Here is a 144,179-nt window from a genome sequence, read left to right as displayed (position 1 = left end):
TGAAAATACAAAAATTGAAACTTAGCAACCAAAGTACAAAAATCGTAATGTAATTCAGATAAACATTAAGTTTGAAAATCATCAAAAGAAATTCAAAATTGTCAAAGCTTCTTGTTTTACAAATAATATTCATCAATTTCACGCAAGAGTTCAAATTTATCTTCACAAAGAAGCACATTAAAGCAATTTTTATCTCCCCAGAAAATCCAATTTCAGCAGTTCCCATGAATACCAAAAAAAAAAACAAAATTGCCAATTTCATCAATTCGAAATAAATTGAGTGCGAGAGTAAATCTAACTAGATTTAGATCCGATAAAGATATGTCCTATGTGTTTAGCAAACAAAGCACAAAAGATAATAGAGCCGAATGCAAAAATCCACAAAAACATTTCACGTACTTTCAATTTTATCTAAATTGCATCTCCGAAAAAAAAGGAACTGAGTTAAGTTGAGAGAGACTATAGATAAGAGATCTTTGAGTAGGTAGTTAGTCAAAGTAACCGCCCCAATTAGTTAATCGTCCTCATTACGTACGCAACATTGATCGTCATTGACATGACTTAATTTCATTTTACTTCCCTCATTTTCAATTCCATGTAGCATTTAGCAATCAAAATCTCTCTAATTCCGAACATGAAGGCATAAAAATTATTCAATTTTAACTGAAACGGAAAGAAAGTTCATTCTCATCGTCATTATTTAATGATTTCTTCTTTACTTCTTTTGTTCATGCTATATACACCAACTAATGTGGACTGCGGACACGAAAAAAAAGAAGTGAAAATATTGAATCAATTTTTTTATTATTTTCTTTTCTTTTATTTGTAAGCGATCATATAAGTGGAGGTTGAGCGTATGCACAGAAGTCCGGAAATGGTATATTGACTGACGTAACGATATATAGCATGATTCTCCATCGAAAGTGGCCACTTCAAAATGCTCATCATTGCATTTTTACCTCCTTATTTCGTAGAAGTAGTTTGACAGCCTTGAAATTTTTGTATTTTGGAAAGGTTGATTATGTTTCCAGTTATATAGACTCATTGAATGAGCATAAAGTACCCTTATATAGCGCGTATGGGGGATTTTTTTTGTTCTGACAATTACAGAGAATGAAATAATATTATTTCAATCAATTCTGAGCGAGTGAGAGAGATGGAGAATACCAAAATAATAAAGGAACAGAAATAATGATTGCTGACTGGTAGCAAAGCAATCGAGAAAAACCCTCAACCCAGCAACATATATAGAATAAATACTTTTAGGGTTAGTTTTTTTTTTTTGTTTCTTCTTCTTTTTTCCTGTTTTCTATTCCAAAATCATCATCATCATCATCATTAACGTCATGGAAATGGGTGGGATTTCCTTCTTTCAATGTATTTAAGCATGAAGCTATAGAATCATTAACATTCGAATGTTTTTATTTGCCAAGTGAAAGTAAAATAGGAGAAAAAAAAAGTTCTTTACTTCTTATTTCTTTAATTTATCGATTTTTTTCATCTCTCTACTTCTCATTTCCCCAGTCGTTGAATTATATTTGCAGTTCTACGATAATATTTGCACAATTTAATTAACGAACTTTAAGAAAAAAAGTTTTTCTTTTCTGCGAATTATTTTTCATTTTTTACTGCGTGGATTTTATTGCGACGAAAAGTTTTCTGGAACTTTTTTGTATAGAATTTAAGGTTATTCAGGTTAAAAATTATGATATTTGCGTGGTAGTTAATTAGTAGGAAAGCTAAATGTTAATTGGGGATAATGAAATGAAATATTTTTAAACAAATTAACTGTTTGGTAGGAATTTCAACTTGATCCGATTATTTTAAAATAATTTTCATGGAACTATGACGCAAAATAAATAGATTATATTGGTAACATGGTAGTATGTGTCTTAATTTAGCAGTTGATGTAGGTTGAGTTGTTATGGAAGCTTTAAATTGCAATTTAAGAGAAATTTATGGAATTTAAAGTTTTTAAAACTTAAAAATTCAAAACTTTGCAGTTTGAGTTCAATATTTTGCAGTTTTACACCGTTTAAGTTCAAAATTTTTTAATTTAAAACTCTTTGGTTCAATAATTTGTAGTTTAATATCCTTTGAGTTCAATATTTTGTAGTTTTAGACCCTTTTAAGTTCAATAATTTGTAGTTTTAGCCCTTTTAAATTCAAAATTTCGTAGTTTTAGACCCCTTCAATACAAAATATTGATTCAATTTACAATCAATTTTAAAAATTGTGCATTAATATAACTTTAAAACGACATTTTTTGATAACAAATCATTGACGCCCATATTGCACAATATTTGTTGTACTTCAATTAACTCTAAACCAAATTCTCTAGTTAAATAATGACTAGATCTCTAAGGTTTGTATATTATTCACCCATATTTAAATTCAAAAAAATACTCGACAAAGCTCAAGACTCTCTCGGTCAATTGTTCGAAGAAATTTGATCAGATGGTCGCTATTTTTACTTCATTTAATACTGTAACATCAGCTCAAGTGTCGTTTTTTTTTCTGTGTTGTTATTATTATTTTTATTGTGTTTACAACGATGTGGAAATCAACCCTATTCACACTCATCAGTTTCTTTTCCTATTCGTCACACGCCCTCGAGCACACAAGAGTAGCTGAATAGATAGATAGATGTATATCATCTAAAAAACAACAATCAACTTATATTTTTGCGCTCAATTAAAGCTAGATAATGAGAGGGAGCTATTGTTGTGGGAGATAAAAAATTTCGATGACAAACTACCCGAAAAATAGCTTTTCATCACCATTCGTCATTCACAATTTCCATCAACATTATTATAATGTGTGCTCATGAGGGGGGATTATGGAAAAATTTTAATTTACAATGGGACAATAGATTTAAAATTATTTTCACTTCAACAAAATTGAGGTTTTAAAATTTTTGCGTGAAGTTTTTCCATTCATACGACACATTAAAATTAATAATTTTATATTATGACACGAGAACATAACTGTAATCTGGTGCTTTCATCACCATACATTTAAGCTCATTTCAAAGATAAATCATTCAATTATGCTCGTGCATTATTATTATTATTATGAATATTATTATTATTGTATTGATTCTCAATTCTGAAAATTATGATGGCAATAATTGGATGTATTTTGGAGATGGTTAACACCTTCACACCACTTGATCACCATTCATATACAAAAGAATTAAATAAATCATTACTTATGCCCCACACATGAGAGTTATCGGGTTTATTTGAAAGAATAAGGCTTGAAAGTCTTGCATTTTGGGTAATTTTGAACTTTTACTTAATTAATCTGGATTAAGATGGGATTTGGAGTATTTTCAGCAGTTTTCTATTTGGGTATTTCACTAAATCAGCTATTTTAAAATCAATTTAGCATAATTAACTCAATTTAGCCGTGTTTTGAATGTTTGATTCAGCGCTTAGCTCAAAAGAGTAAAATTCAGCTATTTCCGCTTGTATTCAGCTTATATTAACTCATACTCAGCACATTTTTACTCATATTCAGCACAATTTGACGAATCATTACAGAATTCAGCACTTTTTTGTTTATGTCCGACTAAAATTCAGCGCTTCTAAGCTCAATTTATTAGAATTTGGCTGAATTCAGCTTTGATAAGCTCAATTTATTAAGCTAAGTCAGCTCTTAGGAGCTCAAATTTGAAAATTCGCAATATTTATTGTAATTTCTGGCTATTCAAATTGTATTTGGATGCACTAATTTCTTCCGAAATGCGTCATCATCTCGAAATACCCAAAACAATCAAATTACTCCTGCTCAAAAATAGATTTACAAATTAAAGCCAATGAAATTTGATATTTTCACCAACTAATGTGTGTTTTTGACTTCTTTACATCTTTATTTGAACATCCAGTGCGTATGAATATTGACACAACAAATTCCATCTTTAGTTTGTTTAAACTTTATTTTTTTTCTTTATTCATCTCTTCTTCCTTTTCTTTTTCATTTCACTCTTAGTGTTACGTGCAACTATTCCTTTATATAGGAATAAATCAGATCATATTACATTGAATGTATCAGCAATCAAGTGCCAATTCAAACAAATGTGCTAAAAGTCCACAACAAAATGATTTTTGATATCAAATTTCAAACTATTTTTATTGTTGTCAATCCAGCCTAGATTCTTGAAGAATTTTGTCTGGTCGATGTTGGAATGCACGTCATTTATTTACACTTTACATAGGTTTTTTGGGTAGGTATCAGTAGCATAGAAAGCACTTGAAATTGTGAAATGTAAATTCTTCAGACACCAAGTTTATTCTGTCCTAGCACTATTAAGTGCACTAAATATTTTCGGATCTACATGCCATGCCATGTGATGTTGAAGACTTTATTCAATAAAAATCTCATTAAAAATTATTATTTTTTACTCCAAATGGAATTATGCACTTCAATAACTTTTATTTTACAGTATATTATGGGATGTATATATAAAATATAAAAACGATGATAAATGACAATTGTATGGAATCATAGAGCATAGAACAAGAAAGAGAAATAAAATGAAAAAAAATTGTATACAGCATACATCCGTTAAGGGTGGATTTATTAACAAAAGAGTATAAAAAACAGAGATAGGAAAGATATTTCTGTGATTTTTAACCCGAATTGCAAAGAGCAAATGAAATATGTTGAAAAAAAGCATAAAAAAACCACCCACTTGAGAATTCACTAAACCGCAAATCGTTATATTTCAATGCAGCATTGGATAGTAGCAGCTTTTCATTTACTGAATGGAACACACGTATAGAGCAGAGATCGGTGCTAACTGTACTGAAAAAAATGGATATCTCCTGCTCTCTGTTCATAAATTATTACTATTATTTAGTTATTGCATTCAAAATGAAAAATTTTTCATCATCATTCAAAAGAGCATAAAATGAAAAAAACTATGAAAGGAATTACAGCATGCATGCTTGCGCTTTATTTCAATTTTATGTTACTTTTTTTAAGAGAGATTTATGAAGTGCTAATTATGAATCATATGCTGATAAAGCTTTAGATGTACTTTAGTTGTTTATAAAGGATTTGAATAAGATTAGTCATTTTTAACGGTAATTTTGAATTCAAATTTTGTAATCGCGCACTTTTTTCCTGAATTTGCTTTGAAAGCACATTTTACTGTTTACTTTAAGTCGAATAATTTAGTTTTAATAAAATAAAGCTCAAAAATAGGAATATTATCATTAAACAGAGCAAATTACTGCAAAAATAACCATTAAACATCATTACGGTAACTATAAGCATCAAGAATTGCTTTTCTCGCAAATAAATCTCATAAAAATTTATTTCAGAACATTTTCAAGAAAATAAATCAAACTTTAACTCAAATAGTAAACATTGAAAGCACTTTTCATCCCAGTCAAATACAATGTATAGCTGCAGAATGGAAGATTCACGATGAAAAGTCAAAATGGAGAGCAGAGTAAAAAAAATATATTGCGATTAAATTTCAGCATTTATTTTTTTCATTCTATTTAAAGGATATGCTTTATACTTCTCATGTATTGGGGAGAGCACATAAAAAAAGATGAAAACAATATAAAAAATCCTCGCTAAGTAAACAAAAATGAATTAGAGAAAATCCGGAAAAATATTTGCAGTTCGCTTTCAATAAAATTTACATTTCCATTAATGCCGAATTTGCGATAAATTTTGTGTATTCAAACAAGAGAATAAAAAAACAAGCAGGAGGTACAAATATCAACAGTCAGTCGATATCGTTGTCGTTCAATCATTTATGATGAAAATGCAAATAAAATTGAGGAAAAAATCAAAGATTAAATAGGAAATTTTTATCACCAATGCCATATATTGATTTTTTTCTCTCATTTTCCTCCATTTCCACAACTTCAAAACATTTTTTCTTTCTTTCTGCCTCACTCTTTACATTCAATCAATTGCATTTGCAGCATTGCAACACAAGAGAGCCTTCACCTTTTGAGATTCTTTTGAATTTAAATTCTATAAAATAAAAAATTACATTCGAGAGCTTTGGCGCTTTTAAAGTACACAATTTTCAATTGCAATTCATGCAGAAATTGGAAAAAAGGAAAAGTTTGTTCTAGTTAAGGTAAAATGCAGTAAGGAATGAGTTTTTGGGCTTTAATTTGTGAAAAAAACTTTTCATTGAAATCTGGTGTTAAATTTTGAGGTTAGACTTGCAATACAATAGCTTTTGTAATTCTGCAAGCCACTGCAATATTGCTAGTCATAGCCAAATTCTGAATTTTCACCACAACACTTCCAATATTCAGCATAACAATCAAAAACTTTGTCTATACTAAAATTCGACCATTTCCCCAATGCCATTGAAGCATCGAAAACTATACAAAATTCAAATAAATATCAATACTCACTGGCAAATCGTGGATCATTGGCTGTTGAACCATACCAACTTGCTGAATTTCTCATATCTGTGTAATGTCCAGCAAGTGATAAGTTATCAGTTGGCGTGCAATAGCTTTGAACACCGGGACTGTGATAAAGTGGCCCCATTGCGTACGGATTAGCCATATTATTTGTATTACCACTAATTCCTAATGCACTTGGCGAATTTACACTAGATCCGCTTGAATTTGATCTGTAAGAAATTTGTTCAGTTTCATCAATTTTTGATAAAAATTTTAAACTTTAATTTTTTTTAACTTATTTTTTTGAAAATAAAATAAAAAAATTGTTTAAATTCTAATTAAATTTTTGGATAATGCGCACCTTACAGATTGACAATCAGCGTACCTGTAAGGCGATGGCGGATTTAATTCCAGTTTGCGATATTCTTCAATTGGACTCAATATATCAGTAACCGAAAACGGTGTTGAATGATTTATATTATGTAATGAATTTTGTTGAAGTGTCTGTAAGTGTTGTAAATGTTGATTAGTTTTTGGCGATAGGCTCATAACCAGATCAACGCCATTTAAGTCAGGTAATAGACCTTGCTCTGTATCGGGATCGTCTGGAAAGTTTCCAGCGTTTGTTGTCAGTGTGGCTGACATGAACAGTTGATGAGACGATTTTAATTCAATATTTTGTCGATTTTTTTGCGACTTTATTTTAAATTTAATTAACTTGTACGAAAATTAACTGATCATAAATCTTTTAAAGTTATGTTTTGTCACTGAATATATAATATTATTTAATTAACACTCTTATTTCATAATATTATCCTTAATTGGCATTAGATTCATTAGTTTCTATTTATTAACTACTATTTTTAAATTTTTTTTTAATTATTTTCACTTTTTCAATTTTACACAAAAATAAAAAATTCCAAGTACAAACTTATATCACATCCTCATCATCATGTGGATTACTATATCAAGTTTCATGTTTCTAATTTTTTTAATTGTCAAGATTCATTATCACCACAAAAACATTCTTGAACTAATTCTCACTATATCATCATAGAATTGATCGCGGATTGATAAAAAAAAGTTTGTTCCTTAAACACTTTTTTTCTTGAGACTTAAAAAAGCATTTAACGAGCCGCGCGCGGATTTTGTATATTATGAAAAATAATAATAAAAAACTATATATTGCGAGAGAGAAAGAAAAATAACCACTCGACACGAATTTCAAAAGTGAAATAAGAGGTATTCTCATCAAGCAATAAGTGCCCAGGCTGGCTTGTGATTTTTTTTTTTTTATTCTCCTTTATTATTTTACTTCCCTCAAACACGTATACACGAGAATGAGATGTGAATGATGTGTGTAGTACAGGCATGAGAAAAATCTACACACAATCGTTTTAACACGGAACTGTACGATATGAAAAGACATAACGGGGTGTAAAGTATGTGTGAGTGTGTGGCATTTTTATCCAATAGACGAGAGCTCTTGCATGTTTTATTTTACGTTGCTTCGCATGATTTATGATATTTTATGTCTGACGGTTGTACAAGCTCCACCTACTTTTTCATCCAATCGCTGTGATGTTGATGATGATTGCTGATTATTTTTTCAATGATTTCTGCCATCATTTTCATCTGTTGTAGAATATACTTTTTTTTTTCAAACAGTCGATGCTCACAGCAGTTGTGATGAAAATAGCATATTATTCTAGAGACGCAGGATATTTTTTAAAACTGCACATCGTCGTCATCTGCTCACCTTTTTTTTATTATATTGTGAAAAAAATAGAATTTAACGAACATTTTTGCCATCATCAATGTCATCGTCATTAGTCATTTTTTTTTCATACTTTCCCTTACTACTTTATCCACTGTTACTGACGGCTGTTTTTATAATTGTGACAGTGAACCGAAAAATTGCACACCAATTCTTATCACAATCATCATCTTCATGCCTTCAATAGTGTTTATTATTTGAGAATGGAATTATGTGTATGTATATAAAAAATGAGAGTCTACAAGGTGATTTCGAGGAGGATAATAAAACATCTCAAAATGATACTTGAAAATCTTTTATGATGATGCTTGCTTGGCTTCATCTCATCTCTCCCTTTTTTTTCACCAACAATTTCCAATTGAATGTTGGGAAAAAAGGAAGATAAAAAAATGTAAAAGAGAGAGAAAAAGTGTTGAAGTTTTTAGCGAGTATTTTATAGTCGGATTGTAAGTGGCCTCGCATTTTGACTTTCCGCAATGGATTTCTGGCCTTGTTTATTGACTTTACTTAGTCGTGTCGTGGAATTTTAGTTATTATTAGGAAGTCAACATCTGAAATTTTTGATAAATTAATTGAAATCTTATTTTTAGTTTGAATATGTTGATTTTTAAATTGTTCTTTATACTTACCAGGTTGTTTAGGTTGTATTTATGCTGTTGATGGATGTTGCTTCCAGAAAAATCACAGAATTACTGAGAATTAATGAAAATTTTACAATTTTTAATTTGTTTTGCAAATTGTTATGCTGAATTCGCTGAAGTTTGCTGAATTGCACAATTTTTAAATGTATAAAAGCCGTTAAATTTTCAAACTCAAATTTTCTGTTTATTTTGACACAAAAAATCAACTTCAAAGCTTACTGCGCTGTATCAATCCCTCAACAACTCACCAATGCTACCCAAACTTTTCTCTATTAACTTTATAAGAATCATCATTACATTTTCATCTTGGATACAAGAAATAAGATGATGATCATTATGATGGTGTGAAGAATTGCACCATGTTGAATTGAACAAGATGTTTGACTTGACCAATTGAAGATACTTTAGGCAGTATGCCGATTAATTAGCCGTGAAATTTTAATTAACTAGAATATCTTGTGATTCCTCAAGGAGGATTCATTGCAATTTCTTGATATTCAAGCTTACCTGAACCGGAATTTTTTGAGTGAATGGCACCTAATTGCAATTATTTTGAAGATATCACACAGAAAGTAAACAAGTAAATGGCTAATATTCATCTATAGCACATAAAAACACGAATGTAAAGACATTCGTCAAACAGATTTTAAAGTATCGCATAAAAGGATCGTTGGAAGTGCTCTTAACAGGCACAACTGAAATAAATAATAAAGAAAAGGAATAGGTATCATAAATGAGAATGAAGAGCTTTTCAAGTAAAGTAAAATGAATCGAATGAAAGAACTAGTTTTTTTTTATTATTTTTCTATCCATACGTCACACATTGGGTAAATAAACCTTATTACAGTCTGAAAGGAACTGCAATATGAGATGCATTAGTGTACTTGTTCCATTACCCACCCACTTTAGTTTTCTCTTGCATGTTCATCAAAAGAAAATTAGCTAATGACTTGTGATGCATGTTTATAGACATTGCCTGTACTTACAATTAGTCTTTTATCAGTATGCAATATATTTGTGTAGATTGCAGCACGTGAAATGAATAGAACTGTGAAATAAATAAAAAACTTTTCAATGGGCTTGAGCTTTTCACATTTTTTTTTTTTCATTCCTCTCCTCCTGCCTGCCTTCTTTCGCTTTTTTTGAAGTGCGCTAAAGAATTTTCCTTTTGTAACACTCGAAAAGCCACAAGCTTTTTTTATTGCATTGGAGAAAAAAAAAATTATTGAGCAAAAGGCAGAGCATGAAAAAAATACCATAGAAAAGCACTTACAGTCAATTGTATTTCGTTCTGAAAGCAATTAAAAAATTATTTAATTAAAAACAATACTAGAATTGAGGTGTTTTTCTCGAGTGTAGTTTTGTTTGAAACTTTCTCCATCGGCAATTGTTGTTTTCCTTCTGCGGTTGGTCGATGCCAATGGGATTTATATGTTTCCAATGTGCTATTATTAAATAGTTGTTGAAATGGAGTTGCGGAAATTTTCTTAGAATTTTCAAATTTAACGTTAAGTTTGGATTTGAATTTGTCTTCAATTTGCCTCAAGATTTGAATTTGATTTGGCCGTTAGGTATGAGAACTTAATTGAATATTTACTTTTAACGGTAATTTCAAATTTGAACTTGAATTTAATTTGCCTAGGATTTTGAATTTTATTTGACCGTTAGAATATTTTAATTTGAATTTGTCTTCATTTTGCATCAAGATTCAAATTTAAATTGACCGTTAGAGAGCGAAATGCAGTGAATTTTCATTTTTAAATGCCAATTCAGATTTAAGTTTGAATTTGTCTTCAATTTGCCACATTTTTCGTTTGATTTTAAATTTGCCTTCAATTTGCCTTGAACTTTGAATTAGATTTGATCGTTAAACATTTAAATCTTTTAAAATACAATAAAATTCAGCATCTGAATGCAAATTAAAATGTCTCGACTAATTCAACTATCCATAAATTAGTTCCAGTCTGAGATAATTAGTTGAAAATATTTTTAAAAATAATATTTTATATTTTCCTTCCTTCACAATTGTCCGTATAATGAAGTGCCTTGCGTAATCAAAACTTAAGCAATGAGAAGCATTTTCTTGTTATTTGCATTAATCTTCAACACCTAATGATGAATTTTTTTATTTTTTGCGAATGATTTTTGTACTTCTGTTTACTTAGCTTTTAACGTCACTCACTCTTTGTCTATTAACGATTCGCGTATTGAAGAAATAACAAAAAAATAAGTCTTTTTTTTTACATTCCGTTCTTCATCTGTCATTTTGTATTCTGAATGATTATTTTATTCCTTGGATTTTTCAAAATAAAATAATACACAAAAATCCATTGTCTTTTTTTGAAGCTAGCGAAAGTGATTTAATTTGAGCGAAGCAGCATCAGAAGGAAAAGAATCTAATAAAAATACGGAATGAAAATGACGACGAGTGTTGAATAAACAATAAATTAGACAGTATAGAAATAAAAATAAGAGATGAAATAATTTAGATCCCGAGAAAAACGGTACAATGCAATTCACAGAAAACTCTCTTTACGTTCCATTCCATTCCATTTAGACCAGGTAGGTAGAGATTTTTAGATAGCTCATATTAAAAATAAATTTCTCAATTGTACATGAACCTATAATTTCATCCACTTCAGATTCTCTATTTGCTTCTTTCTACTCTCTGTTTTTACATAAATTCTTTGGTATCTGGTTTTTTTGGGGGATGTTTGTGGGATGTTTTGACATTTTGTCTTCTTTGGAATTGATTGTATGAGATGTAGGAGTCAATTTTTGTTGTATTTTGTGAAATTTGATAACTTAACTTGCACAGTATCCTTTTAACGGTCATCATAAATTTAAATTGAAACAAAAAGGTGTTTTGAGTTTGTTCAACAATTCAGTTTCATTTCAATCCAGTTCAAAATATAATTTGAATTCCAAAAACCCGTTTAGAATGATTTTTGAATTTTCACTTCAGTTTATTCAGTAATCTACTTTCATTTCAGTTCAATTAAAAACTTTGAATTCCAAAAAATGATTTTTTGTTGAAAATGAATTTGAACTTTCTAGCAACAAACTGTCAAAAATTCAATATTTTGGCATTAAGTTTGTTCAGTTCTACTTCATTTCAGTTCAGTTCAAAAATTTTTTTAGTTTAAAAGTAAAATTTGATGGGAATATGAAAGCCGAAAATGGATTTTGAACATTAAGTTCAATTTGTTCAGTAATTCAATTTCATTTCAGTTCAGTTCAAAAATTTGAATTTCAAAAAACCGTCAATTTTCCTTCCAATTCTTAAGCAAATAAATTCTTGAAAATTCAGCACATCATGTCCCATTAGATCTGTTATCCTTAAAAAATGCGCCATAATTAACAAATCCCCAATGCAATCTTCAACTTTTTGTTAAAAAAAAGTAAACAGTAAACATAAAAAGCAGTTAACATCAAAATCAGAAGTTCAAGAAGCATAAACATATTTAATTCAAATCCAATAATGTTGCCATGATGACATGATGATGATTGTATGAAATCTGTACACAACATACTATTATGAATATATATATATATATTTTTGTTTGTTGCTACTGATTGATATCGTACTGAGATAAGTGGTCTTTAAAATCTACACATAAATAATAATACACACATTCAGATTATTCATTATCCTTTTTGCTTGTAAAGAATGATTAAGTACTTATTTATACATTAATTTATCAAGTGAGAGGAGATCCTTTTCTAAAAATGTCATTTATATGAGAACGCCCACGACCATTGTTGTCGACTGTCCTGAAACATGCTTTTCAAAATTGAATTTATGTGTTTTGACAGGAATCAAGGCTCAATTTTAGTTTTGCATAAAATTATTTATTCTTTTTTTTTTCATCATAATTGTAAATTATAAAGTATTGCAAAATATGGCATAGTATAATTAATACGAATGTATGACACATTTGATCGAGATACAATAATATTGATGCAACGTATAGCAATGAGACATATTCTTTTTTTTCTGAATTTAATTAATTACCAGAACAATAATTGCGATTTTAATAATAATAAAAAATTGTAAACCATACAATTCCTATGATTTCGGGATTTATACTGTTTCAAAACATTCATATGGTTTTGAAGAAATATTTAGAATTTGTAAGGTTTTTGAATGAAATTTATGACTATTATTGGATTTAAGGAATTTGGAAGAATGTGAATTTGTAAGGTTTTTGAGAACATTATATTTTGTTGGGTTTTAGAAATAAAAATAGAATTTGGAAGGTTTTAATGGAAATTAATATTTTTGCGAGTTTTTGGAAATTTGGGGATTTATAGGGTTCAGAAACATTGACATTTGTAAAGTTCAGAAATATCGAATTTGTAAGGTTTACAATAATTCCGATTTTATGTTAATTTTTCCAGGATATTGAAGAATTTTCCATTTTAGAATTCAAGCAAGTCTGTCACAATTTTCTATGTCAAATTAATAATAATTTATACGGTTCCAAAGCACAAATCAAACAATTTTTCAGCTATTGCAGTATTTATTCAAATAAAATAACAAAAATTAATAGCCTCTTATTATGAAACGCATTGGCAACAGCTTTAATGTGCTGAAATGGAATGTATTTTTTGTTATAAAAATAATAATAATAATCTCATGGTTACAAATATATTGAATTATAGGAGATCCGTAAATTTAAATAGATATAATTTCAGTTCTGTTTAAGAAATATGAATATCCTTCAAATAAAGCAAATAAGCCAGAGTTGTAAAACATACATTTGACAGGCAAAAACCGTACAAATTCTTGATATTGGTATGGATTTGTAAGTAAAACCATACAAATTATCAAAAATTTGTACGGTTTTTGCCTGTCACAGTTGCCTGTATTGCAACTATGAAATAAGCAAAATATAATTAAATTAAAAACTTTCATTTTTTTTCTACTCACACACACAACACATTTTACGTTACGTTAGAATCACATTTTTTTTGCTAGTTAAATAGTTAGACAACAGTAGTAATTTATGTATAATTAATAATTTAAACATTTTTCTTCAAATAATGATGATTGTTCATTGTATAACGATTATAATGACGATGATATGATTGAAATTGTATAGTGGGGGGAGATTATTTAAGATTTATCAAGTTCTGCTGAGCGATTTAGGGGGGTAAATAGTATTTATTTTTATTTTTCCATATTTTTCCTGCGCAAAATACTTTTTCCTTCATTTTTTTTTGTGTGTGTTCAGGTAACGGTAAGTTCTATTATTTTTTTAAATCTGGATTACGAGGATACCACTGACATTCGGATGATAGCGATGATGATTAAACATGAATATGCACGATCACATTTTCTTGTTAAATTCAAGTTTTTTAACTCTGACATGAAATGGGCAATGATGAGATCAAGATTATCAACTTTTTTTTTTTCGATGTTTTTGTTTCCAAAAAAATGACGTTTTTGGAGTGGATTTTATGATTGATTCAAATTGTTTAGTGGCTACTGTGATGAGTTAATTGGAAATTTAGTTTTGACCGTTAATTTTTGAATTTTATGTTATTTTTTCATGAGTTCAAGCTTGAAAATTTGAAAACAGTTGTTTTAAAATTCAAAATCTTTTCAAAGTTTTTAATTTTGAAGTTCAAAAATTCTTCAAGCTTTTGAATTTTTGAAAACCGTTAAAATTCAAATTTTTGAAAACAGTTAAACGTGAAGTTCAAAAATTTTCCACATTTTTGAATTTTTGAAACCCGTTAAATTTTGGATTTAAAAATATAAATCTGTTAAACTTCAAATTTTTGAAAACCGTTAAATTATAAATTTTTGAAAATCAGTCAATTTTGAATTTTTGAAATCCGTTGAATTTCAAATATTAAGAAGCCGTTAAAATCCACAAATTATTTTAAGATCCACTCCAATTCCTCTTTAAAAATTTTCAATTATAATCCTTTCGGCTATATAAATTTATCTCAAAATCTGTGCTAAATACTTTTTTTTTCTTCATTTTTTTAAATTTGCTTCTACTTAAAAATATGTGCCCGTAATTTTACTATTTAATAATGCTTTAAATTTCATGACTATCAATATTGTCTACGATTTCATTAAAATAATCAATAGGATTCATTTTTTTTTCATTTGCTTTTCATATACATATTCACACATTGTGAGATATATGGAATGATAATGTTTTTAATAATATAGATCACAATTAGGGAAATACAAATGCTTTGAGGAAGCGTTAAAAATTAGATATAATTAATACAGATTAAATCAATCAATACACGTACGTACATAGTATTCAAAAAACATTTAATCTATAATAGTTTCTATGAGTTTGACGCAGAATGACCAGAAACTGACGACGAATGGCGAGCATTAAATGTTAAAACTTTATCTGGAATTGAATTACGTTCTAATGGAACTAGAGTATACAATTCCTCTAAACTCGGTACATAAACCAATTTACGCCAAAATTTTGCACTAATAAACGGTCGTGTCATCCAAATTAATGACTTTAACCAAAATGTTGGATGAACAATGTAACAACTTTTTAACGACTTCCTTAGGCGACGATCAAGCAACTGATAACATTTCTTGAGCCATGGAAATGGTGGTGAATTTTTGCGATTTGAGGCACCGTGTAGATAAACTAATACATAATCATCCGTTACGAGTTGCTCTAATGTTTTTATAACATAATAAAACAGATTATTCATCACATAGTTGTAATCCTTTCGTGAACGATCTGGAAGATGGCATGCACTAAAGACTACTATTGCGTTGTGTCCGCCAGCTTTCAAGTATCCTCCATGCGACAGGATTCTCTTGTAAGGTTCAATTACCTGGATGGAATGAAATAATAGTTAAATCTAAGATTAATCCTGGGATTTAATTAAGTCTGAAAATTAATCCTAGGATTAAAAATATTGAGCATCAATCTGAGGATACAAACGACATAAATGAACAAAAGTGACAATATAGTGACCATACCTTCATATCAATCTCTCGAGACTTTCCATCAGGCAGCGTAATACATTGAAAATTCCTTACATTTCTACTCTCCTCAACAGCTGAATATTCCGGTATGCGTGCATTATTATCAGAATTTAAATATGGTTTGCAAAAATTTTTCACCACATCAAGTAAATTACCGTTCGTTTGAGATTTATAATCAGTTGAATTCATATGCAGTGCATCGTCATCAAAATCATCAAAAAAGTCATCATTCCGATAACTTGATTCTTCTGGCGATGAGTCATCAGCTTGATCAACTTTTAGACTATCCGATAATGGAACTCTTCTCTTGCTATTACTCTCAATGTCCAGATGAAGAAATTTTGGTGATGATGATGATTGTTGGAGACGAATTAATGATGGTGATTGCTGTTGTCCTGAATTTGTGTTTACTAATGTTACTTTATTGAATGATGGACATACTTCTGCTTGATATTGAGAAACATCTGGCTCGGAATCACTCTTGAAGTCGTAAATATCCTACATAGAAATAAGATCAAAATTAATAAATTTTTAACGGTTTTTAAAAATTCAAAAATTTGACATTCAGACAAATTGAAGCAAAACTCCGTCAATTTTAAAATCATGCTAATTATTTTATTTAGGTATTTAGTTAATTTATGTAGGTAGTACGAATTAATTGTGAAAGATTCTAGTTAAAATTAATGTCTTTTTATCCATTCGATATTGCACAGAATTCAATTCCATTATTTTCTCCATTAGCTGCTACCGAATTCATCCATCCATTTCTCATATCGCTGCAAATCTTGCTTGCTGACACTTTTGTTACATTTTCCAATCGCATCCATAAAATCAACAAGAGTTACTGGCAAGTCAACTTCATCTTTTGCTAATTGCTTAATTTGTTCTGGCTTTAATCCAATGATTTTCTTACGAAGTGACATCATAGCTGCATCGCGGCAAACATTTGTAATATCTGCTCCTGAATATCCTTTTAATCTGTTTGCAATCTTTTCCAAATCGACTGTATCGTCAATCTTTACTTCTCTTAAATTGATCTTCAGTAAAGCAACTCGACCTAGAATAACGATTAAATAATATTTGAAAAATAACGGCCAAAAAGAATTTGAAAATAAAGAGGTTCAAAAAAATTCAAAATTTGAAAATACGTTACCTTCATTATTAGGCAACGGGATGTAAATTCTCTTTTCTAAACGTCTTCGTAAGGCTTCATCGATTTCCCATGGAAAATTAGTAGCTGCAAGAACCATAACAACTTTTTCTTCTGTATTAACGCCATCCATTTGAACAAGCAATTCAGATTTGACTCTTCTTGATGCTTCATGCTCTGTGGCGCCTCCTCTACTCGAACAAAGTGAGTCAATTTCGTCAATAAAAATTGTGGACGGTGCATAAAATCGTGCCATTTCAAAAAGTAATCGAACGAGCTTTTCTGATTCTCCTCGATATTTGCTTGTTAATGTGCTGGATGATACATTGAAGAATGTTGTGCCGCATTCTGTGGCTACTGCTTTTGCCAGCATTGTTTTTCCTGTTCCAGGCTGAAATTTATGAATTAAAAATAAATATTTTGGACATGAAATTCAAAAACTAAATGACTTACAGGTCCAACCATCAAAACACCTTTCCATGGTCTTCGAATACCTTTAAAATAATCAGGCATCCACATAGGCAAGACTACAGCTTCCTCTAAAAGTCGTTTAGCTTCATGCAAGTCAGCAATATCATCCCAATGAATATTTGGATTCTTTTGTAAAATGTCTCTTTCGAGCATGTCAACTAAATCAACGTCAGCATGTGATGAAGGTTCAAATTTCTTCTCTGGTTCCTCTTGAGGCTGATCATCTTCTTGCTCATCATCCTTTTTGTCATTTTTATCACCGTCTTTTGCTGCTGCTGAGTTAATTGTCCTTCGTCCTGTAGCTTTTGCATTACCGACTTTTCCCTTTACTTCTGGAGGCATTTGACGACCTTTACTACTTGTTGGCTTGCTTCCTCCTTTCTTGTTGACTTCTGCCTTCTTTGCGGTTTTACTGTATTTGCTAAAATATTAATTATGGTTAATAAATTTAAGTGATTAAGAAAGAAAGTCATTTACCTTGGTGCTGGAGGTGGAGACCATCGATCAGGATCGTGATATTGTCTCTGTTCAGCGACTTTCTGTGTACCAAACCAGAATGAGTCTTTAGTTGGTGAATCTGTATTCATATATTGATTTGAGGCAGGTGGTGGATGATAAATAGCTGATGATTTTTGAACTGGCATATTCTGAATGTCCATTGTTATGCCAGCCAATGTCTTTTGAAGTTCCTTGAGTTTTGTGGATTCTTTGATTAGTTGTTGCTGTATTAATGTGTATTTTCCTCGTTTTGTCGTGTCCATACATCCAATTATCAACTTCTGTATCATTTCCAAGACTGTCTCATAATAAATGCCAGATGAATCATAATTTCCACTTATTGCCATGTCCCTGGCAAGTTTAACATTCGAAGATAGCTCGGTTAATGACATCCTTTGTTATGATTCTTAATTTTTTTCAACCAGATTGATTTTTAAATCAATTTTTTAACACAAATACGCGAGAAATCTTATTTATTTTTATGGTAAAACGATTTAAGAGCACTTAAATTGTCATTTAGATGATGACTTTATTAAGGAACACTTTTAAAACTACTTAAATTTAATGTTTTTTAATTTATTTTCACTCACACACAATAAAAATATGATCGAAATTAATTTCGAAAATTCGAAAATCGAAGGTAGCAAAAATTGCTGCTGGATCTAACATCCAGAAATCAATGAAACTAATTTTTTATACAATGACTGATTGTGTAATATTCAATAATACTTACCGGACTCGGTTCACGATACTTGATTCGTTGACATCTTTCGTCATTATTATTTACACAATTAACTAAATCATTGCTCATTGATGATGTTTTGGTCGTCTTTGTATGACTTGTTGTCGTTAGATGATGCGATGACGGCTGATTATTACTATTATGTGTCATTAGTACAACATCCGGAAAATTTCTATTATTTGAATTGCTAAAGCTAGAGGAATCTTCAGAATCATTATCATCAAAAAATTCGAGCGGATGATGTCGAACTGGTGTTAATTTCATTTGTTGATCATTACTGGAACTGCTGAGACTCAGTGTATTTCTATTCTCATTATCGTCCTGTTTTTTGGACATTGTAACATTCAAATTTAAGGAATTAAAACTCGATGAAATTTTTTCTACATTATTTTCACTACTTTTCACTATATTAAGTTCATTATCTGTCTGATTTGTTGGTGATATGGACGATGTGTCTGTTGTACAATTCTCTGATACATCCATTTGTTGATAATCTGGAGAATTCGCTTGATTATCCATTTATTAAATTATTACTTAAATTAAATTTCTTTTTGTGTACGAAAAAAAATATCTAATCCTGAATCAGTGATTGTAAGGACACTGCTTTTCTATTATTTTTCTTTTTCGAAAGGAAAATTCTTTCGTCTGTTGATATCTGTTTCTGCTAGTTGGCACTAGATGGCATTGCATGGTTTGTTATGATATTTTTTCAGTTTAGAACAAACTAACGGTTATTTTATATTTGAATTATTATTTGAAGCGAATTTATAAAGTTTTTTCCCGGTTTGAGGCAAATTCGTAGTTTTGTGCCCTTTAGTAAATAAAAGCCGGTAAATATTTCATAAAATTGTTCAATTTCATGTTAAATACAGTTAAATATAGGCACAAAATCGACTGCATATTTATTAAGAACAGGAATTATCTAGTTGCAATTTTAATTTTGTGTTGAACATAAAAAAATTAAGCTAACTAGATCAAAAAATTTAATTCCCGCGAAAATATTCATTCAAAACATTAAAAGCGCTTCCAAACAACACGTCTACAAGTGCAGCATATACATCGCCAATTCTAGTTCTATCATTCATCGCCAGAGCTCGCAAAGTAGAATAACAAAAGATGAACGGTGGAAAATTGTTAATTTTGTTTTTATATTTTATAAGTTCCAATGCAAATTCAATACATAGACGATTCGAGTATAAATACTCATTTAAGCCACCATATTTAGCACAAAAGGATTCAACAGTACCGTTTTTTGAAGTCGGAGGAAGTAAGTATAGAAAAAAAATTGCAAAATCTCTTGCCAAATTTTGTTATTTATAACTCATTTCTGATGATGTAATTTAATCAAATACGATAAGGACACAGCAGTTAATCATGCCTTATCAGATTTCATCAAATTCAATCCCGGTTTCATTGAAAATTCACCAGTTTTCCAAAGTTTCATCGACGACTTTTAAAACATTCCACGTCATGAATTTTTTTCTTCTCTCAGTTCCATAATATGTCAAGACATTGATTTCTCACAAAAATCTCTTTTAGTGTCTTTCGTGTTATTTCTTATCATGTTATGTCAAAAACGTGTTACTAGCTACGACTACACATTATTCTCTAAACTTTAATGCTCTACATTAACTAAATTACTTTTAATCTATACCAATACATGATACTTATGCTTACATTTTAGATGCAATTGCCTCATCGGAGAGTATTCGTGTTGCTCCATCATTGAGATCACAGAAAGGTGCTGTATGGACAAAAGCAAAGACAAACTTCGATTGGTGGGAAGTTGATATTGCATTTAGAATATCCGGTCGTGGACGTATTGGTGCCGATGGTTTAGCTTTTTGGTATACAACTGAAAAAGGCGATTATAATGGAGAGGTCTTTGGATCATCTGATAGATGGAATGGTCTTGGTTTATTCTTTGATTCATTTGATAATGACAATAAGCACAACAATCCATACATTATGGCTGTAATTAATGACGGCAATAGAAAGTTTGATCATCAAAATGATGGAATTAATCAAGCACTTGCTGGATGTTTAAGAGATTTCCGTAACAAGCCTTTCCCAACTCGTGCAAAGATTGAATATTACAATAATGTTCTTACTGTCTTGTTCCATAGTGGAATGACAAATAATGAACAAGATTATGAAATGTGCTTAAGAGCTGAAAATGTTGTACTTCCCAAGTTCGGTCACTTTGGTCTTTCAGCTGCAACAGGTGGATTAGCTGATGATCATGATGTTTTCCATCTTCTTACAACATCATTATGGGCACCAGGAACACTCGATGCTATTGGACAAGTTCCACAACAAGATAATGATAAGATCTCACAAGAGTATCAAGAATATCAACAGAAATTGGATAAGCAAAAGGAAGAATACAAGAAGGAACATCCAGAAGAACAAAAAGACGACATGGAAGATTGGTTCGAATCCGATAATCAACGTGAATTAAGACAAATTTGGCAAGCACAGACACAAACTGCTGAGATTCTTAGAGAATTATCAAGAAAATTAGATGAAGTACTTGGACGTCAAGAAAGAACTTTGAGCTTAATTTCAGTGTCAGGCAATCAAATCCAAACTGGCGGTGCACAACAGCCACAAGGAGGTCAACAGCCTCCAGTATATACAGGCAGTACAGGCGATTCAATCAGACGACAGGAGGTTGATAATATAATTAATACACAAAATATCTTAGTCCAATCAATGCGCGATTTAAAAACACAAGCAAATGACTTGAATCAACGAGTTGAGATGTTGATAACTAATCAGAAGCAAGGAGGCTCACAAGGCGGTGGATATGACATTCAAGGACTAATTACTGAAATGCGTGATGGATTGAATCAAGTCAAATTATCAGTGCATGGTGTTCAAACAAAAATCAATCAACCACAACAGCTGACATCATGTCCAGATGCAAAATGCTTAGGCATGACACCATTCTTGATTGCCATCGTAGTTCACTTACTCATTCTTTTAGGATACAATATGTATAAAGATGCAAAAGGCAATCAATCAAAGAAATTCTACTAAAATTAATTGCTAAACATTCCATCATTATCGTCGATATCGACAGGAGGGGTTAATTCATTAATGACGTCCAACATTCTTGGGGGTCAATAATTTAATTAATATTTTTCTTTTGAAAATTGAAATTTTTGTTGAAATTCAGGTCTAGAAAATTAAATTTTTGATTGACGTCATTTATGGATGAACCCCAATAAGACAGACTTTTGTGTATTGTGCAAAAAAAAAAGAAGAATCAACCTCCACCTTCATTTAATTGAAATATGAACGCAACAAATTTTTTTGATCAATTTCTTTAAATAATTATTAAAAAAAAAGTCACACAAAGAACAAAATACCTACCTACTTTAATTAAAAAAATGTTTTTAGAATGAATTACTATCGTAATAGGAACAAATGAATAAGTTTCTACAATGTTAATTGAGCAATTTTTTTTTGTTTAATTAATTTTTTTTTATATATTTTTTTTATTTCGTTGTGTATATAAACAAAAAGTAATACATGGAAGTAATATTTTGTCTCGATTTCTCGAACCTATGTACGTTACTTAAAATTTGTCAAGAAATTGAGGTTTTTTTTTTCTTCTAGATAAGACAATTTTTGAGTTGTGATTTTAAGGCTCCTAACATACTTTTATGGATATTTTCTTTCTATAATGAAATTGTTTTTTAAAAATTGAAATGTAATAGAACAAGACTTTTTGTTTTAGTAAAATTAAACATTGACATGAAAGAATTAAAATTGTGTTTTAATTTATAACACATTGCTTGAATTTGAATTTTTAACGTATTTTTAAAATTTAAAAATTATTTTGAACCTATTTTCAAAATTTGAATTTTTGACGTTTTTTAACAGTTTGAAATTTGTAACGTATTTTTGAAATTTGAATTTTTTTGAACTTCAGACTTTTTTGAACTTTTTTGTGGTTTTTACAGGAAAAACTCTAGATTCATCAGATTTGAAGACGTTTTCTACAACTTAATCACTATGGAACAGGCTATGGAAGCAAGTGCGGCCTACCATAAGAGCTGACAAGAAGATTCGAAGCAATTAAATCAGGATTTTAGGTTTTCATACAAACATCATTGACCAAGTATCAGAAAATTCAAATTTTGCAGTTAAAATTCATTTAAATTTCAAAAAGCCAGTAAACTCATCTTTTCATATCATACAGCCGAGAAAATCTCACTACCAAAGTCTGTCAAATCTTCAAAAAACTCATCGAATCCATTCCATTAAAATCAATTGTGTAATAAAAAGACACATTCAAGTTTATAAATTGCGATAACTTTTATACATCATATCTAATCGAGATTCCAGTCTCCACATTGTCTGCCCATGAAATTGACTGAAAAACATTTGAAAATCTGGTATGCGCGTTGAGTTGGCTTCTGTGAGCATGATTCTTGTGTTACATAATGCTATGTTGCTCTCGTTATCAGTCGTCAACTAAAATCCACAATTTTGAATAGAATTTTTTTCTCCCATCACTGTGCTGCTCATCTCAATTAAAAACAATTTTTTTTTGCATGAAGCTAAAATTAAATTGTCGCTAAGAATAGCATGAATATACGCTTGCATTACTTGGAAAATTGTCAACATGAGAAATATTTAAGGAAGATAAGAAAAACAAAATAGTAAATTGAGCAGTGAATTGATTTTGGACGTTCGAACAAGTGGACTTTCCATGGAAGATGCTCTCAAATCATCTCGTTCTATTCGTGCTCCTTGTGTGCTCGTTGAAACCTGTTGGTAAGTGATCCTTTAACATGCCAAAAATACAATTTGTTTATAAAATTATTTTTGGCACTTCCAGTCACACTTGAGGAAGATTGTGTTGATTATTTTGGAAATACTGGTGAGCATTAATGTCTGGTTTAGTGATGGGCAATCTGTGTGCTATTCTACAGCCAAAAATGTTTTGAAATGCCATGAGGCGTACGCTGTACGGTTTCATTCTGAGCTAAACATCAAGGTGTGCCGTGAATAATAACAGGTTGCCCAGCACTAGACTCTAGTTTGACAAGCTGCAACAATTATGTTTAACCCATTTTCAAGTGTCACACGGCAACCTTTACATCCCCGGACCCAGTCTCTGTTCGTCATGCGTCTGTTATCATTCAAAGTCACTTTGGTGTCGCAGTATCTTTTGCGAACCTCCTTATGTGAGTGTGTCAATTGATTGACTTTTATTGGATGTGATCATTTACGATTAATTTATTTTAGTACTGCAAAAAATTCCGAATTGGAGAGAGATGTTGCGAATATGAATGTCTTGATTCTAAAGAAGAAATAGCTGCTGAAAAAGTAAGTGAAATATTGACTGTCAAAGATTTGTTCTCTTAATATTGCCGTTGGGAAAAATGACCTACTGAGTTTGCTATGCAACAAATATTATGGAAAATTGTTGAAAAATCAATGAAATAAATTTGATATTCAAGAATTCAAGAATGATTGCTTTCCGAATTTACATAAGAAAAATAATGTGGTAGGTCTAAAGCTGTCTGAAGTTTGATGAATATCAATCATGAGGTCACTTTTGGCGCCAAAAGTCATTGCTTTGAATAGTTGCAGAAAATGTTTCTTTAACTATTTGATGTCGTCACTAATCATTCAGCGATGATTTTGCAGAAGTCAAAACTTAATTACTTCTTATCTAATTTTGGAAAATATGTTCTTACTATGTATGTTGTTTGAGTTAAGGACTATGTTTGATTTTCCTTGTCAAACTCTTGAAATGCTTAATTTTATCAGAAAATTCAAAATTCTTCTAAATTTGCTCAAAGTTCAGAAACTCATCTGTCAATGAAATCTTTAGATGGCTGTTTGAGCATTGTTCGATCGCAGTAACAATGCTGCAGTTTACTTAGAACCAAGTTGTCACCTATCGATTTGCTATAAAAGGCAAAAATCATCAAAAAATTCTATCTTATAAAACAAATTTGCCTACAAGTTACAGAAACTCATCTGTCTATGAAATCTTCAGATGGATGTTTGAGCATTGTTCGATCGCAGTATACGATGGCATGCCTGTTTACAAACCTAGCGTAGATTTAGGTAGGTGCCTAGAACCAAGGCGAAAACAACCAAATTTGGCTAATTGACTGCATTATTGTTCTAAGTATTTTGACGCTTCGTTGCAGTGGTGGAAACATTTTTATACGTGCGCAATACAATAAATTTCTATTCAAAATTATAAATCTCTATTTTCTTCTAGCCAAACCACACATGCCAAATCAGCATTTTTGTTCATTATACTAGTCAAATTATTTTAAATCTTAAAATTTAAACCTAATTTAGAAATTTTAGAACTTAAAATACTTTTGCATGAAGAATACCTTTTAGGTTCATATTTTTGACATAATAAGTTTATGATTTAGTAAATTTTACAAAATTCAAATGCAATTTAAATATGTAATACAGACTCAAAAATTATTGAATACTATGAAAATCATTTAAAGTTGTTTATGGTTTATAAATTTCAGACTAAATGTCGTAGTTTACTTGGATTTTGTATTGAAAAGTCAAATTCAGTCAACTTGACTTCATACAAAACTCAAGTCGATTTCAAGAACTGCTTCAGACTAAACTTGTATTTTGCAGTTCCATCCTAGTAATAAATTAGATTTTAATCCTTAAATAACAATAAATTTCTATTCAAAATGATAAATCTTTAATTTTCTTCTAGGAAAGACTTAGAAAACGCCGAAGATTTCTTGGAATCTACTTCGAGGCTAGTGATGATGCTGCAATAGCCAAACCACACATAACACATCTCTTAGTTAGCATAGCAATCGTATTAAAAGCAATTTAAAATGAAACTTTATTAGCAATTATTTATGTTGTGTTATAAAAGAATTCTACATATTTTATGGATGTATGGAATAAAGCAATGTTAAAAGAATTTATTTTGAAATTAAATAAAAGTTTATGAAATTTCATAACTGAAAGTAAGTTGCCGCCATTTTACAGAAGCATTTCCTTCACAAAAAGTATGTTTGATTATGCGCGGTAGCATGTACGCGATATTTTACAACTGTTTCAGTATTTTTATTATGTTGAGAGGGTTGTAACAAATAGAAAGCAGTTTCCCCAACTTTTAGCAGTCAGAAACCAGTAGGAGGTTGACTGTATCATTTTACCCATTTTCCCAGGCATCGAATACAATAAAAAGTCAATTTTTACAGCTTCCATTCCACTCACACATGAAAAGATTCTTATTTTTCGCAAACATCCCGTTTTTTGAGGGGAAATTGCTAGACATAAGAAATAAGAATACTCATCATGATGGCGCCAATATCCAACAAAAGCTTCTTCATTGCTCGCGATAAAAATAAAACTACAAGGCAAATAATAAATTGTTCTGGGCAAAAAGGCACTTTCGTGTGGCAGCATTAAAATCAGCTACGAGATATCACAAGATAGAAAAAATGCTGAGTAAAGTTTCGCGACTATGTGGCGCCGATGAAGATATATGCTTGGGGAAAAAACAATGACACAAGAATGAAATCCTTGCCAAAGAGTTGTAAGCGAGGCTGAATTTTCCCAGATGAAATTGAAATTTCCATATATGGAGCTAATGATGAATTTATGGCTCCTCTCAATTTAGCCACAATATGACTTGCTTCAAATAGTTTTCATGATATTGATCAATGACCTTTTGTGGTTGGAAGGATATTTGTGCTTTTGGCATTGCTGCATGTTTTTCTATCTGGGTAAAAATGAAATTTACTTTATGGAGCTGGCAATAAATTTACTTGGACAACAATGAAGGCCGGATGTTGTTACGTAAGCTAGAATAATTTTTTGGTATTTTTGCTGAAAAAGCTCCGCATTCAATTATTTTGCTTCCTAAAATAGGACGATGCCTGGGACGATGAATAAATTTGATTTTACGGATTTTAAGCAAATTGTTTTGTGCTTGGTAACAATTCTTAATAATGTTAATGCTTAGCTTATGATCGTTGCTGGGCATTTTATTAAATTAAGAGTTTGTTCCATTTGAGGATTTAAATGTTGTGAATTTAATGTTTGGGGAATTTCATTTTAAATCTACAATATTCAATGAATTAGAATATTTATCCCTTTATGTAATTGGCATTTCCGTTTAAAATAGACAGTATTTACCATTGCCAAAAAAGTTGGAAATCTACATATTTGATTTTTGGCACTGAATTTCATTATTACATTTATGAATTTATTGAAGCTGAATTTACTTTTGACTGGATTATTTTGAGTTAAGATTTGATTGCAAATATGTTATGAAATGATATTTTGAAGCTTAACTTGAGCTTTATTTACTGAATACGTGCAAAAATAAAATACGATACTTTACGTATACATTAGAGCTCGACGCAAACTCGAGTTTAATATACAGTCGAGTCGACTTTTCTAAACAAAATCCAAATCGAGATTGAGCTCTGGTAATCATAATCCTTTTTGTAAAATTTTGAAATACTATTTTTGAGCATATGTAAAGGATTAATTTGATTTCAAATTATACATTCATGTATATACAATTAGTTGCCATTTATGGCTGTTAGTCCATTCAATAAAACTGCTTAGTTTGTTTAAGATTTTGATTCCATCTGTGTCCAATTATCAACTATCGGTAAGGACATTCAAGTTCCTACTTTTACAAGTTACAGAATGAATTTCACCAATTTTACTAAATTTTTAAACCAAAGACTTGCAGTAAAAGATTAATAAAATGTTAAAACTGGTTAAAACATTTGTCTTTACTTCGCTGGCCGTACAGATCAACTGTGATCCACGTCATCCCTTAGTTGACGTCTAAAGTTGACTCTATTACAGGCTGTCCTTTCCCAATTTGCAGCACCAAATGCTTCTTATGTTAATTTAGTAATTCTCTAGCTGTAGTCTTTCTTAAAAGATGTCACCTTATTTTTCAGATATTTTCCTTAACAGCAAAAAGCATGATTTCTCTGAACAGAAAGACAGTACCTAATAGCGGTCTCTTTGTCTGCTAGGGCTTAATTATTGAATACTATTTCTTGCTAAATAATCAAAATCAGAAGTTTTTCTAACAATTTATTCTAAAAATTTTCTGAATTCAACATAAAACTACAATTCCTCTTCTGCAACTCCATGTTCTTTCTGAATCAAGAATTAATGAGTTCCACATCCATCCCGTTCTTGATATCATCATCAAATTAATAACAGCACAACGAGTTTTAACAATTTCATCCTAATAAAATTTATTTCTATCCATAATAACATCAAACATTATAATCGCAGTCGAGGGACAAATTTCCATAAAGATCATAAAAAACAAAGACGAAGAGATAAAAAAAACTTGTTCGAATGAGCAAGTTATGCCTAAATTTCGAGGGATGAAAATGACATAACTTTTTTTATGAGTCCTTATTTAAATGAATTGAAATTAATAAACCACAAAATAATTATTATTCATTTCGCTGCGTGATGTGGAAAATGTAATTGTCGGTTGGAGTTTGTTTTTTTGTTTGTAGGGCTTGTAATGAATGCGATTGTTATCATCTTGATGCTGTGTTAATTATGAATTGTCAAATTATCAAATTATTCTTTGGAATTGCAAATTTTTCATTGTTTACTTGATATAATCTGGATTATTCTTTGGTTTTTGAGGATGGAAACTGCTCAGATGTAATTTATCATCAAAATATGACTTTGGGATTTAGGAATCATCATCGATTGTTGTCATTAAGCTATTGCAGATTTTCATTATTAGATCATATATCTGAATCATTAGCAAAAAAGGCAAAAACTGATTCTTCCAGAATTTTAATGCCATTTCATTGTACAAATAGCTTGCTTTCCTGTTTTAAGCACGTCAATTACTCAGCATTTCTATTTCTTTATGCAGATTCCATAGAAATTGATTCTTGCTCTTTTGTTATTTATTGAAAAAAAATCTTTCCGGAAGTGAATAAAAGTTTGTCTTCTTTTGTACATCAACTTCCTTGATACACAGCAATCAATCTTAGCGATTGCTGGCTGAATAAAAGAGGAGGAAAAACATGAAAATTTGTCTTAGGGTTGTAAAGAAATTGATGAATGATCTGATTATTTACATTTATGTTAACTACACACACGTCCTTAACATTATGAATATAAAATAGTCTTTTTTGGAACTAAAGAGAAATAAATTAAGAGAGATAAATCTATGAGACAGAAAAGAATTGCCCATTGAAAATTACTACTGCACAATTGTTTGTTTTATTGCTTCAGTTTATCATTAAATTGCATCTCTTAACTGCTCAGTCTTTTCCTTACTATAAAACAATTGTCAGTTTGAGTCAAAATAGGAGTTGATGATACAGAACACACAAAAAAAAATAACATCATTTGATGACTTTTAGGAAAATATCATAATAAGATTTTGTTGTGTACAGCAAGTCAAGTGGAAACTTAGTGAGCAGTAGAAAATGACAAAGGAAATTTATTCCTTGTTGTTTTTATTTTCTTCATGAATAATTTCCATTGCTTCTTCAAATTGCCCGTCATGATTTATGATCAGCGGATCTTAATTCATTTGTTAAGTGAAATGAAGAATTTTCCCGGACTGGAAGTTACTAAAAGTTTTAATTATAAAAAATCACTATTTTGCATTTGCAGTAAGTGCCTGTAATTTACGAAAAGAATCGCAAAAAAAAGCCACAATCGTCTCATGGGATGAGTTAAAGTGCTGTCAACAGCGATTTCTCTTGCAACGAGCCCTTTTTTCCATTTGACTGCAATAACATGAAAAGAAAAATGATTTTGTAAATGTTTTGTCATGTCTCAACACGCCACCCTCCTCTATCTACATCTCTTGCATAAATTCACTTCACTTTAGTTAAGCGCAATGGATGGAAAAAACACAAGGGTTGCACAATGTAATCGTTTTGAGCGACATTTAAGTTGATTGCTGATAATCATCACATCAATATATTTATGTACAGTATAAACGGAAGAGTGTTGACTTAATTTGTTGGATCAATTTTGAATATTGTTCCATCTTAATCCTGAATGATGCTTTCCAGAACGTGAAAATTGCTTGGTTTTTGTTAATCTCCTTCCGCAATAATATTTGCAAAAATCTCGTCTTCTTGCTGCTTTGCTCATATTTTTTTTTGTTGATCTTGAATAATTTCATAAATTCATAAAGTGGAATGAATAGTTATAGAATAATATAAAAGATGAACAAGGGAGATGAAAAATAATTCCATTAATGTAGCGATGAGGAAGAACTGTGTTTGGTAACAAAACTATTTGGTGATTGAATAACGCTGTGCGCATTTTGTTGCTATGATTGGGCATTATTAATGCTAATTGCTAATAATTAAATTAAGGTATCTGTTTGTAGCTATTGCTAATTGAACTCTTAAGTGTTGATATGGAGTCGAGTCGACTCATTGATATTAATTCCAAACCGACTTCGATCTCTGTTAAAAACCTTTCTTAAGTCTCTAACAGATCTAGACGTCGACTTTTCCATATTATATGGAGTCAGGTCGACTTGAGTCTAGTTTTCCATACAATACCCGAGTCGATCTCTAAAAATCCTAATTTTCCAACTTATTTACGTTACAAACTGAATGATCAATGCCTAAAACACCCAAGAACTATGCTACGCAAAGTCATGGAAGAACCCCAAAAAAAGAAATCTAGCAAAAAAGTCAAAGAAGAAAAAAAATGAATTTATGAGAAATGTTTGTCGATTTTCCATAAAACAATTTTCATATTTGTCATTTCTCTCCCTTTTTATTCCCAATTTTTTTTTAAGAGTTCCATCGTAGCGATTTTTATCGCTTGTGTATATTATAATGTTCATATCGCATGAGATCTAATGTGAGCATCATAAATTTTATCCTTTGAATTATTCACAGTTTGACATCATCAACGAACAAGAAACGCGCTGTATAATGTTCATTCATGCGTTAATGCATAGTGCAATGAAATTTTATTTCTTTCCTTACAATTTATTTAATATTGATAAATAATGTTAAAGCAGTGATTTTGCAAAAAAATCTAGTCGTTCGCATCTTCATTTGGATTGCTTTCATTCTTATAAAGATTTTACTGATAACACAACAATTTCGGAATTAATTTGCAACATATTCATTAGATGTTATTTAAAAAGATGAGAATGTAATCTCTTTTGTATACATCTAGTGAGAGCAATCGATTAGTTCTAATGAACCTCAACATTGTGCTTACCCCTCGTACAGCACTCAATGACTTATCGGCAAACAAAATAGATAAAATAAATCAAATGCTGCTTTTGGTTATGTTTGTATCAACCCTCTATTGACAATATCTCTCTTTCCACAAACCCCATATCAAATCAATTCACTGTCTTTTAGTCAATTGCAAAAATGTTGTGATTTCATTTCATTTAATTTTTCTTTTTTGCACATACCAAATGAATTGATAGTTGGTGATATTGTAGTCAATTTGTCTGGGAATTGAGTTTTCTTCACTGCTTTGAACTATGCTTGATTTCTTCTTGAAGAGATTTAGATTTAAATTTGAAGAAATTGAATTTTGTCTTCTGTTTCTCGATGAATTGATCAAGAATTGGATTCAATTTAGCACAAATAACAAGCAATTGCGTGAATCTACTGCTTAAAACTTATTTAAATGGCTATAATGTGATTTTAAAGATAATTTCAATGTTTACTTTGTTTGAAATTCAATTAAACTAATTCGTTCAGTAAAAGAGTTTCAATTCATTCTGGTTCAATATTTTCAAATTTCAAAAGTTCGTTAAATTCTTCAACTTACAATTTGCTGCAAATTCCTGAAAATAAGTACTGTTAAGCTGTGTTAAACACAGAAATGCGTTACAAATCCACATAAAACCATTAAAACTTTTCTGCAAACAGTTTTCGCAATATTAATAGCTAGTGTATGTGCAGTAAATGAATCAAATGAGCTATCTCAATAGAGCACTTACTCAGCACCCTCCATTTATTGCAATAGAGAGAAGAAAAAAAAATTAAATGAAAACTTTCAATTGATATTTATAGCGATTCTTCCAATGATAAATTATCATAAAAGTGCATTAATTTTGTTATTCTTTTCCTATTGTGAGCGATAGAAATTACTTTTTTTTATTACTGCATATTTCTCAATCCTCAAAATTGCTATATGGATTGTATATCCAATCATATTGAATATGTGTATATTGAAAATATTATCTTTAAGGATTTTTATTCCATAAGTAAAACTGTACACATCAACTATTTGCCATGCTGCTATCTCAGACAGAAAAAAAAGAAATATTATTTTATATGAACAGAAATAAAAGAGAATGAAGCAATTTGAGATAGTTCCTAATGATAAGTAAAAGAAAAATTTTCTTTTGTGCAATAAAAATCTCTGCATAAATGGACAGAAAACGCCATGTGTCCTGATATCTTTTACTGAGTTAATTAACTTAATTGATTGTTTGATTGCATGACTTTCATGTTAATGGGAGAATTTATTCAGGCTGATATACGAGATTTTTGTTTTTTGGGACATCTGAGTATGTTAATCGATGCTGGTTTATGTATGAAGCTATTTTACTATTCTGGTAGTTAACTTAGTATTAAAATAAGATTATAGAATTAGTATGACGCAAGATTGGTTTGTTTTTGGATGATTTGAATGCAAATGAAGAAGAATTTGATCAATTTTTGGGAAATTGTCAGCTTTTCTTGCAAAATATTAGGATTAATAGACAAAATCATATTGACGTCAATACCAAAGATACTGTTCAGAGTAGAAGTATTGTTTTAGTTGGCATACTATCAAGTTTTTAGCAGTTTAGTGATGAGTATGCAGCTAGAAAACATAACAAGTTTCTAGATTTGAATCTCACACAAATTAAGTTGTTGGAAAAGTTACTTTTCTGCTGAATATTCAAATTAAAATTGATTAAATGTAGAAATTGGCAGTATTGCTCATGCAAGTATAAGATAGAGCCAGTATCAGACGCCATTTGAAGGAGGTCAGAGATTACAATTAATCAGAATTAAGCACCAAAATTTAATGCGGAAATGTCAATTAGATGTCAAAACAGAGAATTTGTACAAGCTTTGTGATGTGGCCAACAATAGAGTCAGATGGAAGGCCGTTTGTAATAGCTCCAAGTCGGAGCATGGTTCCAGTAAGGAATTAAGTAAGCATCAAAATTGGTAAACAGAAGAACGAATTTCAATCGACATTTTTAGAATGTCGGATCAATCTTGATGTTCACTGCAGGCGAAGTAAATAAGTAAGTATCATAATCCAGTGATAATACATCCAATTTGGACAATGTTGTTTAGATTTCCAAGATCTTCATCCCTTTAAAATAGCCAACTCTAGAGAATGAAGACCAAGCAAAAAAGTATCAAATTCAATTGCGATTCTTCAAGTAATTTCAACACATTCTCCCCTAATCTACAAGATTTTAAGATTTATGTCTTTTCCTTCTACATGCTTCAACTTTAAAAATTTTACATTTCATTAGAGGCACTCAATTTAAATTCATATGTCATTTAATTTTCATCATTTTTCGATAACGATCCATAAATTTCATGAAACCCTTTTCATAAAAATGAAAAAAATGTGCACATATACGTATAGCATGACTGCATGAAACGACTTGTTAGGAAAAATGACAATGCAGTAACTAATAAATTTTATTGTCGAAATTCCTTTTCGCTTTTCCACTTCAAATGAACATTAAGCTATAAAATAAAAAAATTTCGACATTTTTTTTTGTGAACAAAAGTCTGGAAGTTGCTTTAATGTGTTTTTTTTCCTCTGTCTATTAAGTTTTCATCCCTCATACAGAATAAGCAAGTAGAATTTTTATTACCGAATTATGCAGCTTCATGTAAAATGAGATGTTTCATCACAATTTACGAATGTTCAATTTATACATGAACGAATGATATCATATCTTAATTAAATTTCATAGTAAGGACATAACTCCTCAGTTCTGTTTATTACTCAAATCAAATTGGTCCACGATGCGATGCTTATGCCTGGAGAGTAATTTTAAAATCACCAGACCCAAATGTTCATTTAATTTTAAGTGAAACATAATTCCCAAATGAAGAATTATTGTGGTCATTAAAGTCATCCACTTTGTTATTCGTTGTGTTCGAGTACTTGTCGACTGACTTTCATCACGTCTCCCTTCATATAAATCGTTTACTTATCCCTCATGTTATACGCTTATCTGGGTAGATATATGTTATGAGTAAACAAGTTTGGGAAAAACGATTCATCATGTTGTAATATTTCATAAATCTATGGCATATATTAAGAATTTTGGTTTGGCTGATTGTCAATGGACTAGTGCTAAATGTTGACTAGAATTTTATATGAAAATTTTGACCCAATATAAAATTCGAATCAACTTTGAGCTCTTTAATAGACTAATAATTAAAAAATTCATAATTTTTCAAATTTCAAACCTTAATTTCTGAATCTTTTGAAGCAAAACTTTAGACTGTTTGTTAAGATTTTGCTTCACTTGAAAATATTTGTTTTAAAATTATAATTTTTGCATCTTTTGAAGCAAATTATCAGCATCCTTTTAAATTTATCAATCCAGAGTTTTGCATCTTTTTGAATTCAAATTGTCTGCATCTTTTTGAATCCGAATTGTCTGCATCTTTTTTAATTCAAATTATCTGCATCTTTTTGAATTTGAATTGTCTGCATCTTTTTTTGAATAGGCGATTCTGCATCTTCTCAGATGCAAAACATCTTGTTCTTTTCAGATGCAAACCATCTGCATCTTTTTAGATAAAAATTTTGCATAATTTTAAGTTGAATTTTGCATGAATTCAAAGTTTTACATATTTTTAAGTCAAATCTCTTCCAAAGTAAAACTCATAGTTTGAAGTCGACTTGGATTTTGTATGGAAAATTCGATTCGATTCTATACAAAATTTGAGTCAACTCTGAGCTCTGGGAAATCCGAAAAATAGTATCCCAAGTCGAAATGACTCAAACTTGAAGTCGAATTCAGTAAACACTGGCTTCATGCTAGAGTCAAACTAGCCTGAGGAAACTATTTTTCGACTCTTTCACTCTATATGATTAGAACTTAATGTATCCCCTTCTGGTTCTGGAACATTAATTTCTATTCTCAATGACCAAAATGCGCTCAAAACACATATTCCAAAAACAATTCTCAAACAACAGATTCATTACTGGATACTGAGATTTTTCTCTCTCGTTGATCATTTAGTTAACTAGTTTTTATCATGATTCTAGATATTAATGAATTGTAAGAAATGAAATCCAATTAAACAAAAATATTCATGCAATTATTAATATTAAAATAAAAGAAGTAAAAAGAAGAAAAAAGCACGCCTTGAAATTTTTATGCTTCACGAAATTTATCTTCTTCATATGTCGGGTAGTTATCATGTTGGGATCACGTGGAAGAAATAAAGAAAAAAGAACAAAAAAAAATTCTGCGCTTGTGTCAACATCCAAAATGGAAATAAAGGGAAGAAATGGGAGTTCACAAACAAAAGAACTGAAAGAAAAAGAAGAAAATAAAAAGTTTTTTTGTGGAGATGAGGAAAAAAATGGCGACGCCACAAAGACGCTTTGTGATGGTGAAATAACATCATGGAAATGGAAAGAGATTTACTATTTTCTATTTCTTCAGCTGTGGCGATTTCATAAAAGTTCTTCACAATGAAAATGGATAAAACAAACAATAAAAAAAATTTCTTTTTAGCTTCACGTTTCAAATTCAAATTGAACATCATTGTAGCGATTTTCTTATTGTATGTTATCTCTCACTCAGTCCTCTATCGAGGATGAATAATAATAAAAAAAAATTTCATTTGTCATTTCAATGTTCATAAAAATGAGAAAAATAACAGTTTTTTTCTGTTGTTCATCTATTCAACGATGAAGGAAAATACGATGCTATTTTATGATTTATGATCCGATATCATAACAGTTTGATGGCTTTCGAATAAAAAAACGGCTGAATGAGAAATGAAAAATAGTTAAAACAAAAATATTTCCCTTAGTAATTAAAACTAGTAAGATATTCAGTCTTAAAATTTATATCTGTTTTATGATTATGGCGCAGTTTCTTTTTTATAGGATTAGATGGAAAAGATGTCAATTTTGATTTTTACTTCTCTGAATATGAAACTCTTCAAATACATCTAAAGATGAGCTGCATGGTGTTTCAAAATATTGTAGTTCCTAAATAACACGAAATGCACAAGCGTAAAAATCCGACATCCTGGCTGGCATGACTTTCATCTAGGTGATAGCGACACCAAAATTAGGTGAAATCATGCCTCTGGCCAGATTCATGCTGTGTTTTTGCATTTTCTACTTTGGTGTGTCATCCAGGAATGTTAATCACAAATTTTTTAGAATAAAACATGTAATTCATGAACTAATATTTATGTAGGATCAAGCATATATAATTTTCAAATCTTGGTTTCGAATAAATTCAGGCTCTTGTTTCAATCTTCTATGGATGTGAAATGATACTTTCAGGTCCGTTCTTACAATATTCCAATCGAAAGGCAATCTTGTAGCTCTCGTTTCCATTTCTCCAGGTACACTTTAAATTTCTGGCCAGTTTCTTAATCCAGTGTTGCCCAGAGACCAATCATGGCTTGATATCGTACATTAAGCGGTCGAAGTATCGAAAATAAAGACGAATTAAGCTGGATTCGAACTCAAGACAATACTGAAAAATATTTCAGCCAGACATATTAATTATATCAGTAGAGTTGTCAAATAGGTGCTTTTAGAAGGGTGCCCAGCTTCATCATGATAGCTCTTGTCTTTGCCTAGGTGGTATAAGTACTTAGGCAAATAGTTACATCTTTCATCTGATTTCTATGTGCAGTTTTGTTTCAAGTAAAGAGATTCATTATCCAATTCAAAAACTTCGCATTTTTGGATCTTACTTAAATATTTTCAAAAACTTTCACATCACAACTAATAATTGACAATGTGCACATCCATTCAATCCATTGATTCCTATAATTATTGCTAAAAATATTTTTTAATCCTTACTAATAGGGTTGAGATGAGAAACGACAAACGTCGATAGATTTTATTGACGGGAAAAAATAACAATAAACACAAGACATTGTGTCAATTATCATCACTAGATGGTGAGGCAATGGGAGGAAAAAAATAGAGAAATTTTCAGCGTCCCTTCGACTGCTGCTCATTTTTGCTCGTCGACTCGGATGAATGATCTTCAAGAGGATGCGATAAATTTCAGTTAATGTCAGCAAGTCGAGAAAGCAAACAATAAAGATGTCCATCCCTTCCGTCCATGTGATTGAATAATAGTGTAAGATGGTAAGGAAGAAGTTCCACATGAAAATATTTTCGTCCAACAAATAGGCTTGGCATCATGTCAATGCACAGCAAAAATCTAATTGATGAAAATGTACAAGACATCACTTCCGGTTGGATTCAATTCTCCCACTATATTCATTCGATTTCCTTGCTTTATTTTTTCCTGATCATCATTCGAGGGGTTCAAGACTCGCATGTAGAAATTTATATGCGGAATCTACAGCAATAAAAATATAGAAAATAAATCGAAGCATATCAATAGAGATATATAGGATGGAAAAATTATTTTTATGGATTTATCGCTTCTTTCTTCTCGCATGTCAAAATAAAAATTTATTTTCTGCAGACTCCGTTGATGTTATCCTTCAGCATTAAAACTATTTCTTCTTTATGCCATTCACAAATTGAACATTAAAAAACTTTCATCTTGCAATTTGTTATGGCAAATATCATAAAGAAGACATTTTTACAGGACATAATTTATGCTAGTTAGGATGAGAAAAATTTGTCAAATGTATCGTGACATGACACGCTTGAGTTTGAGATGATTTAAGGCTGATAAGTTGGGAATTTATGTTTGCAAATGTCTTTCTGATTTTGTAAAGTTTTAAGTCATGGAAAACTAGTAGGCATTGAAAAATTTTCCAAAGTTACAGTAAGGCCTCTGGGCGAATGTCCAGAATACACAAACCGTGTTGGTGTGGCAAGAAACGGCAAAAAAGCTTCCGAATTCTAATAGACTTTTCTTGGAATCGAATCCAGATTGTTATAATCGGTTATCCCATACTCTAACAATTACCTCAATGCTGCTTTTTCGCCGCCTGGATAGTTTAATTAGATGTCGTTGCAATTGAATGGATATAAAGAATTTTATGAAATAAGAACTTAAATCCTCAGATTAAGTCTTCAAAGAACTCTCAGTTTAATCTGAACTGAATGTGTTAAATGTTAACTTTTAATGTTTTTTGCATGAAATGCAGTCACAAACTAGTTAGAAGCTATTAAAGTTGCTAGTTCAAGATAGTTTGCCATTAGCTATTTCTAAAAAACTCAAGGATAAAGCAAACATTTGGTTAAAATCTCATCAAAATTGAAAATTTTACAAATTCTCCAGCATAACCTCAAAATCCCACTTAGAACCACAAATTAAAATCTTCAAAAAATGTAAATTAATTTTTTTGCTAAAATTCTCATAACACTTCATAAAATAATGTAACGTTTGTTTTCTTTACGATTCAAATACAACGTTTAAATGTGTTGGTGAGTCAACATTAATCTACATTAACAATTCATAAGTGTCTACAGTTGTGTACACACGCAAAATATAATATTATCAAAACAAATAAATTAATGATTAAATAGCGAGGGAAGTCGAGATTTGTGAGACATAAAAACTTAATATTTATCGTACAGTGCATTTAAAGAACCAAACAAAATGTCTCAAATCATAAGACAATCACTAAGAAAGCTGATGAATCCAGCATTATACAATAATCAAGGGTTTCAAGGTCAGTTTATTATTTTGATTCGCGATAAGATTTCTTTATTCGTCTTATTCTTATATAGGGCTTGCAACGGCTGCTAAAATGCGTGAGTATATGTTTAAAGATCCAGTAGAATTTAAATTACTATTTTACAGGAACTGACTTACTATATTTCATACCTATGATGTAAATTTATCCTATAAATAGCTCCTTTCAACTGGGAAGACCCAATAAACTTAGACTCATTGCTCACCGAAGATGAACGTGCAATTAGAGACTCATTCCGTCAATACTGCCAATCAGAACTACTTCCTCGTGTGACATTAGCTAATCGTAATGAAGTATTTGATCGTGAAATTTATAAGGAAATGGGACAATATGGTGCACTTGGTTGTACAATTAAAGGATATGAATGTGCTGGTGTATCAAATGTCGCTTATGGATTAATGACAAGAGAAGTTGAGCGTGTAGATTCAGCATATAGAAGTGCACTGTCTGTTCAAAGTAGTTTGGCTATGGGTGCAATTTATATGTATGGAACAGAGGAACAAAAACAGAAATATATCCCAAAAATGGCAAAGGGTGAATTAGTTGGATGTTTTGGTCTAACAGAACCAAATCATGGATCTGATATCGGAAGAATGCAAACAAAAGCAACATTTGATTCAAAAACTAAAACATATGTGCTGTCAGGAAGTAAAACGTGGATTACAAATTCACCAATTGCTGATATTCTGATTGTATGGGCACGTTTTGAGGACGGAAAAGTTCGTGGATTTATTATTGATAGATCTGAAAGTTCACAAGGATTATCAACACCTAAAATTGAAGGTAAATTTTCATTGAGAGCTTCCGATACTGGCATGATTCTTATGGATGATGTGAGGATTCCTGAAAATAATTTACTTCCAAATGTCGTCGGAATGGGAGGTCCATTTGGATGTTTAAACAATGCTCGTTATGGAATTGCATGGGGTGCATTAGGTGCCGCCGAGGCATGCTTAGCAATCGCAAGACAATATACTTTGGACAGAAAACAATTTCAACGTCCATTGGCACAAACTCAATTAATACAAAAGAAATTCGCTGATGCATTAACAGAAATAACTTTAGGATTAACAGCAGCTTATCAAGTTGGACGATTGAAAGACAAAAATTTACATAATCCAGAAATGATTTCATTGATTAAGAGAAATAATGCAGGCAAGTCACTTGAAATTGCTCGTCAAATGCGAGATGTTTTGGGTGGAAATGGAATTGCCGATGAATATCACATCATTCGACATGTGATGAATTTAGAAGCTGTTAATACTTATGAAGGAACTCATGATATTCATGCCTTAATTTTGGGTAAGGCAATTACAGGATTAGCTGCATTTTAAACGTGATTTACTAACAGAAATTTTGTTCTATATTTTATATTGAAAGTTAATAAAATTTCTTTATTTTAATTATACATTGGGTTACTTCTGAATAGTTTACAGACCATGAGATCTTTCAGCTATTCAGAGTTTATGTCATTATCATGATTCATCACTAACTTGTGTTTTAAGTTTCGGCATTTTTCGTTGTGGTAAAACTTCCATTAAAATCTCTTTCCATGATTTGCCTTCACTAACGCCAAGAAGAATCTCAAAGCACTGATTAACAGTTAAGACACTACGACTTGTAATTGATACATACTCAGAAAGTGGCAATCTTGCAGTTTTGATTCCTTGCTTCTCAGCTAAATCCAGTGTTAAGCCTTTCTGACTGTTGTGATCGACAATCCCGCCAATGACATAGCAATGTCCATCCTCAAATTTGTCTAGTACATTCTCAGATTCGCTTGTCAAATACACAATTTTGTCTTTGTCGAATATTTCTGAATAAGATTTGTCGTTAGCCATTACATCCCAATGTTTCCAACCTTCATTCTTCTCCAGTTGTTGGTACATTCTTGTATCCTCTTTTAATCCAGTGAAATGAATAGGAATCGGCTTTTTAGCACGTCTATTAGCTGTGTAAATCCTCAATAATTGTGAACATAAACTTGAAAGATCTTTTTCGGCCATAAATTCATCAAAACTGAGATCGATTGCTATTTGGAAGCTTGCAGACTCAATATCTGCTTTGTTACGCTTTAATTGCTTTCTGGACGGTCCTTCGATTTTAATTCCTTGCTCTTTTAACTGAATTTTCTTTAATTTCCTCTTTGCTCGTTCCTTTTCTCGTAAATTTTTCTTCATTTCTAGAAATTTTTGTCGTTTTTCTAGCTTTTTCCTTTGTTTCTTTGATAGAGGCTGTTCTTCGGGAGCACCATTAATTGTTTCAACTTCTTCCTCCTTGCTATCCATGGTTAAATTACAGTAAAATTAAACTTTTAAAAAATAATATTTTATTTACAGCTGATCAACTCGTGAAATTTTCAAAAACTTTATGATCGTTAGAACTTTTAATGTGATTTGTGTTTATTGGTGATGACGATTGATGGATATGTGTTGATCATTAGTTTTACATTGATTTATGCATAGGAAATTATAAAACCCATTCTGTTATCAGCTATAAATTAGTTTACGAGCATTTGTTTTGATAATTTTTCGAAAGGAAATTTTTCAACATAAGCAACCTTGGATTAACCGATTCGCAGGAAAATAAAAAGTTGTACAGTGAACGAAGCGTAGATCTATATTTTTCTACTTTTATGTTCCGCAAAAATTAATATTATTATTTGTGATTTTCGCGAATTTATAAAGAGTTTATGTCCACAAAAACATATAACCATATGTTGTGCAAGTGAATTAAATGTTAATTTTTCGATAAACGAGTTATTATGTGTTAAAATTGAGTTTTTCTGTTCAGATGTTTTTTCAATAGATTTTTCAAACAGGGTTTTGTAAGTATCTTTATTTTTTTCTTCTTTTTATATGGGTCTCGTCGAAAAAAGTCGGAAAATTTTCAAACTGTCTGAAAAAGTTTGAATTTTATGAAATCTGATTTCAAATTTTTGAAACAAAATTTGAATTTTAAGAAAACGTTAAATTTTTAATGAACATTTTTAAGCGAAATAAGTGATTTTGAGCAATTTAAGCTGATTAATTAGGAATAATTTTGAATATAAACAGATAATTAATATAATACTTTAATTATGATTAATAAAATTGTTTTCATTTTGAAAAAAATTTGTAATTCGCTAAAAGTATTATTAAGATAACAAAACCGCATTCTTACTCAGATAGATGATGATTTCAGCGAGGCCCATATATACTTTATATTGTGAAAAATCTTGTATGTGAGAGAGAAAAATCAATAATTTCAATTTTCATCCTCAAGCATCATCAAATTTTATGCTAGACAAAAACTTTTAAATCCAAATTATTTTACATGAAAATTTCAAAAGTCAATAATTAAGTCTGATTATAGATTATGAAAGAAATCCTTTGAAAAAAAATGGGAGTTGTCGCATTTATTTATATTTTTTTATGCCTTATCATAAATATAAGAATTTTGTTTATCTTGAAAAATTGATAACGTTCGCGAAACAAGACAGAGCCATTCAACTTCACCATAATGTTACATTATTGCATTAATATTTTATGTCATTTATTTGTTATTGTTTTGTAAGCTGAGTAGACGTATACCAAAAATGGCAATCCAATGAGAATCTAATGAGGGCACTCGACTCATTTAATAAATTGGCATATTCACGTCAATCTTTCGTTAACGAAAATAATTTTTCAAAAAAAGTTAAAAAAAAAAAAATTATTAATCTTATTTCATGCCATGCATTAAATGTATCATCAGGGTTGATATTTTTTTACGACCTTCATTAAGCAAACGACAATGAAAGAAGTAGAAAAAAGAAGAGAATTTCTGAGGGCTCATTAAGTCATCATTTTAGTATACACACATTTATATCCCTCACGAGAGGGATGAATGTTGTGTGATTGTGACTAATTAAATTTAACGAGAACACAACATGCATGATTCATACAGTATAAAAAGCGATTCGGTGAAATGAGCCAAAAAAATAATATATTTTTTATACGTAAATTTAGCGCCAAGTTCAAACATCAAAGTGTAATCGAGTGTGTGTCTCGAAATCGGTGACTTAATTTTGGGCGATTTCCCAACTTTTTCCATCTTCTTCTTACACCTACAATAACAGAAAAAAATTTACGTCACCAGACTTTTGTTTATTTTAATTTTTTTCGTTCTTAATTTAGAATTTCGCATTTATCGCGTTCATCTGTACGTACACTTGACGACGCACTATGCATAGACCGATCTAAATAAATATATAGGCAAAGGAAATGCATGATCTCGTTTCTTGATTTTTCGTTTCTCGTATTTTTCTAGAGATTTGTTTCGATGCCAAATGGTGCAATTGACTGTTGTTTGTCTATTAGACCATGCTTTTGAGGAATTAAGTCGATTTTCACATTAAGTTTGAATTATTTTGATGAATTTTGTATCTTTAGTTATGCTTACCACCTTTGTCAACATAAATTGCAGTAAATGTTAGGAATTTGGTAGATTATTTAGTAAAATTTGCCAAAATACTTTTCGAGGTGGATTACGTACAACTTTACGTCAGGTTTTACGTAAAACAAACGTTACGTAAATTCTAGAAATATTCAAACATTTTATGGCAGTTTAATTTAAATTCAATCTTAAAATACCGAATCTAACCAATCTGTGGGTGAAAAAATGCGCTGTCTCCGATCACATGCGATCAAGACTTTAACTATTTACGATATAAATCGATGTACTCTACACTTTTTATGTTTCATTCATAAAAATGTTTTTTTTTTTTGTTATAAATACATATGTATACACATATTTACGATCACACCGGGGAAAACACCATGACACGAGTGAACGTATTTAAAACATGCAAGGCAAAAGAGCAGCTGAAATCATCAAGATATTTTTGTGATCTTCTTCTCATATATGCATTGACTTATTATGATCGTTTGTATTTTTTTCATTTTCTCTTCTTCTTAGTTCATTTTTCGTTCTGTGTATATTATTAAATATACTGTAATTCTCGCCTTCTTCTCTCAGTTCCACTAACACATGGCCCCCAACAAAATCTCATACTTGTATTTTTTGTTGGTTTCACTGAGCGAGTCGACTTAATATTTATTTGAGTCAGTCTGAGTTTTAATTTTCGAGCCATAAGTCGCGAAAAACGTTTGATTAGTAATCGCGCGACTAAAAAAAAGTATAAGAAGAAAATAAGTTAGTTTGAAGGTTGGTTGGAAGTTCCCTTAAGTTATATTTTGCGAAAAACAAAAAAAAAGAAGTTAAAAAATACTAAATTTACACTTTGATGATCTAAAAATAGATCGAGTGACGGTGATCATAAGTTTTGTTTTCAATTGTCAAGCGAGTCATAAATTAGAATTGTGTATCTAATGAAAAATGATCATATTGTATAATTATTATGTAAATTTTGATATAAATTAAGGAAAATTTTTAATAAAAATATCAAAAATAATCATTTAAAAAAGTGAAAAAAATGAAAAAAAGTTTCACAATCGAAGAAAAATTTTCCGAGTGTGATTTCAACACGAAACAGTTTTTTTTTATCTAAAATTAAAAAATATATATATATTTTCCACCCAGAAAGCACCCACACATCCGACATTGAGATCCCATACACACAATCTACTTCTATTTCTTTTCTTTTCTTCTGGTGTTGATCGTCGGAATGAAATATCGCTCGATAGAGCTCTAGCTTGTAATTCGATTTTTTAACGCAGTTTTATTATTGATTTTTTTTCTCATACTCGTGCCATTAAAGCGGCATTTCCTCCCTCTCACTCTCCTTAATGTTCACAAAATGCCAATTTTATAACGATGATGGAAGATTTTCATATTCTATTTTACACGTGAAAATGAAGAATGAAAATGAAATTTAAAGTTCATGTATAAATTATCAGCCATGATGTAATGTAATGTAAAAGAAGTCAGAGTTGGCTCTTGTAAAAATTTCTAAGTTCCTCAAGTGGATTCACTTAATTATAATTTGATTAGACTATAGTAAGATAGGTCAAAAGTCAATTGAAATTTCATATGGTTTGTAGGCTGAATATCCATCCAAGTGAGATGTTGACATTTTGCAAAAAAAATTATGTGAGATTATGGGCGATGTCTGCAAATATGGTTTAACTTTCAAACACATGAACTTTATGTATGAATGTGTGTTTATTACATTGGATATAAAGAAGAAAAATAAATAATAATGTCATGATGACGCGATGCGATGATGTGCTTACTGACGTTGGATAATAATAATTCCATAATTATATATACATACATGCATAATGTAATTTTTTATCATTACTCACTCCCTCATTTCTATTAAATGCATTTACAGTATACTCAGTTCAGTTCATTGTTTTAATGCAGAGAATTTAAGTTTATAAAAAAGTGCAAACTCAAGATATTTTAAATAAAAGAATCAACACATTTTCCTGTTTATTTTTTTTTTTTGTTTCAAAGAAAAATAAAATTTACATTTTCAATGTTACGGTGAGTCTTTTGTCCATGTTTTCGAATAATTTGGATGTATTCATGAAATATTTTTAGAATTGAAGAAATTAGTCAGAATTTTTAGCAAGAATGTCGAATGGTTTTCAAAGAAATTTAGAGTTATAATGACATAATATTCGATTTCAATAGTCATTTATTACAATCATAAGATTCTGAGAGTGGCTGGGGATGAACACTTGTTAATATTTGTTGAATTTGTTCATTTTTAAAAAAATTTGATTTTTAGTTGATCAGAGCCGAAGCCAGATTTGAATTTCTTTTGTATTTTGAATTTTTCACGAAGAACCTTTGGAAATTGAAGATTTCTTTCCAAAAAGAGTTTGGTCCTGTCGAATACTAACTCATTTGATTGAGTCAACTTTTAATTCTTAATCTTAAAAAATGAATAATTTCAACAAAATTTACAAAAATGATTTTCAATCTTGAACTTTAAATTTATCTAATTCTGGATCAATTCTGAGATTTAGCAGTACTTTATGATCTTGCTCCAGATTGATACAACTCTGACTAGGTGTTGGAATCGTTTTAAATCTAACACCATGCATGAGTCACGCAAGCTTGAGAACGGATTTTGGATCGATAAACCGACTTGTGCTCTTCGTGCTAGTTGCTTTTACAGATTAGCTAGTTGTTAGATTTATGTCAGTGTCCATTAGTTTAGTTAGGTGAAAGGTGATCTTTTAAAAGAATACATAATTTTATCCTTGAGTAGCTTAATAGGTTTGGAGCAATGTCTCAGAACTCTTGGCTCAAATGCAATTTAATATAGAAAATTTAAATGACTTATAAAGTCGAATTTCTAACATTTTAAATTCAATAAACTTTTTCATTAAATTCTGAAATTCATCTCCCCTTGAAAAGTACTCAGTTTCAAGTTACTAAAGCGAATGTTCAAGTGTAGTTGTTTTGCCTCCATTATTTACTTATGATAAACTTTAATGAGGCAATTTTGCCAGTGAATGAAACTTCCTCACAAAACAAAACTTTGCGCATTTTTCTAAATATTACTCATAATTTATTTCCGAGAGGCTTAAAATTCTGAAGTGGATGAAATATGTGAATTGATGATTTAAAGGAATGATAATTCATCCACAAAAATGTGCTCATCATTTACAATACATTGTGTTAATCGAAGGTATCGAATGAATAGTAGTCAGGGAAGGCGACATAGACTCAAACTTATCTTAATTACTTGTTTCTTGTTGAAGGAATTAAAAAAAACATAAATTTTAATTTACATATTTGTGATTGAAAAGTCGTTGTGTTCATAAACAAGTTGAAAAAGCTATTAAAATGACGCAAGAAATAAAAGTTCGTAAAAATTAACATAAAAATTCACTCCAATAAGACGTAAAAGGCTATTTTGAGAGCGAATCTGACGGAAATTATCGCAATTTGCACAAAAACATTCGGAATGAGATTGAAACTTAATCTCGCGAGAGAGAGATATTTAGTCAATCATAAATGTAAAATAAACTCAAAATCTCTCACTTTTGTCACTTTCTATTGACAATAACAAAATACATGCGTGAGCTGTTAGTGTCCAATTTACAGTAAAATGTTGAAAAATATTTCCAAAAGTAGACACGATAAAAATTCAAATCAGAATATTTTTGTAATATTTTGAACAAAAAGGTGTTTATATTTATGCCAATTACCAATACAGAAAGAGAACTCATAAAAAACCTGATCCAATTGCCAACATCAACAAAAAAAAATAAAAAGGCATTTACACATAAGATTTCTTTGCTGTTTTACTGGTGACTACCTACGATTCATCAATGATCACAGATTTATTTTATTTTTTTCTTCTTTTTCTTAACGCAGATGAGAAAAAAAAACTTTATTTTTAACTTACGATGAATCGTTTCGTTTATAAAAACTAACTAACTTTGTAAATCGCCGTGCATCGCACTAGCGTTGGATGTGAAAAATATATGGGAAATTCAATCCGATTTGTTGATGGAAAATAAGAAGAAAATTTTTTACATATACACAAAAAAAAAGTGCATTTAAGAACCTTTTTTAATGGAATTTTTACCATTTCGAATGGTAATCAAATAGAGAGTCAGTCGAGAGAGATGAGGAGTGAGATCATAAACAAATAGTGAAGACGAAAGACAAACTTTTATGGAATAAAATGAAGCTACAAATCCATTCACGTAAATCATATACAATTACAGTCCAAATATTTACACTTTTTCTTCTAGATGATATTTCTCGTTCACTTTTTTTTCACTTGTTTTTCCTACATTTCTTTTCTATTTTTTCTCTTATCAAAAATGATAAATACAGTTTATATCATGTCAGGGCTTTAGACCTTAATGTTTACTAATTCTTTGTTCATTAGAAATGATAAATTGTTGATTTAGTTTTTGAAAAATTCAGCATTGTTGTGTAAAATTTAATAAAGATTGACATAATTTGTGTCTTACTCAGTGGTGGACAATCTGTGTATCGCGGCACAATAGTCGAGGCACAATGGTTGAGGATTAGCATCTTGTATTCCGCGAAAAATAAAAGGATGTCCGCCATGGTTTAACCTATCTGCCACAATGATTCGTCCAGTATTTATGATAAAATGTGGCTATAATAACAAGAATCCTCTAAGTCAGGCAGCCAAACTAGCTTTCATAGATTCACATTCCTCTCTTAGTGTGTAGGCACCTGGGATAGGCATAATGTTAAGACACAAATAACTCATTCTGACTTGACCAGATGGCGACAAGACATCTGACATTGAAACAGAGTTGGCAAGATTCCAATGTTGAGTACACCTACAAACATTGAAGTCCAAACTTCCTCTTGATCAACCATGAATTTGCCATTCTGGATTTTTTGTGTCCAGATTCCCAAAAGTCCTGTCAACTCTGCATTGAACTCATTAAATGCATTAAATTCTACTTACTTACTTACTTCACTAGTTATACAGATCAGCTGTGATCGATGGCTTTAACTACTCTCAGTTGACGTCTTAAACTAACTCTATCACTGACTGTCCTCTGCTAATTGCTAATAAAAATACCGCACTGCCTCTATCAACAGCCTACTTCCAATAAAATTGAATTCCACACCCCTGCAAAGAAATCAACTACTTCTTTAAATCCATTTGAGACAGTATTGAACGACAACATGGGTCATAAACATAACATGCATGTCGGAAGCGTGATTTTGAATCAATTGAAAGAAATAAAGTTCGATGACATTACAAATGCACCCGCATTTTTAATTTCATCGTTACTTAAACTAGGTTAAAATCGTGTTTGACGTTATTCTTGTTTAACTTGACTTACAAGAACTACCAAGCTGAATAAGATATCGACAAAAGAATGGCAAAATTTACATTTTGCTTCGTGATTCACTTTTTTTTGTAAAAATTTTCTTTTTGTTAACATAAAATGGAATTGGTGATTCATTAACGGAACTACTGATAGAAACCAAATGACTATCCAATCAATGCTGCTTATATTCAGTTTTTTATTATTTCTTGATTCCGAGTATAATACACTGTAGAAATTATATTCACAGATATGACATCATCGGCGATTCTTATTATTTTTTTGTAGCATTCTTTTGTGTCATGATTGTTTGCGTATTTCCATAAAGTAAAAATTTCAAATCAATTAGAATCATTTTGTAGCAATTTCGTGGCTTAATTAGCGTGTCATCGTAAATTGACATTATTTACCTTAGAGGATCAGACACATAAGTCTAACATAAACAAATCAACATATCAACGACCAAAATAAATTGTGTGGATTAAAAATGCGACACACAAATCGATGCCCATATGGCATTTTTTTAAAAAAAAAGACAATGTACACAAAATCCAAAAATACATGTAAAGCTGAGAATGTGTATGCAAATACAAATAAAAGATTCTTTCTGTCTTTAGAGACTGAGTGGTTGTCGATGAGTCGATATTATAATAATATTCTCTCACTTAAGTGGACGTGAGCTTATGGATTGGTAATTAAAATTCATAAGTTTCATACTCTACGGAAGCTATTTTAAGCACTTTTATCCCCAAAAAAAGTAATTTAAAAAATGCTTTTCGACATGATTTTTTTTAATGTATTTTTTTTACATCCACATAACATTTGTAAGACATTCTCAAACATCAACACATAGACAAAGTGTGTTGACAGTCAGTGTCTGTAAAGAATATCACGTTCATAAGACGATAGGAACAAAATTTTTTTTTATTATTTATGTCGATATGATATTAATTTCAATTTGTACTTTATGATTTATTATCGAATGACTAAATTGAATTTTTATAGTACGTACAACAACATTAACGAGTGAAATGAAAATGAACAGTCGAAGCAATGATTGTGAATTCATTTTTATATATCGTTTTTTATTTTTAAATTGAAAGTTGTTTATCAAGTGATTCAATTTGTCATGACGGAGGGAAGAAGAAGGAGGAAGAACAAGAAAACACGAGTAAATTAACTTTTTTGTTAAGGCAGTGATTGGCAACCTTTTAATTTTCGTGGTTCATGGCATTTCGCGGCACACTTTGGTGATAAGCGTCGACCAAAACCTTACATGATGTACGGTTCATGGCATTTCGCGGCACACTTTGGTGATAAGCGTCGATCAAAACCTTACACTATGTACGGTTCATGGCATTTCGCGGCACACTTTGGTGATAAGCGTCGACCAAAACCATACATGATGTACGGTTCAAGTCATTTTCCCAAAAAAATTATTGTTCCGCGACACACATGTTTCCCATCACTGCTTTAAGGTATTAAAGGCTTAAAAACATTGATGATAGATCAAAGAACTAAGTGATACAAATGAGATGCATACAATATTTGTTTTAAATTTTCTGACAAATTTTATTAACATCCACATGACATGATGATGACACGACTTTTACTAAACATGTACGCATAGCACCACACACTGGGATATAAATTGTGCTTGATAGGAAATTTTTGCATATTCATCGATTTATATAAGATTGTAGGATGTGTGTAGGGACATATATGCTCTTCATTAATAAATCAACTTAATGGTGCATATAGGATATAGGAATAAAGAATGAGATTTGGGTTTTTGGACGGCATATAAGAAAGGAACTAATGTAAACTTTGACATTATTCTTGTATGAGATGAGGAAATTGAAAATTTATTGCGACACATGTTGAGATGATGTGGAAGCAATCAACCTGTTAAATTAATCTAAATTTAAAAGTAATTTTGGGTTTTTATCTCTTTTTACACTTTCTAATTCCAACATGAAAGTAAGAAGTTTATTGAACTTCAACCCTTTTCAATTCGAGGAATTTGGATTATTTAAAGTAATTTCATTTCATTTTCTTGACTGATTACTCACTTTGATTTGACGTGCAACAAGCACAAAGTATGATTCTCATTCAATATTTAAAAGATGGATTCTATTAATAGACAATCTTACCTGGCACACGACGCTTCACATAAACGAACAAACCATCTGATTCATTTCGGATCTGATTCATGTACGTGGGAAAAGCTTTTCGAATGAGACCGTAAGGTTGTGTGCTAATTATTTTGTTGCGCTTAAAGTGTAAATAAATTTGTTTTGCGAATGCCGAGACGAAGGGAAATATTTAAACAAAAAATGAAAAAAAGAAGTAAAATGCAATCGGCTTGTCTCGAGTGAAATTTACTTGCAAACAACAGAAAAAAGACAGAGTTTCAAAAGACATCAATTACCCCATATTTTGTTACATAAAATTAAGTCAATTTAAACTTCGGTTTTTGTACTCATGAAATGAATAACAAAGTAATTAGTTAAACTTAATAATTCGGAAATGAAGGATGAATTAGTTTTGAAAGTAGTTGAAATTTAACAATACAATAAAGCTCTTTACTAGTTTTTATGCAAAATAACATTAAAGAAGAAGCATAAAAGAGACATGAAAATGAAAATTGTTATTTTTTTTTGTTGAGATACAAACGGGATTTGCATGGCATTAATTTCTTAATTAATGAGCTTATGGGTTTTCTTAAAAAGACACAAACTGGTTTTAATTCCACATTGAGCTTCTCTCATTTTATTGAAATTTTTTTTCTTTCCATCCTTTTTCAGTTCTCAAATGCTACAAAATATGTTTTCATTAGAAATGAACTTTACTTAGTTATTTTATTATTGAGAAGAATTTTAACTTGCTCTTTGTGCTTAAGAAATCTTAGTTTTTCACATTAAAGTTAAAGTTTTTGTTTGAATGAGAAAGAAATTACAAAGAAGTTATAGAAATGATAAGTTTGTACAGAGAAAAAATTTGTTTTTATTTTTATTTGAAACAAATTTCTTTATTTCTTGGTCTTCATTTAAGTTCTTGAACTTTTTTTTAAAGCATAAAATATCAATGACTATTTAAATTTTGAGTTGGCCAGACTATACACAAGCAGATTTGAAGAATTTAAGCTATTGTGTTATTAAATTGCGTTGGATTCTTATGTCATACTTTGTTTATGAAGTAATAATCTCAAGACTTAGAAGTTGCTTATTTTAAATGTCATGAACCATGCAATACTGGTCTTTGTTGTTGACTAAATTGTCTAAAACTTAAGATTAGGTAATTTGTAGAAATGTGAGATTCTTTTGAATGTAGGTAATTAACCTTTGACTTACAAATTTTAAGGATGTAAAACTTCTTAGATGTTGATCTTTTTGGATTAAAGAATTTTGAAGGATTCTTGAAGGTTTCATGATTAACAGGTGTGGTGTAACATGCAATTTGAGAATCACTGATTTGGAGCAATGTTGTGCCAAACTGTTTTGCTCTACGGAATACCTTGGTGATAAGTCTCGACTGAGACACCACACGGCATACGGTTTGTATACACTAGAGTGCCGCGGCATACTGTTTAGTCAATACTGATCTAGATTCTTGAATCAAAGATTCTTCTTAATTCTAATCAAAGCTCAAAGGCGACTACAGTCAAACTAGAGTATTATATGGAGTCGACTTTCCCATGCAAAATCCGAGTTGACTTCAAGCTTTGATTCCAATAAAGCAGCTTACTTTAAATTGACTTTAACTCTTTAATTCTCTTCATTCAAAAGATAGACAAAAGCCACTCTTACACAGCAATTGACACAATTTTAATTACAATTACTTAACCATTACACGGTATTATCTAAAAATATCAGTCTCAAATGGTTTTAAAAGGCTTTAATCCATCCACCCAACATGAAAATTAATGCCATCAGTTGAGTGAAGGATATGAATAATCATTTAAATCTAAAAGAATTTTTTCCTTCCATTCCACCAATTAAATTAATGATCAGACAACGTGACCAACCATAAAGCCATTGAAGAATACAAGAATGAGTGCTAAAAATAGAAGGATTTTTTCTTCTAAATATTGCAATAATAATGAAAAATAAGAATGAATTGTGATAAAAAAATTGCTTCCGTTGAGGGGTGCAAAAAAGAAGAAGCAAAAAAATTTTCATTCTTTTTATTCATAAATTACCAAACCAAACAAAAAGAAGGAAAAAGGTTCTGATGAATGAGAGCACTCCAAAGACAATGTTTGGTTCTGATACTGCAGATCATGAGAGAAAAAAAGTTTTATCGCTTTTCATAACTTTTATAAAATAAAAAAGCTCAAAGAAAACTTTTCTATCGTTCCCTTTATTTAACTCACACTTCCGGTTCGTTCTCATTCATCTGACGATGAAACTTTTTCCTTACTTTATGCTTTTTCGTACCATGATGAGTTTTTACTTTACTGTCGTATTCATTTACTCCAGAAAAACATTGCAAAAGTACTCGTTCTTATCGCGTCACTTCAGCGCATTTTTGGATCAGCGATTAGCAATTGACTAATAAGTCAGTGATCGATCTAGAAAATGAGATCCAGTAAGATCTAGGTCATTTTTAGATCCATAAAACGAGATCCAGTAAGATCCAGTTCACTCCCAGTGGAATTTCTGTTTACTTCCAGTAAATTCCAAATCAACATACTAGAAATTTAAGAATTTCATCCTTTAACGGACCAAACCAAATAACGGTTACAACAAATTCAATTTTTGTTCAGTAAACACTGTAAAAACATCGAAAAACATTGAAAAACACTGTAAATCAATGAAAATCCGTGATGTTTTTGTTTACTAAAATTAAAAATTGTTAATTATAGTATTTATGCGTTGATTTGAAAGTTTCAAATGGCTGTGGCCGCAATAACTTTATGGAATTGAGCTAATGCAAAAACCAGAGATCTCAACGATGTCTGATTCCTGAGATCTATGAACAAAGTGTCGTATTAAGCTGCCTTTCCAAAAAGTCGCTAAAAAGCTTTAATTATGGTATGAGAGACATCAACATTACTGCTTATGATAACTTTTCAATGCATCTGATGGGAAGAAATATCTGCATAACAATCCCCATAACACTTATCTGTGAACGATAGAGTTTGTGTTGTTACCAATTTATGATGCTTCTTTATTTAATTAGCTTTTTATATATTTTTTTCTATTAATGACAATGAATGATGATAATATTAAATACGGTGGAGCAATCTGCATGTCTCATTCACATGTAATACAATCATTGGATTGAAAGGGGATGAGTTAATGAGATGAGAAAAATAATGATATTGCTATTAGCTTTGATATGATAATGACATCAATGATGGACATGATATTACCTAGAGATAGACACATATATTTTTGTTTTTGTCAAATTCCTTTCTAATTGTCAACGAGTGAATGACATCCTTCATAGAAAAAAGGGACATTGAGTATATATATGAAATATAATAGATATGCATTAAGCTAGCGTGTATCTAAGCAACAATCAATTTTCATACATCACAATAAAATCAATTTACGGTAAAGAAAAGGATTTTTTTAAGGTGTAAGGAATATCTCGAAGCTGTATATGAATGTGTCAAAAAGAATAAGTTATAAAGGAATCTATGGTGAAATTCTTTTTTTTTTGCGTTTTTGGGTTTGATGGAAATATCAGCAAAAATTTGTGCCCTGGCGAAATGTTGTCGCCAGTCTGACGGGCGCCATGCAGCATTCAGCAAACTTCCACTCCCCATCCCAAATACATTTTAAGATATAAACAGTTCCATGTTGAGCATTTTTGCTGGGGAGCTTTTTGGATTCTTTTTATTTATTTTTCTTTCCATTCTTCTTCTTACATCCACGCTACTGAATGTTATGCTGAGCATAAGGATATTTCTTTATATCACAATCTTGTATATTTTTTCTTTCTATTATGGAATGAGGAGATGCTTTGCTACTGCTGATATTTTACTGTGTAAAAATAAGAAGGAGAACGTTGTAAAGAGAGAGAGTGAGAAAGTCTAAAGACGCTTAATGCCATTTTGTGATGATGAAAAAAACATTCTTTTTTCCTTTTATTCCATCAATAGATCAATTTCGCGAGATTTTTATTCCATTCAGATGAAAATTTTGCAATAAATTTCTATAAGAAAATTTTTATTTCTTTAGCTTTTTTTTATGGATATTCTTCTTTACTCACATCCAAGTCATGTCTGCCAAGTGATTTCTCTCATTTTAAGTATCATTTTCTGCGGAAATAATATTTCTTTTCATATTTATAAGTCATGAAAATTCAATTTTGCCTTCAAGTTACAATAAGATTTAACAGATGCAATTCAATTTTACTTGATTTCCTTCTTGTCATCATAGATATTCATCATAAAATGTGCATTTTTAATCGTCTTATAGTAACAACATAGTAACATGTGTTTATACTCCATTCATTCATCCATTTTCAGTATAATGTAATGACTATGTTAGCGATGCACCCACGCGTGACCGCGACTTAAGAATCAATCAATTGAATATACATTCTATATGTGGAATTGAGTGTTCTATATACTTTTTTTTGTTATTTCACTTTCATTATAAGTGAGTGAGATAGAATGGCAACTCAGTCATTCAATTATGGCCTTCAAGTGGGAATTTATGGAATGTATTTTAATACTCTTGTAATTTGTAGATTTTTAAAGCCGCTTTTTTGAGAGAAAAGCAGCTTAATAGAGCAATTGGTCTGGTTGAACAGTCGGCTGCCGTTGAAAACTCGTTAGCCAGACATCGGAGAGAACTCAATTAGCTTTGCTATATCAGTTTTATTGAGATATTGGCGCATCACATAGTTTTAAATCTTCTAATCATTCCAAAATTTGATATTTAATGATTTTAATTTCATTTTTCATTTGTAAACATACTTGAAGTTGGCTTCGAATTAATAATTTGAATTGAAGGAATACACCTGAAGTTGGCTACAAATGAAAGATTTGAACTCGAAAATTCCAATTTTTAATCCAAATCTTAATAAAATCATGCTTTACTCAAGAGTTCTCAATGTATTCGCTTAGTTCTATTGCAATTTCTGATCGCTGTGACAAAAATGCGCTGAAGTCGCTCAATAATCTCGATTACTTTTGTAGATTCTTTTTTAAATGCCTTTTCATTCACTAAATCCACACACATACTCGACGAAACAGAGATAGATGGAGTGTGCGATGTGGTATAAAGTTGTAATTAAATTACTAATAGAATTTTAAATTGCAATCGAGACATTTTAATTGCTATGAATGCATTTTTGTGATAAATTCATGCGGAAAAAAATAATTTTTTGTGTTGATTTTTTAAAAGTTTTACATTTTGTCGGTATGCTAACCAGATGTGAACCTCAAGAGAAATTAGATATGATCTGATTGAATCTATTAAATATTCTCAGCTTAATTCAGTGAAACCTTATGATTATTGAGTTCCTATAACTGCAATTAATTGCTCACCTATTTGAATAAACTTCGATGATGCTGAATTTTATAGAAAGCAGTAAAAATCAGTTTTATAGCTTGTTAACATTAAATTGATTTACAAGTTCATGAACCTCGCAAAATCTATATAAATAAATAAAATATCTGGAATGAGTGTTTAGACTCAATTTGATAATAAATATACATATTTGAAATATCGATTTAAATGCGCTTCTACTTCAAATCCATTAAAATTAAAATTCTATCTCGTGATTCGTGTTTTTCTCTCTCTCTTAAAACAAACGAAATAAATTGTGAATGCTTAGTTCTATTGCAATAAATGTTTGTAATTCGTAATGAATAATAAGCTTGAATTAAAAAAAATTGAATTCTGTGTTTATGCAATGAGATCAATGAACTTTTTACAGCATAAACTCACCGCATGGAATGGCGGTTTTAAACAAATAAACATTCGACTAATGATGATGTTATTAGATTCTATCTAGGGCTGCATCAGTAAAATTAGAACATGAGATAAAAGGAGAATTGTATGACTTCAACTTAGTTCTTCCTGATCCATAAACATTTCCTTCAGTCTTTGTCAAAAGTTCCTCTCTTCTGCCGTTATGCATTATTTTTTTTGTTGTCGAGCGCAAGTGTTGTGAATGCAAAAAATGGCATGTGCATAATTTTTCACTCTATATCAGTGGTGGGCAACCTTTTTTGTGCTATGGGACACTGTCGTGTATGGTTTTGATCAAGGCTTACCATCAGAGCCGTGTGAGGTGCCTTAAGATCTAAATCATACACGGCATACGCTTTATGGCATTTTCAAACAATTACCGCACCAGGGCATCACTAGGGTATTGACAATCAAAATTATTTCATCCGATACAAAGACAAACTTTCATCCAGAACAATAGAATCTTCCATCCGCTTTCATCCGGAACAATGAAAGATTCTTCCATCTAAACAAAAGAAATTTCCGGATAAAATTTAGTGTCAATCCCTTTGGCGACGCACTAGTGTTTCTCATCACACTAGTGTTTCGCGTCACACTAGTGTTTCGCATCAAACTAGTGTTTCGCGTCATACTAGTGTTTCACATCACACTAGTGTTTCGCGTCACACTAGTGTTCCTTACCACACAGGTTGCCCACCACTGCTCTATTCACAACTATGTGCTATGTATTGTTCTAGTTTCCATACCGTTGACTCAGAATAAAAAAAAAATATTACGGAAATAATGTGTGTTTGATAATGGATATGTGAACTTTGTTTTAGAATGAAAATTATATGATACACAACTAGCAACTGATGACAAAAAATTTTTTTTTATGTATTTGCAGATTTTTCATGTGAACAAGAAGCAAAAAAAAGAAAGAAAATAAAAAAATAAAAAGAAACAAATTTCAACGACAGAAAGCGACGAGTCTACAACGATTGAAGCATAAGAAGAACATAGAATTTACATCCGATACAAAATACGACTAAGAGTTTATATATTTTTTTTGATATTATTTGTCGGACGAAAGTATATAGCTTTAAGCAGTGGAAAAAAAGGACTTTCAAAGACGATTATTGATTGTTGAAAAAATCAAATTTCACAATAAGGTGAGTACATAAGAAGGAATTGATTACATTTCCTACTTAATCAATCGATAAGAAGAAGCGGAATCATAGAAAATAAGGAGGAATCCTTACCCCATTCATATCCTGGACAATTGTTTGGTTCATGTAGATATTTTTAATGTATGTACATCCATAGTAAATGAGATTTTTATGTAGATTCCTGGAGTCAAATGGTTGCTTTTAAAATAATTTCCTTCATTTCTTCCTTTTCACTCCGTTCTTGGGCACCATGGTGATCATTTTGGAAGCATTCCATCATTAATTTCCATTATATTGCCTTAAATTTATCCAACCGAGAGCTAAGTCTCTCGCTCTTGTTTGAGGGACTTTTTTTTCCTCCTCATTCTGTTTCCATGACATAAAGCTATATAGCTCCAAAACGTCAAGCTTCGGCGCCAGTCGTCTGTCGTTTTTCTTATTTTTCTATTTTTCAATATTTTCGACACATTACAAGCATGTTTGGTGTGAAAAAAAATTATCATATTTGTCCAAATTTATATCTCATCCCACGCTGTTTATTATGAAGGATATCAGTGATTAGATAATGAATTTTATAAAAAAAAAAATTAATTTAAATAATTCTCGACTACGCATTGTTACGACTCATAATCCGATTTGTCCTCGATGAATTTTTGTCATTTTTTTTTTCCTTTTCAAGGATTAAAGGAGCATCATAAATTAGCATAATTTGCGGCATCACGCCAAAAATGGAAGAAGAATAATATCCCCCCAAAAAAACGAGGATATCTCAGCGTTATTTGGTTTACGAAACTTTTACTCGAACTGTAAAATTTAATAATTTCATAAAGTCAATTTTGGGTTGTGGATTGTTTTTCCATGTTGAACCGGCTTTTTTTTCTTATTTAATAATGAAAATCAGATTCCCCTTCGTACACATAAAAAGCTGTTCATACACATAAAACTCGTTCTCGTCGTTCAAGTGGTGAGGGTTGAAAATGTTGTTTTTGTCATCCCTTCTCCGATGCTCAAACTGATTTTGTCATGCGCAATGCAATAAATAAGGAGAAATATTGTTTAATTTTCATAGAAAATTTTCAATTCTGCGTCAGTTCTTCCATCGTCGAATGTATTCGTGTGAGAATTGAATTGAATAGAGCAAAAATATCATCTCGTCGTTACAATGTGGGTCTCCACTGTCAACTGTTTAGTTGTCGTCATTCTAGGCCTAACTAGCGAGGTAACAACACCGTCTCTCCTGAAATAATAGATAAAGTATTATTTTAAAAATATTTCTTGTGTTGTGAATATAAGAAAAAGTATAAAGTATAAAAGTGAAGTCTTCTTGTTTTTTTTTTTTTATTTCACAATTTTTGTGAATTCTACCAGTGCCTGTCTTAATCTTTGCTACTTCAGTCAGTTATTTGTTGTTGTCGTGGCAAGAAGTAGCTCTATTGAGCTCCCACTTAAAAAAAAAAAATAAAAAAATTAATAATAATATTTTATAAGGAAAAGAATTAAAAAATTGTTACTTGACTTTCTTCTCATAACATTTAAACATAAAACCAACAATGGAAATATTCCTGATTCATAAAAGGAACATTTTTTTAAATATACAGAACTGAAAGTGCCTTCGAATAATTTTTATTTTTAATTTTCAAAACAATTTTTTTGTAAATTTTTTTAATTTTTCGCGATGAAAAAATGAAATTTTTTTATTGGCATCCCAACAGTTGCCTGAGATACAGTTGAAAATCTCCAATACTTTTTTTTAAATCTTAATAATAATAAAAAAATGAGTAAAAAAAAGTAAATCAACTCACTCACCCGATTGCCTTCTAATCGATTAAGTCCCAGAGTTGTTATTTAGTGCCTGACATAGAAAGTAACAATAAATAAAAAAAAATATTAAAAAAGTTTCTTCGTACGCGAGTGAAACGAGCAACACAGCAACCAAAAAATAAAATTATAATAATGATGATGTTAAATTGTTTGAAAGTTTACATGGGTAAGTAAAGAATATATTTTCCATCAAGTTACTTCCTGAAATTTTGCTATATTCGAAGGCAACAAAACATACAAAAAACCTTTTCCTCTTCATCTCTTCTCTTTTTTTGCCCTGACACAACCGAACCAATTCAATATAATATTTTCTCTTCTGTTTGAGTTTTTTTAATTCTATCATCGTCAGCATCTACCCAGGGTAGGATGTTGCCATATTTTTAAAACAATCATATGGAAGAGACTTGATATTAATTGTTTGAAGAATTGTTAAAGAGTTGATCTTGGGTAAAGTGATGTAATGAACTTCCTGGTGGCAATAGGCTAAGCTTAGTCAATGTACAATTAATTTAAGGACGACAGAGCCTTAAGTGATTCATTTTTGAGAATTCCTTATGCATAAAATGGGTATAGTGAAATCATAAACTTCCAGGTGACAATGGGTTTACGATAGTCACTGTGCATCATGCATTTAAGAATGGAAGTACATTAAGCTATTCTTTTTTGGTGTTCAATTATATATAAGATGGGTAAAGTGCTATAATAAACTGGATTCGAATTGAAATCCGGCTTTTGGAGCTAAATGAACTTCCAAGTGGCAAGAGGCTTAGCTTATCCACTTCACCATGCATTTAAGTCCGTTATGACTTTAAGATAGGTGCAGATGGGGCTTAAGACGGCTGCAGTGATAAAATGAACTAGAATCACATTATAATCTGACTTTTGGAACTGATTAAGATTCCAAAATTGCCAAGAGCCCTAACTCAGTCACTACCCCAATGCATTTAAGGATGTTCAATCACATTAAACGACTCCTTTCTGATATTTATTTACATATAAGGAATTTAATTAAATTCAATGTCCATTTTTAACTGACAATTTCCTTCTCTCCATTTAAACTGTCACTATTGTTTGCTCACAAACATAAAAAATCAATTCTTTTTCTATTCTAAAACGAGGATAAAAAAAATGAGCACATTGCAGTGCACAACAAGCCATTGCCTTTTTAATTGAAATACCATCATTGCATAATACACATATGCAACTTATGTGTTATGTTTTGAATCTCAAAAAATAGGATTTTTGATACTTTTTATTGTTGTTGTTGTGCCTACACATATGTACTTGCATTATGATTCCTATGATGCTGTGTACATTGCTGTCTGGACACAAAACAACAAAAAAATAGAGAATAAAATTGAGGCTTTTTTTCTATATGTGCATTTTGTGCATTTCAAATACAGCCTGACTCAAAATTTATTATACATATGTGAGTGCTGATAATAGCTTTACGGCCTATGGAATTGGAAAATAAAAATTCAAATAAGAAGGAGGAAGAAGAGCATTTTCTCTCCTTTTTTTCCAAGAGGGTTGATTCAATTAATAAAATTTATATTTTTTTCACTTCCATTTCACTCATTCCAAATGTGTCCGACACAAACATGCACATTACGTTGCAAAAATCGTTGGTTTGTTTTGTCCGACATACATAAAGGATGTATGGCATAAGGAGAAGAAAAAAATAGAAACTTTTTCGACATTTACCCTCTTGAAAAATAAAAATGATGAAAAAAAGTTCATTAAATTTATGATCTCATAGATGTATATAGGATGCATGTTTTTTTTTGGGTACGGAGGAGGCAATGACCAAGTTTAGGTATGAAAATTAACAGATAATTTTATCGTAATTGCTTTTGCTGTTATGATGATTTCAAGTGAGGGAAAATGGGAAGTAGATTTTGGATTAATATCCCTATGGACCGTTTGAATAAACAGGACATTAAAGGAACAAAATTGAAAGTTGATACGATAAATACAAAATAAAATTGTTTGATAATTAACCTGAGTCTGCTAATGCTCAGAGTGGAGGGGATGTATATATTTTCTAAAATTGGGTCATAAAAGCCAACATACTCGACTAAGAAGCCAGAAAAATGCTTTTTTTTCTATTATATTCATTACGATGCGGTAATATAGAGCGATAAAAAAATTGAATAGAAAAGTTTTTGTTGTTGTGTACGTTGTCGCTGATGGAATTTTTCTGTTTTTAAATATCGCTGATAAGCTTGGTGTATAACAATAAGGAAAATATCCTAGCAGGATTCAAAGAAAAAATCACAAAAAAATGGAGGGAAAAGCCATAAATTTTGATTTGATAATTTGTTATTGATTTTTCTTATGATTTATATCGGTTTAACATCAATCTTATATCCATTTTTATTTATATTTCATGGATATATAATACATTTGAGCCCAGTTGTAGTCATTGGGGATATTAATGTGGGAGTTTAGGTGTGGGGAGTAGGAATTTTCATTTGACTTTTTCCATAATTCTTAATATAAAAATCCTTCTTATTTATGTGATTATTGTCGACTGATGCTGCCTATAATAAAGTACCCGATTATTTTTCATCTGATATGGAAAAATGTGTTCTCTCGTCTCACTTTTTTCCATACATATTTAACATATTCTATCTCGTAAGGAATTTCAAGCAGGAACTATGCAATTCCATTTTCATCTTGTGATTTTAATTAAGAAGGATTTTTTTTTCAACGAAAAAATGATTTTCAATTTTCATTCACATTCACTTCATACTGAGTGTACATCAACATCAGCAAGCATTTTCATTAATTTTCATTTTCTTGTCTCTCCAGGATGCGTTCCATTTCGTGTCATTTAATTTTATTAGGAGAAATTTTTTTTCTTCTTTTTCTTGCTGCTTCCTTCCTTACTTTGTGTACCAAAGATACTTGGAAAAAAAATTTTCATTTTCATCTTCTTTTTATTGATCAATTATCGCCTTCAGCTTTTCAGTCGCATAGTCGCATAGCATGAGTGCTGTATAATCTTACATACATATAGATTTCCCCATTCGATGCGTCTATCTATCTCTCGACTGTGTATATATAAAGTAATAATAATATTGAATTCATTCATTGTTATTTTCCATTTAATTGATTGAAGATTATTGAAATGGAAATTGCCAGCCCAGCACTAAAATTAATGATTTGAGCTATGTTTATTTTTACTGCATCACACATTTTCTTATTTGTTTGCAAAAAAACAGCGTATCTTTAAAGGGGGATAGATGGACATAAAGAATAGATTATGAACCTTATTAGCAACAGTACACGATTTGTGTTGATGATACAAAAAAACACAGATCAGTTAAGCAGCATGAATGTCCGGAAATTCAAAATTAATTGAATGAACTTTTTTGTTTGTGTCGATGCTGTAATGGAACTTAACTATCTCTTGATTTACAATCATTAAGTGCTGAATGTTGTTTGTTCATTTTTATTTCAAATTCAATTTTCTTGTATCGATGTTGAATCTAATATTTATGTTGCAGCACAACATAGAATGTGGATCATAAATACCAAAATAAAAATCAAATAATTCAATTAGAATGTTACGGACAATCAAAAAAAGAGAAAATATAATTTTTATGTGCTTCTCCGCACCCAAAGATATTTGTGTGTATGGGCGAGAGTATTGTGGGCGGGATGACATGATGACAGTAAAATGCATGAATTGATGATTTGTTTTAATTGTAATTAATAGATTTTTAGTAATTGAATTTTGTTAACATTACGAAATTGAATTTTTTAGTTCCAACACTCACCCACACTAACATAAAAGCTTGCGTTACGATTTGTATTGGACATATTAAGTCAAAAACTGTTTAAAGAGGATGGAAATTTATATGTCTGAAACTAATTTCCTATTTTCATTATATTTTAATACCACTAATAACGATAATATGCTCTCAATCCAAAATTCCCTCTCTTTAACCATCATTAAACTTTACGGTAATCGCTCTTTAACACTTAAAGAGGATGAATTTTTAATATAAGCAAATAAGAAGAAGAATGTGAGGATGAAGATGAAGACAATTTCCACAAAAAAAATTTAAAACAATTTCATGCTCATTCTCAAATCCCACGCCCACGCAAGTAAGCTTAAGATTAATATAATTTTCTCAAGACATAAATTTTCTTGTATATTTGTATGTATACATAAATATGTATTGCTGTGTACCGCTTGATATATATTTTTGCATTTTGCCTTTTTTCTTTGTGAAATGTGGGGTCTACGTCAAGTCACGTTCCTTTAAAAGTTTTGAATTGTGAGATTCACATGAGCATAAGAAATATATTTGAATGCTGGGATCTTGAAGAGGAAGTTGTGGAAAGTTTCATTTCTTGGTGTAAAATGGGTCACGATATAACCATACGGTGCAGCCAAGTCACCATCACTTCATGACTTCAACGGACTAAAGTCAATTGTTTTGCTCTAAGCATCAACAGAACTTTCAGATTCATTAAAGCACAAAGGCACAGAATACTATCCCGAATGCCACTAGTTAACCGATCCAAAATCCGGTACTCTACCATTCATAGTGGATCAATAGAAATCTAATCATCAAAACTCGACACCAATCCGACGTGATTCTGGCGTGGTGTCGTATTTAAAATGAATTCGGCATCAAGTCAGAGTCACGTCGACCTGGGGCTGGATTTTGGATGAATTCGGCATCAAGTCAGAGTAACGTCGATCTGGGGCTCGATTTTGAATCGATTAACTGACTTATGCTATTTGAGAATCAAGCATTAGATTCTCACATCATCCTTAATATGAATAAGAATAAGCCATCATTAGCGAACGACCCCCCATAAACATAACATGAATGAAAATATCTCATGCTTTTCTTTTAAAGCTACTCTACGGTACAAAATACCGGAGGATAGGGTGAGGGACTTTTTTTCAGTCACTGAAAAATTGTTTTCAGATGGGACTTTTTATATTTTATGCTACTCGACTCTGCTAAAAGTGAAGGAAGGGAATAAATTCCATAAGGATTGAATAAATTCAAAGGATATATGTTATATAGCTTATACAGTATAAAAATAATGAAAAGGGATTAATTTAAAACTTTTCATTCTTTGTTAGGATTATAATTCAATAACGTTACTCATTTAACTTCCACTCCGTTCCTTACTCAAAAAATAAAATTCATGTCTTTCTAATTTTCGTCCCACGACATATTATTATGTATTCATTTAGAAATGGTAAAATGAAGCCTAAAATGAATTCATCACTTGTTAGTGAAACCATCTGTCTTCAGCAACAACAAATTTTTGCAATTTTAAAATTAGTAAGGAACAAAAAAAAAATGTCAATGAAAAATGCCTTTATGGGAATAGAAAAGAAGGGAAGCACAAGAATGTATGGAAACAATGAGGAAACCCAAAATTTCCATGCGAAAACATTTTTATGGGTGAAAAATTCACGTATGGAAGCAAAAAAAAATTGCATTTCTTTTTTTGTTGTGCCTCTCATGGGGGGGAATGGTGACGATAAAATTCAGATATATTCAATTGTTTGGTATATAACAAGGCATAAAGCTCTTTCTATGCTACCCAGATATGTTTTATATGTAATATATTCTCACTATGTGTGTCTCTGCTACCCGACAATTCAAAAATTATGGTTTACGTATTGTACAAAAAGAACAAGTATAAAAGTGGTCATTCGTGACCGACAAAAGCGCATTTACAAGTATGGAATCAAAATATCAATAGGCATGTCCAAAGAACTCAAAATTATCAAGAATAAAATGTCTAAAGGTTCTTTTAGGCCTAGGCTTGAACCCTGGGATGGAAGGACGGACGGACCTGCGGACGGACGGATAAACGGACAGACAGACAAAATGCGGACACTTGAGTCTTTCCCTACTATTAAATTGCGTTAAAAATTGTGCATTATCTTTGTTAAATATGGCTCCATTCCATTCTATTTGTTACAATGAGAGTCTTCATTCCTGAATATATGTATGAATGGGATGTTGATAGTAGCCAATGACCAATCTCTTTTTTTACTGTTCCACTTTTTATTTCCAACCATGCCACCCATCTTGCATTCATGTTATCATCATATGATGCGTTTATACATAGTTCGCTTTAAGGATATCATGGAGATGATTGTCATGTAAATGAAAAAAAATCCCTGGTTATAATGAAATAAATGTTCTCTGGCATGATATCCTACACATACAAGTATGAGACAGAAGAAAAAAAAACATAATTTTTGGGTGAAAAATAATGACAACGAGGCATAGAGTGGGTAGTGAATGTGTTTGTGAGCGATGGTCATGTTGTGTCCAATTCAACATCAATTAACATAATTAATTTCAAATTTTCTGGAAGCGAAAAAAAAGAATTGTTAATGGTCAGTTTTATTGCAATTTCTCACTGTAAAGCACATTCCTTCTTCCTCTACGCTTTTTTGTGTCAAAAAACCCAAATTGAATGCAGTTACGTGGATATAAATTTCTCGCTTATTTTTTTGGGAATTTATTTATGCCGCAAAATATTTTTATGTTTTTTGGTCCGCAAACTGTGACATTTTTTTGTGGCTTTTTCTAGTCTTTTTTTTAATAATAAATTTTACCTTGCCATATGTGCATAAATTGACTACGGAAGTAAATAAAATAATTCTTGGATTGGGATGACAAGGAATAGCACATAAAGGTTATATCCTTGTCATCATTACTGTCGTTAATAAAAGACAGAGAGTGAATGTAGCTGTAATCGAGCAGAGCAAAAATTGAATTAAATCATAAACGCTCATGATGATGAATAATTCATGTCCCCTTTTTGTCAATTGACAACGATATTGATAATCATGAATCAAATTCATAAAAATATGCCAAACCGAATGTAAGACGAGATGAAAAAAAATGTGGATCAATTTCTTTTTATTATCATTATCATCATTCTAGTCTCTATTCTCATACATATTCAGTACTCCATCACTTTTACATTCAGGACGGTCAGATTGGTGCTATTTTTAGCTCATAAACATCCTACCCAACAAGAAAAACAAGCTTGAACTTTGCAATTTGGTCATAGATAACTGAAATGTCATAGCATTCTCTATTTTAAGAATGACATTCAAGATAAGGAAAGTGCTGCGTGTAGGGTGGACAGAAAAAAAGACCATCGGCTTACTCTGGATGATGTACATTTCAATAAATAGAACAATATTGAGAAAAAAAATATAAATCGTCCATAATTCATCATCAATTGAGATTCTATCGAGTGTGATAAAGGCTGCTGATCTTTCTACTCAGTTTTCCGTTCTTTTTGCGGTTGTATAAAATTGTGTTGCATATGGAAAACTCATACTCAGTACATAAACTGCTTATAAAATATGTGAGATGTAATAAAGTCAAGAGGGATTTTTTTCTGTGCTTATTGTATAGTAAATTAACATTACATACGCTACATACACAACCACTTTGTCTCATAAAAATTGAAAACTTTATTTTTTTCTTTTGTAACACTTCTGCTACTTGTGAAAATCTTTAATATTCGTTAAAGTGCAGAAAATACCTTTTTTAAACATTATCAAACGAAACGAGTGGCATCGACAGTGTCAGATGATTCCTTTTTTGTTTGAGGGGTAGAAAGTGTCTGAACAGCGCATGATGACTTTTTCTCCTCGGAGAATTTTCCCCGATTTTTCCTTTCCACTGTCGAACTGACATAACATTGCATTGTAACGTGCGCATTCCATACTCAAATAAAATTGCATTCAGAGAGGAATATTGGAGAGGATGATTCAGTTCTTTGTTAGCAGTTCAAGTGATAAGTCGAGTTGGGAAGTTTAAAATGGAAGTGAAAATTTTATTGAAAAAAAAAAAATTTTTTTTATTGCTGAAATTCATCCCCAGCATTAATTGTAATAATATCCAGCTCAACAACATATAATCAATCAATTGAGTGACTTAATTGAATTAAAACAGACAGAAATACATAAAAATAGAGTTTAAATATGGGTGAGTGGAATTGTTTCCATATTGGATCAACTTTTATAATTGATGTCGACATAAAAGTAGCGTTAGGGATCACGGAATCAAATTTATTGTGTTAAATTTTAAATATCCTACTGTCACACACTACATAACGTTGAAGAATTTAATGAAAAAGCGATTTTTTTATTGTATGTGCTGCCTTTCGCATCCTATTTCCATCTCACTCACACACACACACTCACTGTTCCACATCCAAGCAACATCGCGTATTTGATGCGGAAAATTTTCTTTATTTGAGGCCATTTTTGGTGTTTAGAGTCTTGGAAAAAAGGCAACGGCAGCATCATGAGGATGATCCGGTTACACAAAAAAGCCCTCCTTATGATCCTTATCTTATTTTATGCCATATATTCATAGACTATTCACTTTCATGTTGAGTGTAGGATTTTTTTTCCATATTCTGATGCTTTTTGGCTTGGCATTTTTATTCTCAAGTAAGAGATGTGAGAGAAAATTAAAAAGGAATAGGGCGTAAGAAGAAGTTGAAGAAGAAAATTGAATTTTTTTTGGCTGCTGGTTTAAAGCATCATCATCATCATCTTAGCAATAATAAGAGCTGAGGGGATTTATACATATTTTTCTCACATAACTGATAGTAGTGTATTTATGTGTTAGTACACAACGTTGATGTTGTAAGCAATTCCTAATACACAATTCATTCACTAAACCGCATTCATTTTTCTCCTCGAGGTTGACGTCGAAGCAACACAGAAAAAAAAAATTTTCTTTTGTTCTCACTTTACCCCATTTTTTTTCACTTACTTTCTTTTACTGTTCTGTTCTGTCTTTTCTACCACCAAAACATTTAACATTATGCTGGTGAGAAGAGAGACTTCAAATGACGATACATATTAGGAAAATCACATTGTGGCAAAAAAAAAACTCATTTGATTGTATTAGTTAGAGAAGCAAATAATGTCAATGTATTTTTATATGCAAGGGATATATTCTACTTCTGATATTTGAGAATATTTTGAGAGAGAGCCATGCGAGGGTGCATTGTATGAGGAGAATAAAAGTTATATTTATTACAACGTTGGCATGGAAACCCTCACTTGAAAATTATTTTATATATATTTTTACTTTCTCTAAGCTGTAAAGAGATTGATGTTAAAAAACTTCCATTTCTCACATTAAAGTACATTGCTTCCCTTTTTATTGAAAAATAAGAAATTATTGTAAAAACGGAATGGGTGGATATGCTGTTCAAAATTGTATTTAATTAGGTTTCTTGTGTGCATGCCCGAGTGACACAAATGAAGAAGTCGGCTTTGTCATGGATATGGCCGTCAGATTGAGACAGCTTCCATTTGGTATTGTTTATTGAGGTTTAGCGGAGTCTTCTTCATTACTGCTGCTCGGGATGACATACAATGTGCACTGCTATGAAGAGAATTGACTTGTATGAAGCATAGCTCGAAATTGACTCAGATTTTCCATGGAAAAGTTGATCAAATCGACTCAAATTCATACAAATCAGAACCGCCCTCAATATCTGGAGTGAAGTTTGAAACTAAATCTTAAGCATCATGAACTATCCCACTGCACGGACAATAAGCAGAAATTCAATTAAATCACACTCAAAACTGAATCAAAATTGAAAAGAAAGTTCCAAAAAAATCAACAGCAAGTAGCATTTTCTCATAGAAAAATGATCAACAAAAATCTTGAAGTGGCTAAAAAACATCACGTAGAAAAGATTACAAACGGCATGATATGAATTTAATTTTGGGTAGTAGATATAGTGAGGAACGAAAATGGAGATTTAAGATAGAGAGAGAAAATGTTTATTGTAAATTGAAATTAAATGCCTCACAGAAGCTTTTTCTTCCTCTAATGAGCTTAATATTTTTTATTTTCGGTTCCAATGTTGATGGAGAGAATGTCTGAGGGGAAAAAATTTATTTTCATGTTTATCGTGTGAATGGTAGAGACTTAACAGTAGAGTCAGACAAGTAACACGGAGCTTTGATTGATTGTTTCAATTTAAAGCTTAACATTTCTCTTCGAGAGTTCCTCTTCTTACATCCACAAAATAATGTGGATGTATTGTGAGAGGGGTGTTGACTGGAACGCATTTTTGCTGAATTCTAACCTCAATCTTTCATTTACGTGCTTGAAGGATATTCATACCTCAAAGCATATTCATACCTAGGCAATAGTAACGATATCACATATCCAAACTTCCTTCAAAAAAAGCCACAAAAATCTCACTAACACCCTTTTAACAAAAACTTCCGCTGTAACTCAATTACAGATCCTACTCATACAAATTAAGTGGATCTCTGCTTAAGCATTTCCTCCCCAAACAAAAAATTGCTGCTAATAAACTTTTATGTGTCTATGTTAAAAAGAGAACACAGAGAAACTGATTTGAATGAAGTGGAATGAAATGAAAAATCCATTAATCAAAAAAAGTATCACCTCCTCCCCTACCCTATGGACTTGTTCAAGTCATTCACAAATTGTGCTAAGTTGAAATTTATTTTTTAGTCATCAAAATAAATTTTTTTTGTGCTTGTTTTAACATGAAAATAGGTAAATTTTCACTTAGGTATATAATCTGCTTAAAAATGATTTAAGTGTGATTTCAATTAAGATATAAAGTTGCACCTGCAATGTTATGCAAAAACGATTATGGACATTTAATCTATAGCAAAATATGTTTTCAAGAATTATTTACAATATTCTGTGTGTATAAAGCATTTCAATGCAGTATATACATGAGAATATGATAGATAGAATATGTTGTGCATGCGAATAAGCACCTGCATGATATAAATTTCCCTATTGATTTTCTCATGCTGAAAGTTATTGAAGTGTATCTGTTCTCACATCATTGATATCCCGATCGATGCATGGGCTTCTTTAGGCTCCGTTAAGGGTCTGCTAGAGCTCCAATTCATCCAGAGCTTGAACATCCAGAGCGAATTCGACTCGGTTTTTGTATGGATTCGAGTCGACTTGAGTTGACTTTTCCAAACATTAATTGGAAGCCACTTATTCTTGGCAGCCATATGGACGCCAAATAAAGGAAACTTAGATGAGTCCTAAAAGCTCCTAAGCATATCCATCTGAATTTGTGTAACTCGGAACACAACCATTAAACTTTAATTTGGTACAATTTCTTGAGATTCGATAATAAATTCAATGTAGAGGATTTATGTTAAGCTCAAGTTTATTTCTGATGAAGTTTAGATTTATTCATCAGCAGTGCTGCATAACAGATAGAAAATTTTCCATAATCAATTAAAACAAGATAAATGTGAGTTGTTCACATATGTTTTGGCATATCGATGAGCTCTGAATTATCAATTGTCTCCCATTAGTAACCAATATTGCTAACAAGATATATGTCTACCAAAAAAGAACAGAGAAAAGAGGAAACAAAAGCCTTTAATAACAGAGAAAAGTCTATAATAAGAAATACAAATGTAAAGATAAGAATCGAATGTAAGTAGAATGAGTAGAGACATAGAAGGGATGATTCTGAATAAATGGAACTTTATTCGTTATAGAAGAGCTTTAAGCATTAAATTTATGACACTTCTTTTTTTTTAAGAGAAACACATGAAAATGATGGGAAAATTCTGTTCATGATGGTTTTATGAGTCCACAAAAAGGAATATGAGAAACTAAAGCACAAGATTTGTCGCCTACAGAGGAATCCTTAATATCAAGCGATATCTTGGGGTAGAAAAAAATCTTGATTCTCAAGTCAACTTGCCAGAGAAAGAGGGAAATCTATTGCACTTTAACCTATAAGTTTTATTTCATTATTATCTCGTCGTTTTGTTGAGCTAGGGATGACGTAGAGAGAGTTATGAAATTTTTATATTAATAATAGGAATTCCATTGTATGGAGGAACAGGGGATGTAGTTAGAATTCCAAAGGATGATGGTTTTGGGGGTTCTCTGACTGCTTATCGCAATTAGATCCCAAACAGGCACATAGTATGCTTTGACATTACAGAAAGACCACTAAGATACGTGAAATCGGCGTCCTTGCCTGATAGGGGATCTTATAGACTCAACTCCACCCCATTCCATCCCCTACATGTGCGTATGAACAAATAAAATAATAAAAACAGTAACTGATGTGTCATATTTGTTCTATCGTCGTCGTAGCTAATATTTTATCATACAATACACATTTTTCTATTTGATAATCCAAGTGAACATGAACATCATCATAGGTATGCGAGGTAGTCGTTAGCAATTCTAACGGCATGGCAATTATTATGATTTACTTTTTTTTTCTTTATCTTACAAAACATTCTATGTCTCATGTCTTAACATCTAACGATTTATTTATATTGTTACTATGCTCTCGAGGATGTAATTATGACTAGAATGAATTATGTTGTAGGCGGAAGTGAGGAAACACTAGAAATGAAAATACATCTTTTTTTATGCTCTCTTGATCTTCAATCATAGATTCTTTATTTTTACGTTCCTTGAATGAGATTTACAATAATTATTAATGCTCTTCTGACCTTTCTCAAAAAACTAATTAACAGCAGTAAAAACATAGCAAAATTTCTGAGCAATATTCTCGTCTATAATCTAATCAATCAACCATTTTCATATTTGTGTTTACTTGTGCTGTATATATCTATAAAGGAAGAAAATATTTTGTTGAGGAAGAAAAAAACTTTTTTTTTTCCTCCTCAGCCTTAATAATTTTTCCATGCTTCTTTAATTTCCTTGTCTCACTCATCACTGTACTGATAATAATAATGACAAAGTGATGGAGCACAACATATTCTCAAAAAAATTTATTAATAATCCATTAATGTGATGTGATGTTCCCAAATACGATTAATGGAATAGTATGGATCAAATTTCTGCCTCCACTTCTTTATGTCGTTAGGCACATTATCTTATAATTGAAAAATTCCACCCCTCTTGTGATTATTTTTTTTTGTCTCTTTTGTTTGAATCAACATCCATTGAATGGTATTAAGATTTGTAAGAAAAAGATGAAGTCGAGAGGAAACAGAGCAAAAAAATAATAATAATAATCTTTAAATTATTAGACTCAAAAAAATCAACTCAATATGGTTTTAGGTATCGATTAAATTGTCATTAAATTTTGTGAAAATTTAGGAATATTTTTGGAGATTAGAGAATATTTTGGGGGTGTGTTATTGGGGGTTGTTTATAAATTTTGTCCTATTTTAGAATTGTGGGGTTTGAAACTACACAAAGGGGATGTCATGGACCACAATTGATTTGTAGAGCAGGCCATGGTCGAGCTATACTCTGCTAGAACGCTCATCGCTCGACTAGTCGAGCTTAACTCTACTAGCTCTTTACTCGACTAGTATAGTTTAGTAGACCAAGCTCTTTGCTAATGTGACATAGCAACAAATTGAAGGGGTTTTAAATTTCAATTTCAAATGGATGTCATTAATGAATAACGTCTAAGCTTTTTGAAAATTCCAAATTCCTAGAGATAGTAACTTGTTATTATTTTTGACAGATTATTAAAATTTCTATGGAATTCGATACTACTATGAAATTTTACTAGTTGTCAAGGATTTTATAATACAAATTTTACGTTGTGATACAGGTGGGAGTGGAACTGCCAACTTTATTGTAAATCTTATTAACTACTCTACGCTTAGAGATTGAAAAACTTTTTTCGAACGATAATTTTCAATTTGAGGTTTCATTTTGTTTATCTTTTGTTTACGGTATTAAAATGATGACTAAAGCTTCTTCTGTTTCATGCCTACACTTGAAATATTTTTTTGAAGTATTTCCCTCATTGAATTTAGATTAGAATGAATGATAAAATTTTTTCTATTCACGCAAAATCTTTAATAAATTCCTTAAATTTCTATCGTAATTTTCAAGAGATACGATACCATATTCAGATGACATCCTTAGAAACCCATCTCTTGTTTTTCATTTCCCATAAGATGACATATTAAATAATTTCTATTGTCAGTATGAGGGGAGAAGATTTATAAATCATTGTGTATAAAATAATCCGCAAATAACACAAAATAAAGGAACATCGGTTTGTTGCTTACACTTTTTTTATACTATGCATCCCCATTCTGTTGAGGGCTAATTCTCATTTATAGTTTCTTATATGCGGTTATTGTGGTGAAATAAGCCAAAGGCTGCTAAAAACTCAACAATCTGTTGAAAAGCATTCGCTTCCTCTCAGGATGATAGTAATTTAAATATTCTTGTTGTTCATCATCTCCACCTTCCTCATACTTTTATTTCTCATCATCATCCTCTTCGATTGTTGACAAACGCTGTAAATAAAAGAGAAGAAAAAAAGCTCATCATTTGTTCACCTTGTTAAATGGGTCGACAACATCCTTTCTGGTTCATAATTTCTTTTCCTTCATCTTCTTGTTCTATCTATTGAATAGAGACGATGATGTTGACACTTCCGGTTGTCGAGAAAGAGAAGAAAAAAAAGGCATATTTATCGTCTTTTGATAGAAATTAAAAAAGGCACTGAAAAGAGCATCATCATTGCTGTTTGAATGGGAATAAAGGGAGGAATGAAAATATTAAACAACTTGTTCAAGTGACTAAAATGTAACTTTTCTTAAAACTTTCTGTGTCAATCTCTAAATGATTCCGTTCTTCTTGAACTTATTCTCGTCATTAAATGTTAAAACTTTATAACTAAAAGTCATCTTAATTCTTTTTCATTTATAGTTTCTAAATCATGGCCACACAACTTTCATTGCGGATCAGCTTGGAAGGAGGACGAGTCACAAAAACAATTCAATTTGATCCAAACACATCAGTATTCGATGCATGTCGCATTATTCGAGATAAATTTGCAGAAGCTGTTCAAGGACAAGGTAAATAATAATTGAAAATTTAATTAAAGAAGAAGCTGAAATTGAATTCCAAAAATACTTCAATAATGACTTTTTTTTATTCTCATTTACAGCTACGGAATATGGACTCTTCTTGTCGGATGAGGACAGTCGTCAAGGAGTATGGTTAGAACCGGGACGTAATCTTGGATATTACTTACTTCGTAATTTAGATGTATTGGAATATCGAAGAAAGTTGAGAACATTAAGAGTTCGTATGCTTGATGGTGCTGTTAAAACTATACTCGTTGATGATTCACAGCCAGTCTCACAATTGATGGTTGTCATTTGTACAAAAATCGGTATAACAAATCATGAAGAGTACGGTTTGGTTCGTGAAGAGCAAGAGTCACAAAATGAAAATCAACCAGATAATAAATCGAATTTTGGTACATTAACATTGAGACGTAAATTGACTGGTGAACGTGATCGTGATGCTAAAATGGAAAGTTTGAGGAAGAAATTGAAGACCGATGATGAAATCAATTGGGTTGACAATAGCAAAACACTTCGTGAACAAGGAATTGATGAGAGTGAGACGGTCTTATTGCGTCGAAAATATTTCTTCTCTGACCAAAACATCGACTCAACAGATCCTGTTCAATTGAATTTGTTATATGTTCAAGCTAGAGATGCCATTTTGAATGGTACACATCCGATTACACAAGAGAAAGCATGTGAATTTGCTGGTGTACAAGTTCATATACAATTTGGTGATTATATTGAATCAAAACATAAGCAAGGATTTTTGGAGTAAGTAGGCATAGATTCTATTTTTGTGATTTCATACCTAACTTTAAATTTTATTTTTTCTAACAGCTTAAAAGAATTTTTACCAAGCTCATATGTGCGCGTAAAGAACATCGAAAAGAAAGTATTTGCCGAACATCGCAAACACGTCGGTGTCAGTGAACTCGACGCAAAAGTTTTATATACAAAAACAGCTCGTGAATTGCCAACTTATGGTGTTACATTCTTCCTTGTAAAGGAGAAAATGAATGGAAAAAACAAATTGGTGCCTCGTTTATTGGGAGTTACAAAAGACTCCGTGTTACGTTTGGATGAGAAGACAAAGGAAATTCTTAAAACATGGCCATTAACTACTGTTCGTCGTTGGGGTGCTTCACCAAATACTTTTACATTAGATTTTGGTGATTATGCTGATCAATATTATTCCGTTCAAACAACTGAAGCCGAGCAAATTGTACAACTTATTGCTGGCTATATTGACATTATATTGAAGAAGAAACAAAGCAAAGATCATTTTGGAATTGAGGGCGATGAAGGATCAACTATGGTTGAAGAAAGTGTTGCTCCGTTCAAGTAAGTCTTTAAACTTATTATTGTTTAGATTCAATCCTTAGAACTGAAAGTTTGAGGAACAAATGAATCCTTAACTATTCTTGCATAAGTAATTCCGAGAAGAATTGTACTTATTAAGTCATTATAATTTTTACAGAGCCTCAATTATTCAACAAGAAATTACGAAAGTTGGACGAGTAAATGAGGAATCAATTTATAAGCCTGTATTAATTCGCGGAGTTGATGGTAAGTCGTAAACACAGTCTAATCCTATTATTTAAATCGCTTACCCTTCATACTGTTTATAATTTTGTACTTCCTTTTATTTTTCACATTTTAATTTTTGGTTTTATTTTGCATTTATTTTATTTTTTAAATATGTTAAGCATCACGTACATTCACAACTGGCGAAATGAATTCAGCACAATTTGGTGCTATTGTTGGTCAAGTTAATTTAGCTCATCAACCGCCAATGGTAAGAATAGATTTGCAAACTTTATTATTTTTTATATGCTTAGTTTAAATCCTTGCACACATGCACACCTTTAAATGCTTTGCCTTCACTTTCATGATTTTCTTGAGTTTTTTTGTAAGACTTCTTCTTCACTTGACATCTGAAGAGGATTTTTATTATTCAAAAATATCTTTTATGTAAATGACATGTTTTATAAGAACAAAAAAACAAAACTTTTTCTCTCATTCTTATTTCATGCTGACATTTGCAGCAGTTTATATGAGAACAGTGAAAGGCGTAGGTGAAAAAATTTCTTATTCTTATAATTTTCATAATCAAATTTACAATCAGAAGACATCCTTAAAATACAAAATTAAGCATAATGCTAATGATTCCTTAACTTCCTATACAGCTTCAACAGACTCATGTCAGTACAATTTTGACGGAACCACAACGTGCCTTACTCGGATATATTTCAGCCGGTCAAGAAGCAATCAGCAAAGCTGAACGCGATCTTGAAACAAAAGCTGCATTACCGCCACTTGGAACTGATCCTGGATCATTACAATGGCGCGAGGAAACATTGGAAACATCGAAACAAACTGTCACAAGTCATTTGTCAAATATGAATGCTGCCACCGCACAAGTTGTTACAGCTGCAAATGCTGAAGATGTTGATCATGATGCTGTCGGTGCTGCTGTGTCACAAATTGCACAATCAATTCCAGAAGTTACAAAGGAAGTTAGATTGATTGCAGCTTTGATGGATGATGACTTTAATGGTGATAAATTATTAGATGCTACAAAAAAATTATGCAATGCATTTAGTGATTTGTTGAAGGCTGCTGAGCCTGAAGCTAAAGATCCACGTCAAAACTTGTTCAATGCTGCTAGTCGTGTCGGTGAAGCTTCTGGTCAAGTTTTATATACGATTGGAGAGGAAGATGATTCAAGTAGAGAGCTTCATGATATGTTGCTAGCATTGGCTAAGGCTGTCGCTAATACAACAGCTGCTTTGGTATTGAAAGCTAAGTCTATTGCTTCTGAATGTGATGATGAGGCTACCAGAAATAAAGGTACATAAAGCCTACTGACTCTTTTTTTGTGAATATTTTAATTAATTTTTTTGTTCATTTATTTAAACAGTAATTGGTGCCGCTAGTCAATGTGCTTTGGCCACAAGTCAATTGGTTGCATGTGCTCGTGTCGTTGCTCCTACCATTCAATCACCAGCTTGTCGTGAACAATTGGAAGCAGCTGCTCGTGAAGTTGCTAAAGCTGTAACTGTTCTTGTAGAAGTTTGTAATGAAGCATCCGATAATCATGAACTTAAGGGTGATTTGATGGCTGCAGCAAAAGAAGTCTCAAGATCATTGACTGACTTATTAGAACACATCAAATTATGTTCTCGTGAGCGTGCAGTCAGAATAGAAGATGAAAATCCAGTCGACAATGTTCTCGTTGCAACAGACATTTTGGTATCATCAAGTGATCCACAAGAAATGATACGTCAAGCAAAAGCACTTGGTCAAGCAACTGCTGAATTGATAAAGTCAATCAAAGGTGAAGCAGAACGCAATGAAGATTCAGAAATTCAAAGACGTTTATTAGCAGCTGCAAAACAACTAGCAGATGCTACAGCTAAAATGGTCGAAGCAGCTCGTCTGTGCGCAAGTTCACCTCATGAATCGGCACATCAAGAAGCTTTGCGCCATGCTGCCGAAGAATTGCGTGATATAACTGCAACAACAGCAAAAACACCAGCAATGAAACGTAAATTAATTCAACGTTTAGAACAATGTGCTAAGCAAGCTGCTTCATCAGCCACACAATGTATTAGTGCTGCACAAAATGCCACAAATTATAGCGAGGATATTGAAACAAAAGAAATATTGATTCAAGATTGTCAAGCAGTTGCCGAACAAATTCCAAGATTAGTATCTGGTGTTAAAAATACTTTGGCACATCCCGATGATTCGTCAGCACAATTTGGTTTAATTGAAGCTTCTGAACAATTTTTGGAACCAGGAACTCAAGTTGCTGCTTCAGCTAGAAATCTTCAGCCAAGTGTTCGCGACCATGCTGCTGCCACACATTTGAGCAAATCTTCCATTACTTTAAATCATTCAATTCATGAATTAAGATCAGCTGCTCAGAGAGCACGTGAAGCTTGTGGTGGAAATGAATTAGAATCAGCAATTGATGCTGTTAAGAACTTGAGAAATGTCCTTGCTGATACAAAGCGTGCAGCACGTGATGGATCATTGCGTCCTTTGCCTGGTGAGACAGAAGATGGATCCTTCAAACTTCTCGGAACTACAAGTAATGGAGTAGATGTCGCAATTGTTCAATTATTATCTGCAGTTACACAAGGCAACAGTTTATATGCTGGCGTTGCTGGTAGAGATACTGCTTTAGCTCTTGGCGAATTCACAAAATCAGTACGCGGAGTTGCTGCAACAAGTAAGAATCCAATGGTAATTGATTGTGCTGATGAAGTTATTATTGAATCGATAAGATTGATTGAGGAAGCACAAAGAACATTGCAAAATCTCGGAAACCAAGAAAACCTTTACGTTAATGCTAAGCGTGTAAAGAATTCTCTTGCAAAGACACAAGATTGTCTTCCAGGATTGAAGGATATCAATGAAGCATATGAGACCATTACTGAACTGAGACAAATTCTTGATGAAGGTCAATATCCACCACCTTCAAGACCATTCGGACATCTTCAAACTGATTTAAAAACAGCAGCAAATAACTTGAGTACCGCTGGTGGAAGAGTTGCTCAAGCTTATTCAAGTCCAATTCAATTAGCAAATACTAGTCAAGATTTTTGTGGTGCTTATAAAGAACTATTGACTGTTACTTTGGAAATGGCTGGACAGACACAAGAAGAACATAATCGTGTCGTTATTGTTGATTCACTTCGTGGAGTAACAAATCAAAGTACAAGCTTGTTAGGAACAGCTAGAAATGTTGCAGCCGATCCTGCATATCCAAACTCTAAAAATGAATTAGCTACAGCTGCACGCCTTGTAACTGAAAGTATCAATAAACTTGTCGATGTATGCACACAATCAGCTCCTGGACAAAAGGAATGTGACAATGCAATTAGATCCATTGAATCATTGAGACCATTGCTTGAATCACCTCAAGAAGCATTGACCGACCAAGGATATTATGATTGCCTTGAGACTGTCATGGACAAGAGTAGAACACTTGGAGATGGAATGACAGGCATTGCAAACAATGCAAAACATTCTCAGCATGTTGAATTCGGTCATGCTGTCAATTCTGTTTCTGAGTCAATTCGTGGATTGATTGAATCAGCAGCTCAAGCTGCTTATCTTGTTGGTGTTTCAAATCCAACAAGTGCTGCAGGACGTCCTGGTTTAGTCGATTCATCAGCTTTTGCTCGTGCATCTCATGCTATTCGTCAAAGTTGTGATGTCTTGAAAGGACCAACAAGTACTCAACAGCAAGTATTATCAGCAGCAACAATTATTGCAAAGCACACATCAGCATTGTGCAATGCATGCAGAAATGCAAGTTCAAATACCCAGAACCCTGTTGCAAAGAGACATTTCGTTCAAGCAGCTAAAGATGTTGCAAATTCGACAGCATCGTTAGTTCGTGAAATCAAGGCACTCGATCAAGATTACAGCCCTGCTTCAAGAATGAGATGTTCAAAAGCCACTGAACCATTATTGGATGCCGTCAGTTCTTTGTGTCAATTTGCATCATCTCCTGAATTCGTTTCAATACCCGCAAAAATATCAGCTGATGGACGAAGAGCACAAGAACCAATTTTAAATGCTGGTCGTGGAATCTTAGACGGTGCAGTTGAAATGGTTAAGACAGCAAAAGTTTTGGCAGTTACACCAACAGATCCACCAATTTGGCAACAACTTGCAATTCATAGTAAATCAGTATCAGAATCAATTAAGAAACTTGCATCAAGTATTCGTGAGAAAGCACCAGGTCAATTGCAATGTGAGTCAGTCATTGAGATTCTCAACACATGTGATAGAGACTTGAATGCAACATCAATGGCAATTGGAATTGAAGGTCTTCAGCCAAAGAAGGATAATAATATTCAAGGTTACACCGGACAGGTATTAAATGCAGCAAGTGAATTGATTGATAAATTAGAACCAGTAAAATCATCAGCAAAGAAAAATGCAGAATCATTAGGACATGCTGTGAGTCAAATTGCAAGACATATTGTGCCATTGACAACAGGAACAATTGGTGCATCATCACACGTTATTCATTCGGGTCAACAATCCTTACTTATAGATCAAGCAAAATCAATTGTCGAGAGTTCAATTCAATTAGTGCAAGTTGCAAAGGAAGCTGGCGGAAATCCTCGTGCAGCACATTTGCATCAGGAATTAGATGAATGTGTCGAATCAACAAGGGAAGCAATTTTAGAATTAAATGCAACAGTTGAACGATTATCGACTGAAAATGGCGTCGTTACTGGATTAATTGAACAAATTTCACGTTCAATATCTCGCATAACTGATAAGCGTCAATCATTCTTAGGTACATCATTGAATGATACATATGTTGATTATCAAACAAGAATGGTTCAATCAGCGAAGGAAATTGCTCGTCATGCTAACGAAATTAGCGCTAAAGCTGCTTTCGATCCAACAAAATTGGCACCATTATGTGTTGAAATGACAAGACATTATACACAATTGGCACAAGATTCAGTCGGTGCTTCGTCATTGACAACATCGCCTGATGTTTCCATCAGAATTAAGAATACTGTCCAAGATTTGGGTCGCTCAGTAACACACTTAATTCAATCAACAACTGGTGTACGTAAAGATGATGCAAGCAGTTTACATGAAACACAAAAAGGTGCACGCGATGTCTCGGAGAAAGTTTCGCAAGTTTTGGCAGCAATACAAGCCGGTTCAAGAGGTACTCAAGCATGCATAAATGCATCAAGTACTGTTGCTGCAATTATTGGCGATTTGGACACAACAATCATGTTTGCCGCTGCTGGAACTTTACATTCCGATGGCGAAGGTCACTTTGCCGACCATCGTGAACATATTTTGAAAACTGCCAAAGCACTTGTTGAGGATACAAAAGTTTTAGTTGCTGGAGCTGCTGGTACACAAGATCAATTGGCTAGTGCAGCACAAAATGCTGTCTCAACTATTGGTAAGTGCTAAAACTTATTAAAGTCATTTCTGATTTATTTCTATAATAAATTTTTCCAATATTTTTTACATAACAGTCCAACTTGCTGAAGCTGTTAAGAAAGGCGCAAGCTCACTCGGTTCCACACAATCCGATTCACAAGTTATGGTAATGAATGCCGTAAAGGATGTTGCCGCAGCACTTGGCGAACTGATTAATGCGACAAAATTGGCTTCTGGTAAACCAATACACGATCCAGCCATGAATGATTTAAAAGATAGCGCAAAGGTAAGTTGAGGAATACAAAATGTGAATAAAAATTTTTAGTCTTGAAATTCTTCAATAATTTCTTCTTTTTTTTATTGTGACGGATAAACACAATATTATAATCTTATGCTATACATATAAATCGTTCCTAACATGCTAAAACATTGTAAAAATTTACTTCTACTGTCTCGGCAATTAACCAAACTTGCTTTAAATATTTTTTTGATATTTTAAATGATTTTTTGAGAGTGATGCATTGAAGTGTACTGAAGTAAGCCTTACTATTTAACCCGTTTTTATCCTTAGCAGGCAAAGAGTGTGTTTTTGAGAGCAGAGTAAGCTAAGAGCACGCTCGTGAGCATGCTTAACTAGTATACTTAAAATAGTATACTATAGTATACTTAAAATAGTATACTATAGTATACTTAAAATAGTATACTATAGTATACTTAAGTAGAACAAGCTCTTGAAACAATCCTCATTGCCTGTTAGGGTATGGCACTAACCAAAACATAAAATGATACAGTCAGTTCCTTTCTAATCTGATTTTTATCTTCTTTAATGCTGTGTTCCCTAATATGCAAAGAGCATGCTTTCAGAAGGTGGCTCTTCTAGAGTATACAAGCTAAGCATACTCGCAAGAGTGCTCTAAGCTTGCTGTACTCAAAGCTTGCTGTGCTCTAAGCTTGCTGTGCTCTTAAGAACATGCTCTTTGCCTCCTATGGGTTGCTAATCCAAAACTACCTTTAAAGTGAAACTTCTTATGCTGCATAATAACCTTAACGCTTTACTATCCATACTAAATGCACAAAAAAGGAGTTGAATGAACTTGATAATACTTTATTACCTTTTTTATATGGAGGATATGTCGTTTAACCAATGATGCATATATTTAATTTTTTTTTTGTAAAAGTTGGTTCCTTTTTTTATTTATTTTACACGAGGGCACTCGACTTCACATGAAAATTTTATATATTTTTTTGGACGAGATGTTTTTTAATGAAAAAATTTTGTTTGTATGTTGTAAATTAAATGAAATCGATGCTCAATGACTGAGAATGACTTTTTTATTATTTATTTATTTATTATTTGTTCTGTTGAATTTGCACGAAAAAAAACATAATTAATTTTTTTCCTATAAATGGTGTAAAAGTCTTGTAGTCTATTATTGCTGTTTATTTCTGTTTTTCTAGTGGATACTTGAGGGATGTACAAAAAAGTTGAACTTTTTTAAAGTTTCTTACAATTTTTTTATGTTTGTAAATTTTACTTACAGATGCACATGTCAGCATCAAAATAAATATGCACCCTATTCAAGTATCACAATGAGAATATAGAAAATACTTTTTTTTCACTATTAATCTCTCATATAAGATTGAGAATTTTTTATTTTTTGATTATATGTTGTAAAATTGTTGTGCTTGTATCAGATGTTTCATGTTTCGTACATAAAAAATTATACTCTTTTTTAAAATCAAAAATACACAACAAGACTAAAAGCATATAAGATAAATGAAAGATTGTAGAACAAATTGGGGTCGTTCACTTACTATCGGGTCGATGTCTAGAATTTTGGAATGCTTGTAAGAGAGAGAGGTCTAAAAAGTTGTGGTTAAATAACCATATACAATGTGGGCACATAGTTCAACAGAAAAGGAGCATGAGTAAGCACACATAATTGAGCATGCTTGATTATTTTGATTGAGTATACTCATGAACACGCTCATTCAAGTTAGTTTGCCCTAAGTATGCTCATTGCTTACTGGGGATAGTCAATCCATAAGTTGAAGAGCAAAGCTCTAATCGACAGATAATCTTTACCTATCCATCCTCCTAGACACTATAACTTTCCTTTATCTTCTTGGTTACCACAGTTATAGATGATCTGATGTGTAACCTAAAGGGGTAGGGATGAGTTGTTTATACTCGAACTTCAATTGGCAACCATTTTGCAGAATTTTATCAAAAATTGCTAAAATCAACCCTTAACTTTTTCCACAATATCTATCTAAAAAGCTTTTTTGAGAGTTCAGACTCCAGTGGAAGTCCTTCCAAATTGGAGTTCTTGCAACTCTACCATAAGAATGTTCGGAGGGAGTCTAGACCTTTTTAAAATTGGAGGAAATATTGAGCTTCTTAAAAATGCCAAAACCTCATCGAGGTGGTTGAACTCTTCTTTGGAACATCATTAACTATTCCTTCTCTTATGGTTAGAAGTTGCATCAATAGTGACACTCTCTATAGATAAGTGGGAGCAGCCTGAGCGTCATACATGTTACCTACCGCTGAACTAGATGAAATATCCAAATTGCAACATTCAAATGTCATCAATAGTGAACAACCCCCATAAAAAATCCCTTTTGCTCTACAATATTTCATCATCACTAAACTTTCCAGATATTTAATCAAAAAATTCTTAGTATTCACAAAATACACAAAAAACAAACACCTGAAAAAAAAAAATAAAAAATAGATAATTTTGAACTCTAAATCTTTATCTATCTCTATCTCTGTGTTTTTTGGTTCTAAATCGTTAAGGTTAAAGCTGACGGCAAAAGAAATATCATGCGCCCTGAAAAAGAAGAACAATTGTTACGTCTGATATCAACGCCCATATTAGAGGCTGTTTCGAAAATAGACGCAAATTAATGAGCAAGCAGCAAACAATTCAAAATTTTATTTTTTTTTATGATACACGAATTACTCGATTTTTTATTTTTAGAATGCATATCATATCAAGTTATTATTATCTGTATTGTATACTTAATTATGTGTTCATAGATAGACATTTTATCAAGTGCCATATCCCTTATTAAAAAAGTATAAAAAACATATCATTTCATACAACCTCTTTTTGCATCTTATGACAATAAGTTTAAATCTTAAACAATTGCACCACTTTCGAAATAAAATATCAAAAAATAAAGCCTTTTCAAATTCCCTAGGTAAATTCAAAATTTTTATATTTTCATATTTTTTCCAATTTTCTTTTGGGAATCATGGTAAATAGTGAAGGTTTTGGTTGAAATTTTCAAAATTTGGAAATAACGCTCTTTAAGTTTTTGAATCTTTTCGCGATTATTGGATAAATTTTCAAAATTTTAGAGTAACGGTCTTTTAAAATTCAAATTTTTACGATGTTTTGGTTAATGTTTTGAAAAGTTTGAAGTAACGGTCTTTTTAAATTCAAATTTTGAACTTCAAGTTTGGAAAATTCAAATTTTGAACTTGAAGTTTCGAAATTCAAATTTTGAACTTTTCAAATTCTTTGTTTACATTTCAAAAGTTGAATCAAATTGAAATCTTTATAACCAAAAACAGCTTTAATACTGTTGCATAATAACGTTGTTCTTTAGCATTTGCTTTTTAAAATATCATAAAGGTCAATTGTCAATGTTTAAAAAGATTCCTTAAAAGCAGAGGTCGTAGTCGGAAGGTTTTTAGTCGGCTTTAGTCGACTAAAGTCGACTAAAATTTAGTCGACTAAAGCCGACTAAAAAATTTCTGAGAATTTTCTTTGTCGACTATAGTCGACTAAAACCGGCTAAAGCCGACTAAAGCCGCGACTTAGATCGACTAAAATGAAATTTTTACACTTGTGAAGTATATGGAATTTCATATAAAAAATTCCATTTTTTTTATTTCGAAGTTCGAATCTCATAATATTTTTTCAACATTTAACTACTTTATAATCTCAGAAAAGACTAATTTTCTTATTCTAAGATGCAAAACTCCTAAAAAAGCCGATTTTGCATAGATTTTCTTATTAAATCTTGAAAATTTCACGAGAAATCCGAATTTTGCCTCAAATTGCTAATTATTGGATGAAAAACACTAAGAAATACTGAATTTTGCTTCAAATTTTCTTATTTAGTGAGAAAGCCGATACAAAACTTGGCTTTCCTGGTTTTTTTTTATCCCAAATAAGATAATTCAGGCAAAATATAAAATTTTCGAGAGTTTTTCATCCAAAAATTAGAAAATCGAGAAATAATTCGGATTTTTTGTAAATTTTTCACGTTTTAATAAAAAAATCTATGCAAAATCGGCTTTTTTAGGAGTTTTGCATCTTAGAATAAGAAAATTAGACTTTTCTGAGATTATAAAGTAGTTAAATGTTGAAAAATATTCAAAAAATATTATGAGATTCGAACTTAAGCTTGTTGGAAATCAAAAAAAGGAATTTTTTATATTAAATTCTATATACTTCACAAGAGTGAAAAATTTCATTTTATTCGATCTTAGTCGCGGCTTTAGTCGGCTTTAGCCGGTTTTAGTCGACTATAGTCGACTAAGAAAATTCTCAGAAATTTTTTAGTCGGCTTTAGTCGACTAAAACAAACTTTAGTCGACTATAGTCGACTAACACCGACTTCGACCTCTGCTTAAAAGTGTAAAAAAAATCATTTTAAAATTCAATCTCAAAAAAAGAAAGTATGAAAGCTTGTGTCAGATCTCAGTTTACATTGAATGACTTTTAAGTTTTCACAAAGCTTTCATATCAATTTAAATAAAAATTCATTTCCATTCTCAATATATATTTTTATGGTTCTTGGTTTCATGCGAAAAACTTAATTTCATGGCTTCACTGTATCATGATTCCTATACTTTCGGTTATAAATTATCACCAACCAAAAAAAATGGGACATAAAAATTAAGACTACTTTAGACTACTTCTTTTATATGTACTGACTTTCAGTTAAAATTTTGCAAGTTTGCACATTAACACATACAACAAAAAAACACTTCCCACATCACATCCTCTACTTTTTTTTATATTTTCATGCAAGTTTTACACATTTTTTAACATTTAACGATGAATCTTGCGTTTTTTTGTGTTTTTGCCGTCACGAATTTAAAAATTTTTAACTTTTTTTTCTCATAATTTTCAAAATGTTCCATTTTTATGTTCCATTTTTTGTGGATTGCACAACAAATAATATTTTAATTCCCCCTGATTGATTATTTCATACTCAACAATAAATCCACTAATTAATACTCTTTTTAATTAAATTTATTTCAAACAGGTAATGGTTATGAATGTGACATCGTTATTGAAAACAGTTAAAGCTGTTGAGGATGAACATACGAGAGGAACACGAGCAATGGAAGCAACAATTGAGGCAATTACGCAAGAAATTCGTTCAATGCAATATTCTGAATCGAATCGTACATCCGCAATGCCATCGACACCAGAAGACTTAATCCGTGTTACCAAAAATGTAACTGTAGCAACTGCCAAGGCTGTATCAGCTGGTGCAAGTAATTCACAAGCTGATATAACTGCTGCCGCAAATATTGGACGTCGTGCAATTTCTGAAATGTTGATTGTATGTAAATCAGTTGCATGGAATTGTGCTGAAACTCCTGATTTAAGGCAAAGAACACTTGATGCTGGTGGTGCAGTTGGCAGTGCATATCGTGAACTTCTTGAAGGTGTCTTGAGAAACTGTTCAGCTGATGAACGAATGCAATATTCACGTCGTGTTGCAAAATGTGTGACAGATTTAGTCAGTATGGCACAATTATTAAAAGGATCCGATTGGGTTGATCCTGAAGATCCAACTGTTATTGCTGAAAATGAATTGCTCGGTGCTGCTGCTTCAATTGACGCTGCTGCTAAGAAACTTGCCAGTTTAAGACCAAGAAGGCATCCTGACATTAAGGTACGGAAACTTTATCATAATTAAATTAACTATAATATTAAGTGGTAATGGTGTAAAATTAGTGATTAACATAACATTAAATGGAATGGAATGAAGAAGTATAATTCATCTGCTAATACCTAAATAGTATTATTCTACACATGCATGTGACATGACCATTACGTTAAGATATGTTTGATATTCTTGGTTGTTGCATTTATATCATCACCCAGGAATCAAACATATTATTAATGTGATGTGTCGTTAATTCATCTCTTTGTAATGATAATCTTAAGTATCATATGTTGGTGGAAGGTAAAATGTAAATTAGTGACATACATAATTAACATGACTTAATATTCTTTTGAAGACATCAGTCACTAATCTATAAATTATTAATTTATACAGCAAACAGATGAAAATATGAACTTTGATGAAATGATCCTTGAAGCTGCAAAGGGAATAATGGCTGCATCATCTACTTTAGTTCGTGCCGCAAATGCAGCACAACGTGAATTGATTGATCAAGGAAAAGTTGCCAAGCGACCACTTACATCGTCTGACGATGGACAATGGTCTGAAGGATTGATTTCTGCGGCAAGACTTGTGGCTGCTGCTACTCACAGTTTGGTTGAATCAGCTCAGAATCTTGTACAAGGAGTTGGTACGGAAGAGATGCTTATATCATCAGCAAAACAAGTTGCAAGTTCAACAGCACAATTATTAATTGCATGTAAAGTAAAATCAGATCCAAATTCCGAAAGCGGACGAAGGTTGCAAGCAGCAGGAAATGCTGTAATTAAATCAACAGACAATTTAGTTCGAGCAGCGCAACAAGCAATTGAGGGTGAAGAGGAGCATACATTAAAACTTAATAGAAATATGGTAGATGGTATGGCACAGGAAATTAATGCTCGTTCTGAAGTGTTAAAAATGGAAAGACAACTTGAGGAGGCAAGAAATAAATTAACAGCGATACGACATGCAAAATACCGACAACGAAACGCAGCAGGATATACAACTGATGAGAGTGACTTTGAAGGTGGTAATACAAGTGCTAGTGGATATTATGCTGGACAACAAGGATTTGCCTCACCATCACCAACACATATGAATCGATCAGGAAATGCCACATCACCATCACCAAGTAACTTCCAAAATCAAATAAATTCAACGACATATGAGCAACAACAGCAAATAAATCAACAAATAATTACACAACAAAAGAGATCAAATTTATTAACAGCTAATGCAGTACCAAAACCATACAATTCCTCAATATTGTCATCCGGATCACCATCTCCACAGCCTCCACCGCCACCACAACAACCAATATCTCCAATTCAAAATCGCATCTATGAAACCACAACAATTACCAATCCAAATCTAAATACAAGATTCGACAAGTCACGATTGGAGCAATGCGTTCAGGATTTACATGAGAAAACATTTGGAAAGAGTTCGCCTGTTAATACATTAAGTACATTCAAAACGACAGTAACGACTAATGTTGCTCCACCAAATGACGGAAAACAAAATTATGAAGGATATACTACAAGGTAATTATTACTAACTAAGGACATTATCCAAGGATTATAATGATTATCAAATTTTTTTTAATTAACTTCCAGTAGATATGAAACCAGAACGTTCCAAACCACAGACGGTCAGCCAATCAGTAATCTTAATGAGGAATTTGCCAGATTACAACTTATGAATCAATCAAATGGCGGAGTTAATGGACAATCATCGACATTACATTCAAGCAGTTCCTCACAGTCATCACACCAAAAGATCATTCAACGAATGGAAATGAAAGAGAGTCGCCATGTATCCTCGTCGTCCGACAGCCGAAATTATAAGCTTCAATAGAAATAACAAAAGTCTTCTAAGCAGTTTATTGTTGTTAAATTAATGAAAATAATAATGTTTTTAAAGTTTTTTGTATTTTACATGCATGCCAATATGTATTTATCTTGTCATAGCATACTTGGATCCAGAAATCTTAAAATAGTTTAAAAAAATAACGGTTAAATTTAATTTGAAATCAATATGTATTTATCTTCTCATAGCTGTAATGGATCCAGAAATCTTAAAATGTTTTAAAAAATAACGGTCAAATTTTATTTGAAATTTGTAACTATGAAAAATTCAAATTATTTCCGTTATTTAACGGTCAGTTTCTTAACATGAGAAGATAAGTTCATATTGATATGTGCTGAAATTAAAACACATACACAAAGTGCCAGAAATGAAATTTTTTATGACAAAATTGTGGACAAAAAAAAAGTAACTTTTACCTTACTGATCTTGATTTTAGTTCGTGGAATTTTAACCTTACTGTTTGATTTTAGTTCGTGTGACTTTAACCTTAATGTTGTTCGTGGAAGTGACTTTTACCTTACTGGATCTTGATTTTACTTCGTGAAAGTGACTTTGACCTTACTGGATCTTGTTATTTGATAGGGAAAGCAACTTTGACCTTACTGGATCTTGATTTTACTTCGTAAAAGTGACTTTTACCTTACTGGATCTTGAAATGAAACTTAACTGTCGTTTATATTCATTTATTGACAAGATAAAGTCAAATCGAACTAAAATCAAGAAGAAATACTTTTACGAAAAAAAACAAGATCCAGTGCGGTCAATTAATTTCAATTTGAATTTACATAAAATTTAGCATCCATTAAATACTTACAAAATCATAATGGGACAAAAAAGTTAAAAATATGCCTAAAGTATGCAAATTTTAGCCGCCGACATTATATATCGCGACAATTTTTAATTGTCAATTTTTAACGAAAAAAAGGAATGAAGTGAATGGGAAACTTAAGAACGAAAAAATATAATTTTTTTGCCAATAACTGTGCCATTTTATGAACGGGGAATTTGAGGGAATTTATTGACTTTTCGCACTTTTTAACGATGAAAAATATATAAAGAACTTAACATTTAATACTTGCTTATTTTTAGATAAAAAAACTACATACTTATTTTAACTTACTTAATTTGTATTCACCAAAAGTATGAACGATAAACTCATTAATTATTCATATTTTTTTTCGTCTTAATTGTAAATTTGATAAATCTACTAATTTTTTAGTATTATATTCTACAAATAATAATATTTTATTAAAATAATAACGAAAAAAATTTAGAAATTTAATAGAGTTTTGCGCAAAATTAATGTACATTTTTACAATTTTTATTCAATAAAGTAAAAAATTCTAATCAAGTAAATTTTATATGCAAATTTGTCATTTCTTGATGTTTTCAGAGAGTAATTTATTTCAGGAAAAAGCTCATGAATAAATTTTGGGTGGATCTCCAATGAACCATCAAGAATTTTCGTCTAATTGTCGTTATTTTTTTTCATTTTTGAATTTGAGCAACGAGATCAACGGTTAAAATATTTTTGAATTTTTTTGCAGCCAACTTCATGTGAGATGCGAAAATTTTAAATGCAACAATTTGGTGTTGAACCATTAGAAACAATGTGAATTATTACAAGGAGTATGCTGTCTAAATTTTAGTTAATTTAGTTAACTATTGAATGAGAAAAATGGATTTTAATATTGATGATGCAAATAACGGTCAAATTTTATTTGAAATCTAGTACTCATTTTCAAGTCAAGGGAGGAAGAATTCACAATTTTCAATAAAATCTGTCTGAAACTAAGACATAACTAACAGGTGATTTTGACATATCTGCAGTGTTTATTTACATTCAGCAGATAGTACTAGAAACAACAAACTTTCTTAAATATTCAATACTCACTCAAATATATTTCCAAGTGTCCATCCCTTGAGGTTTGATTCACAACAAACATTTTCAGAAGTAAATCATTAAATTAAACATAATTAAGGATACTGAAGTGTATTATTACATTTAAGGATGTGCCTGGAAATGTCACAAGCACCAGATAAGACTTCATCCGATGTGTCTCAAATAAGGAATTCTCAAGAGCTCAGAACAAATTTATTAAATATCTCAAATATATTAAATACTGGATTATCAGCAGAAACATTGGATATTTGTATACAATTATGCGAAGCAGGCGTTCATCCACAAGCACTTGCTAATGTCATTCAACAGATCAGAAGAGAAGTCGCTCAAATTCAACAAACAAGCCAAAATGGAACTAATACGACTAACGAATAAAAACATCCAGTGAAGTTTCTTGTTGATTAATGCACATAACGCTTATCTCATTTGTTGTATTAACTGCCAATTTTATTGCGATGCATACTCTAAAGCTGTTAAAGATTTGTGAGATTAAAAATCATTTTTATTAGTTTTTAACGTTATTTAATGAAAATTAATTGTTCATTTATCTACAATACAATCATCATTGTCACTTAATACTAAGTTTCTTCTTGTTAGAGCTGCTTGTCTTAGCTTCTAGATATATTTTTCAAAGATCCAGTTGAAGCTACGACAAGCATTTCTGTTTTCCATTCATTACTTTAATTAATGTGTCCAAATGTGTCAATTTAAAGACTTAAGGTGCTGGAAGCAGGAAGATTAAGTTTTAATTTGATCACTTTTGAGATTTGAAGCTTAAATTACAGGAAGTGTGAATGTGAATCTTAGGATTAAAGTTTGTTATGATGGATTTAAATCCAAGATTAATTTTAATCCGAAGATTTATTTAACTCCTGGTTTAAGATTCTTTGAATCTATCTATCCTGAATGAACTCTCGAACATGTCCAAACTCTACATCTCGAATTAATATTAGTTTTAATCGTAATAAATGCATAAAATAAACGTTGATTAACAAAAAGTTGCTGTTGCTGCTTATTCCTTTCAGCTATAATTGGCAAAAATTGCAATAAGGAAGCTGAACAGTGTGGCAATGGCATCAATATTAATCCTAATAGCATGTGCACCAACATTACATAGATTACTTTGGCAACATGTTTGGCAAGCATGAAGCTTCATCCTCTCCCCAATTATTATACATTCATTTTCACACTGTTCCGTACAGTTCCTCTGCAATGTCCATAACTTTTTATCGGATGTTGAATTCTTATCCGACATAGTATAACTAAATCTCTTTACAGAACAATATCGTTCCGTTTGTGAACATTTTTTGGTCAAATCAATTTGGTTCGTTCTTGTATTGTTGATATTCAGGCAATCATCACCATCAAACATGTCACAATGATAGCAATATAAGTCATTAACTTTTGTTTCTGCTTCTTTTGTTCTATGATGTACGGAATTGAAATTATTTTTGTTGCTGGATGCTGAAAATTAGGATTAATTTGATTAAATATGTAAAGGCACAGAAATCAAATTGAAAAATTTCACCAAAATCTATGAAAAATATTAGAAGAATGAGAGCAGCACTTCGACTAAATAGGTAGTTTGATGGCAGATGCATTGAATGACTTGATGGATACATCTTTTGGCACCAAAAGTGAACTTAACTCTAATTAAAAGAATTTTTTCACTATCTAGGAAGATTTTACGTTCTTCATATCAAATTTTGTATTTTTCCTGAAAGAAAATTTTTTGGATGGGAGGTGGGGTTGTGTGCCACCCTCAAATATAAATCTAGTACTGCATATCTCTCATCCAACTCAATTTATTATTATTTGACATATTCTAATGCTCTATAATTTATTAACGTAACAATTTTTATTATTTTACTGGAAGCCATTCAATCTTAGGATTAGTCACGAGCTGATCACGATCTAAATTGTCCAGCATCTGTGATGTTCTTCTTACATAATTGACAAGTGCTTCAACTTTTACAAAATCATCGCATTCTGCTTCGAAGAATCTTCTCCAAAGTGCACTAGCTAATGCTTTGTCATCAAATGATAATCCTTCGTCGTATGATATCAGACTTGCCTGAAACTGCTCGGAAAGAATCGTGACTTGCTTTCTTGTAAATGATGGATTATCGGAACCTAATTTCTTTGATCGTGTCTGAACATCAGACCACATTGTTTCGACTATACAATTCCTTAGGAATCTACCATCTTCATTGTTATTTGAACCTTCCTGCATTACTCGACATGATAACATCCAGACGTGAAGTTCTGTGACCAAAAACCAGGAATTGAATGCATCTTTCATGCCAAATTCATTGAAAAATTGTGTATAATTTATTCCATCTGCTATATTCTCATATAGAAATACCCCAGCTTTCATAAGTTTCTAGAATAAGATTTTTATGTCATTCATGTGCCAAAAAATTTATAGTTAATTTAACTCACCGATTTTGTATTTTGCTTTACGAACTTTTTCACAATCTTTTTCAATATTCCATCATTTGGCGGCATTGAGCTGAGCATTTTTGCTGTTGAGTATGGCACTAAAGCTGTCCGATTTCCATAGAAATCCTTATTTATGTTGATCAGTGCTGAATTCGCAGGAAGTGAAATTTTTACAATGTTTCGCAACAAATTCCTCTGTAAAATAGGTGTTAATTAGTGCTTTGAACTGTTTTACACTTTAGATCTTATACTTACACACACGATAGGCCTTAAAATATTCATGATTCCTATTTAAAATTTAGTTAATTAACGAAAGTTCAGTTTTTCACTGTTTTCCTCAATGTTTTGATTCTAGTCGGAAATTGACAGACGGACAAAAAATTTGAATCTTAAACGACCGTTATGTTATTTTGATAGCGGAAATAGCTGGAAATATGAAAATTACTCAGCCTTTTGGGAATCATATTTAAAATCGTCTCGATAATTTGGAGAACTAAAGGACATGCCTATCATTCACAAAATTTCAGATATTTATCTCCCGCACTTTTAAACCGATAATTTAAAATTTTTAATGACGGTTAAACTGAAACATTATTTATTCTAGAAGCAAGCACATTGCTTGTTTAGTAAACAAAGTAAACATTCAAATCCATTCGCAATAATTATGGATGCAAGAGCACTAAAAAAGGAGAAAAACCGAAAAAGGAAACAAGATCTCCTAATTAAGCAAGTTGAACAGCAGGAAGCAGTCAAAAAAGCTAAAATAATTCAACAAGAGGAAGAAGAAAAACTTAAAAATAGTGACATTAAGGAAAGTGTAAGCACAATCTCAATTGCCGTGCCTGGATCAATTTTAGAGAATGCTCAATCACAAGAATTAAGGACATATTTGGCAGGCCAAATTGCCAGAGCAGCATGTATCTACAACATTGATGAAGTTATAGTTTTTGATGATAAGCCATCCAATAATGTGACTACTTCCAAAATGCAGCAAATAGAGACAGCAGATGGTGTAAAAATAGCCAGACCGTGCTGTATCCAATTTGCTAGAATTCTGCAATATCTAGAATGTCCACAATATTTAAGGAAGTACTTCTTTCCAATTCATAATGATTTAAAGTTTAGTGGACTTTTAAATCCTCTGGATTCACAGCATCATTTGCGTGTGACATCTGAATTTTTGTATCGTGAAGGAATTGTCACAAATAAGCCACATCCGAAATTTTCATTCGTCAATGTTGGTCTATTAAATGACATTCTCGTCGATAAGCAACTTCCAGAAGGCATAAGAGTTACAGTAAAAATTCCACAAAATTCAGACCTGAAATCGAAGAAGCTTAAAGGAGTTATTGTACCACCATCGGAACCAAGACGTGTCACTGGAATTTATTGGGGATATAATGTGAGAATTGCCAATAGTATTTCGCAGGTTTTTTCGCAGTCACCTTATGAGGATGGATATGACTTAACAATTGGAACTAGCGATAAAGGAAGCAATATAAATGAGACAGAAAGAAAATCACTGAAATACAACCATCTATTAATTGTATTTGGTGGCATTTTTGGACTTGAAAATGCTGTAGAAAATGATGACAATTTGACTGTTGATGATCCAAGCTTGCTATTTGACAAATACTTTAATGTCGTGCCAGATCAAGGATCAAGAACAATAAGAACAGAGGAAGCTGTTTTGATAACATTAGCTGCTATGGCCAATAAGTTACAGGCAGAAAATGAACCACCAGAATTCAAGTACAAAGACTTGATAGCACAGAGTGAAGACACTGGAAATATTCAAACATTAGAACCAATGAAAAGGAAGAATAAAGTGAAAAAGAAGAAGCAGGAAGTAGCACCAGCTGCATCTGAGGAAGAAATTGACATGGACATGGATAGATTTGATTAAAAATTTATTTTAACGGAAATAAAAAATTTGAATTTTTAAAAAATTATTGAGTTTTGTACCCCTTATTATCGTAGTAAACTTTCCTTCGTTCAAAAAAACCGTTAAAACGCAACGAAAAGTTTATTTTGAATAACAACAAACATTATTAATTAATTTTTACTAATATTAAGCGTTTATAGTAAACGATAACATGCCTCGAAGACGAAAAGTTGTTGTAGAAGAGCAGGAAAATAAAGAACCAGAAGTAAAAGAAGTTAAAGCACCAAGCAAATCGAAAAAGACAAAAGAACCGCCACCGCCAGCAAAAAAATTAAGGCTCCAGCCTGAATGGCTTATTGGAGATGGCTTGAATATCGCTAAAATCATACTATCTGTACAAAAGAATGACTGTAATAGCAATAAGTGCCTCGGAGAACTTCAAAAATTATATAAAAAGGTAAATATTTACAAATTTGTTGTTGCTTTAATTCTTACTGGATATTTACTGGATCTTTATTAGATGTCACATTCATCATTTATGAAGTCATTTCTCATGACTCTCCGTACTTTTTTGACACAAGAGGATGGAAATGAATATTCATCGAGAGTTTTGAAGTTTATTGGAGTTTTTATTGCTTCTTATGGAGAGGAAGTAACTGATTCCGGTGCATCACATCCAGTTGTCGAAAGTTCGTTTACTGAACTATTAGGGGTAAGTGACAATAATTGATTTATGCTAGATAAACATTAAATAATTTATAAAATTATAGATCACAAGCAGTCAAGTCCATATTCGTGCTAGAATATGTACATTGGTCACGAGCATCATGACTTCATTCTCACAAAAAGCAGAGCTTGATGAGACAATAATTGAGAAGATTACTGAACGAATGCTGTATTTTATGCGAGATACATCACCAATTGTTCGTGCTCAAGCTATTGTGGCTTTACAACGTCTACAAGATCCAGAAAATGTCAATGAAGATCCAGTAACTAAAGCTTATGTCCATCATATGGAATCTGATCCAGCTGTAAAAGTTCGTCAATCTGTAATTACAGCAATTGCCAAAAAGAATTACAATATCCCAAATATTTTGGAACGACTTCAAGACGTCGATGAAAAAGTTCGTCGTCATACATATCTTCAAATGTCTTCATATTCAGTCAGAAGTTACAAAATCGTTGATCGTATTGCAATCTTGAATGCTGGTCTTAATGATCGTTCTGATTTGGTCCGTAAAGCAGTAACTAATGTTTTATTGTCTAACTGGATTGGTGTTTATGAATTTGATTATGCTGAATTTATTCGTGCCATTAAACTTGACTCGACAGAAAAGGATTTAACAAAGTTCAGAACTCTGGCTGAAATGGCATTGAGTGAGATCTTCAAGTAAGTTTCGATTAAGTTTCGTTAAAAATTTAACGATTTTTTCTGTTTTGAAAAATAACGATTTTTGAACTTTCAAATTTGAAGTTCAAAATTTTTGAATTTTCAGAAACCGTTAAGATTTAAATATCGAAAAATCGTTATTCAAGCAAAATTATTAATTATTTAATTTTCACTTCCAGGAAGCGTAAAATCAGCGATCTTGTCTCGTACCTTGAATTCCCAGAAAACAATGAATTCAAAAATTGCATAAATGTTGAAAAGTCAACATTAGAACAGCTTATAGTCTGGAAAATGGTCATTAAAAGCTATCAGGACTATATTGATGGAAAAAGAAGTGAAGGAAATGATGCAACAATTGAGAATGATGACGAAGACGATGAAGAAGAAGTTGTCAATCATACAGTCTCAAATATGGACATAATTCCTGAATTGTCAGTCTTCTGTTACTACGTTGAGAAATTTATGAATGACTATAAATTTGGAACTGAAAATGAAGTGAAATTCCAACGAATGTACTTTAATCAATGCATCGTAACGCTTCTTGAGATCGTCCAACTGTATGATTTAGGCGATGAAGTTGGAAAGAACAGTTTGTTGGAACTGCTAAAGTCACTTTTATGTAATTATGATTTATCAGAATATTCAATACATGAAATAGCAAAATTGACTGAAAAGATCATTCCATCAGTTGAGCAGCGCTTGACATTCTTCAATAAGATCATTTTTGAAATGGTTAAGCCTGGATCGCCATCAGAATACAGTCGACAAACGATAATTGACGATTTAATCAATAAATCAGATATTGACAGAAAAGTTAAGGCAAATGACATAAAATTGAAGATGATGGATCTTAAGGAACAAGAATCAACTCTCGTACAACGTAAACAATATGCTGAATGTCAACGTGTGTCAGAACAATATCATAAATTAAATGAGGAATTAATTGATCTTTTACGTCCAATAGCTGAACAACATTCAGTGGAATCGACACAATCATTGCTTGAGAATCTCACAGTTCATGCCAATATCAAGAAAATCACACCACAAGAGATTATTAAGAATTTGAAGATTTGTTACTACTCAATAACATCAAAAGGTGTCAAAAGCATGAATCATGATGTCCTGCAAATTTACAATGAATTTGTCCGTTACTATCTCGAGTCGACTGACTTATCGACAAGAATCTGGGCATTAAAAACAGCAACTGCATATAGTTTACTCTATGAATCAATTGCAAAGGAAATTTACATCATCCTTAAATCTCAAGTTTTTAAAAGTGTCCATGTCCTGCTATGGGAATGCTCAATTGAGTGCATTTTTGATCTGTTGCTGAGATATTCAGTCGAGAAAATGGATGGATTTGACAATAATGATGCATCGCTATCGATGACACAAAATCGTAGTAAAAGAGGTGGAAGGACTTTATATACAGACATAGATCCAGATGATGAAGATGCTGTTGATGAGATGTACATCATAAAGACACTTGACATTATGCAAATGTTGACACATCTTATGGAACAAAGTGTCGATAAAAAGATTCTTAAAATAACAATTCATGGAATGTGCAAGATGATACTGCATGGCATATACAGCACACGGGAATTACTATCGAAATTCTTATTGATGTATTTTAATCCAGCTACTGATTCTGAGATTAGTCAATTGTTGGGAATATTTTTGGAGAATATAATTAAGCGAAAAAAGCAGGAATTGCTGCATGATGCCTTAGTTCCGACAATTTTGACATTGTTTGAGGCTCCTTATGACTCGCCATTAAGGGAAGTAAAGCTTGAAACTGTCTTAAAATACATTGTTGGAGCTACAAGACCTATTTTCTGTAGTAATGGACTTAATCTTCACAATACATTAAGTATGAAGTTTGTGGAACTAATGAAGGACAATCCAGACAGCAAAGAGATCCTTAAAGTCTTTTCAAAGGAATTATTGGAACTGGAAATTGGTGAAGATCCATTGCTGAAAAAGGATTTGGTTAAACAAATTGAACAGCTACAAAAAGACTCATCTGCTGATGTCCGTACCAAAAAATATTTGTCTGACTTCTGCAAGATCCTTAATGGAACTTATCGACCTCCATTGAAATTCTCAAGTACAGCTAGAACACAAAATGATGAAGATGATGATGAAAATGCAATTGAAAATAATGATGAAGAAGAAACAGTGCCAAATGAGGAGGAAGAAGCTCAATTGACGGTTCCAACAATACCAGAATTGCCTGAAGAGGAATTAACAGACAATAGTGCTCAGGATGTTTCGATGTCTGATGTCAAACTAAAGGAATTAGATGTTAATGTCATAAAACTTGACATTGATGCTAAAATGGGTGAAACTGTTCAAACAGCAAGCACAGCATCGACAAGTGATGGTAAGTTTCTCTATTGAGCTTCTAACGGTTTTTTAAATTTAAAATTTTTGACAGTTTTTCAAATATATTTCAACCGCCATTTTTCAAATTTTACTAAACCGTTATTTTCATCCGTTTAGATATCGGATCTACATCCAGACTTGAAGTCAACGAGACATTAAGTGAAGATATCGAAATACCTGCCACACAAGAACATATTGATATAAATGAGACAAATGTTGAGCATGAAGTAATTCCAGCTACTCAAGCTGTCGATATATCTGAAATTCCTTCAACTGATGATGACAGTGTTGAGGAAGCCTCAAATGATGATGTAATTCCACCGTCCCCAGTCACTCCATTAACAGTTGTTAAGCGACCAGGACTTGGAATAAGGGGACGAAGAGCCAAAAATTCTGTAGATACAGTAACCGAAGAAAATGAAGAATATCCAGCAACTCCAATATCCACAAAGAAAAAGACAGTGATTAATAAAAGGCAATTGGAAATTTCAAGATCAACACCAGCCACGCCATCTGTTAGTTCACCGATGAGGAAAACTGCTAGGACAGTTACAGCTACGCCAAAATCAGCACCAAGTACACCAACAACTTCCCAAGATTCTAAAACTGTTTCAACTCCAAAAACACCTGCCACACCACGCCGTACACAAAGTACAATACAATCTACACCTGTCACACCACGTCGTACACAAAATACAGTACAGTCTACACCAGTTAGATTGTCGAATTTACCGCCATCGAAAGCTTCCACACCAAATACTGAAGGAAGAATGACAAGAAGCTTGAAAAAGGTCGAAATTGCACAAAATACAACCGTAACTCGAGCAACAGCAAAGGTACTGAATGTTAAGCCAGCGAAGCCGTTAAAAGCACCCGAAAGTGATGCTGAATCTAAAAAGAAGCCGGTTACAACCAGATTACCTGTTAAACGTGGATTGCCTGCACCTGCAAAGATTGTGGCTGCTAAAACATCCACAGGATCAACTAAAACATCCACAGGATCAAGTAAAATATCTACAGGATCAACTAAAACATCCATAGGATCAACTAAAACATCCACAGTGTCAGCTAGGCCTCTCCGTCAAGCTGCAAAACCTGAAGCACGAGCTGCTATGAATGCTCGTCCGCGGTGGAAGTAAATAGATCTTTTTTAATTATTACTATATTTTTGATATAAATATGAAAACTTTTTATACTTTATTTTTCTATGCTAGTTGATCGGAAGCGGAAGTAACAAAATTATGATTTTTCTTATTTTTTATACATTAATTAATGAGATCAATAAAATAATTAAAATGACTTAAAAATTGAATATTACTACAAATTTATCAGCTGGATCTTACTTTTTGAACTTTTAAACTGCCATACTCACATCATATTTAGTAATTAAATCAGTTCGTATACGTACAATAAGTAAAAATCACAAAAAGCTTAATTAGTCAAAGTAATGAAATTGTTCGGATAAAAATTCGGATTAATCATTCGCTGTTGTAAGGTTTTCAAACATTTTGCAGATACTTTCAAAATCCAAAAAACCGTTAGTATATAAGCATGCATTCTATCCTTTATTTTCAAAAGTTTTTTATAGTTGATCATTCCTCCTTGATATCAACAGAATGTAAATTTAAGTCTTTTTTTAATGACTTTACAGCTTCAATTGCTTTAGTCTTATCTTTTGGAAGTCGTGATTGTAAACGATTTACATCTTTTTGTAAAGTTGTTTCCCTGGATTTTTCAGCCTTTAACTTAGCTTTTTTTTTAGCTTTTGATCTCTTCGTAATTTCGGATCTTTTTCGTCTATATTCATCTGGATTGATTAACAACTGTCTTTGAACATATTTCCTAGCCTGTTCATTTACTTTTTGCCTATATGCAGCTAGCTTTTCTTCATTTCCGGGTTCTTTCAATTTTGCCTTGAATGCTCGTGATCTTCGAGCAGATAAACTTATTTAAAGGTATTAAAAAAATAGTTAAAAATTTGTCACAAATTAATTAACTAGATCTTACCTTGTTGACAATTCTGGCATTGATTTATAATGTAATTAACAAATAAACTAATAGTAAAAGCACATGTGAACAGAATTAGAAGCATATTTTGGTTAAAAATGTAAAAAATCCGGATAAATATTGAATCGGATTATTGTACACCAGAGCAGCACATTTTGAAAATAATTCAGCCGTTAAAAATTTGAAATCAAGAAAACCGTTAAATTCCAGAATTTCAAGAATCTAATTGAGCATCCATATTAAGCTGCAATTTGCGATAATATCCTTCAAAAAAATATGATCCCCACCTAATTTACGCAAGAAAGTACAGAAAGCAGTGTACATACATATTTAGGATGTAAAAGATTTGCAGTAGATAATAAAGTGAAAAAGCTATTTTGTTTGCGGTTCACAAGTGAAAATGAGAATATTTGTATGTGAGTAAGTGTGTATACCTCCCTCATCATGCCCATGTATATTGCCACAATCTAATTTCGACAAAATATCAGCAAAGCAGCTTTTTTATGGTGGATGGGTGCTTTAGGGAAAGGTGTAATGTGTGTAATGTGTCGTAATATGAAGCGAGCAAAACAGTAATAGAAGATATATAAGATAATCGTGTGGGCATATATATACATGGTGCATGGTAGAACATTTTTTTTTGTGAAAAATAATAAGTAAAGCGGAGGAAGTTGGGCAAAAAAAATACATAAAAATGCCATAAAATGAAATGATTTTCCTAAGAAATAAAAAGGAAAGAAAGTCAATTTGTTTTCAAGGAAGGCACTTTGCATTCTTCTTATTTGCACGGAGGAAGGAACCAAAAAAAATATAATTTAATTATTTTTCATCAAGAACAAAAGCACGTCACGAGTGGTGAAAATGGACGTTGCATAACAACAACCAAAAAATTATGACACTTAAAAAATTATTGTCAACCCGAATAAAAATGCCACCCTCGTGTTTCACCGTATTGTCAATCTCACTTTACCCCCATCATCCCTTCCCGTTCTATTGCTTCCTCTGGTGCTCTCTGTTGCTTTATTATTTTCAGAGCACCACTTTTTGTGTTTCAATGATGCGGACGATGAATAACAAGTTGATGTGGGGGATGGGCAGGAAACAGAAAATGTTAAATTTGACCAGATGTGAGTGACAGAGAAGCACTTGTGCCTGATTAAAGATTAATCAAATTTTTAATGATTTTTTAACGGCTATTCAGAATTCGAATTGTTGTCTTTAATTCCGTTTTTTGTGTGAAATTCAAGTTTTTACAATTTAATCAAATTTTATCTACAATTGAAGTTTAGAAGCATTTCTAAAAGCTAAATATTGTGTCAAAAACTCAGAAGAATCATATGAAATCCGCATTTATTAAAGAGGTGAGCTAAAAATATCAATTCTACTAAAATTTCCAAAATTAACCATAAATTTGCAAAACATCAACAAAGTGAAGCAATTTCGACAACATCTTCTTGAAAATCCAGCTAAGAATACTGTAGGTAGCTTTATGGGAAAAGGGTGATGAAGATGTGGGTGGAGAAGATGGAAAGATATTGAATTATTTATAAAAATTAACCCCACAGTCAAAATTGAATTGCCTAGTATGGAATAAAATTCATATAATCGTATGTACCAGTATGTACGAAAGTAGAAATTGCAAAAAGAGAGAATCGTCCATTTAAGAACCAAAAAAAAAAGTAGGCAGGAAAGGAGATATAATGGAGTGTAATTCTAAGAATAAAAGGCAATATTTTTTGCTTTTCCATCTTCTGTGCTACCCGAAAAAAGGGACTCGTTATAATTTTGATTTTTTGGTTCTCCTTACCACCCCCCGTCCTCATTGCTTTGGGGAGCTTCTCAATTCCATGCTACAATGTCGTTATTATTGAGAAAAGGCATCCTTTTACAAACCTTTTTTCCTCCTTTTCTCTCGCTTCAGTTGAACATTTCGATGTTATATAAAATGGGTATATGGATATAGAAAATAAAAGTGAGAAGGATAATTTTTTTTTGGTACGAGGAAATTGAGAGACAGAGAATGGAAATGAGGAAAGAAGATGAAGTTTGAAGGTTGAGATGATGAAAATTTTCATTTAAAGGGTCTCGTATTCATATACTTATGGTAAATATGCTTATACACACATTTACATTATCATTGCTATTCATTAGCATTCTCTATATCATTTAGGAATCAAGTATAATTGCCAAAATATTCATTATGTAAGGTATGCAACCTGAGAAAATCCACAAATGATATTTAGAGATATTGCTTGGGAACTGGAGATGTGGGTGAGAAGCTTAATGAAAGTACAAAATTTTGGGAAAATGAGCGGAAAATGTCTTCTAACTACAGATGTCCAGAGTTAGGGAAGATTGTAATCATGAGCTAATGTGATTTCTTATTGTACTTGTTTGAGTCTTAATTTAAGGTTGATCCTTCTTAGTAATAATTGAAGAATTTTCATGGCTCTAAGCATTTTTTACTGTACTTACTTTCTTGGTTGTACTGATCAATTGTGATTCGTGGCCTCCTATAGTTTCCTTAGTTAGATGTGTAATATAACGTTCACTTGTGATTTGAATAATATTTACTGTTCATAGTTGAAAACCCCTTTTCCCTATAAAAGTTCAATCTGTTTTTAAACTCCGAAGAATAAACATCATTGTGAAGAATTACAAAAGTGTAATTCTAGATGACAAACTAATTTAAAACCCAGAAAGCTCAACTTTGAATCAATTTCTCGAAGATAACAATATATTTAGAGCACTCAATCCATACTTTATGACATTTTGCGACATTATTTATACAAATAGGAAATTTTGTTTAAATTTACACAAATACACATTCACATTTCGTCAAAATTATGTCACTTAGAGCTGTAAAAAGAAACAAAAACAAATTTAATAATAATAATAAAGTATATTGTACATAAAATGAAGGCAGAGGAGAAAGCTTCAACGTTATGACATTCATAAAATGAACAGAAAAAGGCAAAATTTCATTGATTTAAGAGAGATGAAATGTATAAGGGAAGCAGAGATTTCACAGCTTTATGGAAATTCAATTCTTTTTTGCCTCCACTCAGATATGAAAGCTAAATATACTATATAGAGCTATACATGAACCAACAATATATATAAAACGAAGAAGTAATTTATGATAAATGTAAGTACATAAAAACTGGAACATAAAAAAAATCTTTTCCTTTCTTCTTCACGCTATTTCCTTTTCATTCAAAAACAAAATAATATATAAACAGTATAAAGGAAGAAAAGAAATAATAATATCCAATGCAATCAAATTTCGAAGTCACACAGTTGAATCACTTCATCAGCATTTTAGGCGCCATATATATGCGAAAATGCGAGAAAATGCCTTCGAAATTTGATATCAATGAGGGTAAAATATATCTGTACACAGCTATACACTTACAGTCATGGCACAAAAAAATGAAAGAATAAAAATGAAGACGCGCAACATATATCGATGATGGTGAATAGCAAGAAGATATGGAATAAAATTTTCATCCACAACGGTTGGAGGATGAAAGCACAAGATAGAGAAATGTTCATTTGATGATGATTCTTGTGACTCTATAATTGAAAAGAATTATGATGAAGAGAGCATCGATTTTCTTTCTTGCATTGCTTTCTTCTACATCCCCTTCCTGTGACTTTTCCTTCTGATGTACGCCTTACAGTCGTCTCTGTATCATCATCACTCTGTCTCCCTTTCAGGCATTCTACCATTATATCTTGTGAATGTAAAATAAGAGGAATGAAAGATGAGTTTGATGGGGATATCGAGTGATTGTTGGTTGTTTCTGTGGAAGCGCATTTTTCCTTGAGGAAATTGGGATTTTGAGGAAACATTTCTGCAATAGACCGAAAATGTCCTGGATTGGCTGTGTTGATAAGGACGCTAGATTTCTCAATATCCCAAATTGGCAGAAGTTATCGAAAGATAGAGCTGTCTACAGACTTTCTTTAAATGCGGCAATGAGCTCCCGTGCACAATGGATTTGCCCCAATATAAGCCCATAGCTGTACGCAGATCTCAAGAGTAACTAGTAGACCAAGATTCGTAGTAATTAGTAATTGACAGAATGTTAAGAACATTAGGATCAACTTCCACGCGGCAATAGGCCTACATGTACTCTATCCAAGGAAGGTTTCAAGCAATTCTGACATCTAGACATATCTACACCCTCCTAGTATATTTGAATCCTCATCTACAAGAAACTTGCAGGACATATAACTTTAAATGATAAGCAATGGACTTATGACACATAAGATCGTAAAATTCTACAATTAATAACATTTTTTTGTATCCACATGACTTTTGATAATTTTTTAACAAACTTTATTCTGTACTAAACAAGTTTTGCTTCTTCCTATTTCCTACAAAAACTTCAAAGCTATGGAAACTATAAAAAAATTCTTTGTTGTAAACTCGTAAAGTATACAAGGATAGGAATGATGAAAAATGCTCGTAAAAAAGCTTCTATTTCGAGAAGAAAAAAAAAGTGGAAATGAAAACTTTTCTTGTGCTGGTTGCTCTTTCTATGAATATCTATGAACAAACGTATGTAGCTGTTACTATACTTGCATCCATAAATCGCTCTACATTTTTTTCATTCCATTTTACTCTAGATTTTTTAAACTCATATTTTTGAGGGTAGATTGGGTGAGTAGAGGAATGTTTGACAAAGTTTTTGTGGCTGTAATTGAAATCAGGATGCAATTTATTTGCCTAAATGGTCTGTTTGGGTTATTCTTAGGGTACATCGATGGATCTATTAAGCTAATCGTCAGAATAAGACATTTCAGATGTTGAAAGTTGCAACATTGGTATCGGTGTGTTGCCTAGTTAGGGATAAAGAAAACAGATATGAGTACTCACTCATTAGGTTATGAAAGCATCTGAAAGCAAAATAATGAATTTTAAAGCAATTTACTACTCGACCAAAGAACTCTTGGACGGAAACTGCCGATAGAGACAGTATTGCACTTTGTATTGATAATTGGCAGAAGGAAACTAGCGATAGAGCCAGTTATAGGCACTATCTGAGGAAGACCATAGATCACAATTGATCTGTGCAACCAGCGTAGTAAGCCATGCTAGAAAAAGATCAATTCCTGATCAAATCTACCCAAAACATGCGCCACAATCCAACTTAAACACACTTGACACTCTCATACTCTTTCATTTATCGCATCATGTTACGATATGACATTTCATAGAGGAAAAAAAAGGAAAATTGTCGCTGTTGATACGTGAATAAGAAGTTTTTCCTCCTTTTTTTTGTTAGACATAGATGAAAAGAAGTGCTAAAATGGAATGAATTTTATAAAATTTATGTTAAAGTTTATCAAATGAAAAGCGAATCGTTTCATAGTTATGCATGCATGACTATGGATGACGACTTTGAATCCTTGATTGGAAATGTATGCAGTAAAGCATTCTAGATGAAAATGAGGTTGATATGTATGATTTATTATATAAATTTTGGTCTGAGATGGAGCTGCTAGTGCAAGATTTAATAAAAAATGAAAATTTGACATTTTGATGATTTGGTCCTCAATATTCAGCATCAAAAATGCATATCCATCACCAGACATCTTCTAATTAATCCTAATCATTTAAATTTCATGCTTGCTATGACCATTTAACCAATAATTATCTTATTAGAACTTTCTTCTTCTTATAACTAACTTAGTATATCCATATTGCGTGATACAATTCCTTAACTTCATGTACGAAGCTATTATTATAACCTAAAACAAAAAAAGGAAACGAGGAAAGAGAAAGGAAATAAATAATTTTTCCTTTTGAGATTTGCAAGGCATACAGAAATAGCAGCAAGAAAACGACGAAGGAGGTGGAATAAGAAAATAAAAATAAATAAATTTTCTTACGGAAAAAATGAGAGCAAGTTGCCTTTTTATGTCATTCAATCTTCATCGAGAATACGGTAAATAAGGACAAAGTTTTCATGGTAGTGGCACAAAAAAGTGTCTAGTATGAAATGTCTTCTGGTAATAAATGTATTGAAGACATGACAATTTGTTATTTAAGTATGACTGCTGAAGTTGACTGTTTAAGTAAGAATGTTGTGGTTTTGGTTGAGTATTACTTAGAGAAACGGAAGTTATTAAGTATAGAAACTCCAAAAGGCACTAAGCGTAGGATATTGACAAAATAATGACAAATTGAACTGTAAACTTGTACATACTAGGTCAAAGAGTCAGCACCAGACTCAAATTGCAAGCCATTTGTTATAACCTAAACTCCAGATAGGAATATGATCATATTGACTTCCAAGAATAAACAGTTTTCACTACCCACCCTCTCCCCGGAACCAGGATGAGATATATCCATAACATAGAATCCTCAAAACCTCTATAAGTGCACTTTGAAACCAGGTTTATCAAAAATTCCTTCAATTCACTTCAGCTAATCTGGGATCCTCAATCTAATCAACTTAATCCTCTTGAATTGACCTAATAGAGTTGATAATCCGGCTTCTTGGAAACTTTAGGATCAAATTATCCTCTCTAACTCCATCAATCGATTAGAACACCAATAGACAAATTGCACTTAAAGATAATTCCATTTAAAAACTTTCAAACTGTGCTAAAAGCTTCGAAAAAGTTTTTCATTTCTTCTTATTACTTTCTCATTCTACTTTGCTTTCATACTTCTTTATATACATATTACCGGTATTTTTTATGTTCACCTTATAAGAATCAACCGACAAGCTGGAAAAAGTTTTTTGCCTTCTCTTTTTCGATTGAAATTAATAAAAAAAGGGATCACTGATGAACATATCGAGGGTGGTAAATGATGCTTACTTTTGTGTCGCTTTTAGTAGCTCTTTATAATGTCGAAATATTTAAATATTAAGCTTTTTTGCGTGCGCGTTGATTTTTGACTTGTTGAGATTCTTTAGTTAAATCTTTTTAATCAACAATCCTTGATGTTGTCTGAGGAATGATGGGAAAGATGAGGAATCATAATAATAATGAAGAATGGTTCCAGAGATACGATATTTTCTATCAAGGTAAAAGAACTGATCCAAAGACGATCAAAAATGATCAAGTTTGATCAAAACATAGTAAAATAGACGAATTTGGAAACGGCTGGGATTCGAACCAAAGACCTTCGAGTTACTATTCCAAATTTAAGCCAAGCATCTTATTTATTCAACTAAAAGCACTTAATTGATTAGTTCGGTGCTCTTGGTGCCTAACTTACATGAAGGGAATAGAGCCAAGCGATCCTGATAGTAAATGAGGGAGGAATGACTGTCGACCTTACTAAATGGCATATTAAACGTCAAGTGTTGCAATAGGATATTAAGACTGGATTAACAATTATGAAGCTTTGTACAGTTGAATTTGGGAAAAAACATTGCTTAATCTTCGAATTGACTTTTCAATCTAATAGGACAACTTCTAAAATTTTGTAAGAATTAGCTTTCCTCAAACATCATACTATCCTCATTCAACCTCATAAACTCAACCGCTTCTCATTAAAATTCCATTTCCTACTTCAAATTAAATTTAAATTATTTTAAAACTCAATTCATAAACTATTTTATTCTTCTTATTTTTACCATAACACGACAGGAATATAATTCACAGCACATGAAATTCACGAGACGATGAATGATGGAATTTTACTTCCTTCATTTTTTTCAACCCTTCAGGAAAAATTTGCGAGTCTGCAAAAATTACAATTTATTTATTCTTTTATTGAATTTTTTTGGAGGGAAGTGACGGCAACAGATTTTCTCACAGCTTCGAAACTTCCCTACTAAATGTTAAACAACTCTTATTTTATTAATTTTTTTTTTCTCAACCACACTTTGACAATGATATTTGTGGCTTTTTTGAAGTTTGTAAACAATACAAAATTATTTAATTCCGGAGAAATTCGCAAGCTGATTTTTCATTTTTCATGAATAATTTTACATTTAATTATTTTCAATGATGTTGTGATTTAATAAAGATTTTTGAAGTTTGATTACATAACTGGCTCTTAATAAGTTTAACATTTTTGATCAAATTTTATTTGATTTCTTTAATTTGAGGCTTTGATGTGTTAATGGATGTATGTTGTCGTTACTATTTGACAGGCGACGAGCAAGGCAGATTTAAGTGGTTGAATTGCTTTCTCACCATTAAAGGAAATTCTTCAATTTGGTGTTTCACCACCTCCTTTCGAAAAGTGTTGATGAAATCAACCGAATTCAACTAGATCTCCTCTTCTCGGGGATCGAACTCCTGATCGTTGAGTCGATTGCCTGATTTACTAATCAACTAGACCATTTAATGCTCAAATATTGCAATTCTATTGATTACAATGTTTATAATAAATTTAGGTTTGCGATTCGATCTCCCAGAGCTTCACAATTGCTGGAGTAGCACTTCGTTCTCGTTTTGACGCTCTTTAAGTCTTCGGTTTGTATAACGTGATTTCGAATTTGAATCGCTTTCTAAATTAACATCGAAACTTCTAAAAAATATTAACCTTGGAAATAGTAGGATACAAACCGTTTAACTATCGAGTTACCATATCAAATTTGATACGATTAACCTAAACCACCAGTCATATCTACTCAATTATGATGAAAATGATCAGTTGGCCATCGCTATGTTGCATGTTAACGACAAAACATCTGAAGGATATTTTCAGCCTTTTTGGTGCCCAAAATGAGATTAATCACAAAATGCCGGCTGAATTACTAATTATTAACACCAAAACTCATACCAACAATAAATTATGCGAGTTTTTGTGTTCGCGCGTTTTCAATGCTTTTATTCCTTCCAATTTCCAACTTCCCTCACAAAACAATTCACAACTTTTTAACAATTTCAAAATTTTTATCACCAAAAGCCGAAAATTTCCACACTCAACTTACAATTTTCAATTCTCAAGGCAGACATTATGTCAAAATCTCATTTATATCCTCACAAAATTTCTGTGTGTGTATTAAATTATATACAAAAATTTTATATAGTTATAATCTCAATGTTAATAACAAGGTGTCGTATTATATACAGGAATAGTACATATTTATTTTAAAAGTTCTAGTATCCATAAAAGCCATCATCGTCATCAATTTCAGTTTTGTTTGTTTTCCTCAATTCCTCATATTGATACATAATCTAGCATAAAATAACGACAAAAGTTGTCCTATATTTCCGACTTTTTTTTCTTCTTGACTTGTGTGCTATTCCATCCTCCCACCCACAAGGACAGAGTGGGAAATAAAAACCGAGAAAAAAAAAGATTTAATACCCAAAAAATGTGTGCACACAAATGTTAACGAGATGAGATAGAGGCAACGAAAATGTGATGATGACAATGATGAAAATGTCCATAGACATACGTATACATATACACGCACATAATCATGAGTGCCACAAGAATTTATAAGGAAGCAATTTTTTTTTCGGTGCTCTTCGACTTCCTCTTCTTATATCCCGTGACGAGAGGCAGATTTTCGAGTGAGACATGAGGGGAGATGAAGAGAGAACATAAGGTACATATTTTATTGAGAGGAAATATCAAGTTGTCGAGTCCGCCTGCCTTCACTTGTTGGGTGGTATTAACAAAGAGAGAATAAAAATGGAACTGAGAGCAGAGAGCAAATTTGTGGGGTGGATTGGGATGCTGTGAGAGAGAAATAACATCAGTGAGGGAAGTAGAAGATGAAAAATTACGTATGGAGATGTAAGTAAGCGAGCATGATGATGATTTTGGTAAAAAGATGAAAATCTACACACATTTATAGACATAAGTACATACACATACGGATATATAAAGTCATGCTATGCGATGTAACGTGAAGAATAAAAATCTTCCTTCCAAAAAAAATTCCATTTTTGTGCTTTTACTGTCGTTCTGCTTATTTCTCCTCTTGTTTGTTGCCATTTACAGCATTGCTGAACATAAAGAGATAAAAAAAATGAAACGAGAGTGTTGCCAGATTCATTTCTGATTGAGATTGAATTATGCCTTGCTATTGTCATGCATCTCATATTGCTTCGTACAGATTGAAGTGCAGGAACAACGACAAAAAGAACTGTTTCATTACAATCAAAAAAGCTCAAAAGATAAATGACAATAAGGAATCATAATAGGAAGAAAAAGGGATGATGATGATGAAATTCAGCAGTTTTTGGAAGCGAATTTATGCAAATTTATTTCTCACTCTTTCTGCAATCTCTAAAAGATTCTTCAAATACAATACTGAGATGAAGGAGATGAAAAAAAAAAATATGAAGAAGGAATAAAATTAAAGAGGAGCAAGAAAGACACTCGAGCGTGGCAAATTTCAAGGACTTGCTTGAGTGGGGTTTATGAGAAGAACCAAATCTTTTTTTTTCTCTTCTTCGCATTTTGAATGTTTTTATGCTTTAGATTTGTCATTCAATGTGGATTTAAAGAATTTTTTTTGATGATATTTATGATTTTGGTGAAATTGATGTTGTGGCGGGAATTTTTGGAGGGGAATCAGATATTCTTTGGGGTTGTGAAAAATTAGTGATCCATGTAGATCCAGCAGCATCTTACTTAGAAGTGCCTTTAAAAGTACACAACACGTTTAAACCAGTTGTGGGCAACCTGTGTGTCGCCGCACGATATTGCCAAGATAATTTTCAGATAAGCTGCGAAACTCTTTCAAAAAATCCAAAATGGGGGCGGTGGAGGGCCATTCTACGAAGTAAGTAAGCAAGTGAAGATATTTTTGATCAACTAATATTAATTTGAACTGAATTGTCAAAGAGACCTGATTGAGATTGAGACCTGATTTGAATGAGGTGACACTTGGGTGACACACCTCTCAACAGGTGTGCTTCGAAAAATTTTCTAGAGGGTTGTCAATTACAAATACCAATATTTGGGTATTTGGTCCATTTTGAAACTATTTGGGTCACCAAATAATTTGTAATTTCAAACCAAATAATTTGTATCTACCAATATAAGAGTTAAATGTAAAGCAAGTATGAAATTTTTCATGAAAATCTTCAAATATAAATTTTTTTTTAAAAAATTTATGTAATTTTTGAGCATTGTTTTGATTAAATATCTAATAAATACATAAATTTAACTCATATTGTGGTTTTGAAAGTCAGGACGAAAAGATAGAAAATCGCATTTCATGTCCTTCATGATTAGAATGGCTGTATTCATGAATAGACTTAGATCAAGACATTAAATCATTCAAAAATACTAAAAACAGGACTGAGAAGTTAGATGTGCGGTATATTTCATTGAAGTCCATTCAAGCTACGTTAACAGTTGAACAACAAGAAAGATTTAAGTAAATTTCCTAATCATATGACAAGTTACTAGTCTTTTCGATCAACTAATATTAATTGTCAAACTCAATTTCCGTAACGTACTCCAAATCCTACGAAAATTTGAGACCTGATTTGGGTGAGGTGACACCCCTCAGTTTTGAAGAATGCCGTGGTACAAAAAAAGGTTACCCACCCCTGAATAAAACCATCACAATCTCTTCTTTGCATCCATTTTTCAACCTACAACGTGAACAAAGTAGATGAACATGGCAGCAAGATTTAATAAAAGAAGCTTCAAGTGAAAATTGATCTTGTCATAATTTTCAAAACTTTTTCTCTTAAAAATGAAAATTTCATTACTGAGAACAAGGTTTACGTAGGTTTGAATTTTTCTAGTAAAAGGTTCAAAAGATTTATGACATTAGGACATCTTTTGGATGTGATTAGCCCACAATTTCTATAGAATCTTTTATAGTTTCTGAATGTAGGGTGAATCCTATCCAAAAGCTCGTTTATCATTTACAGCACTTTTGAGATTGAAATAGTTCATGAATTTTGAATTGAAATGCAATTTTCTTCTGCATGACATGAATATCTAACAGGCAAATAGACCGCTTTAAGGTAGCGTAGTGGAACTTCTATACCATGAAATCATGCTGCTTGCCTGTTAGTGTATGAAGTGCATGTGTACACTAACTTCTGTAATTTACCCTTCGACTGTGCTTTTGTTATGAATATTAGTGATTAGATTATGAATTTCTTAGAAGAAATTGGAATTGACTTCAAGTTCTGCTCAATCTTCAACTTTTTCAATTCAACATAAAATTCATCTAAATTCAATCCTTAATTTAGCGCACTTTTACTGCACTTTATTCAATCATTATTCCTTTCTTTTCTTTTTATTATCGAGTACCATTTTCCGATGCTTAATCAACACTTTTTCCTTCACAACACAAAAAAAAAACCTGAGCTGTATATATCAATATGTATACAATTTGGAGGAGAACTAGAAGAAGAAATAAAAGCTATAAACAATGAAAGGAAAATAATGGAAAAAAGGAAAAATGAATAAGAGGAATATGGCAAAATTGTGGGGTGAAATGAGGTGAACTTTGGGATTCTTCCTTTTTTCCCTCTTATTCAGCACAAAAACTGTGAATAATGTAAGAAGCTTTGTTGTGCATTTTGATGATATGAAGTCAAGGTTGGGTTAAGTTGTGGATCACTTTGGGTTAGTTGGTAAATTATTAATCCAAATAATCTACTTTGGGATTTAGTCCGATTCAGGGTCAGGTTTAGCGTCAAGTCTAGTGCCAGGTTTAGCGTTAGGTCTAGCGTCAGGTCAGTCATACTCTCTTGGGATCGGGTTCAAATCCATTTGAATTGCTTACTTACGCCTCTGTACGGTCACAGGTGAATTGTGATCCATGACTTCTCCACAGATGTTGTCTGAAGGTAGCTGTATCGTTGGTTTTTGTTTGCCCATTTCCGATCTCTAATCCTAAGGCCTCTGTAGCCGAGTTGTAGACTCCAAACTCAAAATCCTCCTCTTCTATGATTAAGATTCACATTTTGACACCAACCAGATGCCGATTTCTCAATCACTAGAGTCTTGTGGATGCTTGCCTCATATACCACACGCTCCTCAATACATGCGCTTCATCCATCTACCCCAATCAACTTCCCAACTTTCATTTTTGTTGTTATTGCTTACAAAGAGTAAAAAGAAAAGGAAAAAAGAGAAAAATCTTTTCTATGCGAAGGAACAGATGAAGATGAGAGTAAAGAAAGTAGGTACGATAAAAGGTGGAGGCAACAAAAAAAGGTCGCAAGAGTGGGTGACGTATTTTCCTCCTCGTTGAGTGTGTGTTTGGATGGTAAAATTTATTATTGAAAAAAGTGACAAATTCTTCTTTCACTTTTTTCTCTTCTGTGTTCCTTCTTTCCGTCATCAACACAAGGAAAATATAAAAATTGGTTTTCAAGCTTCTTGAAGAATGCTTACGACATAAGAATGGTACAGCATAGAACGGTGAGAAGAAAAGAAGGATGAAAAGGGACTGACTGCTCTCTCATTTGTATAAGAATCTGTATGTGTCAGTCCCTTCTTTCATGCAATGTGAATGAAGGGAATAAAAAGCTCAAAAGGAAGGAAGAAGAAGTGTGAAATAAAATTATTGGGATTGGCTTTGATGCCGTTACTGAATTCCGTCTGTTTTTCACACGGAAGTGATTAAAATGAAATTTTTTTTTAACTAGCACAATTTTTATGTATCGTAATTACTTTGGAATTTATAATGAGCTTATGGCAGCTTGTGTAACTTTCTTGCCATTTATTTTTATGTTTATAAGATGAACAAGAAGAAGCAGGCAGCTTTCAAGGTTAATTATTTTTATTAGAGATGACATTGATGCTTTATTTTAACGTATTTCCATTAAGATTGCTATATTAAGCTACATTAATTTGACTTTTTTAGAATTTTGAGGTGAAAGCTTTTGTCAAGCTTTTGTAATGTTTGGGGTTTAGTGCGTTTGTACATGAAAATAAGGATTTTATACAAATTTTGTTTATTTTTCTAGCTTGTCTGTCTGATAGTCTCCTTACTTGAGGATATGAAAGAGAATTGGAGGATCAGTCGTTGCACTATGTGTTCTAAAGACGATTTATAATGTTTTTGGTTCCAAGAGGAACATTGACTTGAATAACGAACAAAAAAAAGGAGCAATAGATTTCTCGGAATTTCTTGAACTTCAAATCACATTGGCAATCATCCATATCTGTACACTCTTGCATATCTCTTTTTCCAAGGGTACGGAACTGATCAATCACATGTTAAACAATTTGGATCATTTTTGATCATTTTGACAGTTTTACACCCTTCATTCAAGCCCAATACTGAGTCAATATTGAATCGACAGTGTACCTGGATGATTCTGGGACTTTTTGCCTTTATTTCGTCTATTCGTCGGAGCTCCGCGGAGCTCTGCTGAAAAATTGTGCCTTCCCGGCTGTAATCTCACATTTTCAAGATTCTTCATGTGGAAGAGACGTTAATTAGTCCATTGTACGTCTAGTTGTAAGCTTGACACTCTATGGTTAGTTCCAGAACCGTTATATGCCAAATTCCCTAAATATCAGATGCCATAGTACTCGGCACACAGTTCTTGGGATTTCTAAATTTTTTTGAAGGTACATGTCGCGGCACAAAGGTTGTAAGCCTCTGTCATATGATGTCAGCTCAAATTCATAACTAGACGTACGGTCGACTGATCACAGCCTCTACTCGGGCAAATTAAAGATTTAATGACGGATAACATCACATCAACACCCACACTCAATAAAGTGATAACCGTACCTTGGTTAAATATTCAAATCTCCCTTCCAAGAAAAATCATCAATTCAATTATGTCGTTCACTTACACAAATAAATATTCAAATCTATGTCTGAATAAAATGACGTCATCATCCAATAGAACATAATTCCATTATCTGTTGAAATTTTCCATCCTTCGTGTTTCCATCACAAGAAAAAAAAAACTGAAAATTTTATTTTTATTATTATTGTACAAGCATGAGCCTTGATGCCCACGCAAGCAAGACAGAAAAGAAATAATATTTTTAGCTATGAACGATGTTGCTTTCGTTTCTTTACATTCCGTGGGTTGAAAAAAAAGTGAACTTTGACTTGACTCAACAGATATGTTTTGAATGTACGTCAAGTGATGGTATGAGAATTTACTTCTATCGAGCCCACACAAATACTCAATCATCCCTTTGTTTGTCATTCCTTAAAACTTTTTTTTTTCAGTATACATGAATTGGTTGGCTAGCGACCGTGACGTGATTGACTTTGTGGGTTGGATTTTTATTTGTTCATTAAATCTGTCTTTTGTGACTTAATTATTATTTGTGATATAACTGACTATAAAGTCCTGACTATAGTGGAAATAGATATTTTTTTGGGTTCAATTACTTCCATTAATTAAATTAAAATTGTTTCATCGCAGGATTAAAAAATTATTTTTAATGACGTAAAGCAGTGGTGGGTAACCTTTTTTTGTGCTATGGCCAGGAGTGTAGCCAAAAAAATTTACTAGGGAAGCCCGACCGTATTTTTTTTAAAAGCAAAAAAGAAATTTGTAAAACAAAAAAACGTTACAAAATAATCGGTTATCCCATTCTCTCGTACCCTCATGACTTCTCCCCAAGGCGATGCCCCTGGTCACAACGCATCTTGGATATTAGTCTTCTCGACTGAAACTGCACACGGCATGCGATTCTTGGCATTATCTAAAAGTCTCCACACTGTAGTGCCGCAGCACACAGGTCGTCCATCAATGACGAAGGATATCATTTGATTACATTGTTCCACGTGAGGATAACAACGATTCAAACATTTTAAATAGATATTGATAAATAGAATTAGAATCATAAATGTTTATGAATAGCTTTATGAGCAACTTTCAACCCACATGCGATGTTGTGTCTTCCTTATCGTGAAAAATAAGAAGAATAAGGAAAAGACTTTTTTTTTAGATAAATTGAAAAGATATTTTTAAAATCCTAAGTATCATGTGTGTTGTTATCAAAAGGTTTCCCATCCTACAATATCATTTGCATGATAATTTTGGAAAATTTAAATAAATGAGGATGAGCAGGAAAATAAAAATTAATAAAATGAAAGGGAGAAAAAATGCCATTTGTTAAATTTAGATCACTGATATTATGTGTGGGGGTTGAACATCATTTGTGTGTACGGAAATAAATGTTTACGAAGAACTCATGGGGAAAAAATGCTCGGTGACATTTTTTTTTAAAAAAAGAATTGAGTTCAAATTGATTGGATCTAAAAATATTATTTACATGTGTATGATTTTTGAGGTTAAGTTATTGGTGACAAATTTTGTGTGATGAGCTTTTCAAGTGTTAAAGTGATGTTGATCTGCTTAGGATCTGATCTTTGAGTTTGAAGATTTGCTTGGGTGAGTGTTGACTACACGTGAGTCAGTCTGCATGCTGTCAGATCATACTGAAACTATGTCCAAACTATGTATGTCTATAATATTCGGTATATAGCAGATGAAAGGTGTTTGTGATCTTTTTTTGTGTTTCTCACTTACACTTGAGATTATCAGATCAAGAATCTACTCAAGGTGAGGTCATACCACATCCCCAAACCAATTTTGACACCTACTTACTTACTTCGCTTTTCGTACAGGTCAATTGGGATCCACGATCTTCTAAAAGTATCGCCTGAAGCTGGTCCTATTGACTCTGTTGGCCATATTGACTCTAATCCCATTTGTTGGGAAAAGGAGGTGTCTCTGATGCCGCTGGCTATGCCGCTACTTCGAATTTGTTAGATTTAATATGACAATGCAGAAACCCTTTTGTAAAATTCAAACTTGATCTGGTTATAACAAAAGTCAACGAAACTTAGAAATTACTTCGTTGACTATACAGATCTCTCTATCGCTGGCTACCTCTTATCAGTTCCTGATTCCAAGTGCAATACTGTCTCGATCGACAGCTTCCTATCATCAGTTCTTTGGACACCCACGTGATCTTTTGCCATCTACAAGTTAACACAAGTTGATCTTCTTAACAACATTGTATTCAATAAATAATGTACACCCAAATAATTTAGATTCCATAATTACTGCCAGTTCCAATAACAAGCGGAACACATTTGTAAACCTGAATATTATTGATTAAATTACTAATCAATTAAATTTATTGCATGAATTTAGATTTAATTGATTTTTAATGCAAATCAACTTCCACGCACTGCATTATGGCAAATATTTATTGAGAACTGTAAATTATTCACAAAGTTTGCGACAATTATTTTGAAATTTTTTATTTTCTAGTCAACGATAGCTTCACTTTCACGTGCCTCACGACAAACAAGCTTTGATACATTAATACCTACACACGTAAATACTGTTGTGTAATGTCCTTGTGTATTTTTTTGTGACGTAATTTGCTTACCTTTTTCATCGCTATGTTTGCGTGCAAAACATTTTTTTTTATATTTTTCATTCTGTTCCGCTACTATAAAATGGAATCAAATTAAAATAAACAAATGACTGTAAAACGTGAAAATTTTCTTTGCATCATCCAATGTGTGTTGTTGTTGAGTGCTTTTGAGTAAACATGGAAAATGTACGATTGTCGAGTTTCGAGTTACATTTCTTAATTTTAATAGAATTTTTAATAATAAATTAGGTGTAAAGTAAAGGAACTGAGTATATTCATCTGAGAGTTGTATTAAAATTATTTTTTATGATGATGTTGGATATTTTTATAATTCTAGTTGAAATTTATGAAATGGGAAATTTTACCAAATATCAGGTGCTTAGCCAGGAGGACATATTTTCAGTCTCTTCCTGTAAATGATTTAAGTCACTTAATAACTCAATTTGTTGGCCATACAAATCGATTGTGATCCATTAACTTAGATGGACTCTATCACTCGATTTCATCTGCCAATTATCAAAACTAAGTTCAATACTGTCTCTTTCAACACCCTTTTTCCAAGAGTTCTTTGATCGCCCACCTGATCTTTTATCATCTACAACAGTGTTGTCACTTGAGACTATTCTACGGTACACCAGTGTTTGGACAACAATGATCTACAAAATCGGATTTAAAGATTTCATAAAATCCATAAGAGTACAGCACTAGAGACAATAATATGTTTTTAAGAAGGAGTTAAGGGCTCTCGATACCGGGACCAATACTTTGAGATCGAAAGTGAAACTTTTCGAGACTGAGACTTAGGAAAAATCTCTTATAAACTCGATCCCCGTCCCATTTTCGATAAATTTTCAGTTGTTCCTTATTGTTCAGATATTTTCAATTGTTTCCGAATGCTCAACTTCAACAAAATCCTGAGATCGAAACCGAGACATTAGGAACATTTGGAAATGACTGAGAACAAAAGGAAAAATATTGAGAACGATTAAAAGTAAATGAGAATGTTAGCGGATGACAGAGAATGACTGAACAAGGCTGAAATCGACTAATAATAACTAAAAACGACTGGTACAAACAGGAATACCAAATAACAGAGAATGATTAAAAATGACAGATAATGATTATTATAGCAAAGACTTCATTTTGATTAGATTCATTATGCCAACGTCCTTCATCCAAACTTTTTCCTCCCTCCTGAATAAGCCTCTGACAAAATAAATAGAAATGAAAATTTATATCAAGCTGATGGAAGGAAAATGAAAATAAATTGAATCGTGTTTGTTTTATTTACACATTTTAACTTGCCAGCTCTGAATATTTTTGGTGGGTATGTATATAGAAATTTTAAAATAAATAATGTCCAATTTTTTCGATGCCTTCACATTCCCAGAGAAATAAAAAGGATAATAGAGAGCAAAAGCGTCCTAGAGCATGCTAGGTTTGCCTAAAAATGCCTATTATAGGCAGTCTAGGCAAAGGCAAATACTATTGCCTTTGGCTAGGCAGTGCCTTTGTCAGATCACATTGATGCTGACTTATTTATTATTATTTTAATACATTGATAATATTGATTTATACAGCAACAATACACAACAATTCCAAAGGGGAAACAAAAAAGTGCTTAATTGGATGCAGAATTTTTTTTTTGTATCCAGCTGTGAAGCAACAAGTGTTAATGCTGTATTATGTACAATTTTTTTTTATTTATTTAAAAAATGAGCAAAAAAAAGAATTTCCCCTATTATCTCTCTCACTCTCTCACTTCCTCCCATTCCATTTCCTCAAAAGGGCGTCATGGAGGTTAAGCTGGGATTTTTGCCGCCACTAAATGGCTTAATGGATGCAGAGCTTTATACACATATAATTCAATATTGAAAGCTGCGTGAGAATGTCATTGTACCGCACCCGATCTGACCTCGTCTGATGAACCTGAATTAATTTGATTACCGACTGTATAAAAAAAAACAATTAAAAGCGCAAAATTCTCACCTTTTTTTTTGTTCGTTATTGTTTTCCATTTCAAGATGTCTCTTGTCGTTGATACGCTGGTTTACATACAGAATGGAAAACTTTCGTGTCTCTCTCACTTTAACATTCCTCCTTTATTGCTTTTGTTGCTGTGAGAAAAAGCAGTTTTTATTCCATCATAAGTTTCATGTTATTGTTAGTGTCGCATGCTATTGTAATGCACATTGGACGATAAGCACGATGGGATGTGAATAATGATGACAATGATGATGACGATGGCTTCAGACTTTCTATATTTTGAAGCTGTTTTGAAGGTTTTTTTGCTGATGGGGATGCAGACGATGTTGTTTTGGTTAGAGTGTTAAAAAAGTAGGGGATGGAAGTTTTTTTTGAATTCTGTGGAATGCTTTTATTTCTAGTTATGCTGATTTCACGACACATTTGATTAAGGGGTCATTCATCTATTACGCTTGCTTTAAAGGAGGGAGGGGGTCATCAATGAATGGGCCGTAGAATTCGTTATTTTGCACTCCTTAATAAGTGAACTGCCTCTAATTAAGCTTGACTATTTTCGCTTAATTGGTTATATTTACTTATAATAAGCTATGGCAAACCTAGGCTTATAATCGTTTAACAATGTGCCCAGAACAGCAGGTGGTGATGTCGAAACAAGCGTGGGGTCAAAAATCCATAATATTTGGATAAAAAATCTTCAATTGGCTAGGGGTTTTTGAGACAAAAATCTCAATTTTGCTGATTTGCAACAAAAGTTTTAACATTCTATTACGAAAAATTTATGGAATCGCTTCTATTTGTCATAGGTCTATATTTGAGGGATAACGATGTGTTTTGCGAAGTGTATGCTTTCTAATTTGGTCGGTACACTTGTAGATAACGAGTATACTCACGTAAATGAACATGCTCAGACTCATCAATCAATTTAACTGAGTATACTCAATTTTGTGACTTTATTGTTAAGCATGCTTCTTGTCTGTTGAGGGTAGTTTAAATATGCTTTTTAGTTGTGGATAAATTATTTTATTACAAATTGAAGAAAGTCTCATGTCGACGAATTGTAGATTTGATACTCAGTTCAGACTGATTCAGACTCAATGTCGATGCCTTTTCAACTGCATAAAGTAGCAAGAAGTCTCATAATTAAAACCAAACATCTCGTATATTACAATTTATTCATATAATTAACTATTAATTTAATACGAAATAGTTTCAATCCACAAGAGTAAAAAAATAACTTTCAACAATTTTTGAAGCACCAATTCTCATTAATTTGAAACAATTTCCTCTCATTTCGTGTAGACGATAACATAATCAAAATAATTTACATAACTTTTTAATGTGCACAGTCATGTTCAACTTTTGCCAAATGCGTTCAATAAGTTGAACGTACAGTTTACTCATCTCTGTAGCTTCATGTATCGATTATCCATCTATTGTTATCCTATGTGATGTAGCATGTGGATATGAGGAAGAGGAGCAACAACAAAAAAAAGTTTATAACTTAACTTTTATTCCTCTAAACTAAAGTTTATCTGGAATGTACTGTGCACAAAAAAACACATCCTATTTGTGTAGACTTCATGTGCCAATACGGAGAATACAAAAAAAATCTTTTAGGTATATCCAATGAATGAAACATAACAGAGAATACATTTTCATTTATCCATCCATCCACCTGAAACATGAAAAGCATATTTGGCTTTCACACATGTGTTCATGTAGATACCTACATATTCATTTGTATACAAAAATGTGTGCATTAAATTGTAGAAAGGAAGGAAAAAAAGGAAAAAGAGCGAGAAAGATTCATTTATATGTAGTTAGGTTGCATATAGTCAAATATTCACTGTACACCATTGAGTGTCTTTCCATGGAAAAATTGCACTATTAATGAGAAATGAAATTTTGTTGGGGAATCGTGCTTGCAGCGCATTTATGGATTCTGTGGGAATATATAGGTTTGGTATGAAACTCTATATTTAACATTTTGAAGATGAGATCTGTGAGCTGGTGTATAAGGAAGAATATTTATTTAATTCAAAGGAATGAAGTAGGGTTTGTCAAAAACTACAGGCCTGCAGCCTTGGATGAACTATAAATTACAGTTAAAAATTGAAGGCCTGCAGCTTTGGGAAAACTATAATATACAGCTGATAACTGCATGTCTAGGACTCTAGGACAGCTGATAACTGAATTTCTGCGTATCTGAAATGCAGGTCCGCGGTTCTTTGCAGATTCTTAGAAAGAAGTCATTGAAATTTCAGGTTCCAATGCATTTATTTAGTAATAGATCCCATTGGACTCAGGCTTTGTACGAAAAAGTCGACTTAACTTGACTACATTTTAAATTCTCGCTTACTTCAAGCCCTAATTCGCAAGGTATTGGTCTTATTGGTCAAATGTAGTTCTTAATTATTATGTCCTAGAGCTCGAATTTGACTCGTAGTTTATTTGAAGTCTAGTCGACTCGAGTTGACTTTTCAATACAAAATCCAAGTCGACTTTGCGAGCTCTGTTACGCACCCACCCAGCAATCTTAGAATCGCTACTCTATATGGCTCATTTTGGAATGTCATCTAAGGATATTCTCAGATTCCACTATAAATTGCAGTTTTAGGTTTGACTTAGTCTAGAAAATCACTCGTACAACTATCATTAGCCTTATGATATATAATCCTCAGCTATTGATCTGACTTAAGATCTGAACTACTAAAGTCTATCTTCAAAATTTTAAACATATTTATGGACCAAGAATGTAGCCAGAATTTAAACATTTTTCATCCCCCTACCCAGCATCTAGTTAAATATCTGTTTTGGCATAAAATCCTCAATACCCCCAAAAAAACATCATATAGACTCAAAATACTCAGATCAAGAAAGCAGAAAAAGTTGCCAAAACTTTTTTACAAGACCTTTAAATCACCAGATGTTATAGACATTAACCGAAAAATATCCTCTCTATATATGACAGACTAAGTGTAAACATTCAACAAAACTTGGTCGTAAAAGCTCGACAAAAAAAAAAAATAGACGATGAAATATTTCTCATCTATGGTTAACAATATGAGCACATAGAATATCACTAACAGAAACATTAGTTGAGAGGACGTCGACGAGTGTGTGTAAGTGAGAGCAGCAACAACAAAAAAAAAGAAAATTCGGAAAAATGGAAAGAGTGAAAGTTTCATGTCAGGGATTTGTGCGATGGTTTTCGAAATTATATATTCAAAGCACTCACATCATATTGTAATCTGGCGCCTGCCTCAGCAATGACACACACAAAAAAAAGTGATTTCATATTTTCTTCTACGTCCTTTTTTTTTCGTTGTTATGTATCTTATAAATGGAATATACTAATGTATATTATGTATTTACCACACGAAATTCATGATAATAAAAATAATAGCAGCAACATAAGATCACAAAAGGAAAATGAGAGAATTGGCAAAAAAATTGAGAACTTTTGGCTATCCACATATCCTTTTTCTTATTCTTCCCCTAAAGCTTCGTATATAAACAAAACTCTCAATCTACTTTTTTTTTTGTTGCTGCTATAGAACTTCTGGGAAAAAAATAAGCAGCATCAAAAATATTATCACAAATGCCAACATTTAGCTATCTAGCATGAATATGTACCGTAGCAACAATTTTATTATATTATGTACATATATGAACTTTTTTCGGGATATGATGTAGGAATTAGGAACGAGAAATGAAAAAGTTTTTAATCACAATAATAATTTTTAGTAGGAACTGGAAGAGTAGAAGGATGCTTAAAGCTTTGTAAAGGCGTAAATTGGTAGGGAGATTTGAATTATTAAGGAGTTGTTAGAGAGCATGATTTTGATGCTTAAAGGACCTTTTTGGTTTTGAATTTTCAGAGGAGAAAATGATACTTTTAAAGAACGTTTATAGATCGGGATTCGAACCCTTCATTTTAGATGTTGTAACTCAATGATGAAGTATTGAGGAAATTCGATTGATGAAATTCAGGGACATTTTGATGGTATTATGTTTTCAATTTGCGATTTAGAATGCATCATTTAGGATTGATTTAATGAAAAATTCTGATTTACCGACGTCCTTTTAATCAACAGCATTATTTTTGGTTGTTGTTGCGGAGTGTTAGCTTTTCAAACATCTTTCCTCAAAATCAGAAACTTGACATTATGTCCACTTAATAACTAGTTTTATGGTCGTTTAATGCCATATTTTGTGGAACGTTCCGGAGAAACTATCATTAGTCGGTTTAGGTCTAATTAGTAATTAGACATTATTTCAAGCTGTGTACTTGGTTTGTGAGTCTCTACTGCAGTGATAAGCAACCTGTAAGCCATCAATAGTTTTTGCAAATGCCATGAACAGTATCCCTTTTGCACTTTCGGTCAAGGCTGACCAGCAATTTGTGTCGCAAAAAATAAGAGTTAGCCCACCACTGCTCTAATGCAAGTCGTTAACAGTAGCTTATTAATCAGTATCTAAACAAGAGAAGGTCAACTGAATCTAAAGCCCCAAAATATCCAAAAGCTTTAAATTTTTGTCTTTAAAAACAAATTTCATCTGAAATTGCCTCAAAATTGAATCAAAATTCAGCACAAGTTTCTTAAAGAATCATAAAAAGAAGATTCTAGCGATTCCGTTTCTTCTCTCCAACAATTTTTTATTTTCAATTTCAAATGACAATCAGAAAGCCAATGTGACAGAATTAAGAAGTAAAAGCAAATTTCCTTGCCCTTTTCTTCATTCCGTTTAAACCATTGAGAATGCAAGTACAATAGGAAAGAAATGAAATAGGAATTTAACATAAAGAAAAGAAAGTAATCTCAACCGAATGAGATCTCCCTTTTTTATATTAAAATATATGGATGTACTGTTCGTATCCAACATGCATGGTGATGATGATGAAAAACCGAGAATGAGAATGAATAAAGAAATGAGAAGTGGGTGAAAATAGAATGGAAATGGAAGGTGTATAATGTTTGTTATATAGTCGAGAGGATGGATGGAAGATAGATGATGGAGAAATTTTTTTGTAGTACATTTTGTTGTGGGTTGCTTGATACAGAAAAAGATGTAGAAAATAACGGATGATGAATACAATAATAAAATAGAAAGTTTTACAAGTTGTGGGGTGAGAGTTTAAGTGTGAGGGTGATGATGTTGTAGCTAAATTGAATCAAAAGAAGTTTGTTGATGTTTGAATTGTTTTTGAAAATTTGTCAAAAATTTAAAATTTGAAAATATGCTTGATTTTTGAATTTTTTTTAAATAAATCGATAAATTTTTAAATTTTCAAAAATAAATTGTCAAATTTTTGAATTTTCAAAAGTTTTGAATTTTTAATTTTGGAAAATTTGTCAAAATTTTGGATATTTTCAAGATAGTCAAATCTTTTATATTAAATTTTGTTAAATTTTTGAAAATTGAAAGTGAATTTGAGTTTTTAAATTTGAAATTTCGTGAATTTTTTCGACTTAGTCAAATTTTTAGATTGATAAAATTGTGAATATTTAAGATTTTCAAAAGTTTGAATTTTAAAAGTACTTCAAACTTAAATTTGAATTTTGAAAAGATCTTTAATTTTTGTTAGAAATTTTGAAATTAGTCAAACTTTTAAACTGAAAAGATTACTAAGTTTTTGAATTTTGAAACGAATTTATTCGTTATATTTTGTAATTCAAAATGCATTGCAAATTGACAAAATTCGTTAAAATTCTCAAATTAAAGCTGATCATTTTAAAATCATAAAAATTCCAAGAATCATAACAATTTTCCCTACATTAATGCCAATAAAACTCAAATTTTCCTTACTTTTTCAATCAAAATCTAAAATCTCTCCCATAATCTCATTATGCTAATACAGCCAAAAATTCGCTCATCCACCTTCGAAAAAAGAAACAAAAAAAAAAAAAAAAATAAAAATTTTTCAATTCTTTTCCGCTCAAAAAACACAGCCAAAAAAAAAAACTTTCCAACAGCCATCAAATTTATTTATTTTTTCTTCCTTCTACTTACTTCAGTAATCGGTATCACGTTCATAAGAGGCATGAGCAACAACAACAAAGTATAAATAATGATAAAAATGTCAGAGGAGGAAAAATTTATCCAAAAAAGAAAGGAAGCTGATGGTGGGCGATATGGTGGCCTGAAATGAATGTAGATGGTACGAAAAGTACTAAAAACCTTTTTTTTCTCGACTTTGCCTTTGCAAATAATAAAAAAAGCAGTTCTTGAAGGAAGAAATCTCTATGAGCTACCGAGAGAGATGAAAATTGAATGAAGGAATGAAAATATTCCTTATAACACGCTCTGTAACGGCAAAATGTGTACATAAAAGGAAAAAAAAGAAGAAAAAGCGAAAGATATTCAACGACGAGAAGCTACACAGAGCAGTAAGGAAAAGAAAATCATGAAAAAATATAAAATAGCACACGATGAGAATAAAAAACGAGTTCTGTGTTGTGCTGTGGGTGGCAAACCCAAAAAAAGAAAAAAAATATTACATTCTTTTTCGTCGCAATTCAAGACCCCCTTACCCCACACCCCATTCTCATTCTCACAGAATAAAAAAAAACATTTTTTTTCTTTCCTTTTTCCTTTCCATCTTGTTCAATGTTACCCACTTTTACTGTTCGGCTTCTGTTGCCGCTCTTCGGTTTAGGAATAAAAAAAAATCTATATAGCAATATGTATATTCACAATTGTATGTATATATATATCCCTACTTGGATATTCTCTAATGGGAAAAGAAAGCGGTCGATTTTGAACTTTCGCATCCCTCCCAACAATAAATTAATTTTGGATGAAGGTTGATTTCATTAAGTAATTAATATGAATAATAAACAGAATGGTTTTCGAATTGGGATGTTATCGTTTATGGGATTTTGAAAAAAAATTATCAGATTTTGGAAAGTTTTAAATTTTAAAGTTTTTAAATTTATTTTGAAATTTTTTAAATTTAAAAATATAAATTTGAGATTTTTTGAAGATCTTATAAAAAAATTGAAACCTTGAAAACTGGTAAAGTTTGATTCTTTTGTAAAACACTTGAATTTGAATATTTGAAATCCGTTAAAAATTGAATTTTAAACATCAATAAAACATAATTTTTTGAAAAAATTTTAAAATGTTAGTTTTAAAATCGTTAAATTTTGAATTTTTAAAAATTAGGTATTTTGAAAATTTAATACCATTTAAATTTGAATGCTCAAAAACCTTTCTAACTTAGAAACCTTAAAATTCAATTATTTGAAAATAGTTTAAATTTTTTTTTTATTAAAATTTTAATTTTAAAGGTCATTATTAATAATCTGCATTTTTATAAACCCGTGAAAATTGATTTTTGAATGATATTGAAGTTTGAAATTCTGAAGATCGTTAAGTTTTGAATTTTTGAAATTAAAATTTCAAAGTTTAAAATTTACAAAATTCAATTTTTCAAATTTTATAATTTTTAAAATAATTCAAAAATCATTTGATGTGAATTTTGAAAATTCAATTTTTAATATTTGAAAAGTTGCAAAATTTTAATTTTTGAAAACCGTTAAAATGTAAACTTTTAAAATCCTATAAATTAAATTTTTAAATTTTCAAATTTCAAATTTCAAAATTCATTTCAAATTCAAATTTTACTCACAAATTCTGAATTTACAATACCAATTATCAAACAATTTCCAATTCAACAATACATGCCTTTGAATTGACAAGAATTGACATCTCCCTAGACTGTCAACTCAAACTCAATCTATTTTCTAAAGCTACCCACAAAAGTATCAATATTTTCCAAAAATGATTCAAAATTACCTTATTTAATCTAAATTCCCACAATCATGAAAAGAAGAAGAAGAAAAAAAAGTTTACAATCACAAAAACATGAATACCATCCCCTTTCATCACATAAGCCAACAAGAAGAAAAGAAGTGAAAAAAAAACTTTTTTTTTCCTCGGTGCGGAAGCATAACATCAAGCAAAAAAGTCGAAGCGATTATGAAAATGTGTTTGTTGTGTGCGGCGGCAACAGCACAAGCCAGAAAAATAGAGAATATAGAGTAAAGTAGGGTGGAATTGGGGTGGTGTATAGTGGGTGGGCAAGTCAAAGTGGGTGAAAATACATAAAGTGCCTGTTACATTCCATTCATTCCGTCTCTTTTTCACATTCACATTTATATTCTCAACCATATCGGCATCGGAAACATTCAAGGCACAGAAAGAACATATTGAACACACAAAATAGAATAAAATGATGAAAAGTGAATAAATGGTTTTGTGGGTGGATGAGCAGTGGGTGAGAGAGTGAGAGAGAGACATTGGGAGAGAGAATTGAGAGAGTCGGTGTTTTGTGGGTGGCTGGATGGGAGTTTATTGTATTCGAGTTGGATTCTTTATTTCTATTTTCTGAATTGGGGGAGTTGGGATGCAAAATTGAGAAAAAATATTAAATAAAGAGCAAAAAAAGCCACTTAGTTCTCTCAATCATCTCTCTCTCTCTCTCTCACAAGAGACGACGACGACGACAAAAAAAGGAACAAAAAGAAAAATATTTTAAATAACATAACTTGGTTGTTGAACATATTCCAGTGTTATGTCATTATTTGCTTGATGAAACTTTTTTCATTCTCTTGCCAAGAATGAAAAAAAAAAGCTCATTGGTGACAACTTTGCGGTGGTTGATGTACTTTGTTGAGGATGACAATGGATGGGAGGGTTGAAATTGCATATTTTTATTTTTTGTCAATGAATGAATTTTCGGGGAATTTATTTTGATATTTTCATGCTTAAATGGAGGGGGTTAAATTGGATTTGAGATGATTTTGATAGTTTTTGAAAATTGTTTTGTCTGGCAGGGATGGAAGGTAGAAATTTTGCTATAAAATGAGAATAATGATACATAGGGCAAAGAAGGGCATATCTGGAAAAGGGAGTGGTTCAGCATGGGGTCAAAAATAGGGTTTGACCAAGAACCACAGGTCTGCATTTCCTGAATGCTAGATTCGCAAGCTTGCAGATTTGGGGTGTATCTTATAGTTCGTCTAGGGCTACAGTTATTACCGAACACTAGTTTTACTCGAAAAGGACCTACTAGGGAGGTTATACTCAATTCACTCTCATTGTAGACAAAATTATTAAATTTACAGGGATTTTCGATACAAAAATTTCAACCACAACTATCCCTTCACCCAACAACCTTAAGTTTATGCGTTCTATACAAAGAATATCAACTCCAAACCCTCAAGAAAATTTCTGGCTTCACCCCTGACGTGCAGATAGCGTTAAATAGACTTGTGTTTAGTTTCTTGCTGAATCTGCTATATCTTGCGTTTTTCGGGATCGCATCATAGCTCGATCCGAAATTGAGCTTCCAAATTGACTCGAATTTGACATAAAATTGAGTTAACTTTAGCCCTAAATGCACTTACTTCCTTAATTCCTGGAACCATGCTCCGACTTGGAGCCTAGGTTGCTTCAAAAGTCCTTCCATTTGACTCTGTTGCTGGCTGCATCACAAAGCTTGTACAAATTCTCAGTTTTGACAATGCACTTGAGTCATAACATAAGTGACAATCTCATCAATTTAATTATTTTGATTACAACCTAAATTAAGATTTCAAATTATAAAAAAGTAAAGCCATAAACCAAACAATTTCTTACTCAATCTCAGCTGACCTCCACCCTCAAAAACTTTTTTTCCTATTATCAAAGTCTTCATGTCCCCCCTCAACAACCCATCACACAACATTTGTCTCAACAATTCTGAAAAAAAAGTTTTTTTTCTCTACTATAAGGAAATAGCTTCTCAAAACATGGTCGATACTCGTTGTTGTGTATATATATACATACAAGCTTTCCATTATGTATAAAGCGCAAGCACAAAAGGCACTCGAGACCGAAAACCGACTCAATATATTTGATTTTGTTATACATAGATGAGAATGAAAATGAAAATTATGTGCTGAAATAGGTAAAATATGTACTATATAAAAGCAGCACAATGGGAGAGTGAGAGAGAGAAAGAGAGAGTAAGGAAGATGGAGAGAGAGAAGCACATTATAAATATCAAAATAGAGCAATATTGATGTGCTTTAGGGGCTTCTGATTTTGATATTATCAGATTAGGAAATTCCAATAGATTATTTTTGAGTTGAGAAATTTTTAATGCTTGCTGCACAATTAAGGAACAGTTAATTGAATGTTTTCAATCATTAATGTCATTATATGAGTAAATTATAATCATTATGACCGAATAAAAATGACAAATAATTGAGTAATTTTTAATTAAAATTTCACACAGCTATAGCTTTACAAAAAGGATATAGTCACACAGAAGTGTGAGCATTTTTTCCACAAAAAAATATTTTAAAGCATCATGCGATTACTCAACTGAGAATTTATCGGATTTAATTATCATTTTATTATTTTGCAAATGTCAACAGAAGGTATCATTTCAATATAATAAAGCCTGAATGTGCCAACAACATCAGTAAATTATTGGGGTCGAGTGCGTGCCTCACACCCCCCTCCACACCATACCTCTCACAATTCTGATTTTCATCCAATTTCTCGTGTTTATGTACTCACCACTGAAAATGAAAATTGCCTCATCACATTGCCATGGTCGTATTATTGTTATATTGCTGTTGTTCTTGCTGTTGCTGTTGCTTAATAAAATAAATAATAAATTAAATTCTCGGAATGTCCATTAATATAATACGCACTAGTGTTGTGCTTTTGTTGTTGGATAGGAAAATAAAACTATCACAAGTTTTTTTTTTGGATTTTGTGGATGTATGAAGGTAACTATGTTGCTTGATAGTGTTGGACATATTGCTTTTAATATATTTATCGGTGATTTTTAGCTTTGATTTTTGGTTGTTTGGGGCGTTTGTTTCTGGCAAATTGGGTGGACTGTAATTAAAAGGTTTTGAATTAATAAAGATTAACGTTTTTAGTCAATTAGAGAGAAAATCAGGTCATTAAAATCGATAAAATTTAATTATTTGGGCTTTTAAATAATGGAATTTTGAAAAAATTAGGAGACCTTGATTAAATTTTTATATAAGTTACAGTTTTGAAATTAGTTGAGTCATATTGATTTTAACACAAAAATTTAAAATTCCTTAAGAATTTGAATTTTACTTTTGTAATTTCAGAAAAATGTTAGAAAATTCAAAGTTTGATAAAACTTAAAATTTTAAAATGATCTTAATCTTTTTTTACAATTTCTAAATTTTAAAAGAATTTTTTAAATTTTTAGAAACGAAATTTTTAAACTTGAGAAAAAAAATTTAAATTTTTAAATTTTTAAAACAAAGTTTTCCAATTTTTAAAAAGCAACTTTTAAATTCTTAAAAAAAAAATTTTAAAATTTTTGAATTAATATTTTAAAATTTTTAAATTTTTATAACACAATTTATAAATTTTTAAACATTTAAAACAAAATTTTTTAACTTGTAAATCAAAATAATCAACTTTTTAAATTCTTTTTCAAACAAAATTTTCAAAATTTAAAATCAAAGTTTTTAAATTTTTGAACTTTCATAACAAAATTTTTTAATTTTAAATCAACATTTTCAAATTTTAAATCAACATTTTCAATTTTTTAATCAAAATTTTAAAATTTTTTAATTTTCAAATCAAAATTTTTAAACTTTTAAAAAGATTTAATTTTATATTTTAAATTATCAATTTCATAATTTAAGTTTTAAAAAATTTGATCCAATTTTAGAAAACATAAAAATTGAAATTTTAAAAATCCTTTCCCAAATTAAAAAGCTTTTCAAAATAGAAACCCAAAAAATTTCCCAACTTTTAACAATTTTTATAAATTCACAAAGTTTGGACATACAGAAAACACAGTGTGGAGGTGAAAAACATTGAAACAATAATAAAGCAATGTACAATATTGATTGTAGCTCATTCCATTTCAATCCGTCCGTTTCCTCACTCCATGTCGATTATTTTATATTTTATTTTTTCATTTATAAAATGTGCTTATGTATGAATACATAATTCAACTTTCGATAGGAAACTTATTGGCATAATCAAATGGTAAATATACAATATACAGCATAGATATATATGTGTATTTTGTACATGGAAATTTATACATACAAATTAAATGCAATTGGATGACATGGCAATTTGTTATTGTTATCATTGATGGTTTCGATTTTTTTTTTTATTTTTTTTTATTTCATTTTTCATACCCCAAAAAGGGGTTAAAGATTTAATTTTTTGTATCAACAATTTTTTTTTTGTTTTTCGTTCCACAAAAATCAATGACTTTTTTTTGGTGTTATTTAGGGGAGTGTTAAAGTGACTTACTGGTTGTTTTAAGGGGTTTGTTATTGATTTTGAATCAAATTATGATTTTTTTATAAGGAGTAGTAATGAATTATGGTTAGAATAATGGGCAATAGACTTAAAAGTTCTTCAATATGTTGCTTGTTAAACTTCAATTTAGAGCCATATTGACACGAATATACAATAATGCCGTCTTCTTTCAAAAGAATGTACTTTTCAATGCTGATAAAGTAATTTATATTCTTGATTGGTGTCTGAACATTCCAGAGCGACACAAGACTCCGTTTGGAAGTCATACGTAATGCGAAGTTCACTTGGATTCCTCTATGCAAATATACAACACAGGAATTGGTTGCTCAGGCAAACTAGGGTTCGTGCAAAACTGCAGGTTTACAGACAAAAAACGCAGTCCTGAACCTCTGGATGAAATATAAGGGACAGCCGAAAACTGCAAGCTTGCGCATCTAAAATGCATAAATTGCAGGTTTGTGGTTTATGGACAAGTCCTAAGATATACTCATGCTGTTTTCTAACAATCATTCAAAATTCTTGGCTAAAGCTTACCCATAATCACCAGCATCATTAGAGTTTACACAATTTATATGATTTTGATTAATCGTCAATGCATTGAAGTGGCTCGATAGTGGGATAGATTAGCACTTTGGTTCTTAATAACTGCATCAAAGACCCTGCAATATTGGGTTCAAGACTCGGCAGGAGTCGGATTTTTAATTGTCTTTTTTCGAATCATATGAAATGGAAACCCAGCTCACAGACTTCGTTTGCAGGCAACAGGTAAGTAATGTCATCACAGACTGGTTTTGAATTCATTTTGAATCCATTTTTCCAAACTGTAAGTCTACTGAGTTTAGTGGTTTGACGCACCGTTTGTTGAATGTTTGAAGACCACAGCATTGTGAGCTCGGGACATTGCGTCCTAGTGCAATTCTGGATCTCTATGATCTATTAATATCTAAAGTTGATCTAAAGTTATATCTAGTAATTAAAACTACCCTTACAAAAAAGCGCTGTCGGCTGCTCGTAATCTCTCTAACTCATCCCTATCTATAATATTTAAATACATCCATCCCAGTCTACCTGCTAATAAATAATTTCAAAAAACCATCGAAAAGTAGATAAAAAGTTAAAACCACATGCAAAAAAAAATTCCTCACTGATTGATCAACAGCATAAAATTATTTGTTAGTCAAAATCAATGAAAAAAAAAATTATTTTATTTGTGGCATAAAAATACTTTGATTTGACCACATAATATATAAAGAGCATCGGTGTGATATTCAGTTCTATAATGCATATTCCATGCTTGTATTTGGAATCAAAAAAATGCAATGAAATAAAAAAAAAAATTGCGTGTATAGCTATAAATAAAATAGTAGGATGCTCCATATCAGCTCACATATTGTGGATGTGCAGTACTGTGTCTGTGTGGTAAAAAATTGAAAAAAAAAATGCTCACTCTTTTGTAAAACTTTTGAGGGTTCATTTACAGCATGCCACAGCCGATAAATTTTATCGTAAAAATGCAAAAATTTTTGCAAATGTTATTGTTTAAAAAGAGTTTTTTTTTCGTTCATTCATAGCCATTTTATATGGTGAAAAATGTATGTATGTATATGCATGCCTATATCAGTTGTTTAAAAATGTTGTGCATCTGTACCAAATTATGGCTTTTCATCTCATTCACTCACGGATATACGTGCAACAGGGGTGTGGATAATGAGCATTTGATGAAGTTTGGATGGGAATTGGTGAAAATTTAGGGTAAATTGGCTGCATTATTTTGATGCCATACTTTTCTAAAGACTTATTCGATCTTTTCACATATATTAAGGACTCTTGCGTCCTTTTCAACACATTCAATCCAGAAACTCTTTGGTCTTCTTCATGATCTCTTGTCATCCACAAAGTCTGCAGTTGCTAATGTGAGACTGTACTTTATTTATGTCATATTTTGTCTTCCAATTCTTAATTATTTCCTGATGCCAATTGTTATCAACAGTATCCTGTAGATTCGCCTGAAGCTGACTCTACAGCTTCTTGCAAATCCAATGCCAAGTGCAACACTATCTCTATGCAAAATTTCCGTTCTAAGGTCTCTGGGATCTTTATTCTGTATTCATCTAAATTCTGTTTTGAACTCTTCTTATTATGCCTCCTTTGTAGCTTTATTAATTACTGTATCTCTTTGTAGTCATATTTGACCTCCTGTATCCTTTTTGTACTTTATCATGTCCTTTTGTATCATTTTAGACCCCATCATGTTCTTCTTCATACTTTTGTAACACCTCATACCCTTCTGAATCATTTTATGAACTTCATCATACGTTTGTACCTTCAAATGCCATTTTGTATAATTATGTACTTTCTAGTACCGTTCTGTATACTTTTGTACCTTATTATGCTGTTATGTATACTTTTGTAACTTATTTTTGAATTTTTAATCCTGCTAAAAACTCTGATGCATTTTTGTATCCTTTTGTATTTTCTTATGACGTTCAGGGTCCCAGTTCAACATGATTTCAACTTCAATTTTAGTACTCATGCTTATACATTTATTCAATATTGTACCTTTCCATAACTTAAAACACTTTCTTGTACATTACTTACTTACTAACTATAACCATACTCCGACTTGGAGCCTAGATTATTGCAAAATGTTCTTGTACATAAGTGTAAGTGAAAACTTAGTAAAAACTCTTAAATTCTCAACTTTCCGAATATACTTTCAAATACCCTTCATAACAGTCCTTTTCCTTCAGGTACACTCCCAACATCTGATCTAACTAATTCAGCACATAAAACATTGATTAACCGAGACCCAACCCATCACCCCAGAAAAATACACACGATTATACATCTGAATAAAGAGATAGATAATGCATTTTGTGGTCATTTATCGAAAAATTTTCAATTTATTGCTTCACATTCACAAATACACACTCGAACAAACAACAAAAATACTCGCATACAGGAAAATCAATCGACATATTTTGCTACTCATTAAAAAAATTTTTATAATTTTCATTTTGTAGATTTTTTCTCTTCCGACTGCTCTTTTAGATGCGTGTAATAGACGGCAGCTTGCGAATGTGGATATTCTGGTACAACTAATGGCGTTTTACCATCCTGCATGAAAATATTTTTATATGATACATCCCACAGCCTTTTCATATTCAATTTTTCTGCAATTTTTATAGAATAATCACTCGTGCAATCCATTCTGGCATATGAGAAATTGAGGTCACGTCCTAAATCTAATGAACGTTTAACTAATTCGGTTCCAATTCCACGACATATGAACTTGTGGTGTATTGCTACTATGGCAATCTCAAAGATGCTATTAAGTGCTAGTTCTTGATGTATCTTTGGCTCGCGACTCATTAAAGCCCAAATGTAAAGGAGCTTTTTTGTATTTCCATCCTGAACTTGTTTTGCAAATTCTTCAAGCTTTTGTGCATCCCACGGGCAATTTCTGTTGTTTATACAAGCACCAACAATTTCATTTTCTTTTCCTTCACGTGCTATGATTGTCATTCCATGACGTAATGAATCTTTTAACAATACTTGCATTGGACCGTCACAGATTTCCTTTGATGTGTTAATGCACAAGCTTCTACATAAAGGATCTTCTTTGAAGTAATTTTTTGCAAGAAATTGTAATGTTGGATCGATTTCGGCACTTTTGACAAGTTCAAATTTCACATGTATTGGCTCATCTTTCTTTCTTGGTGCTAATAGCGATGAAATGAATTTTGATGGAGATTTTGTGACGGTTGTTGAATAAAATGCAGTGAGATTCAATTTGGATTTGAAAGTATTAACTAGACAATTTAGAAACATTCTGGTTGCTGATTTTTTGCCAGAAAATACTTTTACGGCGACTTAAAATTTTGGTGTTGATGGAAAAAATTGAAATGACAAATCAATGATTGCTTTGATTAATTCTTAATTTGGAATTTTTTTCTTTCAAAAATTGATTTCTATATCGTTATAATTTGAATTTCAAAAAGCCTTTACAATATTAATTTCAAGAATCCTTAATAATTTAAATTTTAAAAAGCTGTTAAAGTTCAAATTTCAAAAATCTGTTAAAACTGGATTTCAAAAGCCTTTACAATTTTAATTTCAAAAAGCCTTTACAATTTGAATTTCAAGAATCCGTTAAAATTAGAATTTAATAATTTATTATTTCTAAAAGCCTGTTATAATTTGAATCTCAAAAAGTCGTTAGAATTTGAATTTCAAAAATCCGTTCAACTTCAAAAAATCAGTTATTAAAACTTGAATTTTAAAAAGCCGTTATAATTTGAATTTCAAAAAGCCGTCACATCCCAATCTAAATTCCAATCCAACTAGTTTCCTCACAATCATCTCAAACTTAAAAAAAATCCCACAAATAATCCAACACAGCATGATATCTAAATAAACCACACACGCATGCAAATTAATCGCTTGCTAATGAGCCTTAATGTTCATTTACTCATTAATTAATTGAAACGTATGTAATAATGCGAAAAAAAAAAAAATCAGATTACACATGTTCATCGTTGACTGTTTCTATCTTCCTCATATTCATCTCCAACTGCATTCTATCTCACTTCCTTCATTTTGTGGCTTTTTTTATGCAGTTTTTTTCTACTTTTTCTTTCATACGGTTGCGGTAATTATAATGAGTTAAGCAAAATAATATGCATGTAAATATGCAGCTTTACAAAATGAATCGAGAGTGTAAGTAATACTGTTCAATGCACCTTCTATTGTATGTACATGCACATGTAAATACACATGTTGTCATGAACATTTATTGATTTGAGGTAAAATGAATTAAGCAAGTATGAAGCTTGTTAAATGCGATGGAATTTATACTAAATTTAACGATGGAACCTCAAAATAAAAAACAACACAACTTCCTTTTTTTTTCTCAGCATCACGTTATGTACATCCAATGGAAAGCACACGACAATTAGAAGCATACATTGTTTACATTTATCCATACTTTATGTGTATTTACAATGTGTGGTGCAATAAATCGTGTGCATAAGATGTCATGGAGAAGGTGCTTAAATGTTTGCATACAATGTTGTGGATGCTGCATCAATAGGGGTTCGCTAAGGTGCTAACAATTGATTTAATTATGGTGGCTTATTATTTAAATTTGGGATGTTGATTTGGATGAGTTATGAGTGTGTGGCATCCATAAATGGATTAGAATTCTGAATTTGTCTGTTTGATATGCTTAATCAGGGACGTGATAAGGGGCAAAACGGGGGTTTTTGATTTAAACCGCTTTTTTAAAGTAAATTCTTCATTTTTCAAGCATTTTTGAGACAAAACCTAAATAAAACCCCAAAATACACCAAAATATTGTGTTCCACACAGGGTTGGTAGGACTCTAATGTGTCAGCGCCTCCACTGGAGTCCGGAATCCCAAAAAAAAGTGGAGTTGGACTCCATGGATTCAGGACTTTTTGGACTTTTAGAGTCCGGACTCTAAAATCCTGCCAACTCTGGTTCCACACCATTCTACCCCTCGTCCCTATCTCTTGTCAAGAAATTACCCCATGCGCTTGACTTTCATTGTGAAGAACTTCCTAATGAATCATATTTTTGAAGACATCAACCAAAGGATCGTCCAAAAACTACCACAAATGCCATTGTAGCTGCTACAGTACCGTTACGTCGCCGTGTTGACGGTCCAACGTGATGGTGTCTTTACGGCTGATTTTGGCTCATTTTTACCTGAGCTCGAAGTTGAGCCGATTCAACTCGAGTCGGCTTTTAAAACCGAGCCGACTCAAACTCGACTACATTTAAGTCGACTTCAACCATATCGACTTCGAGCTCTGATTTTTACAACGAAAAATGGACTTTGAAGACATCGTGCTCTTCAAGTACATGCCTTCTTTTTCTGCATGTAAGATGCACAGCTCTGCAATTAATTTCTGTATTTGAAAATACACCTGAAAATCCATTTTTTCCTAGTATTTTGAGAATCCTACATTTAATCTGGAACAAACTTTCTTTTTCACCAATCTCTGATTTTCCTGATAATTTAAGCTTCTATGTCACCCAAATTTAAAATTTCACATTCAATTCCCACAACAAAGTAAATAAAAAATTACAGTTTAATCCCCAAAACTCCATAAATTTAATAACAAGAATATCTTAATTAATTCCGCATTACAATTCCGACTTTTATTCAATTAATTCATAAGTTATGCATGCACATAAAGTGCAAAATCACAGCAGTGACATTAAAAAACTTTTTTTATTGAATTGCTTCTGAGGATTTTTTTGTTCATAATTTTTTTATACATTCACAGACAATGTGGGACGCATTTTAATGTAAATAAATTGCCACTTAAACGACTTGTCTGCATTTCACTTAATTCTCTGATTTTTTCAATGCTCGCAAAACGGCTCACGAAAAGAAGCATGAGCGTGCGCATCCTATTAAGTATAAAGTGCTCAATCATTACTGATTGCACTTTGTGCCACCAATATATATATTGTTTGTGCTTACATGACAATGTAATGAAATGTGAATGCGTAATGCCTTGAAACATGCAAACAGCAAATGAACGTCAAGCACGCGTCACGTTTAAATGTTTTTTTTTTCGCTCTTTACTCGACTCTTTTTTTTGTGTGCTGGAAATGCAAAACAAAACTTGAAATTACACCTTTGACCGAGCTCGGTTGATTTGATCGCGACGAGAGAAATGAAATATGTAAAGTCTGAAGGGGGATGTTCGTCAATGACGTCTAATAGTTAAGTTCGGTTAATGCAATTCGGTTCCTCTGGGTTCTACTGATGCAGGTAGTAGACATTAATATCCGAGTGACACAAATGGGAGGAGGCTCTGCCACGGTACTTTTAAGGAGCTCATTCTAGCAAGCGCAAAACGTGCTTTCAGAGTAAGAGTAAATTTACGGCAACACGTTCATCCGGAAGTCAATTGGAAGCGTCTTCCATTTGGTGTCAATAAAAGAGCTTTAGTGGAGCCTTTAAAGTTTCATGTCAGCACCTTCTTAATTTGTGTCATTTAGGATAAGAATCTACACTTGAATGAGTTTATCCCGAGTGACATTCTATGGCGAGTCTCATTTTGGCTGGTACTAACTCAAACACTGAGCAGTCAAGACACTCTTATGTCTCTGAATCATGACGTCTAGTTTGGACATCAGCTAGTACTAAGCCAAAAAGCTGTCGAAAGACTGATTTGATGTGGATCGCATTTAATATCAGAAATTGGCAAGCGGTACCCAGTGATAACTAGCGACAAATTATGACAGAGCCGATGCAAAAGATTTCGTCCCTATATCTTGACTACGATCAAAATATGGTACTTAAATCGAAATTTATGGGACGTCTAAGACGTCTAATGAAGTAAAAACTTGACAGTGTGCCCAGCAGAAACCCAAAACAACAGCACATCATTATACGAATGAAATTACAACTCTCCAATTTTGTGATATTGAGGAACAATACGCCCAAAATCTAAAACAGTAATGGACATCATTTACGCACGACCCTTGTATTTGCAAACTTTTTTTATATTGACGAGTGAAAAGCGTTTGGCACACACAAAGCGCTGCGTTGTAATCTACAACACCTGCTTTAAACTTACTTACACCTTCAGGGTGTTCATATAAAATAATCAACATCAATTATAGAAGTGATTAATCACAATACGAACGAGATTATAGATATTATTAATTAATTTATATCCACATATACGCCTTTTCAGTGCGACCAGAAAAATGTTAAATGATATATTTTTATTTTTATATGATTTAATTTGTTATTATTAATTTTATTATAATGTATTCAGCTTTTATTGTTGTTAATATATCAATAGACATGAACTTTTTTTTTTGATTTCCATGATAAAGCTCGAGATGTTAATAAATTTCATTGATTATCTTTGTTGATAGTTTATTTATTATCTATATGGCTCAATTTTTTGGATAGGTTTTATGTGATTTTGGATTGATTGGTTGACATTTTAATTTGGATGGCTTGTGTCAAAAATCATGTAAATAAAACAATTAATTATTTTGAAACATTTTGAAAATTTTCGAAAAAAGTTTGATTGTTTCGAAAATCAATTCAAAATTTTCGGATTTGTTTGGAAATTCATTCGAATTTCTTCGTGAATTTATTTTGAATTTTTGAGAATCATGAGACTTTTCAGGCAATTTTTTCAAATTTTCGGTAATGCTAAGATTTTTTCAAAGGATAAAATTTGAATTTTTCGGAAATTGTGTTCGAATTTTTGAAAACTCTCGGATTATTTCTTAAACTATACTAAACAAATTATTCAAAAATTATGCTCAATACTTCTCTTAATGTTTGAAAATTTGAGAAATTAAACTAAAATTTTCAAATTTTTCGACGATTAAGTTCGAAATTTCAATGATTCTAGAATTTGTTTAAGATTTATGATTCGAATTTTTCGGTGATTATGTGATTGAAAATATTTGAATTTTTCGAGAGTTAAATTTCGAATTTACGAAAAATTTCCAGAAATTATTTTGAAAATTCTGAAATCCTACAATTTTTATTCCTAATTAATTTTGAATTTACAGTAAATTTCGAATTTTTTCGATTGTAGAGTTCAAACTTCGAAAATTCTAGAATTGCTTTCGAAATTCAATTTGAATTTTCAACTTTCTTGCAATTTTTAAAGATTGATTAAAGGAATCATTTGTATTTTTGATTTAAAGTAAGTTTGAATTTACAAAAATGCTCGAACTCCATAGAGTCTGTGCTGGACTACCTGTGTGATGCCAAGATTTTTTGGAAATGTCAAAAACAGTATGCCATACTCAGTTTTGAACAAAGCTTACCATTAAAGCGAGCCACAAAAAACAAGAGGTTACCCACCACTGCATAGACTGCAGCTCCCATCAACAACCTTAAATCATCCATAATTAAAACAACAAAAACTTGATCAGCTATTAAAATCAGATTGTGAATCTCTTGTTAGCATGTAAACGAAGAGGTGTCTGCATTACTAATGCACATAAATATTATGACATGACATATAGCTGCTTGATAAGCCATGCAATATAGTAATAAATCGTTGATGAGAGATGAAAGATGGGAGTGTGAGAAAATATATAAAAAGAGTTATAAGAATTGCAATATATGCAAATTTATTAATTATCATGTAGAATTATTTATTTGTCGACTAATTTGCTTAAACGCTTTAATAGAGTCTTTGGATTATTTATTGAAATTTTATACACGACAAGCGCATATATTATATTTAAACATTGTAAATTCATATCGATGTTTAGTGGCAATAAGCAAGGCAGTAGTAGCACAAATCTGTAAACGGCAGCGTGTGTGTTCGATTTTGTGACAGAATCTTGTATTTCATGTTTTCAACTCTTTTAGCTTTCATGTTGTCTACTCAGCAGCTATTTTTCCTACTGAAAAATTAGACTAGCTTTATGTTCATTAAATCCATAAAATTAATAAATTTAAACTGAACAGAGATTTGACACGAGATCAAGTATTTAAGTATTTATGCTACCGTAATACTGTCCACATGAATGACAGTTGCCAACACTAAAAGTCAAACAGGAATTTTTTTTCTCTGCTTTTAATTAGTTGGATATGGTTAGCCACCATTTGAATTGTAATGAACTGAATTTAATCATTGCAAAATGGTCAATTTACATGAAATGTTGATTTTTGGGTTTAATTGATGTAAAATTTTAGATTTACAGATTAGATTGAAATGATTTTTGCATAAGAAATTACATTGGTTTACATCTACTCTTTTTGTGTAGGAATTTCCTTTGAATCAATTAAGAAATTATTCAATCTGTTGAATTATTTGGATTGTTTGTTGTGTGTGAAAATTTATGATGTGATTAGGTTTATTTGATGTTTGAAACAGTGGGTGTATCCATAGGGATGTAAGATTCTGGAGCATTCTGTAGTCTATATTATGGAGATAAATCAGCTATTGTCAAATGGTTAGACAACAGACTCTTGACAAAAACCAATCTTTCGATAACTTCTGCTTGCTCGGGATATGATTTGAATTTACAAAATTACCACGAAAATTTATCACTGTTTCAGTGACTAAAGAATGCTCTTTCTTGCTTAGGAACTAGCAGTAGCTAACTTTTATGGCTTCTTACGATGGATTGATGGGGTTCGAAACTCGCCAGGAGAAATCTTTCACTTGTCCTCCTACGAATGATGTGTAGTGACATTACGACTAACATCCTTCCTTTGTAGGCTACTGATAGTGATATTTCAGTGATCAGAAGCAGTTCTGATACCGCTTTACATCAAGGCATTGACACTATTCAACCACTTTCATCAGGCTCATCCAAATCATTCATCCGCATTCATCCGGTTCATACATCCGTATTCATCCGGATGAAATTTTTGTATGGAGATGAAGAATCCTTTCATCCCGATGAAATGTGTGTCAATGCCTTGCTTTAAACGTTAGGTCTATCGAGTGCAGTGGTTTGACGCACCCTCATTTGTTGAATAATAATTATTTGTGAATCGCTCTAATGGAGTTCGATTCTGGACTAGAGCTTGAAATCGATTGATTTGAAGGTTATGTTGGGAAAAGTTAACTAGATTTGATTTTAGTGCTACAGAATACAAGAGCCTTTGAAGATTTCAACAGGAATCGAACCTTAGAATAATTTAATTTTAATTTCTTTGACATTTTATAGGATTCAAAGCATGTTGACTAGCGTCTATTACTGTTTACTAATTAATTGTCTACAATTGCCTTATTATAGTTAGTCATACCTAATATGACTGCATATATTAAGAATCTAAGTGCAAAATAAATTCCAACTCAAAAATTCAAATTCTCAACACATGAACACATCCATACTTAAATTACACAAAAGTAAAAAAATCTTAAAAAATTCATTACAGCAAAAAATTCTTTTTCGTATGCCTTATGAACATTAAGCAAGCATAAAATTCACAAGCCAAAGAATGAAGTCTAGAATAAATTTTCATGAATATTTTATTCGATTTCATGACACAGCAGATAGTTTTCTCTTCCATTATTACATATAGTTGTAAGTCTGTGCACTTTACACATCCACATTACCTCAACTACATACTTCAAGTCGTCCACCGACAGTCAGTGGATTTATCATATACACTCATGACTTTTTTGTGCAAAAAAAATGGCAAAAGAAAAATGAGGAAAAAAAAAATATTTAATAATTCACAAAGTGCAACTTTTTTTTTGTGCAGCACGCGATCACCAGCAAAGAAAAAAGGCTGGAAAAAATATTAAAACTCTTGAGTGAAGATAAAAAATAAATCGGTCGAGGAGAAATTGTAAATAAACGTGAGCATAAAATTACATACAGTTATACAAGTTTATTGAAAGCGATATGCTGCATGCAACTCCAAAGAATTCTTTTTTTGCGTTTTACGTTAAGTACCACGCTCAGCACTTGATACGGACGAAAAAAGTAATAATAATATGTGTTGACTTCCGCGTGCCAAGATGATAATAATGATTCTAAAAAGCATTGAATTGATTTATTTGGGCCTGTTGGGTATAGATAGTAAATTGGTAAAGAATGGTCATGATTGTTATTGGGCGAAGAGCATGAAATGCTGTAGTAAATTATATATTATTGGTGAAATTTGTTGAACAGAAGCTTAAGAGGAATGTTTTCTTAATCAGATGTTGACTTGAATTGTTTTAAAAGTTATGGAATATGGAATGTGCCTTATT

General features: G+C 31.7%; 12 protein-coding genes across 19 annotated transcripts in view; 6 read left to right on the top strand and 6 right to left on the bottom strand.

The window, feature by feature from the left end:
• Positions 1 to 7,684, bottom strand: part of scro (scarecrow) — a 25,357-nt gene extending 17,673 nt beyond the window's left edge. The window contains exons 1-2 of one of the 2 annotated variants that reach the window (XM_070642209.1): positions 6,775 to 7,684; positions 6,396 to 6,619 (exon numbers count right to left, since the gene is read on the bottom strand). In XM_070642209.1, the coding sequence (XP_070498310.1) occupies positions 6,396 to 6,619; positions 6,775 to 7,034 (484 nt within the window). In that variant the 5' untranslated portion in view covers positions 7,035 to 7,684. Of the gene's footprint in view, positions 1 to 6,395; positions 6,620 to 6,750 lie in introns of both variants that reach the window. The other variant, XM_070642208.1, reaches the window with a different exon arrangement.
• Positions 7,685 to 14,554: 6,870 nt separating this feature from the next.
• LOC139091973 (protein prune homolog 2) lies at positions 14,555 to 19,243 on the bottom strand. Of its 2 annotated transcripts, XM_070642236.1 has the most exons (4): positions 18,645 to 19,243; positions 15,948 to 16,290; positions 15,787 to 15,866; positions 14,555 to 15,638 (listed from the first exon to the last, which is right to left on the bottom strand). In XM_070642236.1, exons 1-4 carry the CDS (start codon positions 19,170 to 19,172, stop codon positions 15,123 to 15,125), a joined length of 1,467 nt encoding a protein of 488 aa, XP_070498337.1. In that variant the 5' UTR covers positions 19,173 to 19,243; the 3' UTR covers positions 14,555 to 15,122. The 2 variants fall into 2 exon arrangements, with proteins under 2 accessions (XP_070498337.1, XP_070498336.1); XM_070642235.1 differs by having other exon boundaries at positions 15,787 to 16,290.
• Positions 16,365 to 18,492, bottom strand: Kat60 (Katanin 60). Its single transcript, XM_070642234.1, has 4 exons — positions 17,891 to 18,492; positions 17,396 to 17,834; positions 16,946 to 17,333; positions 16,365 to 16,849 (listed from the first exon to the last, which is right to left on the bottom strand). Exons 1-4 carry the CDS (start codon positions 18,301 to 18,303, stop codon positions 16,530 to 16,532), a joined length of 1,560 nt encoding a protein of 519 aa, XP_070498335.1. The 5' UTR covers positions 18,304 to 18,492; the 3' UTR covers positions 16,365 to 16,529.
• A 473-nt stretch (positions 19,244 to 19,716) lies between the features above and the next one.
• On the top strand, positions 19,717 to 22,370 carry ergic53 (protein ERGIC-53). Its single transcript, XM_070642206.1, has 2 exons — positions 19,717 to 19,920; positions 20,338 to 22,370. The coding sequence occupies exons 1-2, from the start codon at positions 19,770 to 19,772 to the stop codon at positions 21,693 to 21,695; spliced, it is 1,509 nt and encodes a 502-aa protein (XP_070498307.1). The 5' UTR covers positions 19,717 to 19,769; the 3' UTR covers positions 21,696 to 22,370.
• Positions 22,371 to 23,182: 812 nt separating this feature from the next.
• On the top strand, positions 23,183 to 25,593 carry LOC139091976 (uncharacterized). The gene is made up of 5 exons (XM_070642239.1): positions 23,183 to 23,441; positions 23,506 to 23,547; positions 23,748 to 23,854; positions 23,916 to 23,996; positions 25,378 to 25,593. Exons 1-5 carry the CDS (start codon positions 23,384 to 23,386, stop codon positions 25,501 to 25,503), a joined length of 414 nt encoding a protein of 137 aa, XP_070498340.1. The 5' UTR covers positions 23,183 to 23,383; the 3' UTR covers positions 25,504 to 25,593.
• Positions 25,594 to 38,293: 12,700 nt separating this feature from the next.
• On the top strand, positions 38,294 to 39,956 carry LOC139091967 (glutaryl-CoA dehydrogenase, mitochondrial). The gene is made up of 3 exons (XM_070642227.1): positions 38,294 to 38,524; positions 38,583 to 38,606; positions 38,708 to 39,956. Exons 1-3 carry the CDS (start codon positions 38,452 to 38,454, stop codon positions 39,880 to 39,882), a joined length of 1,272 nt encoding a protein of 423 aa, XP_070498328.1. The 5' UTR covers positions 38,294 to 38,451; the 3' UTR covers positions 39,883 to 39,956.
• Positions 39,938 to 40,930, bottom strand: LOC139091968 (tRNA (guanine(9)-N(1))-methyltransferase Trmt10A). The gene has a single exon (XM_070642228.1). The coding sequence runs from the start codon at positions 40,834 to 40,836 to the stop codon at positions 40,024 to 40,026; it is 813 nt and encodes a 270-aa protein (XP_070498329.1). The 5' UTR covers positions 40,837 to 40,930; the 3' UTR covers positions 39,938 to 40,023.
• Positions 40,931 to 41,216: 286 nt separating this feature from the next.
• rhea (Talin_middle and talin-RS domain-containing protein rhea) lies at positions 41,217 to 88,988 on the top strand. 6 transcript variants are annotated; one of them, XM_070642220.1, is made up of 13 exons: positions 41,217 to 41,375; positions 57,139 to 57,403; positions 73,951 to 74,099; positions 74,192 to 74,870; positions 74,937 to 75,440; positions 75,577 to 75,665; positions 76,145 to 76,170; positions 76,286 to 76,949; positions 77,020 to 81,057; positions 81,134 to 81,324; positions 86,331 to 86,969; positions 87,357 to 88,507; positions 88,580 to 88,988. In XM_070642220.1, exons 3-13 carry the CDS (start codon positions 73,961 to 73,963, stop codon positions 88,818 to 88,820), a joined length of 8,361 nt encoding a protein of 2,786 aa, XP_070498321.1. In that variant the 5' UTR covers positions 41,217 to 41,375; positions 57,139 to 57,403; positions 73,951 to 73,960; the 3' UTR covers positions 88,821 to 88,988. The 6 variants fall into 6 exon arrangements, with proteins under 6 accessions (XP_070498321.1, XP_070498320.1, XP_070498316.1 ...); XM_070642219.1 differs by lacking the exon at positions 76,145 to 76,170 and adding an exon at positions 75,806 to 75,894 and having other exon boundaries at positions 88,583 to 88,988; XM_070642215.1 differs by lacking the exon at positions 76,145 to 76,170 and adding an exon at positions 75,806 to 75,894.
• Positions 88,989 to 92,516: 3,528 nt separating this feature from the next.
• On the bottom strand, positions 92,517 to 93,544 carry Uqcc1 (Ubiquinol-cytochrome c reductase complex assembly factor 1). The gene is made up of 3 exons (XM_070642241.1): positions 93,433 to 93,544; positions 93,178 to 93,372; positions 92,517 to 93,118 (listed from the first exon to the last, which is right to left on the bottom strand). Exons 1-3 carry the CDS (start codon positions 93,457 to 93,459, stop codon positions 92,597 to 92,599), a joined length of 744 nt encoding a protein of 247 aa, XP_070498342.1. The 5' UTR covers positions 93,460 to 93,544; the 3' UTR covers positions 92,517 to 92,596.
• Positions 93,545 to 93,791: 247 nt separating this feature from the next.
• LOC139091966 (putative methyltransferase C9orf114) lies at positions 93,792 to 95,097 on the top strand. The gene has a single exon (XM_070642226.1). The coding sequence runs from the start codon at positions 93,842 to 93,844 to the stop codon at positions 95,081 to 95,083; it is 1,242 nt and encodes a 413-aa protein (XP_070498327.1). The 5' UTR covers positions 93,792 to 93,841; the 3' UTR covers positions 95,084 to 95,097.
• Positions 95,098 to 95,194: 97 nt separating this feature from the next.
• Positions 95,195 to 100,139, top strand: Cap-G (Chromosome associated protein G). Its single transcript, XM_070642242.1, has 6 exons — positions 95,195 to 95,519; positions 95,583 to 95,774; positions 95,833 to 96,452; positions 96,632 to 98,838; positions 98,958 to 99,975; positions 100,055 to 100,139. The coding sequence occupies exons 1-6, from the start codon at positions 95,274 to 95,276 to the stop codon at positions 100,056 to 100,058; spliced, it is 4,287 nt and encodes a 1,428-aa protein (XP_070498343.1). The 5' UTR covers positions 95,195 to 95,273; the 3' UTR covers positions 100,059 to 100,139.
• A 35,252-nt stretch (positions 100,140 to 135,391) lies between these two features.
• LOC139091981 (arylalkylamine N-acetyltransferase-like 2) lies at positions 135,392 to 136,354 on the bottom strand. Its single transcript, XM_070642244.1, has one exon. It carries the CDS (start codon positions 136,270 to 136,272, stop codon positions 135,454 to 135,456), a length of 819 nt encoding a protein of 272 aa, XP_070498345.1. The 5' UTR covers positions 136,273 to 136,354; the 3' UTR covers positions 135,392 to 135,453.
• Between the last annotated feature and the right edge of the window lie 7,825 nt (positions 136,355 to 144,179).

This window comes from Chironomus tepperi, unplaced genomic scaffold (genome assembly GCF_022539635.2).
Source record: "Chironomus tepperi strain 1889 unplaced genomic scaffold, CSIRO-AGI_Ctep_v1 contig_269, whole genome shotgun sequence".
Classification (NCBI taxonomy): Eukaryota; Metazoa; Arthropoda; class Insecta; order Diptera; family Chironomidae; genus Chironomus; species Chironomus tepperi.
This window is presented reverse-complemented; position numbering and strand designations above follow the sequence as displayed.

What these genes read in the sequence shown, in the direction of transcription:
- LOC139091968 (XM_070642228.1), bottom strand. Translation starts at nt 40,836, where the DNA reads ATGGATAGCAAGGAGGAAGAAGTTGAAACAATTAATGGTGCTCCCGAA.
- Uqcc1 (XM_070642241.1), bottom strand. Translation starts at nt 93,459, where the DNA reads ATGAATATTTTAAGGCCTATCGTGTGT. An exon ending in TTTTAAGGCCTATCGTGTGT is followed by an intron (nt 93,373 to 93,432) that starts GTAAGTATAAGA and finishes CCTATTTTACAG; the next exon opens with AGGAATTTGTTGCGAAACAT. An exon ending in TAAAGCAAAATACAAAATCG is followed by an intron (nt 93,119 to 93,177) that starts GTGAGTTAAATT and finishes ATCTTATTCTAG; the next exon opens with AAACTTATGAAAGCTGGGGT.
- LOC139091967 (XM_070642227.1), top strand. Translation starts at nt 38,452, where the DNA reads ATGTCTCAAATCATAAGACAATCACTAAGAAAGCTGATGAATCCAGCA. An exon ending in CAATAATCAAGGGTTTCAAG is followed by an intron (nt 38,525 to 38,582) that starts GTCAGTTTATTA and finishes ATTCTTATATAG; the next exon opens with GGCTTGCAACGGCTGCTAAA. An exon ending in TGCAACGGCTGCTAAAATGC is followed by an intron (nt 38,607 to 38,707) that starts GTGAGTATATGT and finishes TCCTATAAATAG; the next exon opens with CTCCTTTCAACTGGGAAGAC.
- rhea (XM_070642215.1), top strand. Translation starts at nt 73,961, where the DNA reads ATGGCCACACAACTTTCATTGCGGATCAGCTTGGAAGGAGGACGAGTC. An exon ending in TAGCTCATCAACCGCCAATG is followed by an intron (nt 75,895 to 76,285) that starts GTAAGAATAGAT and finishes CTTCCTATACAG; the next exon opens with CTTCAACAGACTCATGTCAG. An exon ending in AAATGCTGTCTCAACTATTG is followed by an intron (nt 81,058 to 81,133) that starts GTAAGTGCTAAA and finishes TTTACATAACAG; the next exon opens with TCCAACTTGCTGAAGCTGTT.
- LOC139091973 (XM_070642235.1), bottom strand. Translation starts at nt 19,172, where the DNA reads ATGGATAATCAAGCGAATTCTCCAGATTATCAACAAATGGATGTATCA. An exon ending in AGTATCGTGAACCGAGTCCG is followed by an intron (nt 16,291 to 18,644) that starts GTAAGTATTATT and finishes ATTTCTATGTAG; the next exon opens with GATATTTACGACTTCAAGAG. An exon ending in CTCGAGAGATTGATATGAAG is followed by an intron (nt 15,639 to 15,786) that starts GTATGGTCACTA and finishes CATTCCATCCAG; the next exon opens with GTAATTGAACCTTACAAGAG.
- LOC139091976 (XM_070642239.1), top strand. Translation starts at nt 23,384, where the DNA reads ATGCTCTCAAATCATCTCGTTCTATTCGTGCTCCTTGTGTGCTCGTTG. An exon ending in TGATTATTTTGGAAATACTG is followed by an intron (nt 23,548 to 23,747) that starts GTGAGCATTAAT and finishes CCCATTTTCAAG; the next exon opens with TGTCACACGGCAACCTTTAC. An exon ending in TCTTTTGCGAACCTCCTTAT is followed by an intron (nt 23,855 to 23,915) that starts GTGAGTGTGTCA and finishes AATTTATTTTAG; the next exon opens with TACTGCAAAAAATTCCGAAT.
- Kat60 (XM_070642234.1), bottom strand. Translation starts at nt 18,303, where the DNA reads ATGTCATTAACCGAGCTATCTTCGAATGTTAAACTTGCCAGGGACATG. An exon ending in GTGTTTTGATGGTTGGACCT is followed by an intron (nt 17,334 to 17,395) that starts GTAAGTCATTTA and finishes CATAAATTTCAG; the next exon opens with CCTGGAACAGGAAAAACAAT. An exon ending in CCCGTTGCCTAATAATGAAG is followed by an intron (nt 16,850 to 16,945) that starts GTAACGTATTTT and finishes TCGTTATTCTAG; the next exon opens with GTCGAGTTGCTTTACTGAAG.
- ergic53 (XM_070642206.1), top strand. Translation starts at nt 19,770, where the DNA reads ATGAACGGTGGAAAATTGTTAATTTTGTTTTTATATTTTATAAGTTCC. An exon ending in GTTTTTTGAAGTCGGAGGAA is followed by an intron (nt 19,921 to 20,337) that starts GTAAGTATAGAA and finishes CTTACATTTTAG; the next exon opens with ATGCAATTGCCTCATCGGAG.
- LOC139091981 (XM_070642244.1), bottom strand. Translation starts at nt 136,272, where the DNA reads ATGTTTCTAAATTGTCTAGTTAATACTTTCAAATCCAAATTGAATCTC.
- Cap-G (XM_070642242.1), top strand. Translation starts at nt 95,274, where the DNA reads ATGCCTCGAAGACGAAAAGTTGTTGTAGAAGAGCAGGAAAATAAAGAA. An exon ending in GCATTGAGTGAGATCTTCAA is followed by an intron (nt 96,453 to 96,631) that starts GTAAGTTTCGAT and finishes TTTCACTTCCAG; the next exon opens with GAAGCGTAAAATCAGCGATC. An exon ending in CACAGCATCGACAAGTGATG is followed by an intron (nt 98,839 to 98,957) that starts GTAAGTTTCTCT and finishes TCATCCGTTTAG; the next exon opens with ATATCGGATCTACATCCAGA.
- LOC139091966 (XM_070642226.1), top strand. Translation starts at nt 93,842, where the DNA reads ATGGATGCAAGAGCACTAAAAAAGGAGAAAAACCGAAAAAGGAAACAA.